At 42.3% G+C, this 121,749-nt stretch overlaps 2 protein-coding genes across 4 annotated transcripts; both read left to right on the top strand.

Annotated features, from left to right (window-relative positions):
• The first annotated feature begins 2,493 nt into the window (after positions 1 to 2,493).
• rab2a (RAB2A, member RAS oncogene family) lies at positions 2,494 to 30,474 on the top strand. Its single transcript, XM_075483714.1, has 8 exons — positions 2,494 to 2,709; positions 10,172 to 10,243; positions 11,578 to 11,645; positions 13,982 to 14,064; positions 15,793 to 15,885; positions 16,683 to 16,794; positions 22,593 to 22,661; positions 27,813 to 30,474. Exons 1-8 carry the CDS (start codon positions 2,664 to 2,666, stop codon positions 27,906 to 27,908), a joined length of 639 nt encoding a protein of 212 aa, XP_075339829.1. The 5' UTR covers positions 2,494 to 2,663; the 3' UTR covers positions 27,909 to 30,474.
• An 8,439-nt stretch (positions 30,475 to 38,913) lies between these two features.
• chd7 (chromodomain helicase DNA binding protein 7) lies at positions 38,914 to 109,110 on the top strand. 3 transcript variants are annotated; one of them, XM_075483710.1, is made up of 41 exons: positions 38,914 to 39,294; positions 57,859 to 59,415; positions 60,242 to 60,576; positions 65,965 to 66,440; positions 76,392 to 76,536; positions 77,232 to 77,348; positions 77,849 to 77,914; positions 78,953 to 79,008; positions 79,597 to 79,711; positions 80,054 to 80,137; positions 80,240 to 80,377; positions 81,275 to 81,396; positions 82,046 to 82,289; positions 83,516 to 83,692; positions 84,005 to 84,148; positions 84,260 to 84,358; positions 84,465 to 84,660; positions 84,760 to 84,976; positions 85,557 to 85,752; positions 86,047 to 86,214; positions 86,390 to 86,569; positions 86,683 to 86,793; positions 87,993 to 88,204; positions 91,736 to 91,935; positions 92,989 to 93,148; positions 94,672 to 94,761; positions 96,630 to 96,733; positions 98,479 to 98,608; positions 98,918 to 99,033; positions 100,905 to 101,325; positions 101,505 to 101,713; positions 101,828 to 102,850; positions 103,210 to 103,373; positions 103,709 to 103,954; positions 104,101 to 104,271; positions 104,359 to 104,592; positions 104,700 to 104,915; positions 105,046 to 105,186; positions 105,303 to 105,407; positions 105,491 to 105,671; positions 105,843 to 109,110. In XM_075483710.1, exons 2-41 carry the CDS (start codon positions 57,966 to 57,968, stop codon positions 106,895 to 106,897), a joined length of 10,014 nt encoding a protein of 3,337 aa, XP_075339825.1. In that variant the 5' UTR covers positions 38,914 to 39,294; positions 57,859 to 57,965; the 3' UTR covers positions 106,898 to 109,110. The 3 variants fall into 3 exon arrangements, with proteins under 3 accessions (XP_075339825.1, XP_075339826.1, XP_075339827.1); XM_075483711.1 differs by having other exon boundaries at positions 38,914 to 39,318; XM_075483712.1 differs by lacking the exon at positions 38,914 to 39,294 and adding an exon at positions 40,502 to 40,522.
• The last annotated feature ends 12,639 nt before the right edge of the window (positions 109,111 to 121,749 follow it).

Here is a 121,749-nt window from a genome sequence, read left to right as displayed (position 1 = left end):
AAAGCCTCAGTTCATCTGGAGCTTCTGGCCTCCTTGGGGTCTGCAACTTGATCCAATCACGATCTCCTCATTGTCTAATCAGGTGAAAATGTGTTCAGCAAATTTGCAACTGTGGTTCTTTTGTGTGCTTTTGTAATTAATGTTGCATAAATTTTAACTCAAGGTTACTACTGTATATAAAAATCACACATCTCCACACTTGCTATTTTGCACATATGCACATTCAGACTGAAGTTTATGACTACACGCAGTGTACTGAGTAACTGCATTGTGCACTTGATAGTGATCTAAAGCCAGGGTGTCCAAATTTTGAGTTCAGCTTAGAATGAGAATTGTTTCTTTCTACTTGCTGCCATCAAGTGGAGTTGAGCTGAATGTAACTATTCAGTCAAGAGGAGACTGTGTTTTCTTCACTGTAACTTTACAAAGAAATACTTGCTTCTCATTTATAAAGCAAAGCCACAGTGTGCTATTTCCTTTTTAAATGAAATATCTGTTTTCTTCCAAGTTTTGCAAACGGATTTGTATTGTATGTTGTGTTATCACCTGCCTCCCATGTCAAACTTCTAGATAACGATCCAGCAACTTGGTGTCTTTTTAGTTCTCAAGTCTCTGTATATCATACAAGAAAGCACCGTCTTTATTAAAAGAGCATTTGACCAGATGGTGTCCAGTTTGCAGACTGGTGTAACCATGTCAACCCATCAAAGACTTTTTTTCTTTTCTTTAATGTGTACAATTTAACTTTGCTGGGTGACACATAAAATTTGACCAAAGTTTCAATGCATGGAGTACATATATATGAAAAAAATAAATCAGTGTGAGCTGTAATACCTGGGGACTCTCTGCCTACACATTTTATGACATTTTTTTCTACATTCAGTCCGTTATATGGTCACTTGATCCAGGCACAGGAAGCCCTTGAGGTCAAACTACAGTTTGTTCGGTAAATTAATCATTAAAGGGGGCAGATAGAAAATGATTGTGATTTGAGGACTAAATCAATTCCTGCGTAGCATGATAAACAGGTAATGGAGGAACATTTAGTTTGTAAATGACTTGAGGGGGACTGCATACAGTGGTGTGTGAGTCATAAGATCAACAGGAAAACTGTGAGCCATGTCAAAACACTTCAGTTAAGACTGGGTTTGTATAAATTTGGTTGGAAATGAGCAAATACGTTCGCTTTATTAACAGTCCAACATGGACCTTTCATTAAACTATTGTCACAATATCTGTTCACTCCCAACTCATCACTTATAGACAGTTCGCCAAGACCCCTTGACATCACATTTGGATAAACATAGTACCCCTTTAGTATAGAATTTCAACATGTAGGTCTGTCAGAAATAAACACCATGAGACTGTCACCATATGTGCTCTTGGCGTGACATCCCCTCACGCGACACATAGCTATGGTAACCAACAAAATGAAAGAAAAGTTTGCAGCAGAGACAACAAGCCTGAACTCAATCATTTGTTAAGATCTCAAAGGATAAATTGTATCTTTCACCATGATAAGTTGAATGTCTGTTTAAAAAAAACAGCCATCTCACTCCTCACACGGCTCAACATACTGCAGCTTTCTGAGTCACTGAATCCTCCTACTTTACAAGATATTCTCTCCTCTGTGAAGCGGCTGAGTCATACGTACAAAGTTTAGTTGTTAATCATGTTTTTAGTGGTTTAGAATTTACTTACAAGAAAACAAGTCTCAGTTTGAGTTTTAGAACTTGATGATGTGACCGACTTAGCTTTTTGTACATTCCCTGCTGAGGTTTACAATGTTAGGTCACCATAGCCTAATGCCAATTTAATCAAATTCATGACATAAGCACAGCTGTCTATTTCTTTGAGCTAAAAGTAAATTAGGCTTGATGTCTGAGACATGTAGTCTTTAGATGCTGTCTGGAATAAAAAGCATAATTATGTCTTCTGTTTACAGATTACTACATTTAATTTGAGTGAAATTTGTAATAATACATGTAAATCACGAATGTCTTGGGGCTCCTCTGTCCTCACATAGTGGGGGACTTTCATATATAATTATTATATATCTAATATATTTTTAGTTAGTTATGACCTTATAGGCCCTTTTTCATCCTCTTTCCAAGCAAACATGGGAAAAGGATGAACGCATTTAAACTAGTTATTGTAAGCTATTTCCCCTTTGTAAATGAATAGATCAACAAGTAAATAAATATTCGGCATGTTTTTGACCTATAGACTTGTAAACAATTTGTCTCACATTTTTCAACAATTGGTGAGTTTTTCTGTCCATGAGGCATATTTCTTTATAAAAAGAAAACAAACAAATAGATATTCTCGTTTGGGCTTACGTGTTTATTTAACGTAGAAAGAGTGCAACACAAACCGTCTATTTCCTAACTATCTTTTTTTTTTTTTAACTTTTAAAAAAAGAAGAGCGCTGTAAGGTAAAAAAAATCCGGAAGTTTCCGAGCAGGACTTGAACACATCATTTTGTAGCGTGGCGAGGGCGGACCGTGTGACGTAGAGCTGAAGCTCTGGCTGTTTATTGTTCCTTCCTGAGCACCGACAGAGAAAACAGGCTAACAGGCTGTCAGCTACTATTTTCACACGGTTCACGCTCAGTTTTACGAAGGTGTAACGGTTAAGACAGCTGACTGCACAAACCAGGGACCATGGCGTATGCGTACCTCTTCAAATACATCATCATCGGGGACACGGGTAAGCTGCAGCAAGTGCTAGCTAGAATAGCAGTTAGCATTCGGCTAGCACTGAGCTGGTAGTTAGCGATGTATTTCCGCAGTGTTGGATAGTCCAATGACGTGGTAAAAGCATAGACGCAAGAGGTGGGATGACAGCTCCAATTGTTGCCTGTTAACGCATCTGGATAATATTAAAAACCCACTGTCATTGACAAAAAAGTAAACAGAGGCGTCATATCACAAGCTTTATCCCCTCATAACTTTGGCGTAGCAGTCGCTGACACTGGCAGATGTTGGGCCTTTTGTGCGTTTGCGTCGAGGGTGGGGGTGTTAGCCACAGCTTGCTAGCCAAGCGAACTGCCTAGCTAGAATAGCTTCTCCACTAAATATTTAGCAAACAGCTGTCACGACTGCAAATTAACCTCACATTGGATCTTGATACGTATGACAAATAAGCCTACTACCAATTGTTGTCGTTGTAGCTACATTATCAGCTTCAAAGTCAACATTAGCACAGCTTCATATCAGAGAAGGCCAGACCGTAAAGCTAAAGCCTTTAATATTCCCTGAAATGGCGTAGAGCAGCTTTAATTTCTGACAACATCTCTGTTTAAGATTTAGACTCATTGGTGGCTTTCCTATTGTGCCACGTGTCTATTTTGCAAGGTTGTGGCACTCTATATCGCGTTGCCACCTAAGTGGGAAAACCGGCGACCACGAAGGTAATGTTGTCATCTCCTTACTGTTGGCAGGCTGTACTGATGAGGGGCCTTCTCGCAGCAGGTGCACCTAAAATGTTGCTGTATCATAAAGAGGTTGCAGCAGTGTCAGAGAATAGTAGACGGGTTTGACAGCCAAAAAACATGAAAGAACTGTTTACTTTTAGAGAGCTGAATTAAAGACTTGAGCTAAACACACAGTCATGACTCCAGTGTCCAGTAGGTGTTGTCATGCAACAACGCGCCAATTACATTAGTTGTCCGACAAGGCCAATCAAATGTGTATTACAGTGGAAGATATTGAACATGTTAGGTAAATACTCCTAAGACGTACGTACTGCATGCTTATTAATTTTATGGGTGTCACATGATTGGTCATTACTGGTGAACTGCTTGTTTACTACAGGGTTATTGCAAAACAGCTTCATGTTATGCCTGCTGCTGTTTGTTTATTTCTAGCAGTGAATGGTGTCCAGAGCTGCAGCCAAGGTCCTAGCTTGATTACATGTGCCCATGCCAGAAATACTCCGGATCTGTTGGGCGCAGGAGTTGGTTGACTCACAAAATGATTGCGTTCAAAATCACCACTGCATCAAAAAAAACAAAAAACTTATTTATTTTCCACAAAGATAATTTCATAATTTCATAATACAGCATGGGGGACAGAAATGTTGCCTGTGTGTGTGTGTCAGTCCATGACTTTCCACATATTCAATGAGCATTACACACTATCCTGAATTCTTTGTGGAGTGCTAATAAATCAATAATAATAATTTTTTTTTTTTTTTTTTTTTCCCCCGCCTGTTGAAGGAAAGGAAAGGGTAATCTCAGCTGTTTAAAAAAAGAAAAGAAAATCTGGTGGGAAGTGTTTTGCACCCGGTCAAAAGCGACTGCGAACACATCAACTTTAATGAGCCAAGCATAAACCCTGTCAGCTCGCTTGTTGGTTGTTTTCAGTGTAATACTTCTCAAGAAATTTCAAACTGGCACCACGCACATGTTCTTCTGCATTAAATCATATCAGGCATCATACATGCTAAATTTGTGCCAATGCCAATAAAGCTACAATAGATTAATATAAATACTGGCCAGGCTTTTGTTATCTATCTTTCTATTTATGTATGATGATGTTGATGCTAAGGCAATCATTTTGGACAAACGAGAAGTAAATGGCCTCACACTTCCTTTCATTTTAGACAGACGTCTGAAATGAGAAATATACTGAGGTTTGACCTTTTTTCAATATGATTAGATGCTTATTTTTGTGATTTATTTTCTTTTTAGAAGGATTTTTCACCCGTGAACTCATCAATCTCTTGTCCTCTTCCATGCTAATGAAGTTTCACAGGTAGTTTTATCTATTCTAATTATCTATGACTTATCGTGGACTTTAGTTTTTGTTTCATTTGGGTGTGTCTCTTTGTACCCTAGTAACTGCCACATTAAGTCAGAGCAAATATTCATATATCCATGTATTAAAAGACCAGAAATTTATGTGTTATAGTGGTCCATAGTGTCTGACAAATTATGTTTTGTCACAGAAAACTTTATAAAGCTATGTGAAGTCCTCTTATCATCCCTCTGTCTCCCCTCAGGCCACAACTCTCACCATTATCCGTGTGTCTGCGTCAGTTGTCCAACAGGACTAGGTGGAAGAGCAGATTAAAATCCATCATTTCACATCCGGTTGGCTTAGATCTGTGACAATCATTGCACCTCCATTTGGAGAATGAGGAAGACCCATTGCCAGTCAGTCAGGTTCAAGGTTTGATGCACAGGCATTGTTTCCTGACACGGGGAAAAAGAAACTTCCCAGCTGACAGAAACTGTATTTTTACTCACATTTTTGCATCGAATCTATTATTCTGTTTGCTTTCCAGTTAAGCTTCCTTAACCAAATAAACATCTGTTCAGTCAGATATAGTTTAGAAAGTGCTTATTCTGAGTATGAGTGACTGCTCCTGTTCAGGTGCTTACTGTGAAGTTGTTGGGTTTTATTTTTGTTTGTTTTGTTTCAAGGTTGGGATTCTCGTTGTGCAGTTAATGTCTTCAGTTCCTAATGAGCCAGTCATTACTGGGTGTGCAGCACAAACCGTATAACATCCTTAATGCCCGGGGTAGTGCCCTCTGTTCTCTTTTTTTCTCTTTTTTTCTCATCTATATGCTACTCATTAAGTACCGGCCAAAAATATTACTCAAAATAAAAGGAAATCACTATTGAACTCATTTGAGAATCCCACCATGTAGTCAGCAAACCTTACATGTTGATACTGAGGCAGACGTGTCGTCTGCATGTGTCTACCCTGACCTGGGATTCATTTTGGGGAGCTTCCATAGTCCACAGCCTTGTGGAGCTGTGGTGAATGTGTTTCAGGTAGTGCTGTTTCTAGCTGCATACACAGTAATGCACTTTAGCAACCACCTCAATCGAAACCTGAAGAGTTGTCCCTCGCTTACTTGAGCTCTAACACTGTTTGAGAACACGGTGTAACTCCAATTTAGGAAGACGTCTCCAGGCTATGGAGGAAAAGTGGTACACTGATGATAACCAACAGGAATGTTAACTGAGCCAGCAGTGTGGTATGTGTTTCCCAGCAGCTATATGATCTAACTTACATTGGTTTCTGATGAGCTGACCCATAGATGGGGTGGCATTCTCATGAATGTAGGCCACAATGATCTGTAGTAGGGTTATAAAATGAAGGTCTGGCTCAAAGATCAGTCTTCTAGATCCCAAGAAACCCCTTTGTTTATCATTTTAGACATTTCTCCATAGCATTAGGTATTGATGACTTGATAACTATAAATCTAAAGAGCCTTTTCACTACTTGGTGGCTTAATTCATAACAAAAAATGACGTGTTTTTTCATTACATTTTTTTTTTCTCTAGAGCCTTAGAGTCATTAGATTCAGACGTTTATGCTTTCCATTTTATGCACAAACTACAACTCAACTTTTTCCCCGACTCATGCCCGTTTAAAGACACTTGAAAGCGAAAATGTGACGTAATCCAGACCGTTTAATATAAAACGTATATGTGTTTCATATGTAGGATACTTTACTAATCGGTCTTTCAGGCCTGAAGGACTGAAAGTTCATGTAGAAGGAGTTGTAGTTTTTTTTAAATTTTTTTTATTCGTCATGTTGCCATGATTGAAGGCCCCTCGGTACCATTTGATCTGCGAGGATACTTTGTATGGACTGACTTCAGCAGGGATTGTGGTGCAGTCTGCTGACCTTGATTAGCATCAGGTTACTTCTGTAAGCGATCAGGGCCGCATTGTGCTCGCCTGCTGTAAACTAACACGTCTGCCAGATTGACCCTCTTATTGATGCTTTCGTTCTTTAAATAGCACGGGCTAGATTTAGGTACTTAACTTCCTAACCTTAAAGCCCCGCCAGAAAAAATGGATGAGGTATTTTTTTTTAACATATTTTTCATTATTTTATTATTACTGTGTTATGAGGCACTTGTAGACACGCCATACTTCATTAAGGGAGCTCAAGTTGTTCTGGAATGGTTCTCTTGTGAGATGACATAAATGTTTGCTTCTGGCACTTCAACTCAAGAAGGCACCAGTGACGATACTGGTGATCCTCTGGCTTTTTGTTTAATTTCTACTTTTTCTTTAGCATCAATGAGCATGCTAACACGTTCAGGGAAGCCGCTAAAACGTTATGCCTGCTAAATGTCAGCATTTTACATGAGTGGTATACCCTTTTTGTTTCTTTTTAAAGCAAGTATGCATTATCTAAACATTGAATGTCTTTGCTCATCAGCCCACACTCTTCTCTGGAGGACATTTTCATGACGGTATTGATCCACGGAGGGCCATAAGTGAAGCAGCTTTCATATCTGAGTGTTACTTGGTTTGTTTTGACAACTTGTGCGGGCCTTGGTCATGAAGGGCCTGTTGCTATGACGACAGTAAAAGTCAGCTTTCAGAAACTGGAAAATCACAGCAATCTGGTGTCCTTGTGTATAGAACACAGCTCAGGTTTCTGTACGTTTAAGCTGCATTGTTGTCCTGGATCGTTTGAAGCTCTTATAGCAAAGTACTGGGATGCAAGCCATCCCACCATCAGCAGTGGCTCTTTAGCTACTGTAGGCCTACTGCTTACAGTAATAAAGGGAAATAATTCAGATGTTTGGCCAGCACTTATCATTGGCTACATTTACATGGACAGCAATATTCTGATCTTAAGCTGATTAAGACTTTACTCTGAATAAGACACTGCCATGAAGATCCCATTGCTGGTTTTGGTCTTGTTTTCATTGATTGGGCTGCTTGGTTCTATGACAAGATCCAGCAAGACCAACTGCGGCAGAGCTAAGTGCAAAACAAGAAGGCTGCAGGTAAAATAAGACACACTTGGGATGAGGGGGTAAACCTAGGTAGGCCAAAGCTCCATGTTTTGAGGAACACGGCTGTAATTAAGATTTTGATTCGCGCAAACAACTAAGTTGGGGATGAAAAGTGGGCAAGAGTTGCTACTCAGACTGAGCTCTGTAACATGTAAACATGAATATGAATGGAATATCTAATGTAAACATATTCAGAATATTGTCTCATTTAATTTAAGGTCGATGGTCAAAACATTGCTGTCTGTGTACACACAGCCGTTTGTTTTTCACCTGTTGAGTCAGACCAACAGTGTTAATTCCACCTGTCAATGATCCCATCAACTTGGTCTATGTTTTCTGATAACCCAGCAGGTGTGTCCAAATTCAGAATTACCTCTGCATGATAATGTATGATTAGGCCTTATTACCACCCCTAGAAGCTGGAGGAGAGAGCTGTCATAGAAACACTGCCTAGTTCTCCACTAATTACCACTATGATTGTAGCCACTCTCACCATTTGAAAGCACAGCAGGCTTTGATTATAGACTGCTGTTGACAATTTGCTCACACTCATACAGCAGCCATCATGTTGGTACCTCTCGGCCGGAAATGAGAAGTTGAGCAATGCTGGAATGGTCTGTTAATCATTCTTACTAATTGAGCTAATTGGAAAGAAATTATCAAGTGGCACTAAGACACCTTAATGTTTTCTGTATTCGCTGTGCAGCCTTGGTGGTAGAAGAGCACACAGGTGCTTACTGACTGCACGCCTAATGGAGCTGAGAATGACTTGATTGTTGCACCTTCATATAGCTCCCCCCCCCCCCCCCCCCAATCCCTTTTCATTATCATCACACGGCTCCTGCCTAGCAACGCCACTGCAGCAGTGATCCTTGGAAACCATGGAGGAGGAACACCATGTCCCTCTCCATCACCTCCTTGTGTCTCTTTCTCTCCATCTCCTTGGCATCCTATTTTGTTGTCCCCTGTTCACTGCATCCCCTTCCATTCCACTGAATTTTTTATTTTTACACATATGTAAATGTATTCAGTAACTGTCGACCCCTAATTCTCATTTTGCATAAACTGTCGTCGGCATCAGAAAGCAGTAAATGGCCATATTCTTTGTTTTCTTGAATCCGCTTGACACCCTTGACCTTCTCGAAAGCTTTAATATATGATCAGGTTGAGATGAAGATGACTCACTTTAAATTAGTCTCAAATAGACCTTTAGACGTTCCCCGGTTCAGCACATTCCCCTCAGCGCTGAATGCAGGGGCAGATGCTGACATCAGATGCTATACATCAAGATGTTGTGGTAGGCTGAATTCATTATATCTGGAGTTTATTTATTCCTCTTAAACTTCTCTGCTTAATGACATAAATCTTTGCATCTCCACATCCGTGACTACTTTGCATAAAGTTCATGTTTGTGTTAATAAAAATCCTACAGCCACACGCATTTCCACACCTGCATATTAAAATAATGGCTGAAGAAATTACTTAAACGATGGTTTCTCATGGCTTAACTGTAAGACACATGATGGATTTCAACCCACATAGAAGAAACTTTAGCATAATATTTACTATGATAAAAAGCTTTGCTTTGCTAAAGTTCTGTTTAAATCAGCACTTAAGGTTGTAACAGGTGGTGGGAGAGCTGCTGTGGCACCAAACATTTCCGGGGTGTTTGTAATGTGTTGTTGCACGTATGAGGGGAAACGATAAAGGACTCTTTTCTTATCTGACGGCTTTTACAACCCGTTAAAACACAAACACAATTATAAATGCCATTTCAAAAGTCTTTTGATTTCACGCCTTCATATGCAAGGACTGTTATTTGCTTTTGGGATTCAATAATCTGCATCATAGTGCATACAATGTAGATATTGGTATGTTAAAAAGTGAGCATACATGACATTAGTTTTAGTCCAGTTAAGTGAATTTATGGCTGACTGCAACATTCAGTGCTTTAGTCATTTGCAGAATAGTGTTGATTATGAGCAGATTCACCAGTGCCTAAAGAAACCGGCAGCAGCACATGTAGGAAGCAGCCAGCTGGTCAGTTAGCACGCTAACAGTTAACTGAAGCTAGGCTTGTAGAAGTGTCTGAGCTCCCTGCTGGGGTTGTTTGAACTGGATGAAGACTCCCATGTTCCCGTATTAAATATGCATGCGTCGTATTTATGAGCCATTAATTCTAGTTGTACATGAGAACTCCCTGCAGAGTTTTTTTTGTTGTTTGTTTGTTTGTTTTCACCAACAAGCATTTAAGTGTCTCTGCGCTGTGCGAGTTCAGAGCTTGTTTTTGTAATTTCTGTCAAAAAAGAAATGATTCTTACGTGTGGTACTTTGTTCTCAACGTGTTAATGATTCACTGTTGTAAATTGTACTTTTTCTTTCTTTCTTTTTTCCAGGTGTGGGAAAGTCATGTCTATTACTACAGTTCACAGACAAGAGGTTTCAGCCGGTTCACGACCTCACCATCGGTGAGACCACCCGTCCACTTATTCACTCACTGCCATCAGGAAAACTCTATTCATCGGGATACCATAAAATGCCGTAGTGATTTAGTGATGCCAACTTTCACGAAACACTGTTTGTAAGAAGGTTTTCTTTCACCGGCTGTGCGGTTAAAGGTCACCGTAGCCCTGCTGACATTCAGACAGATCAAATCGCATCTGAATGGGGACCGCGCAGAGTCTGATAAAGCGATGCGTCCCATCTTAGATTTAAGATGTTAAAATGTTACTGATGATAGAACATTGTTACTTGTGGCCTTGTGATTCAGCAAATACGGAAAAATAAGTTTTACTTCGTTTGCTATTCAGAAAACACTCGAGCCTTTTCCCCTCCTTACAGATACTTTTATAAATGAGATATTTTGTTTGTACATTTTAAGTAACATTGCAAGCATTTCTAAAAAACATTAGCACAAACTTGATTTTTATCAGTATGAGTTCTGAAATCTTATCCCGTGTTATCCATTCAAAGTAAAAAAATCTGCAAGGGGCTGTGATTACAGTTCACAACATTTAAAAACCAATTTGAACTCCCTTGTGACATTCCTACAGATGAATAAAAACAATCATGTTGGCCAGTGGTAAGAAATGACCGCATCTCCATCTATCCAACTCGTATTGGTAAATGTGCCGTAAATCAAGCTTTTGTTCAAGTTTCATGTAGCTGCATCGGGAACACCACACCTGCCAATGCAGTACAGTGCTGGCCTGAGAGCCCGGGCTCAGGTTTCATTTGCTCTGAATTCTCTGTGCCGAGTACTCTGACCTGGTCCTGTTCAAACAGTCTGTTCTGTCTGGGGCTGGGTCAGAATATTTGCTCTTATCATGGAGGGGAGTTGACGTGATAAAGCTTTAGAAGTGTGCTGATTAGGCACACGTTCCAGCGCTGTGTCACTTGTTTTGTAAGTGCGATTTGCACTAGTCCTATTCAGATGCATTTTGATCACCCCTCAGAAATTGGAAGTTAGTTTAAAGGTTCTGTGCTAATTCACATTCACCCATTTCTCTGGTGATGCCAGACTAGTACAGTGCAGAACACTGCCAACAAATCAGACGAGCTGTTATAATCAGATTTTTCTGGTTGTTATCTGTTAAGAACTTGCATGGGGCTGTGTGAGAGCTGTTACCTGAATGCACCAGAAGAGGGGTCCACATCATAAGTCCTCGAGTGAACAGATGCTGGTTCTTTAAATGTATATCATATGCATACAGTGTATTACACTTAGATTTTGTTTATGAAAATGTAAAGTTACTGCCCAGTTGTATCTAATTCCTATTTCCCTGTGGTTTTGTATGTCTAGGTGTGGAGTTCGGAGCGAGGATGATCACTATAGATGGCAAACAGATCAAATTGCAGATCTGGGATACGGTAAATGATCTATTGACTTTTCTTATTTGTGTGCGTTTTTCTTATTTTTAGACTGCTGGCATTTGTCATCTTGGCCCTGACAGTTCAGAGGACCTACAGATGCACCCTGCAAGTTTTACCCACGCAGATACATGACAATTGAACATTTGTTTTGGATAAACGTACAGTAACATAAATATCTGTAGTAACATCAGTGTCTCACATAGCATGCTGACATTTTAATGAAGCTTAATATCTTTATGAAGAAAGCCATTTTTGACTGACATTACCTTGCTTAGCTCATAGCTTTATGAATCATAGCTTTTTTTCATAGGCTGTAGATAATTTCTGAAATATTAAATCAATTGTTGGGTCAGTGCACCATCAGCACATGCAGTTATGCAGCTGACCAGCAGGGGGAGTTAGAGCTCCATGAAAATCTAATTCAGGTTTTCCCCCCACTGCTTTTAAAAGTAGCAGCGAGAGGAAACGTGCCTCCGATGTATCGGCCTAGAGGTCCAGTCACTTTGTGAGAAAACACATTTCCTCAGCACCTTTTCATTGACCTCTTCAGGAAAAAGTCACGAGCTTAAAGAAATTAAATGGTTGGAAAAATGTATTTATGAGGGCAAAAAAAGATGATTGCACTACAATGAGAATTCAACCACACTCGCATTAAGCTGTGATGTGGGTCCGCAGCCAATAAAACTACCTATGTTTAAGAGATGTTTCATCTCATTTCACAGAGGCCATATCCTATATCGTATTCGTATCATAAGATTTATTATAAAATATTACTATCCTCATATTTTATAAAGAATGGTCCAATCCTGGACACAAAGAAAACACTGTATCTTCTTTCCTTAGCATTTAGAGAATTTAAACTGCTCTTATCATCACTGCCACCTAGATAAATCCGGGTCTTTTCTGTCAGTCAGGAACCTTCTTTACAAAAAAAAAACCTATTCAACCGAACCCCTGTTTCCCAGGTCTCAGGGTGCTTAATCTCTTATCTTCCACCAGATGTCTGATAGGAGTCTCCTTGTCATCCAGGTGTGGAATAATTATGGTAAAAATAGAAACTAGCTAGTCTTAGTTGGTGTTCATTACTGGATTGGTACAGTCGTACACCATCACCAAACACCAACCAACCGAGAAATCATTTGGATCATTGTGTGGGCTGCCCTTGCCATATGAATAAGTGTGTGTGTGTGTGTGTTTTTCTGCTTACAAGCCTGTTGGCCAGATGGCAGACAGACACAGTGTTCCCTCTCTTTCACCCTTATTTATCATTTATTCACTAATAGCATTGCTGGCTGGTTGACTGCTCTCTGAATGACTTACTGACTGTTTAGTGACCAGCTAACTTGGCGTTTGGTTCACTGACTGTATATCTGAATTGCTCTCTGGCGTACTGACTCGCCTGGTTGACTGACTAGTCCTCTGACTCGGTAACCCTTTGCTTAATTGACCAGGAGACTGGTTTCTGGCTGACAAACTGGCTGCCTGGACCTCTGACTTGCTGAATGATTCATTGACTTACTGTGGTTCTGCCTGCCTGTCTGTCTGTCTGACTGTCTGGTTTTTCAGATGAGGTCAGAGCATGCAGGGCTTGCAGCTGCTAGGATAGAGTGCTGTTTTGTTTTCTACTCTAGTCTGGACGAACACAGGCAACATTGTCAATGTACACTGGACAGAGACAGAGAATGAATAGACGTAGCGTTGGGGGTTGTGAGAATGCTGGACGGTGAAAGCGGTGATGGAAAGAAGGGATGCCTAGGGATTCATAAAGGAAGAATGAAAAGATGAGTAATGGAAGGAAGACACTGTAAAGGTGAAACAATGAGGGGGGGTGAAGACACAAGGTGACCTAGTGAGCTTGAGCTTGATGGACTGTCAAGTATGACATAAAGGCTGCAAGACTAATCCATAAACTGCAACAACACAGCTAATGTGACCTTCTTTGTTGAGCATAAATGGTGAAACAGGAAGATTATACATGCAAGCAGAGAGAAAGAAAGGATTTTGTGACGGATAGATGGAGAATGAAAGAGAGAACTCTATTGTATCCAGTTACAGGCTCTTCTCTGTGCTGTTCTTTCCCGGGCCGACTGAAAACCTGGAGCTGGACTCTGCTAGAAAATCAGGACTGATGCATAACATACATGAGGACTGGCAGATAACCAGAACTGGCTAGATGATGTGTCATAGCTCTGAAAGAACAGGCCCGTTGAGCCAGAGTCAGGCTGCAACACAGTCATGGCTGTTTGATAACCAAAGCATCTTTATGTCTGTGAACAATTAGATTATTCAGGCTTCGATTTCTGTTTGTTAAATACATGTATGTGTCCCCGCAGGCTGGCCAGGAGTCTTTCCGGTCCATCACCAGGTCTTACTACAGAGGAGCAGCAGGAGCACTGCTAGTGTATGACATCACAAGGTAAACTAGATCCGAGATCAATACATGTTCACTCTGAAAACACGCTACCCAGAATTTAACCTCTCATTTTAAAGCACGCTTCAATCCAGGTTCTGTATGCAAGAGGTGAGCATGTTGTGAAAGCTTGAGACATGTAACTCACTAACAAATCAGCTAGAAGAAAATGGAAAAGTGGAAACCTCTTTGTTGAGATTTGTGAGTAAGAAACTGTTGATTTATGAGCACATAAAAACCTACAATTCCCATTGAGGATAAAAAAATTAATAAATAGAAGTTTAGCATTGCAGACACCACATTTACTTTTTAGGGTGATTTCTTTCTCGTTTTGGTGTCTCAAATCAGTCACGGCTTTGAGTTTTGTCAGCCCTGCTTGATTGTAGACGTGTCTGAACTAGCCACTACTCGCCAACTCAATCGTGTTTGGCCTGCGAACATCTGGAGCTTCTTATCTAAACATAGAAAGGAAAACACATGACGTACTGTTGGGTAAGGCTCCGTTCGTAGGCTGCGCGCATGGGACGTTAAAGTTGTTTTTTTCCGACCTCTGGACGACAAAACCCATAAGTTTCTGCCTCGGTTTTTGCGCTCCGTAGCTATGCCAATTCTTCAGCATGTCATTGAAACTGTTGAATCAGAATGATGTTATAGCAATTCAAGATAGAGCATTAAACTTTAGATGATTTAACTTGGACAGATTGACGTTGACGGTTGTATTCTTTCTTCTCGTCCACCTAAATGCTTCACCAGCGGCCTTTGAATCCATCCGACACTGTGGTGCAAAGAAGCATACGGTGTATTGACGTCTACTGACTTAAAATTTGTTATTGACTTTTGTGGCCCCCAGAGGTTGGCTCTCAATTATATCATGACCCCGTGACCTTTAGCTCATTGCTGCCATCAGTGCAAAATTTTCTTTCCATACATAGTAAACTCTGTGTTAAATGAATAAGTACTCATGCAAGCATAGGACCATTTATTTGTTGTTTATGTATTTATTTCCTTCCTTCCTTCCTTCCTTCCTTCCTTCCTTCCTTCCTTCCTTCCTTCCTTCCTTCCTTCCTTCCTTTGTATACTTCAAAGCTCCAACGTGATTTGTTATGTCTTATTTTTAACCTCTTGGAGCTATTTTGTACATGCCACAATTGTTCACACAATTCTTTAGCAGCACTTCAGACCCAGTTAAGCACACATGTTGGATTCATACAGAAAATTACCATTTTTCTGCTCGGGCGCTCAGATCAACGAGGGTTTAAAAGCCCTTAATACAATCTGCAATGCTGATTAACGTCCTTGTTTGAAACTGGCTTTGGCGCAAATCGATCTCCATGGCACTCTTCTCTTATTTCCTGTTAATCCCTCCCCACCAACCCTCCCCCCACTTATAGCAACTAATTTAAAAAAATCCCAATTAGGCCAATTTTTCCTTAAAGATAAAAGAAGATTACTTCTGTTCAGATGTAAACATGGAAAAGATGAAGGGTAAGATGAGCTTTTTCTTTTTTTGTTAAATGGTTGCCAACAAATGCAAGAGGAAGTGACACACAGTCGCTCACAAGGGAAAGTCAACATCCCTCGTGTGTGTGTGTGTGTGTGTGTGTGTGTGTGTGTGTGTGTGTGTGTGTGTGTGTGTGTGTGTGTGTGAGATTAATTGCGGCTTCTTTATCTGTAATGGTTTCAGTTTCAAAGTGCAGTCAGACTGAAACCAGAAATCTGTGCTTGCTTTAACAGAAGGGACACCTTCAACCACTTGACAACTTGGTTAGAGGACGCCCGCCAACATTCCAACTCCAATATGGTCATCATGCTCATTGGCAACAAGAGGTAAAATCATTTTTCCCTGCACAGGGATGGGTACATACTGCCCCACATAAAGCTGGACCATCAATTATGTGTGGCAGCCACGCTTAAGAGCATTGTGCTGTATAACAATGGCTTATTACACATTAGTCTGAGCAGTCTGCTCTCATAGCCCAGCCCGGCCCTAATTTCACACTGTAAAGAGCGTTTAAAGTTGGAAATAAATAGGGTTGACACTAATGTGGGTTAAATGTGGAATTCTGGTCTAATTCAAATGAGGGTCTCACTTTTGCTTTTTGCTGCGTTAGGCTCACTCTGTACCTGAGGTTACATAACACACCAGTGTGTGAGATACAGTTATGTCATGAGAGTGCTGCCTTACAGTGCTGCTGGGCTAAATACTCATGTTAAATTTAAATGAGGAAGTGCACTTCTACAACACATGAGCGGGTTGGTGATGATACTGCTAGCTCTCACAGCACTAGTGCTTGGATAACCATGCTATGTTGGAAAAATATGTTTGTATGTTACCGTCGACCTAAAAATTGATATGTTCTTGTAAGTTGGCTAACAGCAATACACATAGCTCAAAGACAACATTTTTAAATTTAAAAGTTTGTAGCATATCATATCAGGGAGATGTCCAGATTCAGGTTTAACTGGTTTATTTAGGCAATCTCAGTGGTCCAGATTGATTTGGTAAATTATCACTGTACCCGAACATTATTGACAGGGATAAATGTGGTCACTGTTGTTATCTCATCTACTTCCTCACTGAAGGCATGTCATTTCGTCAATGTGGGTGTCTGTTTGTGTTTTAGTGACCTAGAATCGAGGAGAGAAGTGAAGAAAGAGGAAGGTGAAGCATTTGCCAGAGAACACGGCCTCATTTTCATGGAGACCTCAGCCAAGACTGCCTCTAATGTTGAGGAGGTAATCACTCGCATAGATTCACAAAAACACACAGTTATGTCCACCTAAATGACTTGATTAAAGGTATCAGCTTATCTGCACCTAAGCTCCAAGCTGCTGGAAGCACCACTCGTCTTTGTGAAATATATGCGACTCCCTGCAGGTCAACACTAACGCTAAACAGCTTTTCCCCCCGACAAATAAATCTTGAGCCACACCAGAATTTCACACCCATTATCTGCTCTTTCACAGTTATCGGGGCTGTGCGTTGACATCTGCAGCTTAAGTTAGAGCTCTATTTGTCTTGAGCACAATGCAAGCATAAAGACACTCTGCTGAGGAGCTGTAATAAATCGGTACACATTGTTTGATTTATATCAGGAAGTGTATTTAATCACCAAACCTTCCGGAGGTTGCTACTGTGGTTTGTTTTTAGCAAACAGTAGAAGAGGATTCACCCCTGCTGTGTGTTAAGGTTTGATTCATTACATAACTATTGGCGAATGGTCATCAGCACAGTGGATAACAGTTCAATAATCTAAGGATACATTTTGTTTTGATGTTCAATAAATGTTTGCTTACCATTATGCTAAACAAGCTAACAGAAGTGTTTAACACTACATTTAGTAATCATTTGCATGTTAGCAGGGTGGGCTGCACCGTGGTGAGGTGGTTAGCACCGTCGCCTCACAGCAAGAAGGTTCCAGGTTTGATTCCCAGCTGGGGCCTTTCTGTGTGCATGTTCTCCCCGTGTGTGTGGGTTCTCTCCAGGTACTCCGGCTTCCTTCCACCGTCTAAAAACATGCATGTCAGGTTAATTGGTGCCTCTAAATCGTCCCTAGGAGTGTGAACGGGCATGGTTGTGTGTCTCGTTTGTCTCTGTGTTGGCCCTTGTGATGGACTCCAGGGTGTACCCTCTCTTTTGCCCAATGGCAGCTGGGATAAACTCCAGCTCCACAGCCCACCTTAAAATCCATACAAAGGTTCTATCTGTGGCCCCAGATTTCTCATGCATAAACATACATTCAGTTCACAGAGATGAGATATTGCTGGAATCCCCAATGATGACTCAAACCATGTGGATAAAAAAAAAAAAAAAACAGTCCACAGAATGATAAAAAGATTTGTAACCAGCTTCCCAAATGCCTCTGATAGTGAATGAAAAATATAAAATATATGAATATATATTTTCATTCAGGTGGTTCTGCTTCATAATCAGAGTGTTAGCATCAAGTTGGATAAACAGCTGGAATCCAATTAATTTTAAGAAGAGATACAGAATCCATAGGTGTTAACAAAAAGTATGTATTCCTTAAATGCTTGAATGATAAATACCGCTACAAATAATTGTGATGAATGATTCAAAATTAAATCAGGTTTTTGTTTAAGCTGTCATGTTATTGTCACATTACACTTGTAATAAACCTTGTTGTTGAGCTGTTGTGTCATGGAGCCTAACCTTGGCGGTTTCACATTAGCGTCATGAACCACCGTAGGCACACAGAACACAGGGCTCCGCCTCTAATAGAGACACACCCCTGGTGTTGTTGAAATGAATGCATGGCGTGATCCCCTGGGACCCCTTTCTCACTTATCCAATCACATAAATAATCCCATCCTACACGGCACAGCATGCCAGCCAGGGGCATTGCACTCTGTGCGTGTGTGTGTGTGTATTTACATTGATTTTTGTTTTTTGTTTTTTTGTTTTTCCCTCTACCTTCTCTGGCCTGGCCTATATCATGCAAACACTCACACCCACACCCCTGTTGAGCAGAGCTCTCAACGGGGTTAAGATGAGGGGGAGGTGTGTGTGTGTGCGTGTGTGTGTGTGTGTGTGTGTGTGTGGTATGATTAATTTGTCTCATTAGTGTCCTCTGAATCCTCCTGATACCACTCCTCTCCTCCCTTCCCTTCATCTCTCCTCGCTCCAGCCCTCCTCATCCCTCGACGTCCATCATTTGCTCTTTACCTCCCCTCCTTCACCTCCCCCTCGCCATCCCCCCGATGTGTCTTCCACCCTCGTCTCATTTGTGTCTTCCTGCCCTCTTCCTTTCATTTCTCTCTCCCCCATTTCCTTCCTCCCACCTCTATGCCCATCATCTTCCTTCCTCTCTCTTGCACTATTTCAACCAGTTAAAGTTCATACATATTCATAGCCTCTACCCCACCTCCCCTCAGCGACATCCAGCAGCCAATCAGAGTGCAGGGTTTGTCGTCAGGGTCTGTGGGTGGACACTGGGCCTGATGGGATGGCCCTTAGAGACAGATGGAGAGATTCTGTAAGCGTGTTTTCATCGTTGCATCTCTCCATCCTCTCTTCCATCCTTCATCCAGATCCTAACCTCAGCCTCTGCTCACTTCTGTTCTTGTTTATTTCCTTTTATCTTATGTGTCCTTTTATGTTGTCTTTGCTGTTCTTTTTAACATCCATATTCTTTTTTTTAGGTCTACATTCAGTGTTCTTCACATCTCTCCTCATTTTTCTGCTGTTGCCTCATTAGTTTTCCTCTGTCAACTCGATTCATCTGCTCTTGTTCCCGTCTTCTACACATTTCTACTTGTTACTTTCTTCCACTCACACTTATCTCCTCGGTCTTCTGTCTCTGCTTTTCATGTCCTCTCATCTTTACAGTCTACACCTATATGGAACTCCATTAGCTAAACTCAAGGAAAAAAAAACTAGAAGATGTGACGGAACGGCTGGTGCAGTGATGTGTTGCAGGAAGGAAAGAGGACAGGAGTGAACAGGACAGAGTGCACCAGAGAGCACCCTTGGGCTCAGTCTATTTCCAACGGGGTGTCAGATAGGAGTTCAGGACATATTTTCAGTTCCTGAACACACTTCTTTTTCTTTTTTCCATTTAGAAGGCTTATTTTTGCATGCTATTACTAATGTGTGTGGTCTGAAATGAACCTGCTCTGTTAGATTTTTCCTCCTTTAGATGTGAAGTTCCTGTCATCTGAGCTGATGCCAGATCTCTAGTTGGTCTCAGTTGTTGCTCTTTTTTTCAGATCCTTTATACAAAAGCCGTAAGAGACTGTCCCTGGAGACTAATGCATCAATACTGTAATCATAAGCCAGTTGCTCAGGAAGCCTAATTCTACTTTATTCAATCAGCTTTGATCTTTTCAGCACTGTTAGTGTGTGCGTGTGTGTGTGTGTGTGTGTGTGTGCGTGTGTGTGTGTGTGTGTGTGTGTGTGCGTGTGTGTGTGTGTGTGTGTATGTGGAGAGAAGACAGATTGTGTGTTTTGGTGTTTAGCGTACTCAGATCTTGTTTTTGATATATATTCGAAAGGGCAACTGGCTTCTCTAACAAGGTCTTCAGTCATATTACCCACAATTTGTTTTCTAAAGGTGTCTGAAAGGGAGAATTTTACTTTTGTACATCTTTAACCTTTGAAGTCCCAACAAAACAGCATTAAAAGTAATTTTAATGACCAATAGAGAAACAACCTCACCAGTTTGTGGCTTTATTATTATTTATTTATTTATTTTTTACTTGGCATAAAGACTTGCTTGATCCAGCCAAACTTTTTTTTTTTTTTAACCCAGAATCAAGAGTTGGTTCTTAATGAACAATACCGTATTTTCCGCACTATAGAGCGCACTGGATTATAAAGCGCACTGTCAATGAATGGTCTATTTTCGATCTTTTTTCATATATAAAGCGCACCGGGCTATAAGGCGCATTAAGTGAAACAAAACAGTCAGTCAAACTTTATTAAAATTATTCACAATAACTCCCAACCTTGCTCAGTTGTAACATGTAAAAGAAAAGTCTGATACCGCTAAATCAAACTGTAGCGTATTCACAATAACTCTCAAAATTGTTCAGTTATAACACGTAAAATAGAACACAATACACACACTTTTTCAGTTCATTCGTCTTCCACAAATCCCTCAAATTAAACAGTTGGGCGATTACGGCATCCAGCATGCCCGGATCCATCTCATCATTATCCGAGTCAGTGTCATTGCTGTTACCTGGCAGTTCAGTGATGATTCCGGCCTTCGTGAAAGCTCTGACCACAGTTGAGACTGATACCTTAGCCCAGGCATCCACGATCCATTGGCAGATAGTAGCCCGGCGCTGTCTCCCTCCCTTGGTGAATGTGTGTTCGCCTTCTGTCATCCACTGCTCCCACGCAGCTAACATTTTAACTTTGAACGCCCTGTTGACACTGATATTCATGTCCCGTGCTAACGCTGTTGCCTTTAGTCGAATAGAGACTGTAGAGACGCTTCTACCCGCTGCTCTCTGTTCAATAACCCACTGTTCAATTTTGTACTCCAACTGTGGCCATCTCGCTTTGTTCCCGCGGAAACTCTGTGTGGTTTTCTTTACCTGGCGCAGGTCATCTTCTTGCTTCCTCCACTTCTGTACCATTGATTCATTAATATTGAATTCTCTCGCAGCTGCTCTATTCCCATGTTCTACTGCGTGACTGATAGCCTTTAGTTTAAAGTCTGCGTCGTAAGTGTGTCTCTTGACAGGTGCCATTTTTGGGTCCTTATACACACACACTGTAATATTATGGTGAATCGCAATATATATTACTCCGCTACGCTCATGACTACTGTAGCCGTAATGCTGCGGTGCGGCTTTACATGTCTTACTAAAACATTTTGACAGAGCGCCGTGTACCACACAAAATCGCTTCAGGGTCAGTAAGCTAACAAGAATAAATCCATATATAAAGCACTCCGGGTTATAAGGCGCACTTTTGTTTTTTGAGAAAATTATAGGCTTTTAAGTGCGCCTTATAGTGCGGAAAATATGGTAGTTAATTTTTCCACTGAGTACTTTAACATTAGCTCCCGCTGGGCATAGTTCAAGTTGCTGGTCTTGGGGAGACGGTTTTTGTTTGGGTTTCATTTCGGCTTTTGTTGAGCCGGCTCTGGTAAACCCACTCAACCAACAAGATCTTGCCCTGGTTGTGTTGACCAGGAAATGGATCCAACAAGTCACCTCCAAAAAAAAAAACACAAATCATTTTTATTTTTTTTAAACTGTTTGAGTTACACAAACTAGATGTAACATAGCTGCTTCGCTGTGTTTATTTGACTCCAGTGTTAACACTAAGCTACTATAACCATATCCTTCCTGTCCTCAGCTTCATACTAAACATGTCGTTCCTGTGCACTCTTGAGTGGAATCATATTTCCAGAAGTGCTGAGCCATTATGATTTGGCTTCGTCATAATTGTTACCTTCATGGACACAGACTTTTTTGCACTCAGCGCAGCTACACAGATTTTTTTTAATGTTAGGATTGTAACTTTGTTTTTTCTTTGGCGAAATTGCATTTCTGAATGTGTAATCGCTGAACATTTTCCACAGTTTCCGTGTGGTCTTGTGTAAAGTATGTTGTGTTTAGGTGCTGGTGGGAAAGCCCGACATCCCATACGCTGCAGATGCTCATAAAACGGCCGACAAATTCTCTCTCTCACACACACACACACACGCATGCACGCACGCATCTGTTTCATGACGCCTGTGATGGCTGTTGTTGTCTGCAGGGTGTGTTTTTTTTTTTTTTCCACTGATATAACTTCTGAATGCTCTGCTGTTTCGCAGCCAGCCCGTATGTCTGCGTTTCTTACCGGCAGTTGACACACCCATATGGAATATTCATCAAAGCGATCCGCACCTCGTCTTTAAATGTGACCAAAGAATACAACCAGAAGTTGAACTTCACTGCAATGAGTTTTAAGATTCTGGAAGGGAGCTGAGCTTGCTCATTTTTCAGGTTTCAACACAAAAATGTGAATCAAATCTCCGATCTGAATATCTCACTTCCTGTCCCTATCTCAGGCTTTCATCAACACAGCCAAGGAGATCTATGAGAAGATCCAGGAGGGAGTGTTTGATATCAACAATGAGGTGAGACATGCTGTACCCTCAGGTTTTTTGTTGTTGTTTTTTTCCCTTCCCTAAACCTCTCCAATATTTTTCTCTATCTCTCTGGGCTCCTCTCTTCCAGTCTTTGTTTCCCTCTTTCCCTCCCATCTTTCTCCTCGCTTTCCATCAGTGTGTGTGGTTTTGCCACGCTCCCTCTAGCCTAAAGAAAAAGGTAGGGGGAGAGACCCTCCCCTCTGCTTCCTTTGAGTCCAGCCAAGCAAAACTCCCTGCCTTCCTCCTATCCTCCACTTTATTTTCCAGTCACACTCTCTTCTCCCCTTAACGCTGTCTTTCTGTCTCACTCTCTCCTGGCATCTCGCCAGCTCATAAATTCCTCACATCCCACAAGGTCTCAGCCATTCGGCAAGAAAACAAACACTCACTCACTCAGCCAGCCAGCCAGCCTGTAAGTTGCATATCCAGCTAGTTTGTAAGTTAGTGATCCAGCCGGCCAAATTTCTATCTTCTTATTTAAAGAGCTATCATGGCAGGGAAGTCTTTATTGTCAGTGAGTTTGAAAGTTAGGCTGACTTCTTCCACATTGAAATAGTCACTGTTAAAAAATATTGTTCATTTAGAAAAATGACAATATCTCCAAGAATGCTGCCGGGTTCATCTTTACACGCTGTTTTTTTTTTTTTTTTTTGTTTTTTTTTGGGTTTTTTTTATCATCCTTGCCTGTCTCCAAGATCATTTACGACCATATGGAGCATGAGCGTTGACTGGACATGTGCAAAAAGACCACATGGGCAGATATGTATGCACGTTGACTGTCAACCAATCTTTTATCTGCGCCTTAACTGTCTCCTTTCACTTCAACCCATTTACTGCCAGCTCAGACACTCTGGCAGGTGGAAGTGTGCTCATCCAACAACACGAATGTCGTTGCACTTTGATAGATTCATCGTGCCGATGTTAAACTCATATTCAGCCCTCTGTTTTTTTTTCGTTTTATTCTTTCAATACGATGCTATTAACGTTAGCTGCTCTGTGTTTGGAGGGAGGTAAGTTCGTAGTGGCGTATCTGGCCAGAGACCTAAGTTTTCAGTCGTAACAGATGCTTCAGTAGCTGTTGCCAAGAATTATGAAGTATATCTGATATCTCAGGCCAAAGCAACCGACAGACAATTAAGCTGGTGGGAAATTAGTATCACGCCGAGCAGGGTGTAGCGCAGCTTCATAGCTCGGTACAATTTGTATGAGCAATTTGTCTGCACGTTTTAGCAGCTTCTTCTTCTGTGTACCATCGTCTTGTGTTACTTTCGGGTCAAAGCCCAGAATAGAAAACTGTGGCGCCTGCACTAAACTCCTTGGCCAGTTGAAGCCCACTGAACTTGAGCATGCAGTACTTTGACCTCCGGCCACATGACCTGGATGTTATACTCTTTGAAATTTTTTAAACAACTAATATTTCAACTAAAATTACTTATTTTTAATTTTTATTTTTTATTTTTACATGTACAGTATTTAGAAGTACACACTGAGTGATTGGTTTATCTGGTTTGGAGTGCAACATGATGGACTGCAAGGAACAGAACCCGTGTCATTGAATTTTGCAAGTGGCCTGTCGAAAAGAAAAGAAACTCCCTTGAAATTAGCATGTCATACCAAACTGTAGTTGTGCCAGCGAGGTTAAATGTTGCCATGTCACATTCACTGCATTATGCTGCGTTGCCATTGTCTCTTGTCATCCCTCAATGGTACCAATGATACTGATGGGAGTTGCAGTTGTTTTATTCATGCCAGACAAATGGGAGCCATTTGTATCCTATCAACATAAACTTATAATGATAACTACAGCGGCAATGATGTCTGTTTCCAAATGCTAATAAGGCATTTCTAAATTACTTTATGATGAACATCTGTCTCAAGATTGAGGTTTGGTGTGTTTTGTTTTGGGTTTTTTTAAATAAAGAAAACGCCTTGTCGGACAGAGGCACCACGTCTCCCCACCGCTGGATTTACTCTTGTTTGAAGCATTTATTGAACTTGTGGTAAAACAAAAAAGAAAAAAAGAACTCGTAATCACTTCCAGTGACGTTGCTTTACCGTCTGCCCCCGCTCGCTGCTTGTGTTGCTGACTTTATCTGGTACTTTTAAAAAATAAAAATTAAAAATCATTTGACAGATCTGACCTGGATGTGAAACTTGTCACTTGACTTAACACAAGTTCTGAGCGCTTGTGTTGACCTTCAACGGGCTGCGCTTGAAAAGGGGGAAGAATGGGGAAAAAAATCTATTGGCCCTTCTGATCGGCCTTTTCAGTGACCACCGATTCCATTATTTAGGACTAATATCAGCCAGTGAGGTTCACTGCCCAACATAAGTAACATGGGCATAATATTTGTTCATACAACAAGATTCAGTTTTGTTCCAGTAAAGATTATGTATTTATTAAGTGGACATAACATATTTACTGAAAGAAAACCATACAGTTTGGTGGAAATTGATTCTGTTTTTTTCTATTCATTCAACAAGTTGTTTGTGTGTTGTTTTTTTTCCCAAGTGTAGATATGAGCGTATTTCATTTCTGCCAATAGATACCCCTGAATTTCACAGACTTTAAACGTGAGGGTCATTATCTCTGTACGTAGAGTCACAATAGCGTGCACAGCTGCGCTGATCTCAGCTGCGCTGATCTCAACTGCACTTCTTGGCATTTGCCCTGAAAGAAGCTTGGTATTTATGAGAGAGGAAGACATGAAGCGTTTTTTAAGCTTGGCCATAAAGCTCCGGTTGGTTGTCATCGCTGAGCACAACACCGGCCTTGTTTGAATCACTGCACAACTTGTTCAAAGGCTGATGGGAAACAAAGAGTGGATGTCGTCAGCCATTCAGTCGTCCAGATGGTTATCATAGCAGCCTGTTAAGCAGAAAATATGTTTTCCGTGCCCATGTAATCTCATGACGTAAATCATGTCATGGTCCTCACACACATATGGCTCCAGAATTTGGGCCTGTGCGTACCAACAAACATGTGTGAACACATCTGGGTATGCAGCGAGCTAATGTAGTTAATAAACAGACCCGTGTGTGAATCCGCCGGCTGCATCCACATCTGTTTCGGAGCGTATCTGGCCCCTCAGCCAGCAAGTGCAGGCGTTGGGCAGACAGCACTGGGGCGAGCCAGCCAGTGAGTGTTTTTGTTATTAGTAACACTAAGACGAAGTGAAGGCAGGCCAGCCGGCCAAACCGCATCAGCTGACTGGCTCAGAGAGAGAAAGGGAAGCCCCACCAGAAATGTTGGCAGCCACTATGAGAAAACACACTCATGGCCTTAGCTCAATAAATGTGATTTAAAGGCATACAGCGTTTCCCAGAGGCACTACTGCTACTGAGTGTAGGAGGGGGAGTTACACTAAGAGGGAGAGATAAATATATACAGACGGAGAGCGAGCGAGGCTGAGAGTGTGCTACAGCCACGGAGAGAGAATGAGATGATGAAACGCAGAGGGAAAGTGAGCACTACAGCACAGAGAGATGAAAGTGTCTCCCTACCACCCACCTGACTGCCTCCCTCTCAGTTTCTCCTCTTTTATACGTGCCTTTTTTCTTTTTTCTCCCGGTGTCCTTGAGTGCTGCTGCTGGTGTTTCCTTTGCCTTTGTGCAGCGCAGTGGCACCTGTTGCTTCCTCTATGATGTGATCTAATAGAAAGCCCCACAGGCACTGTGCAGTGTTAATCTGACCATGAAAGCAATAGTACACAGTCATTCTTGCATGTTTTATCTGGTCTGAGTGCAGTTGCACTTTTTTTTTTTTTTTGCCTATACCTGTAATTAACATTTTTCTCTCAGATTTAGAAACACTGTGAGATTGCATTTTATTGAGTTTATTATAGAAAATTACATCATTTTGAAAGGTATTCTGCAGAAGGAGGAGGAAGTGCCTAAATGGTACTGATGGAACAGCCGATTGAATATTCTTTGGATTATTAGCACAATGAGTCTGATTCACCTCCACCGTATAACTGGAAGCCTGTTAAGTGGGGGCTACTTGAGCTCTGCTCCTCTATGAGAACTTGTCAACCTCATAACTTCTGTGAAATGGAATTTTTTTTTTGTGTGTCCTTAAGGGGTAAAAGGTGCCATTGCTCCATATATCCACCCATTTATAAAATAAGATAAAACTTTATTAATCCCAAAGGAAATTCTATTGCCAGATAGCTCCAAAATGACAGTGACAATATACAGATAACAACAATAAAGCATCAAATAAATGAGGTATGAAAATAAGTGTCTAATGAGTAGTTGGCTAATAAACAGTGCTCAGTAGAATACCAGTAGAAGTAAGATAGGTTAAGTATAAAGTAAAGCAAAATAATGGCAATTTACATGGAGAGGAATATTGGCATCGCTATTGAGAGGTTATATTGCACCAGATAATGAATGTAAAGATGGCACATGATATTCAATGTAATTGTACATGATAGTAACAATAATAATAATGAAAAGTGAAAATAGTATTACTCATTGTATAAAAACATGACATTTATAGAATGCAATACTATTTTTCATGTATGCACAGTATGACACGTATGTAGGAAAGATAAAAAGGTTAAAGATGATGTTTTAGTTGTTCGAGGACAATGGTCTACTGTATAGATGCCTTTCTAATCTTATGGACCGCTCAGAGAACGCTAACACTACAAGCTTTACTTTACGTTTAAACCGACTTCCTTGCCGTGCATCCAGAAACATGTTTTGAGTTAATAGCTCGACCCTTTACTCTGTCACACACTAGGTGTTGCATTCTTTCCACCTGAGGTTAACTGAAGGCAGCATCACCTCTCAAGCAGTTCCACTGTTGGTTTATGAAGCAAGTAGAGGCAAATGCAGAACTTTTAGGATACACTTTATTGTGTGTGTGTTCCTCTAATGGACAAGGCCTACCGTCTGTGGCCACATCAAATCAACATGCAACCATCAGGCAGCCACAGCATGCCACATGAAAGCTAGCTAGCTCAGCACGTGTTAGTGAGCTATTCAATCTGCGTTAGCGTCCAAATGGATATGATGGCGTTTTTTTTGGGGGGGGGGGGTTTTAATTTATTTTATTATTTATTTAATTTTTTTAATCCCGAATGAGATCTCTTTTTAACATGTGTATGTCTTTGTGTGTCTGTTTCCATGCAGGCTAATGGTATTAAGATTGGACCCCAGCATCCTACCACCAACTCCACACTGTCCAATACCCAGGGAGGCCACCAGGCTGGAGGGGGCTGCTGCTGAAGTCCCAAAACACACCTCCTCCTCCACCCTCTCCTCCTCCTCCTCCAGACCTAACCCTCCCTCCTCCTCGCCCTCTCCAACCTTCCTTTGCGTTTCTACAGAACTGTCCAGGCCCACTAACAGTTTGTTAACCTCTCTTTCTCCATTTTATTTCATCCATCCATCACTGCATCCCGAGTCTCTTGACCCTCCCCATGGGTCTCAAGGCAGCGGCCCCATGAGTCAGCCCAACTTCCTACTGTCCTATGAGGACAGAGTCAGCTCCGCCTGCAGATTTACTCACTTACTACACAAGTTTTCTTTTTCTTTTTTTTCTCTTTTGGTTACATAAAAAGATTTTAAGCTTTTTATTTCAAATAAAAACACACTTTCTGGAATGTTTAGTTTTATTCCGGCAGTTTAATCGAATTATTTCCTCTGAACTCTCACGGATGTCGTTGGAATATTTCCATAGTTCAAAAATCTCACAAAGCTATCTTTGGCAATGGTGAGCTTGCTTTGTCTAGATAGAGAAGGGACTGAGGGTAGAAATTAAACACTCTTAACGGCTGACTGTATGGAGTAAACCAGGCGCTGTGTTGTATCTATACACACATCTGTACATGTTTTTAAAGACTATGTTGATAGCAGGACGTGTTTCTACATGCTGAGTCAGTTTTCATGCTGTGCTTGTGTGTATAGGGACGATACAAGAATGCCAGGATGTCAGTTTGTGAGATGTGGGAGGCATTCAAGTCACTGTATTATTTGTCTATAAAAAAAAAAAAAAAAGTGCAAATCATGTCAGTTTTGTCCATCTTTTCCCTGCTTTTTTTTTCTCCCATGTTATTTTTATTCCCCTTCCCGTCTTTGTGCCCTATTTGTCGACTCACAGATGGTTTGTATTTAATGAACACTAAAAACTGGTTGTGGCTTAAAAAGTGTTTAATCCGCCTGGGTAGAGAATAAAGCACCAAACTGTCGAGTGTGAACGTGGATCCTTTCGGAACGACAGAAGATAAGCAGGAAAGCTGAAACGTTGAAGGATGTTGAGAGCAATGGCTGCCATTATGAAGTTGAGGAGTAGAAAGACTTGGAAAAATTGAATTGAGATATTTTTTCTTCTTTTTTTTTTTTTTTTTTTTAATTGTATTTATCGGGCGCATTTCTGTGTATATATTGCTCTTTATGTTTCTGTAGCTCTTTTGGCTGTTTAAGATGAGGCTTGGCATGGGGTTGTGGTCTCGTTAAGTCTTCACCAGGAACTGGAAAAGACTCTGCCTTGGGCCTTGGAACAGCTCTTTTGCATTTTCAACAATTCTCATTTAAACCCAAAGGAACTCGGCCGCCCTGTTACATGAGGGTCGCTGGTGGCCTTTCTTTTTAAATGACAAGTGTGAATGATAACAAGCTGTTAACAGGGCCAAGCAGAGGCATTCCGAGTCCCTGGTGGGGGACAGACTCCATCTGAAAATGTCAAAGCATCTCCCTTTTAAGCAAGCTAAGATTTCTACCACAGTTTAGCTGGCAGATATATAATGTGTACTGTTTAGAGCTTGATCGATGACTGCTGCAATGTTTTTTGCTTCACATTTTGCTGCTTCGGTTACTTATCGTTCACCTCCTCCTGCCATCCCTGCTCTTCCTCTTTCTCAGACTGTGCGGTAACCATAGCTCTCTACCTACTTTTAATGCCAAATTATTGTGTTTACCTGTGTTATCAATAGAAAAACGGGGGCAAAACATCAATCAAGCCCCTTTTAGCCTGACCTAAAATCAGCTGTCTGCCTTAACTCCGAACCCCCCTCCCTCTCTGAGAGATCTGGACAGCTGTAAAAAAAAATAAATAAATGACCCTTTATCTGCAGATAGGCATTTTACCACTAACTATGTTGCCGCGGTGCGTTGTACGTGCAGAGACGCACACGTAGGGATACGACGTCTTAGAAAGAGGCCTAGATTGAATTTTGTGTAAGAATTGGGGCATTTGAAATGAATCTAAACCCAGGTTATTTTCTCCCCCTCTATGCGCAGGCACACACCCAACCTGCATACAGTGATATGTATGCATGCGTAGATGATGAGGCATACGTGTATTCCTGTCTATCTAACCGAGCTGTGTTTTCTCTTCAGGCTAACTGTGTATCTGTTTGGGGCTTCACAGCAGTGCGAGTGAATCTGTATTCTTTGGCAGTGTGTTCTTCTCTTACGTTAGTTTTATTTTTTAAATTCTCTAAATATATTCAACTCGTTACTAATCTTATTCTGATGATGATTATCCTTTGTAAAGCAACATGTAGAGTGTGTGGGTGTGTGTATGTGTGTACGTGTGTGTGGGTGTGTGTGGACCCAGAGGGGTTACGGGGGGAGGATCAAGCCAAACCATTTATCTATCTATCTATCTATGGATTGATCTATCTTATCTATGTGGCCCTCCTCTCTCGCTCTTCCCTTCTTTTCCTGCCTCTCCTCCTTCCCCCTCAACGTTATTTGCTGTGTTTGTTCTTTGGAAAAAATAAAACTTAAAAAAAAGAAAAAATGAAAATGCTATCACAATAAACTATAATAAAACATTCTAAACTCTAAACATGTCATTTTGATGGTTATGTGGAGATTTGGGGGGTACAGTGTTTTTAAAAAAAAAAAAAAAAAAAAAAAAAAAGCCTGATGTTAAATTCTTGCCCTCTTTTCCGGCTCCCCCGTCCTTCACTTCTCTCTGCATGAAGGAATCGGTCATAAAGGGTCCACCTTCTGTTTTACTGTATCAGATTTGGCTATTCCAAAGAGAAGGGAGGGGCTTGTGCAATCGGGGAAATTTGCGGTTTGACCTTCAGCCGTCGTGGAGATTGTATTCCCTGATGAAGATCGCTTAGACTGCGAGAGCGCTCAATGAATGAAACATTTTGAAACTCATATGCAGTCAGGGAGGGATTACACAAACACGGTCAGTGCGTGAAAGTCGTGCTCCACCAGTACTATGTGACACCAGTTTGAGACGGGCTGCTGTAGATGTTATGCAAGCTGATGCATTTTACAACCCATGTGTCACTTGAGGCGGTGGAATAAAGGCTGAATGTGCCTTACAGGTGAGTAGTTGGACCGCTTGCCCATACTTCAGGTACTGAGGCTGGAACAGGTCGTGGGAGGCTGCGGTACACTTCTGAGTCGATGGTGGAGTGAAATGAAGAAACCAAGTATTGGCAAAGTCATCAGAAGCCGTCCTGAGGTGGATAAGTATCTCTATGTAGTTGCTGGCAGCTGGAGTTCAGGTATCATCAGGGAACAATGAAGGCAAAATTCTGCTGTGTTGTTTGTGCCACTGGCCAAGCTTAAAAAGCTCTTTAAACACAAACAATTTGTTGGAAAGGCTACAATACTAAATAGTATCCTAAAGAGCCTCCGGTATTTTGTCTATAATGTGGTTTAATTTTCCCCTTACAGTCCAGATTTGGAATTGTGTCTCTTAGGTTTCTACCTCCAACCTAATTGGCCTTTTGTCAGATTGAAAATGAAAAGCACTAGAATAAATAAACGATGAAATGATTACTGGATTAATTCCACTTAGCCCCCACAGTGGCGGGGCTTCATTCGTTGCTCATTCTTGCCCACTGTCATGATTTACAGGAGCCCTTGAACAGAATTCAGCCATCATTAACAACCCACGGACCTTTTTCACCCGTCGCAGCAGGAAAGGCACAGGTGTAATTAATACTATTAATGGCATCGCTGGACCTTTTAAGTGTTCCTTTTAAGTCATGACAGTGAGGCGGCACACAAAACTGAAGGGAGGTCAGCCCTTATTAATACTGTTAATTACACCTGTGCTTTTGCTGGTATGTAATGTTGAAATGTGTGCTGTGAGAATGGCCCACACAGTGGAATTGTGAAATCTGACTCAAGTCGGTACTATCGTGGATTTCAAGAGACTGTTTCACCATTACTGTGGAGAACGCACAGCGCAACATTTCTACAGCCGTTCTGGTTAAGGTGTTTCCTTTTGAGATACGGAGAATTGAACCTTTAAAGTCCCAACAGTGTATTTTAATCACCCTACAATAAGAAGTGTAAAGCTAGCTTCACTGGGCCTTTTCAGATATTTGCAACTGTGTGTGATATTGCATCATAGAAAGGAAATGTGACATCTGCCTGGGTGGGTTTTTCTCTTTTTTTGAAGAAGAAGAAACTTCAACACTATAAGAAAAAAAAAACCATCATTGCATCAAAAGCAATCTTAACCATGTATTTCCATCATTCGTCGGCACGGGTTCTCCAAACCTGGAATCCTTCTGGAAAGATGAGCACCTTGTACAATGTGTCTGCCTCCGAGGTAAAATCTTACATAAATCAAGTCTGGTCTACAAGTTGTAGAGACTGTCCAAATAAGAATTTGTTCCCACCTAGCTGGGTGTAATACAGCTAACCTCATTTCAGCACTGATGAAGAGGTAAAAAAAAAAAAGCACTGGCAATATCTCCAGAGTTACGGTATGTTTTAAGTAGCATATTAAAGAGATGATGTACTTGCCATTCATAACATTTAAGAGCACAGCATTTAACATATTCCTTTTAAACAGCCAAGAGATTAGCTATACAAATTTCCCATGTTACACTGGAGTTCCACAGAGAGGATGGCTTAATGTGAGCAGCTATGATCCATTTAGGTTTGTTTCGTCTGTCCTTATATATTGCTGCTTTACACAGTAAAGAATATGTAACTGCTCAAGATTTAAGTCTAAATGCTTGAATCTCGACTGTGTAACGTGTAAAACTTTAATCTGATGTCTTATAAGGGTGAATATTATTGTCTGTCACTGACAATTAGATATAGGGAGCAGCCTCAGGCAGTAGGCACAAATACTTGAGTTCTCGTTGTGTTGTAAATTGGTTTGAAAAGCTAAAACTGAACAGCAAATATTTGAGTGTTTAGTTTAAAGGCGTTTAAACTGAACAATTCATCTGAATCCCACTGTGGTCAGTCCACAGGAAAAGCCGCTAATGTTACCGTGTTAAACAAGGCCAGGCAGGTTTTAGCAGAACCACAAACTGGTAACACATTTAACATTTAGCTGATTTCATATGAAGTTTGCTCTGCACATTAACTGACATAAACTGAGTTTTCAGTTACATGACACTGCAAAAAAATAAAAGGGAGGGGCGGTGTCTAAGTTACCAACTAGGCTTAACTTGCTACCGTGCAGTTATTTTTCTTGTTCCTGTGAAAATGTCATGTTGCTTTTCATTCGAATACTGTATTAAAAAACAAAAAAGAATGATTAATGTCACATCAATGTTGTGAATTTTGAGAAAATGTGTAATTACTTTGTTTTGGCTTTGCAGGGCACCCCACAGCTTAAACTGCTGAGATGATCAAATGTCAAGTGGGATGAAAGGCTTGCAAGGAAGGTTTTTGAAATGGGAGGGGGAGGGGGAGGGGCTTACCATTAAAACTGTCGAACAATTTTGTTTCTGTGCAACTAACTTATTCCTCCATCTGGGAGATGGAAAAAAAAACAAACTCCCTCAGCGACACAATGATACATAATTCATCTCTAAATGCAATTGTTCATGTATTAAATGGAGCAAAGTGAGGAAATAAGAAATAAAAAGAAACTTATCTTACAGCCATTTTTCATCCACAACATCCTAAGGAGCTACATTGCACTGTTTTCATCCCACTCGTCTATTTATTCACCCTTTAACGCATCAATTCAGACATGTTTTTAAGGCTGCTTTTGCTTTTTAAAATAATACCAATCTGTGCTTTGCTGCCTTCTTCACAGACCTATTTACATTGCTGGGGAGTTTTCTTTTCTTATAAGTGTTTATCTCCATCGTAAAAAACATCATTCATCAAGTAATAAAGAGCCTTGGACAGACATGAATTCTGCCACTAAACACAGAGGTTTGCATGTTGCAGTTGTGTGGCTTTGACCATCACATTGTAACTTGGACATCATCTACAGTTAAAACTCAGCACTTTATCCATTCATCAGAATGCCATTCAGCAGCATATATTATCATCTTCAGTCATTACCAGACTACCCTCTGGAGGCTTTTTACACAATTATGTTTCATGGTAAAGGCACTTAAGGTGTTTTAGAGAACTGAATCATGATGAAAAGAAGAAGTAAATGCAACATGACAACAATGATAATTGCACAGCGATGATTTGCAAATCATCCAAAGCCTGTTTATATTCAAAAGTAGTGTGAAAACGACATACAGTAGCACAAATAGAAATGTAGACCTTTAAGTAATATTTGAAGATAAGCTGCTCAATCTAAATGATATGCAGAAAAGTTGACAACAAGAGACTGTTAGTGATGGAAAAAAGAGCATCCCAGCAAGGCTGAATCTTTCCCAAGCAATCACTTCATCTAAAAATGGGTTCACAAAGTAAACATAATGATCCTCAGCTTCAAATGTTTATGGTAAACACAAAATTTGATAATCTACCAGACATTATGTTATCAAAAGCTTGAGCTGAACAAATTCCTCAATGCAGGGAACAAGGCCAAAAATAAGTGGCCTGCTGAGTGGGCATCATCTTCGAGACTCTCAAAAAGCAGACAAGAAAATCACAGTGCAGTGGAAGTCACTAGTTTACAGAGTAAAGCGTTGCCATTTTATGTTTCTGGAAGCGATGTTGATGTGTAAGCCCAATGCCTTTCTGCCTTTCTGCCCTTCTTCAGTTCTAAACTAGATGGTGGGGAGTATCAGCTTATGAGCAGAGAGGGTTGTTACGTGTTACTGAACCCCCTGACCAACATGCGTGTCGTTTGAGTCGTTATCACCCATGAATTGATACATGTAATCCTCACTTTTCTCTCCCAGCAGAGCCTGCTGTCACCACTACCTCATCACACTTTGTGAGGTCAGGGAGTTTTGAAACTTTTCCTGACCCTTGCAGACAGTTTTAGAAACCTCACCTAACTCACCCAAACAGTGAAGTTGTGCTGTTGTGTTGACAATGAGACATAGTTACAGGCAAAACTGAGTGAAATGTGAGATTTCCCAGAGGAGGCAACACCAAGCCACGTTCTGGCTCTACATTAAAAAAAAAGTCCACCCACTAGAAACATTTGGTGCAACATTAAAACAAATGCTACGGCAAAGGAATACCAGGACCGTTCTGAAACATTAAGATAAGAAATAATTAAGTTTCTCAGTTGTACTATGTGAAACTTTGTGCGCAAAATGTTTGCAACTCATCTGGTTGTTTTTTTATTTACGTTTCACATGGTGTCCAAACTTTTTCGGGAGTTATTTGCATTATTATCATCATGCAGTACACTGCCGTTCAGACTGTTGGATATTTTACAAACGCAATGTAAAATTCAAATGACATGTTTTGTATGTAATGTCACCTTTGACCTGTGGTGGAGGAGAAGAGCGGAAAGGACGTACTCAAAAAGATAAAGAGCTCCGTCGTTGAGTACAAGAAGCAAATATAACCAAGTCAACAGGACCGGCCAAATGTTTGATGAGGAGCGATGCACACTTGTTATCAGGCTATTTGCTGTGCGACAATTTCCTGGAAATATTTTAGTAGAGCTGATTGGTATGAGGTCCATATCGGTTAACACAAGTAAACAGAGGAGGGTTGCATGGCAATGATATTCACTGGAAAGTTGAAAAATACATCTCAGAGTCCTGCAAAACTGCGATAATATACTACATCTGTTAAACAAACAGAAAACACTCTTCATCTTGCAAGCAAACAAGGCAACGATGCACAGAATGTCAGAATATATACAATCGGGCAGATGAAGGTAACTGTAAACTCAGCCTCGACTTTTCACTGTAGGATTTTAAACCTCACAATCGTACCAATCGCATGTACATGTCCATTCATAAAAGTGGACATGCTCACAGTGATGAATTAGCTGACTCAAAACATACAAGAATGACCCAAAACCCGGCTCTTCCTAAAAGTCTTGTTCAAATATATCTGGAAATTAGCCAAGACAGAGCCGATATGTGCACAGTGAAGGCACAAGTCTTTTTCTACTAAGCTTCTATTTTAATTCTGTAGTCTATAAACCATGTAATCATGTTAGAGGGCTCTTGTGAAATGTGTTGCACTTTACCAAAAGGAGGAAGTCAGCGAGCAGACAAAGAGATCTGAGAGTTAGGACAGAGAGTACGTCTCCATGAGGGAGAGAAAGTGTGTGTGTGTGTGTGTGTGTGTGTGTGTGTGTGTGTTTCTCCCCTGAAGCCCGATTGTTATGATAAGCAAATTACAGATTGTGTCGACGACATCCGCATTACTGCAGGTCCCTCATATTCAACAACATGCATCATCATTTCATCACTTTAGACCAGTCAAAAGCGATAAGAAAAATCACCATGTAATTTAACCAAGGTGGTATCTGCTATGCTTCATTCAGTGAGCTTAAGTACATATATTTCTTTATCATGCTCATTCAATTTACCACGGTGCCTCGCCAATATAAAAAAAATCAGGGAAACTATAAGATGTTCCAGTTGCTCTTCATAACTAATGCTGTTATCACAGCAAAATCCCTGTTTTTTGGGGGTTTTTTTTGTTAAACACACAGTATGACGTGATGATCTGAGGCATAAGATCATATTCCAGTTTAACCAAAGCCCCGGGCGAGTCTACTGACAATCGTAAAAAGACTTCTCTTTCCGGTACAAAAACCCAACAAAGAAAAGTGACATAAAACAATTGGGTTGAGTCTAAAAAATGAAAAGTGGGAGCAAAAACTTGGTTTATGACAACTGAGGCCACATCTAAAATGCCTCTCAGTGTCCTGAGTAAGACAAGCAGGTCTGATTTAGTGTTCTTTATAGACTCCTCTATGGTTTTGACCAACACGAGAGCAAAGCATGGACAATATGGCCATGTGAAAGACAGCCATATAAGCCATATTGTATCCCAGAGGACAGATGAGCCCATGCTGCCTTCTGGTTTGAACACACAAATGGGTCCAAAGTGATATTTTTTTTAAAGCTTTTTCCAAATACAAGGCAGCCAGTACAATGTGGAAAACCATGAGAGTTTAATCATCAACATGTTTATGACTCTGCAATCACAGTCACGATGTAAACATGACAAAAATATTGTTTAATTGAAATGCCATGCGAATAAGACTCCTTGATACTATCTGGGATTACTTCACCAATTTAACTTTGCATTCCTATAAGGGACCAAAATAGAAAGAAAATAAGAAAAAGTGAACACAAATGACTCAACAGAAGCAGATTTCCTTTTTTTTGATCGACACATTCTTGCTCCACGCAAGAAATAAAGCAACGTTAGCCACAATGCAACTCAGCTTGACTGACGAGTTGATTTGGGTCATGTATCTTAGAGGTTTAGTAAGATATGAACGGTTGGCCACAGACCTCTGGCAAGCTCATTTCATTCTGGCTCCACACCCCTCAACCTTTTGCTTTTCAAACTTCGTTGTCTCCCTCTGGAGATAGCGAAGGCCTCTTAACATTTTTACACATAGTGTATTCGGGTTTTCCACAAATCTTGTGTTTCAGACTCATTTTGAAATGAGTCCATATTATATTGACTTATTTTCTCATCAGTCTGTACGCCATTACTCATGCACCTTTGAAAATGTAGCCTCAAGTCTCCAGGGAATGATCCTGCAAGCTTGGCACGCTTTGTTTTGGAAATTTATCCTGCTCTTTTAGACAAAATCGTTGCGCAGCCATTTTCAGGTAACTCAACGACTCTTAACGCATCATTCAAGGACTTTCACACAATTTTCCCAAAGCCACTCCTGTTAGTTCTGGTGCTTCGAGTGCTTTGGGTCATCATCTTGTTGAAATGTAAAGCTTTGCCCCAGCTTGAGATTCTCTTTAAAAAAATGTTTCACTTGGGATTGCTCCTTATTTTTTGGCTTTTATCTTCCCTTACTCAGTTTCCCCGCAGAATAATGATTCCATTGCTATGTTTGAAACATAAGGATGCTATTAAAGAGGCGGTGCACAGAGCTCAACTGCAAGTGTCATAAAAATGTATCTGAATAATTGTAAATTCTTTATTCTGTTCAATGAACAAACCCTCCGGACATAAAAAAAAAAATATGACTATAAACTGTATTTGACCTGTGTGCTGCCGAAAGTGCTCTAGAAAATTATAGCCTAAAGAGGGGCCGGAATACTTATACGAATTAAATAGTTTAGTCTTTTATTTATGGACATAACAACACCACAAACAGCTGATTTTCTTTGCCATCGCGGAGGATTGTTTGAAAATTGATGATAAGTTTAATAAAATGTGGAAAACGTGAAAGGGTCTGCCAACTTTCTGAATGCTCTGTGTACAGTAGTCCACAGTAGTACTCAACACCTGGAAACAGTTACCCCAAGTTTTCCAGCCATAGGAAATACATGTGTCAAGAACTGATAAGGAGCAAATCCTCTGTTTTCACCTCTCTACCAATCCATCAATATGAATACCATTGTACTGATATATTTCCATTGCTGTCATTTCATGATATTCAAAATAAAGACAGAAAAGGGCTTATCCCAGGTGATTTTACACAGCAGACAACGTAATCTGATAATAAGAGACTATGATGAAAAAAACATCATCTACATGTTTGTACTCTGATTCCGAGTACAAACATGTAGATGACGTTTTTTTGTTCTGTTTGGCTTGAAATATGCTAAAAGTTTAACCCCACTACTGCTGATAGATAATTGTTGATTTGACTTTTGTTTTTACAATTATCTACTGCATGACATTAATAAACTCATATCTCATGGATGACCTTGTCCCTTGATCAATAGTCATTGGCTCGGGGGTCCTCAATCACTTCCGCAAAATAGGGAGATTTAAATGACAGGTATTTTTTATATAAAAAAATAAAAGTGAACAAACAGGTTCATGGCTGCCGTTGTTTTATCACGCGAGTTTAATTAACAGTAATTTAGATAATTTAATTTCGATAATCATTTTAAAACAGTCAAACAAACGCCCTTGTATTTATTTTCCAACCTCCACACTCACTGAGAGCGTAATACGGTTACGGTGGGGTCAGTGACCGCGCACGCCGCCTGTTTATCTGTATGAGAGGTCCTCGGGAGCGCGCCCCCCCTGGCCGAGGAAGGTGAGCGAGTGTCTGGAGGGGAGGACTCGGGAGCGCGACCAGCCGAGGGATCGATCGGATTAAACTCGATTTGAGTGAAATTAACACAAAGGAGAGGAGAGCAACGCACACTAGTCGACGAGGTCGCGGATGCGAGACACGCCGGAGAAATATTTAATGAAAAACAAAAAAAACTTGAACTTTTTTCCTCTGTTTATTTATATTTCAAACTGAAAGGACCACGGTGGATTTTTTTTTTCAAGCAAGCGGAGATACTACCCTAATAACGAGGAGTTGATTTGATAAAAAGCCCGAAGTGACCGAGCTTGTTGGGTAAGCGAACAAATGCCCCTCTCAGTGAGTGCATTTTCATATTTTCGAGCACATTACAGCACGAGTGAGATGTTTCGTAGTAACCACCGGTGTAGGATGAAACCCGTTTAAATTCCCTGTGAATAGTAAGTTTTCCATACTTTTCAACCCAATCGGACTGTAATCTGCCGTGTGAGTTGTGTTTTTCAAGCCGACGGGCTTTCCTTCAGAGCGAACTCTTAGGAAAGATCATTTACAGGACTGCTGGTTAATTCAGCTTCTGTTTTAATTTCTCATTTAAGCAGAAAGTCATTGAAGGTCCATGTAGCTGCCATGCCGACATGCTAACAATAGCAAGTTTAGCTTTGCCACCCGCTGCATCGTTCACACACACAGACGCACAACAGTCCCAGTTAGTTAGTTGAAAAGTGGAAAGAATCTTGTTCAGGATTCCAAGGAGAGTTTCACTGTTTCTTTGACTGTTTCCCTCACAACTTATTGGATTTTGTTACATACAATATTGGCATAATTCAGTTTTAAAGAGTAAGTGTTAGCCCTGTTAGCTAATTGTGTTGAAGCTTCCAGGAGACACGAGGTGGCTCGAGCGTAGAGGTGAGTCACTAGCCTACTGAATGAGAGGAGCTCTCTGAGGGAGATTCCCAACGGAGAATACTTGGCAGATAAAGCCAACGTCGCCTGGCATGAGTTGAATTAAATGTATTTTCCCTTTTAAAGTTTAGATAACAATTCAATTTCCTCTCGTTATAAACGCTTTTGCGGTAAATGGGACGGTGTAAAGTGTTTGTAGTAGTCGCTAGTTTTATTGGACGGAAGGGACAGAGCAGTGGAGGAGAGGAGGGGGGAAGCTGTGAGGCCAGGCGGTCATTCCACAAAATCGTGTTTTTCACGTTGTTTCCAACCCGTTTTTTGTTACAAAATCATTTTAAATTTGTCCAATCGGGACTATACTGTCTGTGGTGAGCTTTGGGGTGGCGAAAAAACTGGTTTATACAAATAAAACCGAGAGGAGTCTTCCGTTCCCTAGTCCGGAACGACGTGCGAAATACCACTGATAGGCTAATTAGCCGTGCTAGCCGCTGGAGGTTGGCCCAGTGCTGGGACTCAGAAGTTCAGCTAGCCTGTTAGCCAGCTCTCATCCTTATTGTGTACGAACGAAACCACTTATTAGCCCCCTCGAGCTAAACACGAACCTGCTCGAGGCGGTTGTCGTTCGCGCTGTTGTTCTTTGGTAAGAAAGACAACTTTACTAATCTTTCGTCTCACTTTTTGTCTAGGTTTTTTTTTTGGGGGGGGGGGGGCAAAGCTAACATTAAGTATTATTTTTGGTTATTTTCCGCGTTTTGTGATGAGCTTGTTTGTAGTTGCGTTGCGTCCGGGGATCCAAGTTTGCTAACCACTACGTCTACACTTGTTACTCGGTGTGGACAGGAGAAAATGCTGCCCAAAGCACCTGCCGATGGTATTGTACTTCATCTTGGTTGCAGCTGCTCATATTCATGTCATACAAACAAAGTTCCATTATTTGATTCAGTGCCGTTTGGCTTCATTTCGTGTGTTTGTTCCGCTATCCCGCAGTCTTTCTCTATTATGTGTCCTGTAAACGGTCAACTTGCATAATGGTCACCCCGCCGCTCTCATGCAACTCTGGAAGCGCAAAAAAAATCACTGGGAAATGAGCATTTATCATCTAAGCAGTCATTGGCATTTATTCTCACGTTGTAATTTAATTCACTGAGACTTTCAGTGTTATTGTGCTGGTTTGTTATTTCTCCGGCTGCAGTTTGCCAGAGAGCCAGGAGCTGCTACCCCCACCACCTTGTGTCTGTGAGCCAAGATGGCAGCTAGTCATGTTTAGCGGGCCACAGAGGGAGAGATAAGAGGCCCCGACCACACACACACACACACACACAGCACAGCACACAACAGATGTTCAGCACTATTTGGTCTCTCTCCCGTTCTTTTCTTTTCTTGTAGTTAGAACTGAGATAGTCTTCCTCCTTCAGCCACAAGGCTGCTTTGGTTTGTTAAAGAGGAAGCTGTTCTGAACCATGTTGGAACTTTAGTTAAAAAGTTAGTCCCTAAATGATGCCCTTTTATTAGTGGAAAATTTTAGCAAATATACGCATCTAAATTGCTCAGTCAAGCAGATGAGTGGTATTTTCTTGTTGAATGAGTTTTTTTTTAAATAAATTAAACTAGGCTTAAAAAAATAGAATTAGTTGTGTTGGTGAGCTTGAGTTGCTTGTTTTAAGCAACTAAAACTTCCTCTTTATTTTGTCCATTCCAAAAAATATGTGACTTTTGACACATTCGGAAATGTATTTATTTATTTTTTTAGCTCAGGAAATCCTTCCTCTTTGATGCTAACAATACATTGACGGACACCATGTAGTGGAATGTCTCAGATCATATGTAAGCGTTAACATACCATAGTTAATTTAGATTTCACAGTGTGATGCAATTAAATTTGCAGTGTAATATCCATTCACTGGCACCCATTCTCCTCTGTTGCCTGCACAATATATGCTTTAAAGGATAACTGCGGCATTTTCAACATTAAAGGGGAACTGTGGTATTTTCAACATTAAGCCTCTTTTCTGAGTCGTCTGCAATGTTTTAGAACCCCCCTCACTGCTTTTTTGATGTTTACTGCTGTCTCCGGTATTTGCCTAATTTTGATTCTTCTCAACCTGCTTCAGAATGGCAAGTCATGCGCATGTCCTAAAAGGTCCGTAAAAGCACCATAAAAGTCCGTTTTCAAAATCATCAACTCACCGGAGTGGTTACTGGTGTGCACTGGTAATCCATATCAAATTTCGTTGCGAAAAGTTGCCATTTTGTAAATCCCATTGAGTTCTATTGAAGACTGGATGTTCGTTGATATTACGTTGATAGCGGAAGTTTATCCACGGCTGTGAGGTGGCTAAGAAAATAGTTCGAGCATGAACGAGCTGCCACGACTCAGAAAAGAGGCTTAATGTTGAAAGTACCGCAGTTATCCTTTAAATGTTTCCACGACCATAATGTTTTACCACTGTCTGGTGGGGCTGTGTTCTTTAGTTTTGGAAGAATGGAAAAAGACACTATTGAGCAGGTGTCCTTCAGTTTGTCAGGTTTTTGAAAAAGCTACTCCCTGTTGTTTTGACCTATGAATCATAACTGTGGCCAGTGTTGATTATCTGAAAACACTTGGAAGTGCCATCTTCTTTTGACCTTTTAACCAACTCTTCATGCTGGCTTGGAATAGTTCAGAGTAATGGGATGAAACTTCTAGCCTGACTACGTCATACTCACGATTCTAGTCAGAATGTGAGTCTGATACCGCTCAATAGAGATTTGAGTATGGGGCGTGTTTCAACCGAACCAGGAGAAAAAATGCCTCTTCGCTCAATTGGATAGACCTATAACCAATCAGAGCAACGTAGTATGTGACGTAGCTTAAGCGACACACACTTGTTGTAGGAACGACGGCAAAAACATCTTTTCTATCGATAAAAGCCTTTATCGCGTTCCTCTGTTCGTCTTTCAAAATGAATGCAATGTGGAGATCCTGTAGAACAGACTCGATGGCAGAATCTACACGCCCTAGCTCTCCAGCGGCAGCCGTGTTCAGCTCTTTAGTGACGTAGTCGATAATGTCCCTGTTGATCATCTGTCCATCATCGTATAAAGCCCGCCCTGGCAATCTGATTGGTCCGACCAATTCTTGGTCGGGCATAATGATTTCCCAACTGAGCAGAGCCAGACCGAACTTCCCGACCAAAACTTTTATGGGCGGGGCTAAATTCGGCTGGCACCCAGGCTATGAAACTTCTAGAAGTGTAGGAAAGGGGCTGATGAAGAGAGGTCAAAGGTGATATGGATTTGTGTACAGGAGAGGACTGCTTTCTAGTTTTGTGGTATGTCTTTGCTTACATTATCAGACTATTAGTTTTGGCAAGTAGTCCTTCTCTGTATTAAGTGTTTGTTAGCTCCTTTAACTGCTACTAATCACATCCCACGTACAGCCTTGAACTCTAGTGTGCATGCCTAAAGTTGGTGATTTAGAAAATGAACAGAAAATGTTTCCGACTAATCTCGGTTAAAATCGGTTCATATTATCTCTGAACTTGCGAAAAGCTGCAGAGTGTTTTAGGTGAACATGGATTAATCTGGAGAAAAGTTGGGGGCTGTGATGAGGACAGTTCTCTGGAGACTGAAAGGAAGTTTACACTTTTAATACACTGTTACACCCTCTTGAGTGTGAAGTAAAGTAACTGCTAAATGTATCTAACATGTTGGCTGTGTGTGGTTTATTCTGTAGTTGTCAGGAAAGATTACTCGATGTGGGGATGATGGCCAAGATGACCTCGATTTTGTGTTTGCATTGAAAACAGGACTTACTGTGACATTTGAAAAGAACAAAAATTAAAAAAAGGATTCAACTTAAAATATATTGGGAAATGCACAAAGAGCATGTTGACCTTGGCAGAAAAAATAAATGGCATGCTTTCCATTTAAGTGATAGTTTTTTTTTTTCTTATTTTGTCCTGTGACTGTGTGTTCTAAAAACCATTTTATTGTGTCTGCATGTTCCAGTGAGCCCACTGGATAAGAGTAGTTACGTGACTAAAGCAGAGGTTTAATGTTCTCTGCTGTTGGGTTGAAAAAATTACATGCAGTTTGTCCCATCAACAATTGAAATCGGTCAAAATAAGTTGTGGCCTGTTTTTATGCTGCACTTTTACACTTCAGCGTGTCTTTTGTAAATCCCTGATTGCACTTTTCTTGATTCTTAATTTTTTGACTTACAGAAGCTCCATCAGCAGCAGTTTGTGCTCTGGGCCTAGTGACTTATAATTATCTGCAAAAAGTTGATGCTTTCTCTGTGACTGATTCCTTTGCCATCAGGCTGTAAAAGCACTTTGGAATCAGTTCACAGCCGTCAAGCAAGCCTGTGATCACTCTTGAACTGCAAGTTGAGTTTACCAGAAAAAGAAAATTCAACAAGTTTTTTTTTTTTTTTTACTGCTGCCCCCTTATCAAGCAACAGCTGCTTATGTTTAAAGAAGTTTTCCGTAATTGTTGCGATGGGTCTGAGTTTACTGCAGGATTTGCTTCCTCTCAAATCCTTCCCACGTTGCAGTTGTTTTCTGGTGGAGCTTGAAAATAAACACAGACCCCCCCCCACACACACACCAATTTAAAGTAGACGGATGAATTTTGCAGGTGGATACCACAAATTTAAAAAAACTAAGCTCTCTTGGTCAGATAGTACAATGTGGTGTGATGCAGCAGACAGTTAAGTGTTTAAAGTCTTCTGTTCCATGTCTGAGCTGGAGTGCTGGTGTTTGTTAAGGTGGCCATTTTGTCTCCTATCATCATGTGTCATGGATGGCAGCACTGTTAGCAGAGATGAGAAGTGGGGCTGTTGTTTGCCTCTATCTCTTTCATCTTTGCCATCTATCGCTCCACCTCCACCCACCCACTCCCTGCTTAAGCATGAGCCTCCCTCTTCTTTCTTCTCTTCATTGTCACCTTTCTCTCTTTTTTTTTCTCTCTTCATCTTTGCCTGCCTCTTTCCTTCCCTCCCTCCCTCCAGTCCTATCATTTCCAGCCAAAAGGTTAGCGGGGGTCTTTAGCACCGTGGTGACATTCAAAACTGAGTGTCATCGCTGTCTCTCTTGCTCTCTCACCTGTCTCGCTCTCTGTCCCCTCCTCCTTCGAGTTTGCATCCCCCACCCCCATCATCCTCCTGCAGTGAGGGCCTTCTGGACCAAGTGCTGTGCCTAGAAGAGAGGTTGGCATAAATACAGCTCTCAAGTGTTTTGTGTGTGGGCTGCATGTGTTTTCTGTGTGTTGAAGGAGACGGCCTGTCAAGTACATCTCTGACCCATATGTGTGTGTTCTCCTTTTAATCTGTCTTTGACCTCTGCTGGTGTAGATAATGTGGCATATCCTGTTTTCTCTTCATCCCTCTGCTCTCCACTAACCCTACTGCTGCGGGGAAACAAATAAGCCAAGCTAAACCCAGGGCCTCTCCACTCAGAAATATGTGGGAGTTTTTCTGCCGTCGGCTGCTGATGAATCTCATCGCTAAAAAGTGGAGTCAGCGCTACGAAAATCTCATCAGTTTTCCCGGTACTTGCTGTCGTTTAACGGCACTGGTGTTGCATCCACATTCCCCTCAGCATTTTCAATTATCATTTCTATCAAGTGATTCACAGGACTGATGAAAGGTTAAGTGCTGCTTGTGGAATCAACATCCAGTTAGAAAGGTGGAGATGGAAGGTCATGGAGGAGAAAGATGGATGGCCAAAGAATAATGTTAACCACACGCCAGGGAGGATGTATTGTCTTAGATTATTTAAATGTTTCCACATCTCTTCTGAACTGATACTGCTGCTAATTGTTTATATTTATTGTTGCTAACAGTGCTTTTTTTCCTTTTTTTAATTTAAAAAAATAAATAAATAAATAAATTTTCTCTCGGATGATTCAAAATGTCAGGAGCTGGTTGGTCATCTTGCTGAAAAATCTTCTTGTCTGTAGTTGTGGGACTTTACAGGAAGGACTCTGGAAGTTAATTCGCTGTTAAGGGCGGATTATAGTTCTGCGTCTATCGTCTTGACGTGTTGCTTTGCTCTGGTCACGAACCACTTTTCATGTTATGGTTCTGCAACCTTGGTCTGGAATTTCTCGGGACGCACAGCAGTTTCCCCTCGCGAGAATTTCGGTGGGCGGTGACGAGAACTTCGGCGGCGCCGGCGGAAGTGTTTATCTTTAAAAAAAAAAAAAGTATGCAAGATATGGATCTGGAGTTGCTCGACATCGAAGAAGAACAGCTTCTTTTATTGGAGTTGGCGAAAATGCAAAGGAGGAAGCCACACAGACAACCGGAAAGGCACACCGAGGACCAATCACAGCCGCTTTTGTCTGCGCACTTCCGTTGGTGGTCTGCGTGCGTCTGTCGCGTAGTCAGGATTTTTCTGAGGTGCACGAGAACGCGCGCAGAGCCTCTGCGTGGGGGAGTGGTCAAGATTTTGACGCTCGCAGAGGCTCTGCGTCCGAGCGTCAGGCTTTGCGTCTGAAGCATAAATCAGCCTTTAGTAGTCAGGCGCAGGTGGAGCGAGGAGGAGGAGTGACCAATATCTGGAGATTCACTCCAGGTTGGCTTGTCCCATTGGTTTAGAAGGCCATGTCAAATGCAGTGATCTATAAGGCAGTCATGGGGGTTGGACTTTTTAGAGCTTGGTCTGTAATCGGTGTTTCTCAGCCTTCCTGTTTACTCTTGCATAAAGTGGTTCTAAAGCATTTTCGGTTTTGTGGGAAAATACCATCGCAAATCATTTCTTTGGAAGCTCATATCTGATTCATATTTTCTGTAAAAATGAAAATCTAGACTGAGGATGAAGAAAGCCCTGCCTGTGATGTTTGTGTGTTGCAGAAATGTTTCCAACCCCCCCCCCCCCAATCTATTTTTTTCTGTCTCAGAACAGCCCCAACAACCCCAAACTGCTGGTGTGGTTTCTTTTCTTTTTTTCTTTCATTTTCTAAAAAACCTAGTAAAGATTCCCAGTTAGTGACAAATCCTGTAGATTTGAAACATATACCATCTTTGAACGTCTGACAAGTTGCAGGGTTTTCCCCCAAAAGCCTGTTAACTTGTACCACAGCGCTGAATCATTTGCATCACTGAGCAATAATTTCCCCCTCACCTGTAACTCTTTAGTCGCTGATCCTCATTTAGATGTATGACTGCCACAGTCAGTTTCTGATCATAACTCAAACACCAGCATTGGAATGTTGACATAGAAACATGTAAGGAGGGAATTTAATTTAAATGAAGAGTCTGTCATCTCTTGCTGTTGGAGAGCCATGCTGGTGGGTTGACTGTGATTAAGAGTAGTAGGTGAAGTTTAAGGTGTAGTACAGTCATTTTACTGCAGCCAGTCAGGCACAGCTGTCGGCATTGGCTGTCCAAAGGTTAGGTGCATTCCACCAGACCTTTTACTGCGACCTTCGTCTTGTCCAGAATTGCATGTCAAAGCACCTATCGCATATGATGAGTTTGCATATATTGAGGTCAAATTTGAAACTTAATCTTTTCTCAGTCTACCGCAGAGCCTGTAGAGGACTGTGTGTCTGTGTGTATATGTATGTATATATACACATTTTTTTCCCTATTGTTATTGAGCTGTAGTTTGGGAGATAGAGTGGTTGTCTTTCATTGGGGATGTTGTTGTTTTGTACCCCAACTTCCCAACTATATATTGAAGTATCCTTGGCCAAGACACTTAACCCCACTTTGCCCCTTCATTGTGTTTGTCAATTGTGAGTTGCCATGGATATAAGTGTCTACAAAATTAATGACTGAATACATACAAGTAGAAACTTCCTAAGATCTGCAGCTGTGTGGGTATCGCCACACCTCTTTTTCAATACTATGTTAATTCAGCTTATAGAGGAGGTTGGTCATAATTTGTCCCTTCTCTGTACTCAGTCCAGCTTCAAACCAGGGCCAAATGAATACTCTCTTGTTGAATGCTGATTGAAAGGTTTCTCATCATTCTGGAAAGCTTTTAATTGTTAACCACAGATATAGTAAAGATGGTTGATAATGATAATTTATAGTGCCAGAATGCATGCTGTTCCTCTGTTTGGTCTCTCCCTTTCAGGACCATCCTCGGTGCATCACTCACTGAAAGACATTGGCTTAAACGAGTGATTTACAGAGGCTAGAGTCAGTTTCAGAAACCCCATAACAGGTTCTTAAGCTCAGTGAGCACATGCACACGCTCACACTCGCATACACGCACACGCTCTCTCTCTCCACTGGCAGGTTCCTTGGCCACCCCCTGTGGCCTACTTCTCTCTCTCTCTCTTGCCTCCATGTCCTCTGGGATCAGACTGAGAGCCGGCCAGTGGTTTTTCCTACCACATGGTAAAGGCAGGGAACAGATTGGATAAACACAGCCCTTTCCTGCTGACCCACCCCCGCCGACCACCACCCTCCCCCAAACACACACACACACACTGTCCATTAACAAAGCAGTCGTGCGTAAAATAACCAGATTTTCTCTAGCTTCACTGCTTCTTTCTTTCTTCTCTCGCTCTCTTGATCCCCCCCCACCGCCACCTCCTCCTCCTCTTCTCTCTTCCTTCCTTCCGGGCCTCAAATCCCAGCCCCAAACACACAGCCCTGCATCCCCTCACTTGAGCGTAATTACACACACAGCTAGCCAGCTCCTGCATGCTGTCCTCCATTTGGGAACAAAGGTATAAATTATAGTGGCTTAGATCCTAGTGGAAATGGGAGTTGGGTGGGGGCACACGTGTCCTCCAGAGGAAGAGGGAGATCACTCACTCTTTCAGGTGTCTAGTTTGGTTGCGTCTGTTAAGCTGTCGTTGTAGTAAGTTTCTTTGGCTTGGGTTTGTTTGTGTGTGCCTGTCTGTGTCTCAAAGGAAACATGGTGGTGTTGACATGGCAGAGCCTGTAGTAAAGCCTGGAGGCTACAGACAGTTTAGCTGCCAAACTGTTGACAGAACTGCATTGAGCTACTATTGGCTAATCTCCTTACCTTCTTCCCTCTTCCACCACAGACTAACATACACAAAGTGATTTGGAGCTTTTTGGTGAAGTGTGACTTTCCACTTGTGTTCAGACAAATACTGCAGAAAGAGAAGAAATGGTACAGTCAGAAACTGGTTGACTGTTAATCAGGAAGTCTTCGACATATGTTTAGAGCAGGAAAACGGACAAGGTGTGCCATGGATGGTATAATGCTTGCAGGTTTTCATTCCAGCCCACATTTACAGCAGGTGACGTCACCAACAAGCCTGCACTCACATTGCGAGAACTTATCTATTATGTCACCTGATGAAGCGTCTGGATGGGCTGAAAATGTGAAGACTTTCAGGAGTGGGGAACACCGTCTGCTTATATTTATAGAAATTGGTTATTAATACTAGATAATGTACACATTAAACTCTTTAACCTCTCAATATTGTGGAGCCTTAGGGTATTACAGAAATGCCTCTAAATTTTGTGCATGTATTAAAGAACTTAAATGTGAAAACTTTTTTCATTGGCTTGGGTATTAGTGTGTTTTTATGTGGAGTTTGTTTAATGAAGGCCCATCTCTGATGCAGTACAGTGAATGACTGCTGCTGCTGCTGACTGCCAGAGAGGCCATTCACTTGCACTAACTTGGCAGTGATATTCTGTGGTTTCGGCTTGGCTGAACGAGTGGCCTCGATAATTGTGGTTTGACAGATCTGCAGAGTCTGTGTGAATTCCTGAGCCTGGCTGCTGATCGCCAGTTCATTCATCAGCTCAGCTAAAACTATCGTGTTAGAATGGCTTGGTGATCACTTGTAGTTTCAGGTGAGCTGACGGTTGTGGAGTGGTTAATTATTTTCATATTCTCATATGCTCCTCCAGCAGTGACGGAACCAAAGGGTTTTCGTTTTCCGTCTATCAAGGCTTTAAAGTGGAAACTAACGTCACTTCAAGGTCAAAGTCTTGATGCAGTATCTCAAGTTTTATTTTGGGACACTGTTAGCTTACAGTAGCAACACACAGGAAATAAAAGGAAAGGCCTTTTCCTTCCCCTCCTGAAACTCGGCTTTCCACATTGCTGTTGAGTAGTGCCCACTGATCATATCTTTTCTTTATTCTTATTTCTTTGACAGGATTGGCACGCATTTGATGGTTAGTATTGCAATGACAATAGGTGTAGGTTGGATGGAAGACATTTATCACCTTGGATTTGAGGACATTATGAAGGGAACTTCTGATGCTTTAGACAAAGACAATAATTTGTTTTGTACTTTCTGTTCCTCAAGCATTTTGTTTTTTCTCTTTGACATTTATGGGAACATATTTGACCTAAAATGGCTCTATTACTTACTGTAGTAAGCCCAGAATTTCTTACTTATCATATATTGATACGGACATCTTTTTTTTTTACCTTAAAGGCTAATATAATGTATTAATATTTTTACTCCCAAATTGTTATTTTTGCGGCCATCTGTTGTGTTTAAAACAAACTCCATTAATGTAAATTAGATTAAGACTCCATTTGTTGGCAGCTTTTTTTAATGCAAAGGGCTCATCGATTAATTGGATTTTTAAAATTGAATTTACAATTATTGCCCTCAACAGTATTGAAAACGAGGATCGTATAAAAATTATTGTTGTGTCCCTGCTTCGTCTTTTGTGATAAATGCAGCACATCCCGTCTCACAGGGGCACACTTTGGCCATAAAACTGACTGTGTGGATGTCTAGTTCAGCTTCAGTCAACACGACTTGTATAGAGGAAATAAAAGTCGTAACAACTTACGGAAACGTCACATCGGTGATCCAGTGCTCTGTGGATTGTGAAGGGCTGCTCCCGGTAGCTTCAGTGCAGGTCTCTAAAGCTGGATGGACAGTTGACGAGTCTGTGAAGGCGGTGGCGGACTGTGACGTCAAAATGACGTTTCAGGCATGTGGCTTGCCTTGAAAAGATGGCGCATCGCGTTGTCGTGCACCAGTCGATTTTTGTAACTTGGCTGCGCCAAGAATGACAAACCGGATGGACCAATGTGAGACCAGGCAGTCAGGAGGTGCGTTTTTACAGCACCTGTACGAAACTGCAGTGAAACAGCACAGGGACCAACGTAAACTCCCAAAACTTTGAGATTGTCAGAACTTTGGGGAAAGAGGGAGAGTTCTGTAAGAATGTGTGGAAGAAGCTACAGGACAGATACGTGAAGGCAAAGAAGAGTGCAGAGACTCCAAGTGGTGATGCCGGGGGCTTCAGACATTCACCTCTTTTAACTGAATTAAAAAATTAAAATTATCCGAATACTGCAGCAGTATAATTAATGACAGTATTCCTGCTCTTCATTGTTTTCTTCTCCACTTTCGTCGTTGTAGAGTAGCGGTAACCTTCACGTAGCAGCGCCACCGCAGACGCGGCAACCATGCTAGAGCCTTAAAGGTGCACGAGTCTGCACCCACTGGCCTCCACAGGTACCATGAGACGTTTGATCACTCTAAAAATGTGTACAGTGTGGCATCATTGAAGATTGGGGGTTAATTATGGATGGACATGAAAAAGTTGTGATTTACTAATATCTGGCAGTATGTTGCCAGAGATATTGGGTTTAAAATTGTCGACTTCATGGCAGGAAATTCTCATGTTCCCCATTCTGGATGTTCTTTTGGCAGACACTACCACTTTGTATCACTACAGTAATCTGTGTTCATGTTCTGGAGTATGGAGGTTGAACATAATTTGGTGGCTTTCACTCACTTAGGAAAAAGTTACAAAGGGAGAAATGGTTTGCTCCCTCATCTTAAGAAGTGCCTACTATGTGCTTGCAAGTATGTTAATTTGTCCAGGTTACAGCTGCCAATTTGACATTGTGTCAGAAAGTTGATCAAATCAACATATTTTTAATGAGAATTATCTTTGGTGTTCAGTTGGGATACTTCAACACAAGTGTGTTGGTAGCAGAGGGAATCGGGGAGGGCTAAATGCCTCATCCTTTGAGATCTGGCATCAAAAGTGGCACACTGACCATTCACCTAATTCTCTTGTCAGTCACAGCTGGGCCTCAATGTCAAAAGCATGCATATGTGCACGATTGTTTACTGCCTAGAAGAGACGAAAGCTCAGGTTCAACCTGAAATGATGGAGGAAGTGGTTAAGAAAACAAAGCTAAAGAAAAGCAGTGAGCTAAGCTTTTCCATGACTAAAATGGGGTCACTGAGGAATTGATGGACAGCTCTAGAGAGGATGAAATAGATAAAAGCAACGCGGTGAAGTGTGAAATATGTATCCAACTTTTATTTTTTCTCCAAGTAGTACGCAAGTGGTATCTTGTGGAATACTGACTTCTAAAGGTCTGACATCAGGGTGGATACGTACAGTCAAGTCTTGCTCTCATCAAGCTCAAGCTTTGGTTTGATTAAAACCTCCAGACAGCACAGATAAGCAAACACCTCTGAGTGCTTGTACAGCTACATTTATTCTGTATTGTATAATCCATGCTCTAATGTGGTGTGTGTCTGACACAGCTGACAGGAAATCAGTTGCCTTCATAGTAGCTTGCTGCAAAAGGATGTGAAATTACACCCAATTACTCACCTGCCACAAACACGTGATGACATTTTTTTTCCTTCCTGTAATGATTGAATTGCATGAAAAGTGTTTTATAACTGCTGTAAACGCCATAGTCCAGATGCTAAACAGAAGTTTTCCAATCCAGCTGTTTGTGTACAACTTAAACTGTGTGCAGCCTTTTTGTGCAGAGTTGTTATACTATAGATCACTAGTCAATGATTTAAAAATGAGCTGCCAGAAATTGGCTTCATTTTTGTTTTAATTGTCCATTAGTCGAACAGTAATTCACTCTAATGTAGTCTAAATGAATTACCAAACTAGATATTGGCTTGAAAGACATATTATCAGGTGTTTTTAAAAAAAATTATTAAAGATTAAGAAAAACGTAGTTTGAACCTGAGTTGCTGTATTTACCAGTTTTCAGCATCATTGCCTATTTCTTGTGGTAAATGTATACCAAATGTACCAAAGCTATCAAGTGTAGCTGATCAAATGACCAAGTGTGGAGTTTCACTTTTAAATTTGAATATTTATTTATGTACCGCTGTGCTAATACTCTGCACTGACGTTCAGGTTGTGGTGATATCTATTAATTGTTAAATGATAAGTCAGGGAAAATCCTAAACTGTCAATTTTGTGGTATCATAAAAGACACTCTCTCACTCGCTCTCAAGATAAAGTAATACCGGTTATTGGACAGAGCTTTTTTGCTTAAATACAAATAAACTAAACTAATTTGATGTATACCTTTTTGTATACCTTTGATGACTGCAGAAGCTGCTCGCTTGTTCCTGGTCCTCTAGCTTTTGTTTCAGGTGCTTTTGTTTTTGTAGCTTCCTTAACCCTCTAACCGCCAAAGTCGCAGAATTGCGACATGACGTCAGGATAAACAAAACAGTCTGTAGATAAAATAAACGGGCTTTAAGGTGTTCAGTCCTCCTACCACTAGTTGGCAAACATGTTACCCTTTCAAACAAGACCAAGTTCACGTCATTTTGTAGTTCAGTGTCTTTATAAGGCAGTGCAAAAAGCCACGCGAGCTCAGGTACGGAAGTAGTTATTCAGAGCTTTTCTGTAGAGACGTGCGAGTCGAATTTTTATTGTCAGCGAACTATTAGTGAGTTTTTAACACCATGGCTTGTAAGAAGTTGAACAGTGCGGAAGCATTGAGCATGCTATTTGCCGATTCCGACTCCGAAGGAGAGTTTTTACCTCGTGAGGAGGAGGATCGGACGAGCACTCATGCTTCCCACTGTGAAACTTCCGAAGGCAATGGTGCCGGCATGCGAAGCGAGGCTGTTCTCCAAGCACACACACACACTCCAACTCATTCGGTGCCGTTATCCAACCTCAATGGAGTGGGTGGTAGTGGGGAACGCGGTCGCAGTGTACGTAGAGGTGTTGGTCGAGGAATCAGGGGTGGGAGAAGTGGGTCTGGTATCTTTAGCATGCGCTCCATCCAGCCCCCGGTGCCGCGGCTAGCCGCGGCGCGCCTATCCGCCAGCGCAATGATCCTCACATTTTACCACTTGTTTTATTATTGTATTCCTCATTCCTGATCATTATGAATAAGGTTGAACAGGTTAAAAAAAAAAAAAAATCAATTCAATGTCTTCCACTTCTTGCATGTGTTTTCCTACCCTATGGTAGCCTAATGATGACAGTATTTTACCACTTTCTCCTGTTTTATTGTTGGTTTCCTCCTTATGAATGATGGTAAAAGACAGAAAAATGAAAATAAGTTCAAACATCAAGTCAATATCCACCATTTCCTGAAAAAATATAGGCAACTTTTCGCATGTTTTCCTACTATATGGTAATGATGATATAGTAATATTTTACTACATTATTCTGTTTTATTGTTGCTTTCCTGTTCCCTGATCATTATAGATGATGATAATAGACAAAAAGAAAAAAAAAGTTTTAAAAAAACAAGTTCATAATCACTCAATTCCAATATTTCCTGAACATAATGAGATTCAAAATGGCTGCCACCTGATGACGTCATAATATGCAAATTAGATCAATAATTTCATACCCCACATAAACTATGGATCATGGGCAACATTTTTCTAATGTACAGTAGGCATCTATCTTTAACCCCCTTTCAGCCACCAGCTTTTGAAATATTAATGTCAAAATCCAGTATTTTCAAAAAACAATCTTGGCGCCTAAAGGGTTAAATGAAGCCTGTTTATCACGATTATGTTCTAATCATCTGATTTAAGTTTGTCAGAACATTTTTTTTTCTTATGTTCCCATTATTGTATCCTCATAGTGAACCACTTCAAAGCCATCAGTTTGATGCTGTCTGTGTTGCTGTCATTTCCTGTGTCGCTGTGTGCATGCGACTCATCGTGCAGCTCATGCGTACAAATGGCCAGCTCGGTATCTCTCCACTCTTTGCCAGTCTTTGTACAGATTTTATGGAGCTGTTGGGATGCTAGTTTTGATGCAGAAAATCTCCCAGCTGATCCAGATGTGGTAGAAATAATTGCATTTGCTCTAAAATAATTGAACTATTCAGCTAAATGGTCACCCTTGTAAGCGAGAACCAAAAATATATACCAAAAATACCTTGGCGTGATATACCAAGGTTAAAGCTATGTTTGCACTTTTAACTAAAGATTTTCCAATCCAGACAAAATGAATAAATGTATCATATTAATTTTACTCATGGTCTAACTCTAAGCAAAGTTTAATGACCTTCGACCAGATAGTTTTTGGTGGAGAAATTACACTGCACGTTTTGTTTATAGCCTACATGTTCCAGATGGAGACTACTTTGTGACTTTGATTCATTATTGAACTGACAGTTCATTTAATCATTTTTCTGGGGCTCTGGCTCTGTGGTTCATTAGCTGCTCCAGATAATCCAGTGGTATATAGAGTTTGAAGTTGACATCCAACATTTTGAATTTTGGGTAATTTAAACTTAAAAGTGCATTGACTCATTGTATTTGAATGTCATCTTCAGTGTGCTGGAATCCGAGCGGCGGTTGTGCACCAGGGTTAGTACGGCTCTGTTTATGACTGATGTATAAATTAGTCTGTCTGGACATGTATCAGGTGCCTACAGTACAGTGAAAGTTCTTTGTGTTGGCAGTTTGTCAATGGTTCAGAGAGATATGATGGAAAAGACTTGTTAATCCTATTTACATAAAAAGAGTGGGTTCTCCCATCAGACATTGTGGAAGCCTACAGCACAATGGCTTCCTCTCTTTATTCCCAGGTCATGTTGTGTACTTTAGTAAGTTTTCCAGAAATTAGACAACCAAGAGCTGGTGATGGGACTTAGTGAATAACATTAAATAATGGTTTTCCATAAATAACTTGCATTTACTGGTTTTGTCTATGATGCAGTTTAGTCTTGAGATTAGAATGCCTTTAAGTTCCTCTTTGTTGTCTTTGCAGCTCTGACAAACTGTGGAAGTGTATATTCTGAATTTCTGAAGAGCGCAAGGTAGATTTTGGTGTTGAGTTTGACAGGATCAGATGGTGGAAGGCATGAAAAGGCAGATGGACCAATCAGTTTTATCCAGTTGAGTAAAGCTGAAGAGAAAACACCTGTCTGGTGGCAGGAAGCAGCAGAATGTGAAGTCATGGTTTTTGACAAACGCTAGTAGTTATAATTTTGCAACACAGCTTTGTAGACTGTAGCAAATGTAGAGTCATTGCTGTGTAAAGGACCCATGAGCTGTATTGGATTAAGTCCACCTATTGGCCAGTGCAAGCTGTGTTTGTCCTCAGCAGACTGTACCCTGAAACCCAGCTGTTAGCCTGGGGCTAGTGCATATCTAAAACTTTTACCTTATTGTCAGTTACTGGTGCCTCGACAGTGACGGGACATAATGTGAGAGGATGGGTCATGTTGGGGCACAATTAAGTTCAGTGACAGAAAATATTTATTGGAAAGGAAAACTTGGTGTGCAAACATTAATTGTGTGAGGAAATAATGAATGTCTCATCACGTATACCTGCCGTGTTCTATAATGAACCAATAAGTGGCTGAGGAAAAATGGTGGGAGGGGAGAGGTGGATTGTGGGGGAAGCACGAAATGAGGTGCCGGGGGGAGGGAAACTCTGTAGCACGGTACAAGTTGGCTTGGGTGTTGTTTTTGCAGTGCCTAGAAGCAACAAGCAAACCTCCCCCACCTCCTCCCTGTCCCGGTCTCCACTACACACACTCATTCATGCATGCTGAAATCCACCTACCTTCACCCTCTTGATTACACAGAATGGGGTGTCGCGTTGGCCGTGTAGTCGGTTAGATGTCAGTTTTTTTTTTAACTCTACGGCACAATTGGATCTTGTTTTTTGAAAATAAAGGTACACCCCCAGTATGCGTCTTTCTTTTCTTTTAAACTCTTAGGGAGGAAAAACTGAGACCCACAAGCTCAAGAAAAGAAGGTAGCAGGTGGCTAGTTCCCTTGTCTGAAAACATCTGCCTGGACTGACTAAGTGTTTAGTTAGCCAGCTGAATGGGTTGCTGACTGAGTTGCTAACTCCTGACTGACTGGTGTACGTAAAGGCCCTCTGCCCTGTTGGCTGGCTGATTTCTTGCTGCATGGCAGCTGGTGCTGTTCAAACAGAGTTGCATCTGCTCGGCCCTTTGTTCTAACACACACACTCATAAAAACACACTCAATGACTCCAAGTGTGTGTTGGAAAAGAAAGAAGTTCTTTTGTTTGGTTGTAAAATGGAGTTGGGGGCAGGGTTTGGGAAGGGGGAGGACGCTAATGTGAAAAGTGTATGTTTGTGTGAGTATGGAGGGTTTTTTCCCCCTCATTGGCTGCATGTTTTTTTTCTTTCTGTGCAGGCTTTATTTGCTAAACATGCAAGTTAATCCTGTGCACCCCTGCGTTGGAGCTCAAAAGGGGTTGCTAAAATATTCAGACAGTTTAGATAATGCAACATCTAAAGCATACTTCACATTTTACTAACAAATATCATGATTTAAAATCATCATTTCCTATCAAGGGCTCAGTTGGGTATTCAAACGTTTTAACTTCAAACATAGACCTCTTAGTTCTTGACAAGTTGTTAGTCATACAGTGTTATAGCAGTGTTGCATTGCCCCCGATAACTGAGTGCGATCTTTCCATTCAGCATTTCTTCTAAGGGAAAAAACTGTGTTTCTGGGGTATATTTCCCAATATTCAAAGCTAGATTTGCTATTAGATTTCATAGACTTACTATTGTTGGTCTAAGAAATTAACATCTTTTTGACGGAATCTAAATTAAACAAATACTACAAAAAAAGTAGAGCTTCATGGGGGAAAAAAGTCTACAATTCACTTCTGTCAAGTTATGTTTTTTTTTTTGTTTTTTTTCTTGACTCTTGATTGTTGTAGATTTACTACAATGTTATAAAGTTTTTTTTCACAAGGCTACCCTTTGCTTTTTTGAAAGCCTGTGCTAATTAAACAAATTTCCCTCTTTTCTTTTCCTATGTCTGTCTCTGCAGGGACTTTGATGGGGACCATGGAGTAGAACGCTTCAAATTAGTAGCTATCTGATTAGCTCTTCACCACACAGCACACCTCCCTCCATCTGTGGGCCCACCACCCAGCCATGGCGGACCCAGGGATGTTGAGCTTATTTGGGGATGATGCAGGGCTGTTCACTGATGGATTAGATGGTTTAGGAGACTGCTTTCCTCAGCAGCCAGCTCCTGGCCAAGCCAACCCTCTGTCCCAGCAGACTAATCCCTCTCTGAACCATGAGCACCAGGGAAATAGGGGTTACCACCAGGGGATGATCCATGGTGCTGGGCCTGGCCCAGGGCAACCTAAATTGGGGCAAATATACGACCATGGCCCGTACACAGGGTATGATCAATCTGGTGCCCCTGGAGCACGGATGATGGCCCAGAACGGTCCTACCCAGGGGCAACCAAATGTGAACACAACCATGAATGGCATGGCCTCCCACTACCACAATAACCCAGCTAACTCTAGTAACCCTCACCATGGGTACCAGGGTGATGGTGGGGGAGGAGGAAGCGGGAGTGGAGTTTGGGGCCAACAGCAGCAGAGCAGATCAGCGTATCAACAGGCATCGGCACCACCAGGGGGGGGAGCCAACCAGATGGGGGGCTACCAGATGTCTCAAGGCAGTTATGCTGGGATGCAAGGTCCACCTACATCCAGTGCAGCTCGCATGAACCAACACTACCCTACACAGAGCATGGCCCCCCCTCCTGCTCAGGACCCATCTCACTACTTGGGACATGTTGGGATGGGAGGGGCTCAGATGAGACACCCCCAGCCTCAGCCACAACCCCAGGGCTATTCCAACATGGGTCACACACCTCGATACCCACACTCCCCTTCCAGACAGCCTCCAATCCCCCACCAGCACCAACAGGGTATGGCACCATTTGGGAGTTCTCAATACCCTGGCTATCAGGCCCAGTATGGTGCTATGGGACCTGGGATGGGCCAGGGTGCTAATGCTAATGTCAGTTCAAACACCAGCCAGGCAATGGGACCAGGACAACTTGGCCAGAGGTTCAACCAGGGAACAAGCTCAGCACCAGGGCAACAGGGACAGCGATATCCCCCTGGACCACCTCAGCCCCATCAAACCCATTCTGCCTCAATGCAGCAGCAAGGAGGGCAGCAGGGCCAGCCTATGCACCCCCTAAATCACCCCCAAAATCTGCCACAGCCCCAAAACCAACCGCAGTCCCACCTTGCCCCCCCAGCTCAGGGATCTTACCCCTCTCCTTCATCTATGTCCCCAATGCGGGTTTTGGGCACCCCAACCCCTCCTCCTCAACAGGGCAGACCCCCAAGCGCAGGACTGGCAGGACCCCCAGAGGTTGCAGGATACACAGCCCTGCATTCTCCACCCAATGCTATGGCCCACGCACAGAGAACCCCCCAAACCCCTATATCTGCTCCACACCCCCAACACCAGCAGCCTCACAACATGCCTCCCAATGCAGGGCAAATGTATCCTGGCATGGGGCCGCAGCGTGGTCCACAGATAGGACCAAATAGGCTTCAGCAACAGCAAGGTGAGCAGACAGTTGTCCCTCTCCCATGTTGGATTTTTATTTGGTAATTTTTAACACTCATTAAAGAGTAGATGCACAGACTCTATACAGGACTCAGAAATAAAAGGCTAACAAATTTGTTTTGTGGAGAAATGGAAATCGGAGCATGTACTTGATGTTTGGTACTCGTACCATCCATGTTGTGTCTAAATACAAAACAGAGCTGCTAGCGTTACTTTGGATTAGACAGATGGTTGAGAACATGACACCATGTTGCTTCCAGAATTTGTGTTCACACTGTTTCTGTTAAGATGGTGGAAAAGAGGAGAGAGTAAGGGTATATTTAGAGACACTCCACATACTTGAAGAGGGGAAAAATTTTTTTGCTCTTGAGTTCTCGGATAACAGGGTCAGATGATGCAGCATCCCCAGTGCAGTGTTGGTGGGATGTTGCTCCAGTGCGGTGATCATACCTGAAGAAATTCAGAGATGTCAACATCCAGCATGTCATGTTCTGTTAATCCGATTTTTCTTTCTTTTGAGCCACTCTTTGTGAACAATTTTCTGAAAGCTTATTGAGCTCAAGTTGCTGTTTTTTATTTTCAGAAATTTTTGCTTTTTCTAAATTTAGTCTGGCTTCTGTATTGTAATAAGTTTAATAATCAGTGATATATCTTGAAGTTGCCTTTCTGATTCTACTTGGTGTATCTTACTTAGACATATCAATATTTTTTAATTGATTTGATGAGTGCTAGCTGAATTTCAATTGGTCTGGAGTGGACAGGAGGTCATATGCATGAAAAAGTCAGTATTGAAACTCTTTGGTATCTCTTGTCTGTCTTGCTAGGGCCTCATGAAGCCCCAGTCACCCAAGGGGGCGACCAGCGCCTGCTCCAAGCCCAGCAGCAGGCCTCTCGAAGTGGGCAGCCCATGCAGCCTGCTCCCATGGGTTTCCAGGGTGCACCTATGAGTCAGCATGGAGCCCCTGCCCCAAACCAGGGCTTAGCACCACCCACCCAGAACACTCAGTCACAGCACACACATTTGCCCCCACACCCTCACCACCTGCAGAGCACGCCCCCTCCTTCCAACCAGGCCTCCCACCCCTGGGCTCCACCTCCTCTCGCCTCCCACCCACTCTCTTCACCCCCTCTCACCCCACAGAAAGTGCCTCACATACAGGTGAGTCTCCATAAACACTTTGATGTGGTAACAATGCTGCTAGTGTGCAAGATCAAGACTATGTTCTTTTGTTTTTATGTGTGGGTTTTTCATGTGTATGTGTATATTTCATGTGGGTGGGGGAAATGTGTGTGTTTGGACTCTGAGGGAAGTGTGCTCGTGTTCATTAATGTGTGTACATGACATTTGAGAACACAGCAGTGTATTGGGCACTGGATCATTGGGGTTTTATGTGCGTGTATGTTCTTAATATCAGTGTTCTTCATATATGTGTGTTCTTTCTTTTTTTTCCCCCTTTTGTGTTTGCTGCTGTCGGCCTTGTGTGGTTGTATTTCCGTGTGTGTGGGGAAATGGATTTTTTGCAACTGTTTGCTTCCTGTGAGCTGCATATCCTGAGACATGTGTGCAACACACACTTGCACTCATGCACACGCACAGAGGCGCCACCAGCATAATCTCTCCTCGTTCTTGCTCCCCCTTCTCTGTAGAGGAAACCTCCCTTCCTGTCGCTCCCTCCTCCCCGTCTCCTCTCTTTCCGCTCTCTCCACTTGTGTGTCTGTCACAGTGTTTGTCTTGTTCATTTCAGGGGTGTCATCACTAAGTTAATGTTGTGTAGCCGGATGTGCAGAGAGAGAGAGACAGTTTAGAATAGAGACGGACAATTTCAGAGAAGAAAAAACAAACAAACCGGGGGGTGGGTTGGGGTTCAGATTTTGGAGGATGAGAGATGCACTTAGGTCAAATAAGTTGGAAAACAAGCAAAGATCTCAAGAGGAGTCGTCCAGGATTTCTATGCAAAGCAGAAGACGAGCAGTGTATTTGGAAGAAGTTAGCAGTTTTCAACCGTAACAATCATGTTTGTGTGTGTGAGAGCATGCACAATTGCTATTGCCTGCATCACGTGCCCTTGCCTTCCATTAGCTTGTTTTGTTGCTCAAAGCCCCCTTTCTCCACTGACCCATTCATAGACAATAGCAACCCTGTGGCCACACACACACATACACGCATATAGAGATCTAGTCCCCTTTTTCTCTTCACACTGCTCCCCTTCCCTAGCCTATTATTCCCGACCTCCAAGACTGCATCGCTGTGTTCCGTGGTTGACATTTCAGCCGTCACACTTAATTTATCCAGCACTCCTGACCTAGATGCCAGGTTGACTGGTGAGTCCCGGTTCTCGCCTGGGTGCGCTGCATGCGGTGTCCTGACTAGCTGCAGGCCCGGCAGCCCCCGTTATTATACACACACGCGCGTGCGCGCACTGATCGTGTGGTCCAGAACGGGATGCTGAATCTGTCTTGAGAAATAGGATAGCCTAACTAGAGGAGTGAGACTAATGTACATCTCTGTGTTTGTCTGTGGCACAGGGAGGGAGTTCTCTCATGATGCACTTGTTAGAAAGAGCCACACACACACACACCGATCTAGTCAGTCAGTCATGATGACTGTATGTCTGGTACTCTAAGCTCCATCTGTTCACTAAGCATGGTTATTACACATGCACGCACACACATGCACGAGTGCCTTCGTCAGCAGCTCAAGGTCACAGCTCTGGCAGAGTGCTGTGCTTTGACCTTTATTCTACATCTCACACACACACACACACACACAATCTTGCGTGCAGCACTCTAGTTGACATATAACATGCTTGCCTCGCCCCTCCCCCGACCACTGGCTCAGTCAGTGAGCTGCTATACCATTTACCTCAATAAGATTCTGCAGATTTGAGAAAAAGCTACTCTGTGTTCGTCCGTCTCCTGTTTGTGCTGATTTCAACAAATGTTTATCACCAATTGACTTGGTGTGGTTTCTTTGCTCTAGTTAACTTAAAAGTGGTGTTTTCTTTTTCAGTTTTTTCCCCTGCACTAGCTTTGGTCAGTCGTGGTTCAGATACAAACAGCAGCATGAACTAGATTGTCCAAAGCCTAATTTCAGAGAATCCTTTGACTTACTCGACGCCTTTACACAAATGCTTTTCTTTTATTCTTGCCATCTCTCGTGTTTCTATAAAGTTCAAGTCTGTTTGTTCTGGAAGTGGAAGTCAACCAAGACAGGTGGACATGTTGGTTAATATCACCTATGGATGACCACAGCAGATCAGTTTGGTTTCATCTTGTTCTGAGGGATGACGTACCTCATCAGTGGGATGATACAATCTGCTTTTCGAAGACGTTCAGTAAACGGCATCATCATAGTTTCGATGTAAAATCTACTACAGCTGCTAAGAGCTAAATTATGTAGTAAACGGGGATGGATTTTATTTCTTTATAGGCTCGTTTTCTACATAAAAATCGCCATCTGAGCAAAAACTATGCTTTCCCTAAAATATGGGAAAGTGGTGTGCACTATTTTCTCTATCAGGACTCATTTGACCTTCCTTTTGTCCCTTTGGTCTGTATCATGTCAAAGTCTTCTAAGTATTGGGACAAATGAAATTGAAATGTATAAAGAAATGAGTGTGAAACAATGGATTCAGCTTAGGAGAAAACTGTTTCAGCCAAATAGGTTTGAACCTCAGAGTCAAATGAAGAGTCTGTTTTGCACTTGAAGCCACAATTATGCTCGCCACATTGGTCATTGCGTGATGTCAGCGCAGCACTATAATGGTTTATACAGGCGCTTGAGGCGCACTGGACTCACAGCTGTCTTCATCCTAAACAGTAGGTGTTGCTACTGAGGAAATAAAACGACTATACCGCAGGAATAGCACCAGAAAAAAAATCCTACAGAAAGCACATCATGTCCACACAAACTGAACTACACAACTACCACTTTTTGATTCGATATTTAAAAAAAAAAAATTATTGTATCTTTTTAGGTCTTGATGGGTAATAGAGATGGACTTGCTCATACACTTTGCTGTAGCTCTCCCTGTTTTTCAGACACACCACTCTCGCAGCTCTTGGATGGGTTACAAAAGCTGCATAACTAGCTGAGATGGCACCTAAGTGCACAGCATGTTGGGTATTACGTCATTTCCTTGGGTCAGCAGCTACTCGCAGAAGAGTGACGTAACTTTGAAATAAAAATCCGAATGGGTCGTTAAACCTTAAAACAAAGGGGCACTGAAAAAATGCCAGGGTTGTGTTTTGGGGGAGTTTTACACTTGCTGGTGACTTCAGACCCCCTAGTGTATGCTCTTAAGAACAAAAAGGGATTTTTCTTTTTCCATAATATATCACCTTTAGTGCCTTATGGTTGTTGGTGCAAGCTCTCGCTTGCTGTAACAAGTCTGCACTGGGCTGGATGTTTAAAAATTCATTTGCTGACAGCTAAGTTTCCCAAAGTACATTCAGACGTACACAGATGCCCCTTCTTGTAACTAACGGGTATGAATCAGTAGCCACAGTCAAACATTTTTTGTGGTATAAACTTTAAAAAAAATAGATAAAAAAATCCATTTAAAATGGTGCAGATTTTTATGTTGTCAGTGATTAAGAAATCTTTTGCTTGAGGTCTCTACTTGGTTTTCTTAATAAATCCCAAAGTAATTGCTTTTAGGGATGGAAGTTATTTTTAATGGCACCTCAGCCTTGGATTGGGCAGCAAGAATGAGTTTGCAGTCTACAAATTATCAGTTGCGCATTTGTGAAGAAAAGGGTTTATATTTTAGAATGAAATGGATTCTTGAAATTAGGGTTTGGATGATCTAGTCCTCGCTGCCGTTTGTGTCTGAACCCTGACCAAAGCTAGTGCGTGGCATTAAGTGGATGGAGAAATCACATCTCTTTTACCAGGACAGTTGAGATATACCTCAAATTGTTAAGATTCACACTGCATATCGCCAAACTTGACACAGCAGTCAGGTGTGTGTGTGTGTGTGTTTGTTTGTCGATTTTGGGGGGGGGGGGTTGCACACACATTGTGTGTGACTTCACTGTCATTCTTGTGATTGATTATCTAAGAAGCTTGGCAGGAAGACAGATTTATCTCTTGGCACTGCATCTCCCTCACCATCTCTCTCTCTATCTTTTTGCGACTGTCTCTCTATCCCTCGTTCTTCCTGAGCTACCCTCCCCTCCCCCGTTGGTGCGTCTAAATGGCTCAGTTTACGTGTGTGTCAGCAGGTGTTTGTGTGCATGTGTGCAGGGATTTGTGTGATGTGACCTTGCAGCAGTGTTTGTGTGTGTGTACATTAGCATTTTTCTGATGGAAGTGAACTTTCAGTGATGGCACCCCGACTCTTTCCTCCTCCATGTGAACAAACTGTGCGAAGTGTGCGCGTGTGTGTGTACACCATGGTTGCTGTTGCTGTAAACCTGCTGATGTTCATACACACACCTCATTGACACACTGACACACGCATGTTCGTAATATATACACACACACACACACACATACGAGTACACTCTCTAAGGCACCGTGTCTCTCGCTGTCATGAGACACACACACACACACACACACACACACACACATACACTCCCTTGCTGTGCCTTTTTGAAGTATGGAGATAATTTATTCGTGTCATGATGCCTGATTTCCCATCTGCTACTGGGACCCTGAGCAGCTGGAGAGAGAGAAAGAAAGAAGGAAGGAGGGAGGGAGGGAGGGAGGGACGGAGGGCTGGAAGAGAGGGAGAGGGAGGAGAGGCAGCTGGAAAGGCTCCCAACAGCTGGTAACCAGTTTCCTGTCACAGAAAGCTTACTTGGAGCAAAGAGGAGGTGGAGGGAGAAGAGGCATAGAAATAGGTTTTAGTCTGCAGGAGAGCCAAGGAGGAAAAATGAGGTGTCAGCCAGTTTGTTTACTAAGGTTAGCCTGCTGGAAGTGGGGGGAGGCGGAAACTGTAGCAACGGAGAGTCGAGGATACGGAGAAGATGGGAGCCATACTCATGGATGGATGGATCCCTCTTAACTATCTTCTCTGTTTTCTGCCATTGCCGACAAATTAAATCCGCACATCGCAGAAAGCTTATCAGTATTAACCGACAGGCAGTGTTGAAGCGAGACATCAGCAGACACAGTTCATGTCGCATGACACATTTTTGGTTTTGATATGACTTATTTTGCGATTCTTGATATTGATCATTCATCAGTAAAATAATCAGCAATGATGTTTTCTTAACCAGTTAGGTGTTTTTAAAAACAAAATAACACTTTTGTCATTATCCAAAATACGATTCAAGTAAGGAAGCTTCCTCCAGATAAAGAAATTAAGGCGAATTATCACTGATTGTGGCCGTTTGTTTTGCTTTTGAAATGTCAAAAATAAGATCCAAAAGAAGTCGTATAAAAACTCTTTTGAAGTATTTCCTCGCTGACAGCAACTCTTTAGGTTATTTCTGTGGAAAATGAGTGTTTGGTCATGATATTTTTTAATATTTTTTTTTAAGTCGGTTTAATTTTGAAGTTTCAAAATAACCGAAATTGGTTTCTTTCTCCAACCCTCAGCATTCCCCTTCGGACCTGTCAGGTGATGTCTCAATGATGGTTCTTGACAGGCCAATGGTCGGCGCCGGAGCTCCCGGCCAGCCTATCAGCACAGAGAAGCCTAGCGATCAGGCGACCAAGCCAAAAAAGAAGAAGAAAAAGAAAGCAAAAGTAGTAGATGAAGAGGAAGAAGAGGGGGGCAAGAAGATGGCAAAGGAAGGAGGAGAGGAAGATGTAAAGTCAGCATTTCCTGCAACAGGAAGTGACGCGGGTGAACAGGTTACTGGCACAGGAATTGTAGAAGGAAGTTCAGCACCGGCAGAGGAGAAGAAAAAGCGGAAAAAGAAACCAAAGGAGAAGGTGGAGGGTAAGGAGCCCAAAGAGCCCAAGACCCCGAAGACACCCAAAACACCTAAGACTCCCAAAGAGCCCAAGGAGCCCAAGGAGAAGAAAGCCAAGAGCACCACGCCCAAGGTCAAGACTCCCAAGAAAACCAGGTAGGAGCAGCATGCCCTCATTCACCGTGAATGGTTTGTTTGTGTTTAGGGAAATTTGTGTAGAGGAACTGGATCGGCTAGTGTGGACATATTTGATAATGGAATTTGATATCCAAAAAGTCTCAATGTACTTGGTTACCTTAACTACTAAATTGAAGGTGTTCATATTAGTATCACTTCCTCATAAATATGCACTGAAATAGAAATACAAGTGCTTAGCAGCTTGGGTAGTTACCGGGGGTCGGGACACTACATTTGAAAATATATCGACATGTTTACTGTAGCAAATAAATCATTGAAATGTCTACATTTTGATGTCAGTCCTGGTTAGCCCACATATACCAAAACACAAGCATGAACACACACGTACACACTATATCCATCACTCATGTGTCCAACCAGGAGGAACCAGGGGGTCACAACCTCTTAGCTGCGAACTGCCACACATTGTATTTATATGGGTGTGAGTTGGTGATCACAGGGCTCAGTAGTGCATAGAGCACAGGCGTTTAGATCTGTGGATCAATCACAATTCCCACACGCACACACACACGCTGATCATCAGTGTTAACTCAGGTTGAAGGTGAAACTTGAGCCTGTCTTGTCTGTCAATTCACTAAAAGTGTCACTGACTCAATTGCTCAGTGACATTTATTCAAGTGTTTAAAACAAAAATTTCAGTATCTGTATGAAACAAATTTTAAATCTGAAAAATTCCATTGGGGCTCCAGCAAATGCTATATTGATTTTCACACCAATCACAATTTCCTTAGACGATTATTTACTTAAGTTTTCTAACCTAGAAAAGGATTTTGGATGGGTGAAGTTTTGAAACAAAAAGGGGGGAAAGAGCCATTTTGTTAATTATGTTCTCCCGCATTTAGTGTTCTACATACATTTGAATGTGGCTGTTCAGGGAAAGTTATTAAATGTTTAAAAGCTGTAGGTCCAGATACAGATTTGCTTGGTAGAACTTGTAGTGCTTATCATTCCTTCATACTTTTGGTCAATACCGCCATCAGTTCACTTTGTTTACACCGAGCTCTCATCTTATCCCAGCGTTTTCACTCCGTCTCTATCTTCTGTTATCATATCTGTTTTCACCACTCAGGGAAGCACACCTCAAGTCCTGCCTCACCTCATCAATATTAGTAGTTTTTCGCTTTTTGCTGTTGTGGATGCTTTTTGTCACTGTATCTCAGTCAAAGCTGAAGGACGTTTGTATATGAGAGGCTCTGCGGTTGTATCATTGTGGAGCTGGAAATTTGATCGGACTGAGGAATGTGTCAGGACAGCCCCCCATCTCTCGCCCTCTGTCCCTCAGTATTTCTCATCTCTCCTTTTCCTCTCGGTCTCTTTTATCCCAAGGAAGGAGGAGGGCCATAGCAGGCGGGGGTTCAGCGCTGGGGAAGGTTGGGTGGATGTGTATGCATGCACCGGCCATTGGAAAAGAGTCAATGGGGGGTGGGGTGGGGGAATGAGGGGGCAGCCGTTTTGTGTGTGTATGCATTTCTTGGGGGGAGGGGTCATTGGTAATCTTTGTGGCAGAAAATGGCGTCTAATGATAATGAGGGCCATGCTGCTGACCACTCCACAGCCACAACTGTGTGTGAGAGGCCAGAGGAAACGTGGGGGTGGGGAGTCCATTCTCAGCCCTGTGTGTGTTGGTAAACTAAACTAGCTCTTATCTGTTGTCAGGCTTTCCTCCATCTTGAGTAGAGCTCCCAGGTTAATTTAGCATAATAATGGCTGCTGGCCATTCACTGCTACTCTAAAATGGTGGACATTTGTAATCACCCAACTATCTTTTCTTTTATTCTGTCTTCACCTTACCTTTCCTCTCCCTCCAAGCCCACCTCTTTTTGACGAAGAGGAGCGTATCCTTTCATCTTTTCCTTTCCTACACCCTCCTCATCTTCCCTCTTACTCTTTCTGATTCGTGCCAAGAACTGAGGAGCAAAGTTGTTTTGAGCACACATAAGCAAAGCCATATTAAGTCTCCATATTTTTAAAGGAGGTTTGGCATGGCTCTCATGAAGCTGAGCTCTTCATTAGTCATAGCTCATTATCACAGCCATACTGTATATCTTTAAGTCTTTTTAAGTGTGTTTTTTATGACATTACACAATTAGAAGGGTTCAAAAATTAATCGCATTAAGTATAGATTTTTCTTTTCTCTGTGATGCTTCTTAGCTGCGAGACGTTGCTCCAAAATCAGATGGATTATTGTTACACTTCGACGTTCCTTGAACGATGAGCTTCATTAAACAATCGTCGGTTGTCTCAAAAGTTGTTTCTCACTTGCACAGAAAAACTCCAAGGGCATCAGACGTACATGTTTCGTTGCATTTTGGGGTAACTAATTTGTGATTTCCGTCAGTATTTATAGAAATAAGCCCCCAAAGCTCAGGAGTCTTAAGGCCCACTCCACGCTGCAATATGTTTTCTCTGCTCAGAGTATTTGCATCTTCGTATGAACAAATAAACCTCCTCAGAGCAGGCGAAAGGCTTTGCTTAGTCAGTGTAACCAGGATGAACATTGACTGTTGTTGTTATTATTAATTTTCCCCACTTACCATATTTCCTTTAAAATAAAAACTGGGATTCAATTAAAAGCTGGGCCTTTTATAGTGAATGTTGGTGGGGTTGACAAACGGAGGCTGCCGCCCCCCAAATACAGGCAAGGGAGGAAGGAAAGGATTGGGGAAACTTACCTGTCATTACAGTATGCAAATAATATGAAATAACCATGCAGTTTTAAACATTTTGTTACTGGATTTAGCTTTTGTCAAAGTGCCCTTTTGAGTCCTTCATGTGTACCACCTTGGGTCAGTTCAGTAAGCTTTTTTTGTCTGCACATCTGTCTTGTCTATCTTAAAGGAGAACTCCGGGGCATTTGAAGCGCATTTCCATTGCTAGAGGTTGTCAAATACTGACAGTAGGACACAGACTGGTGCAAATCGGCGCTCCCTGTGCGGCGATTGCGCTGTTTGCGCAGCCTGTCATGCTAGCCAAATACGTGGTGGCCAATGGGCAAATTCTAAACCTTCCACGTAAAACAACAACTTGCACACTGCAGAAACGTCACACCACTTTATAAACCATCCGACAATAAAGTCACAAGCCTTACCATCAAAACCATATGCATGGTTCTCACATTACTGGCATGGGGACGTTACAAAACAACTTTATAAACAGCATGTCACTTACCTGTTGTTTGTATGCGCCCTCATGTGAAAGCCCAAAAGAGTCAATGGACGATACTCCCATATACAAAGCAATTATCTTCTCTACAAAAACTGCGTTCAAGTATTTAGCAACAATACCATATACTGCTAGGTTAGCATTACTTCATGTTGTTTCATGCCCAGTAATATTGTTGTAATGTTTTAAATAGTTTATCATGGCTGTTCTAGAGAAGATAATTGCTTCGTATCGTCCATTGACTCTTTTGGGCTTTCACATGCGCGAGCATACCGACAACCGGTAAGTGACATGCTGTTTATAAAGTTGTTTTGAATTGCAGAATTAGAAAACGGGATTCTCTTGCCCGTTTGTCTTTATATTTTGCTATAAATGGACAGAGGTAAGGCTTTGAAAAAGCCTTTTTTTTTTTTTTTTCCCCTGTATTCGTTATTATTTGGAGATATTTTTTTTATCTATAGATTTTTATTTGCTGCATTAGTTGTTGGCAGTTCCAGTTGCCACCAAGTTGATTATTTATCTACACACTTGCATCATTTAGCGGATTTGTGGATACGTTTAAAGCTGGAGATGCCCTCAGAGCTGGCTAGAGGAAATTCCTCTAATTCCAGCAGTGTTTGTTTTCTCTCTGTTGGTACTCAGAAGGGGCTGAATGTTGGTATCCAGAAGGGGCTAGAAAGATATTGCTTCAGTTAAGTTTATGGGGCTAAAAATGTTAACTCCAAACTTTTCCCGAAGTGGCAAGAAAAGCCAGCACAGTCCAACTTGATGTCAAAGAGAGAGAAAATTGAAGTCTCAGATGTGCTCAGTCCTGCTGGTTTCAGCCGTTCAGGACAATATGTACATGAGTGGGTGTGAGCGATGCAGAGAGAATCAGGTGGTTTACTTGTCCAGTCAGCTCACTCCTCTCCTCTGACCTTGCCTCTTCTCTCTATCCTCCTCTTCCCTCTGTCTTCATCTCTGTGTCTACCTCTCTCAGAGGAAGTACATCTATAAATAACAGCGCTCTCAGCTGCCACACCCTTCTCTCTCTATTGGTGTGTGTGTGTGCGTGCAGAGGTAATTTGTTTGCAGCACACACAAAGAAATCAGACACGAATGCAGGCACCTTGCTTTGTGCATGTCTGCAGACGTTTGTGCAAATACAGCACTTTCTGAACACACAGATAAGTTTCTTTGTGAGTAGCCTCATGGCCCTCTATTTTTTTTTTTATTGAGAGGAAGGGTTATAGGGGTTCAGTGTTATGACTCATCACAGCAGCAGGTGTTCTTGACACCCCACCCCTTCGCTTTTGTCTTCATCTGGTCTCTGTCCCTGAAAGGATCATCTCAGCTTCCCTCCTTCATAAACATAGTGTCCCACAGCTGACGGGCATGTGTGAATGGTATGCTACACCCCTGTGACTTCACTGCAGAGCGAATGGCAGACATGTAGGAGGGTGAGGAAGGAGCCAATGTGTACACCTGGATAGGACCGGCCTCATATGAAGATGTTCAGTGAACATTGGCATGTTGACTCCTCACAGCTCGACAATGATTTTAGAACTGTCAATTTTTTTGTAGTAAAATGATTATATTGGGAGTCACCTCACTCCTTTTCATGCCAACATGACAGTAGCCTAATTTCTGTGCAGTTTTTTTACTTTTTATATGGCAAAGTTCACCCTTGATTACATCCCTCATTCTTTGACATTGTAACCTGTTACTTTGAAGTTTCCTACCACAAATATATATATATATTTATATATATATTTTTTTTTAATTATTAATTTTTTTTATTTTTTATAGGTATGAATTGCATATAAACTCTAGACACGAAGATAAAATCGTGTACAAATGAATCTTAGGTCACATTTACATGGATGAGTACACCGATGATGAATGGGTCGAGCTTTTTCATATGCTTTGGTATTTTTCCTATTAATCCACAATTATTTTACAATTTAAGGTGTGTCTGAGAGTTCTGGAATCGCAGTTAGTTTATCAGACTTTATTGACCTTGCTTACAGAGTAGGGAAAGGCAGTGTTATGAAACTAATCATAAAAAGCCACCATGGCTTGTAGACCATACAAATGAAGACAAAAATGGTGCGTATTTTTACAGCTGAGATGTAGTGCTGAGTCTTTGTCGAGGACAAGACTTCTGTCTAGCATTGGTCAAGATTTAGGGCTCAAAGACATAACAGTCGGCTCATAAAGCTCAGTAACAGCAATGTTTTTGTTCAAATATGAAACTTGTCAAAACCAAAAGGATGGTGTAATCAGGTGGATTATTATTGTTTTTTGTTTTTTAATCAAAAGCAAGAAAGTTGATGTAACACCATTCTTTATTCTTGTGCAAGTTAACTTATTTGTTGGATAAGAGACATTTATAGTTGAAAGTAGAATGAACGGATGCAGGAAGAGCTGGAGAGAGGTGATGGTGTAGTTGAGAAGTGAGGCCATGAAGACGCTGGGAGGAAGAGAAGGGAGAAGGCAGCCAAGTGGAGAAGAGTGTGTGTATGTGTGTGTACGTTTGTGTGGCCAGATGGCTCCAGCGTGTGGCGACCAGCCAGAGGAACAGGTGCAGGTCACATGACCAGCCGTTACCACGGAGATGGTGATTGCTCTTGGCGTGAGGATGAAAGGAGAAGGGCCCCAGGGACAGAGAGGGGGTGAGAGATGGAGAGAGGGGAGTGAGCAGGAGGGAGGGAGGGAGGCACGGTGCAGGAGAGAGATCCAGGCACACAGTTCTGCAGAGGGCAACACAAACACACACTTGGACCAGAATGGACGGCGCATGCACAGTTGTACAGTCTATTTTATACCAACTTATTAGTACAATTAATTGTTTCCTAGTGTCCTGGAAGTAGATACAATGTTGGTATTGCAAAGTAAGTTTGCATAATTTGAACCAAACTGTACAGCTGGATTTTGGAAAGCTGCTTCATTTGTGGATCCAGTTCCATGTTTGCAAATTAGCCAGCTTTGCTAATCCCCAATGTTAGGGAATCTCTTATGAAACCCTGTCCCTACCCAATGAGTCGCCGCCTGTTGTGAGATATGCATGTGCAAGTGCTGTGGCGCCGCTTAAATCTTTAAGACCCAAATACTCTGTACATATTCTTATAGTCTTCCCCTATGCCAAAACTTAACCTTTTTTGACTGCAGCAGCTATGATAAAAAAATAATCTATTTGAGATGAATGATATTTGTATAAGTTGGTGGCATCTGCAGATTTTTTTTAATTTATTTTTTTACACGAAATGTGACTGTCCTCCTATTTACCTATTTAAAACAATGTAATTTTTAGCTTCCAATGACCCCTGATTTTGTATTTCAAAGTGACAAACACCAGAGGTGGAAGACTATAGCTGTAGTTAAAGAGAGAAGTCAACCCGGCGCTCAGGTGTATCACAAAAAGTCCAAAGTGGTGCTCTTGGGGTAGGGAAATCCACGATCAGAAAATAAATAAGTCCCAGGCACTCAAAAGTAGAACAGGAAGAAGGTATTAAATAAAAAGCCTTTAATGACTTTGGCTAATCATAATAAAATGCCAACATGTTTCAACCACCACCGTGGTCTTCATCAGGGCAAAGCACCACGGTGGTGGTTGAAACATGTTGGCATTTTATTATGATTAGCCAAAGTCATTAAAAGCTTTTTATTTAATACCTTCTTCCTGTTCTACTTTTGAGTGCCTGGGACTTATAGCTGTATTTAATTGAAGTTTTTTTTAAATATTTTTATTAGATTTTAGTTAATCAAAGTTTATTTCACAAGTAACTTTTACAGGTAACAAAAAGCTTTTTCTGTTGTTGGGTCAAAGTATTTTCAGGTGTTTATAAAACACTTTCACGACTGTAGAATAACAGTTAATCTGGTTCTTCCACTCTCTGAAATAGAAACTGTTTATATGGAGGCACATGTAAGGCAGGACTGACTGACTGATTATGTGGCTTCTGAAAAGAAAGTGAGATGTTTTGTTACACCAATAAACAGACTATCCTTACTTCACTGTGACCAGAAGATAAAAGAATTAAATGCCACAATATGTCGAAATCTCAAATGGTTTTGACCATTGATTTTACTTTTCCTTCATATGAAAATGAGAGAACATTTATCATGTGTTGAACTGCATTGGGTCACAAAATTGAAGAAATTGGTGAGTTAATCAGATTTTGCTTGGTCTCATTTGTAAAGTCTATTGATATGAATTAAACAAAAAAAAACATACACCGATCATAACACCAGCTGATTATAGAGTATTTTCTGCTCATGCCCTGCAGCGCTTTGACCAATTAGGGTGTGGATAAAGGACCTCTGAGGGTGTCCTGGAGTGTCTGGTATTGGGATGTTAACTGTAGATCCTTTGGGCCGTGTGTGTTGGGGCTGGGGTGACTCAATCAGATCCAAACAGATTGGTGTTTTTTGTCGGTACTACTTCACCTGAGGTACAAGCAAGCTGAGCAGATACTGATTGGTGACGTGAAAACCCTACAGTGCTGATATTGGTCAGCTTGAATGACCTGTGGGCCTAAACAAGAAGGCAGTCTGTGTTATATGAAGTTGTTTGAAAGTCCTGCACACAATATATAACATATACTGTGGATATAATTTGTGCAAACAGATTTTATGTGGATGACGAATGAATAAATATTAATTTTTTATTTAACATGTGTATAAATATTTGAAACCAGGTTTAATCCAGTTTGCATACATGAAATTCGGACAGTGTCCTCAAAAGTAGGTCTGGATATTGTACGCATTGGTGTTCACACGTGCTGAAGAAATGCTTGAAAACACTCTGAAGTGGTTTCTGGGTAAAATGGAAATTGTGATTTTTGTGTCTTTGTGCAAAAACTGACCTGCTTTGCAGACCCACATGTGACCCACATGTCAGCTGTCTGGATGCTTGCTTCCTATGCCGAGCTTGTCCTATGCAAAGTCTCTCCTCAGAACAGGCATTCTTGGGGTTCTCCTGCTTGCCATTTTCTCTGTCTGCTATGTTGCTTTTCTGAATGGTTGTAGATCCATTCACATGCATTCACGTGGTTACAATTATTCGGGCTGCAAGTGGTGAAGAAACTGGTTAACCATTAGACTGGGGAGGATGACCATATCAATGTCTTACTAGCCCAAAATTGAGCAGATGCACAAACATGAATAACCCCCTAAAAGCATGCAGGGTCTAAAAACGTGGGTGTGGAAAATGTAGTGATTTGTTTAGAGCAAGTCAAGGATATGGCACAAGGCTACCAAATGTAAATAAACATGTGGCCTGGATGATTTGTTAATGTCTTTGAGTTGTGTTGGTTAAATGTTTTCAGTCTGTTTTTATAATTCACACTCCACAACTGTATAATTGTTGCCACTAGAGTTTTTTTCTGAAGTACCCTGTCAAATGAAAGATGATGGTCCTCTGTCTTCATAATCAGTCCACATGCTTTGTCGTTAGTTATTTTGCTGATATTTGTCACACAATGAAGATAACTCCCTGCTCTGTCCTCAGCTGAGTGCATACACACACATATTCATATCGAGCATGGAGGTACACGATTGGGTTTAAGCTTGTTTTTGCTGTGCTAATGTTATTTTGTAAACCAGTTAGACTTAACTGGATGTGCAGATGTTTGACTAGCAGCTGGCAAATATGAAAAGTTATCCGGATATGTGATGGCAGAACCCGACTGTCCCCTCATCTTATCTATAAATTAATTTGTGATGGGGTTCAGCAGTCCACTATGAATTGTTCCAAAGAGGGGTTGAACACTTGCTGTTAGGCCAACATACACATGCCTGGTGTCTACAAGTAGCATATAAAGGGCAAATTAGACTTCTGCAACTGCGCACATCAATTGTCGCTTGGGTCTGGTCACGAACCAGTTTTGCTGTTATGCATCTGCGCCCTCGGTCTGGAATTTCTAGGGACGCACAGCAGTATCCCCCCAAAAGTATTCGAGAACTCGCGAGAAAAATGGCGCGCCCCAGCACTGAACGAGAAGAACAACCACACAGACAACCGGAAAGGCATACCAAGGACCAATCACAGCTGCTTTTTGTCTGCGCACTTCCGCTTCAGCTCTGCGTGGGTTTGCGTCCATCCGACGTGTAGTCCGGATTTTTTTTGAGGTGCACGACGACGGGTGCAGACCCTCTGCGCTGGGGGCGTGGTCGCGCACAGAGACAGATTTGACGGTTGCAGAGGCTATGCGTCGAAAGCATAAACTCAGCTTAAGAGTACTGAGAAACTCTGTGAGGCAGAGGAGGGATGCTGAGTGTCCTCTCACCTTTGTGGTGTCAATGTACACACACTTGCAGATGGAGCCAGCTCCTCTTTCTTTCCATGCCAGAGATTAGAGGAAGCCTGGGGGCCTCTCAGCTCCTCCCCCAACTCTCTCTGGGGCCTCTCTCTGTCTGCCTGTCTCACTCTCTCTGGACACCACCCCTCACCCCCCTCCTCCTCTCTGTGCCTGTATCTCTCAATCTCACTCCCTGTGCCTCCATGTCGTCTTTCATCATATTAACCCCATGTGTGCCAGAGCCTCAGGCACACTAATGATTTCTAAATGGGTAAATCAAACATGGCGATTGCCCTGGGACAGGCAGGCACACACGCACACACATATTGTAGTCTGTTCCAGAGGTAATACTGTGAGGAATGTGTTTGTGATATGTTTTGTCTTTTTTTTTTTTGTTTGTTTCTTCTGTTGGTGGATTTTACTTTTTATTTTTTTGTCTCACTTTTTTTTCCGCCTCCCTCCACAGCAGTAAAAAGGTGGAGTCAGAGGGTGGGGCTAGCGCTGCTAAGAAGGATTCCAAGAGGAAGAGAGAGTCGTCGGTGGGCGACGATGTGGAGGTGAAGTCTCCACTTCCTTCTCCTCCTGAAGAAGAGGATGATGATGGTGTACAGGTATGAGATCCAGTATGGATCCAACATTCCCCCAGAATATCTAAAAACTCATCGCAACCAGACAGACATAAAACCTTTGCAGATTTCAGGTTTTTTTTTAATAACATTTATCATCTTTTTTGTCATATCCTTAGCCCGTGACATTTTATTTTCAGCAAACTCGTGAAATATGTGAACTTTATATGCGCTGGTTTGGCGGAACAAGCGGGGAGCTGTTGTTTCCCTCTTCAGATTGATATTTATGAGCACATCTTGAATTGTTGGCCATGAACAGCATCTTGCCTGTCATGAGTCTTAAAATAATACAGAATGCACTTTAGCATCCGTTTGTCCCTTAGACATGTGACATTACGGCCTGCTATATTAATGTTTCCATTCTGCGCCCAACATGGCAATATTTTGAGCTCATCAGTTTGGTTGGCTGTGATAAGGGCAACATGCTCGACCACGTAGAACAGAATATCATATGATAGTCTGTTTGTTGGACAAAGCATACACAGACAGCCCTACGTCTTCTTCATTTCTGATTTAGACTTACCCACCCCCTATATGAGGAGATGTATAGCAATTTGCTTTGAATATTGTGAGCGGTTTGAATGCAGTGATAACAGTAAGGGAATGTATTCTCACATTGGGGTTTCTGAAACGGCTACCAATTAATAAACCAAACATGGATACCTTTGTCTCCTTTTTAGAAGCGTCGTTCAAGTCGTCAGGTGAAAAGAAAGAGGTACACAGAAGACCTGGAGTTTAAGATCTCTGATGACAGTGGTGATGACTCTGCAACACCAAAATCTCCATCACAACAACAGGTAAAGTTTGGGGTTCTGTTCATCTTGGAGAAGAGAGAAGATGTTATTCATGGTCGGGTTTATTGTACATGCTGAATGAGGCCATATATTTGCCTTTTTATTTGTTTTCTCGCATCACTGAGATTGAAGAGTCATTTTAAAGAATAGATTTTGCTATTGCAATTTTTTTACAGCTGCTTTTGTCCAGATAGATGGATTTTTCAAATGTGAGAATTTTGTGCTCTTTTATTTAAAGATATCCCTGATCATATTCTTCAGTGTTGTCCACTGGCCTAAGCTTTTTTAGGCTGAGGTGTAGTTATAAAGTATAAAACAGAACTGTATTTGTTACAGAAAACAAGTATGTTAAAAATGAATATTATTCTAGTACTCTACTCCTAAATCCTATTGAAGCTGTCACTTCTACCAGAATGAATAGTAAAAGTAAATTGATGTCATGCTGTGGAAACTAAGTCATGATGCAGTCTGGATCAGGCTCAGTACTTGTGCTTTATTTCCAGGATGTGGCTGAGGTAGAAGGGCCTGTTGTGGAGAAGATCATGGGCCTGCGAACGTCCAAAAAAACGGTGAGATACACACTCGTATACACAGAGATGAACAGACCGGCCCAAGTCATGATTTACGTCATCTGATTAGCCGCACCACAGCTCGCTTAAACAGATTAAACACATGCGCACACAGACACACACAGCTAAGGTGGCTTGTATTAACTCGGTAAGCAGATACAGGAGTTCTTGTATTTCGTTGTTTGTGTTCTTGGGGGTCTGTGCTTCAGGTTTACTTTGTGTTGGCCAGGCTTTGTTTTTTCCGCCTTCGCTAAAAACTTCCTTGTGCCAACACATACATGCACAGAGTCGGCAGCCAATTTTCCTTTGCTAGCCAGCTGCCAATGGGTTTACCCCCCACCTACATGCAGCCACGTGCACACGCACACACGCACACCCTTTCTCACAGCTCCATTCAGAGTTGACCCCAGGCTTGGCACTCAGCCAAAACCACAAAGCTAGCTGCACCAGACGCCAAGCTAGTGTTTCCTCAGGCAGTGCGTGTGTGCGTAAGTGCGTGTGTGATTGATGATTCATGGCAATACAGTAGTAGTGGTAGTAGAATGATGCTTGGTGTGTGTGTGTGTGTGTGTGTGTGTGTGTGTGTGTGTGTGTGCACACGTGCTACAGCCACATTAGTAATGATGGATGTAAGTGAACGACTTTGCTTTAAGGAGCTACTGTTTTGGTGTTATTTCTCTTTTCACACATGTATGAAAAATCACTGTGCAAGCTCACTACCCATACACAGATTTGCGGTTGAATATGTTAATATTTTTCCCACTGAAACCTGTTAAACATTCTTACTATTTTATCTCTGACCTCTTATTTTGTATCCAAACTTGTAAATCCAGTATCTGGAAAATGGGTATGACATGAATGTGACGGTAGCTTCGTCAGAGTTTGACGGCGTGCTGACTGACTGGCTAACAGTTAGCTTCTCTGTTTGCCACTTCACCAGCTCAACCACATGTTATATAACGATTACAAACCACTTCTGCTTTTTCTAGCTGCTATATTTGCTTTGATTATTAACCTTTTTTTTTATCTCCTTTTTAGCTGGAGTCGGCGGAGGAAGTGGAGGTTGAGGAGTTCTACGTCAAGTTCAAGGGCTTGTGAGTAGTGGCTTGGTTTTTTTGTTTTTTTTTCTTCTTCTTGCTCTTTACCTCTTTTGTCTTTCACAGCAGGGCTTCTCCTTTTTTAGACCCATTTTCAACACGCACACACCAGGGTGTCCTTTGGTTTTTAAGTGTGAAAAGCTGAGTATATTCGGCTTGAAAGCCTTATTCAACTTTTGAAGAAAATTGTGCTTCAGATCCATTCTCAAATCAATAACTCCAGCTGCAGTAGAACAGCTGTGTCCTGTTATGTCTATATCTGCATGATTTATTATTTTTTTTTTTTAAAGAAATTTTTAATATTCTGACGATTCAATTTCTATAAGACTCTTTTCTGGTCAACATGAAAGCTTGATATCAAAAAATATATTTGACCTCACATTTATGGAAAAACCCTTTTCACTTTAAGTCTGAGTGAAGTCAACAGACACTTTTTCAGATTGCAGCGTCCACCTTTCATTCCACAGTCCTCACAAGCCATTGTCCACCACCAGTACAGCCTGAATCCCGACAAAGTCATGCGTTGAACTTGCTTGAAACACCGAATGATTGAAACGAGGGGTGCTTGTGCTTCTCTTGTCTTAGTTCATACCTCCACTGTCGCTGGGCAGAGCTGGAGGAACTAGAGAAGGACAAGAGAATACATCAGAAGATAAAGAGGTTCAAGGCCAAGCAACAACTCAACAGCTTTATAACTGAGGTAAGACCTGAGCAAGGCACTGCAATCTACCCATTATCTGCTCTTGACCTTAAGCAACTTCTTTCACAAGGCAAAACTATCAGCTGACAGGTGTAGTTTGGAATTGAAAACAATATAATCAGATATGTTTTATAATAGATATTTCTTATCAGTGTCATTCATCTTTTTGGTTATTCAATTCTTCTATCCTTTATACAGCAAGCGAGTGACACTTTATATTATGTTTGCACTATGCAAGATAAATGCTCTTGGCCTCAGTTGGCCAAGAGCATTTATCTTTCACTGTATATTGTGTACAGTGAAACCCTGTTTCTAAATGGAGACTGCTTGTTTTCCCTCCAGATGGATGATGAGCCTTTTAACCCAGACTATGTGGAGGTGGACCGTGTCCTGGACGTTTCAGAGAGCCCAGATGAAAACGGAGAGGTGCTTTGATCTCTTTGAGGGGTTTAAGCCTCTTCCGTCTCTTCTCTCCCTCTCCCCACGCACAAACTTACCAAATGTGTGTTATTTTGTGATTACCGGCAGACGGTGACCTTATATTTGGTGAAATGGTGCAGTTTACCTTACGAAGACTCCACCTGGGAACTGAAGGCTGACATCGACCAATCTAAGATTGACGAATATGAACGCATCACAGCACGAACACCCAACACTAAGAGAGTGGTGAGTAGCCATGCGCATGTGTGTCTCTCTCTGTAAAAGCTCTTTGGGGGCTGTCTGTCTACCATCCTCCTCCCAGTAGGTGTGTGCATTTGCTTTTGTGTGCGTTGGCCTGCTGCCTGCTCCTTCCTCCTCCAGATTTACAGCTCCTTTAACTGCTCTCTACAGGGCCACCTTCTTGTGGTCTTATACACTCACTCACACACACACACACAGTCACACACACGCCCTGCTCTTGTGGCCAGGCCAAACCACTAACAGTATGTTTAATGCGGAACAGAAGCAGCCGATTGGCTGTGGTCTTTTTCTTCCATCACTCCCTTCCTCTCTGTGTCCATCTATTTAACGACTGCCTACTGTTTCTCCTTAAGGCCGATGTTAGAAATGCTCAATCATACAGTGGCAGCACTTGGAAGCAGATTTATTTTAAGCTCTGCTTAGTGTGCAGCTCAGTGAGTGTTAGTTTGGACTGTTACAACTTTTGAAGCAGATATTTATTTACCATCGGTATTAACCATAACATTTTTAATCATTTTCTTTTTTTTCGAAAGAAATTGCTCAAACTTGGCCACGTACCCATGTTTGAAATAGTAAGATGAGAGATGAAAGTTGAGTTTATGCTCATCGTCATTGATGAGTAAAACTGTTAAAACACGGTTATGATGCTGAACATTGTCCTGTTTATGAAACATTTTGATGCAAATAAAGGCAGCACAACGACACACTGGAGATGGGGCTGGAATTTTAGGATGTAATTTCTGCTGCCTGAAAGTAAAGTATATGCAAGTTAAGGATTAGTAGCTGATTGAGTCAAGGTCAACATTATAGCCCTGATGTTTCAGTTAGGTGTAATGAACCTCTCTGGTTTAATAACCCCAAATCATTTCTCCTTGTGTCAAGGATCGTCCTCTTGCAGCTGACTGGAAAAAGCTGGAGGGCTCCCGGGAATACGGGAATGGCAATGCACTCAGGGAATACCAGCTGGAAGGCCTCAACTGGCTAACTTTCAACTGGTACAACTCGTAAGTCACCATTAATTGTATTGTTTAAGAAATTATCCCTAACTGCTACTCTCAGCTTGTACATATAATAGCACCTCATTTTATAGTCTTAAGTGAACTCTAAAGTTATTATTAAATCGTCCTGTGGCATACCACTGTTTAAATTTCCCCACTGGTGCCATCCGTGTGTAAAATAATTGCTTTGACACGGTACCTTAGGAGTCTTTTGACAAACTCACATAATAGAATTGGACTTAAGACTATATTAAATATGTTTATTGTGCTTTCATTTTGTCTATTTGAAGGGAAGTACAAGTGCAGTTTTTTTTAATCTAATTATTTTAAGGAATTTGGTCAAATGAAGAAAGCAATATATTACCAAGTATTTTCCAACTTGTCTCCCACGTTTTTGTGCAATATATCACTGGAGTGGAAACGGACTACCTCACCCCTTTGGAAAATCTGTATTAGTAAGCCAGGAGGGAAAATCTCTTAGTTCATGGAAGGTGGTTGACTTCAGCTGTGTAAAAGTAATGGAATTTAAAATCAGGGCCACAATGCTCACAGAGTACATGACATGAAAGCAAAAGGGACTTTAACAATTTGTTGATGCTACGTAAAATCCATCTGTTTCAGCCTCTCAATGGTGTCCACATTGTTTTCTTCTTAGACGCAACTGTATCCTGGCAGATGAGATGGGGCTTGGGAAGACCATCCAGTCCATTACATTCCTCTATGAGATGTACCTGAAAGAAATTGAGGGGCCGTTCCTGGTCATCGCCCCTCTCTCTACAATCCCCAACTGGGAGAGAGAGTTTAGGACCTGGACTCAGCTCAACGTGGTGGTCTACCATGGCAGCCAGGCCAGCCGAAAAACCATTCAGGCTTATGAGATGTACTACAGAGATGCCCAGGTAAAATGGGATGGCACTGGGCTGTTCAACTGTCCGCAACATTAATCATTCCCTTTTAAGGAGCCGTATTCTGTTTATGATGTGAATAAATAGGGAACATTGTCAACTATCTGCACCGATATGCTCCACTTAGAATTAACTACAGTCGGTTAATTCAAAAGGCATCTTTGAAACAACCATTGCAAGTGCAGTATAAGATGTAGCTTATATGTTGAGCTGACATCTAAACAAACTTCCCCAACTATGTTAGCTTATCAAGGATGATTTTATGAGGGGCATGATGAGTTGATATAACTTAAAGTTGAGTCATTAGAAAAATGTCTGTTTATGGCAATAGAAAGAAAAATCGCTAATGAAGACTAGATGCTTTCAAGACGAGAACTTTTTCAGTTTTCATTTCACCGCTTCTCACTTCACAAATACTTCTTGTAAGAAACAACATGTTGTGTAAGACACTTGGCCGATCTGAACACCACCTCAGTTAGGGGAAATCTTCAGCCAGCCAGGTATGGACAGTGCTCCTTTGCCTCATAAGCTCTTTACAGGCCTCTAGATGTAAGCTGTTGTACTGTAAGCTCTAATTGTACAATGATGCAAGCTGGACTTTGTGTGACCACGCCACAGTGAGCCCATAACGAAAATAAGCTGTAGTAGCAGTGTACTTGCTAACTGCTTGTCCCTAATCTAGGCTGAGGTAATCCTTGAGGTTATGAAGGAGGGACATTGGGTTATTTTCTCCCGACTGCTTCTGTTGTAAGGTGCCTCATTGCAGATTTTTGTGATCACAGTTAAAGCTACCTTCTTCCTAATTCACTGTGGCCTTACTGCTCTGTCCACTGCAGCTCAGACCTGCTACTCAAGACTGATGTGCATCAGCGAGCATGAATCCAGCTCCTTGCTGTACTTCAGACCACATTGATACAGGAAACTCCAGTCTAAATAAATCCATCAGCGCCTTAACCCCAGTGGTTAAAAGAATTGATACTTTTGGTCGAGAATGAGGCTCACAGTGAGCACACACCAGGCAGCTAAAGAACTAAGTCCGACTTGATTCAATGTTCAGTTTGTCATTATTTGGCAAAAACAGAGATGCTTCTTGTTGCACTTATAGATCAACACAGCAAGATAATAAATAAGATGACGATTACTTTTATTGCCCTTCATGCTTGTCCTCTCTCTCTCTCTTTTTTTTTTTTTTTTTTTTTTTTTATTATACACCGCTCCAGGGTAAAATAATAAAGGGAGTGTATCGGTTCCATGCGGTTATAACAACATTTGAGATGATTTTGACCGACTGTCCAGAGCTTCGCAGCATCCCATGGCGATGTGTTGTAATTGACGAGGCCCATCGCCTCAAAAACCGAAACTGCAAACTACTGGAGGGACTCAAAATGATGGATATGGTGAGTGAGTCTCTGTTTGTGACATAGCAGTGGGATGGGGAGAAGCGGAGTTAGCAAGTGGGATGTGTTTACAAGCTTATGACACACACCAGGACGGGTTAAAATAAATTGAAGTTGTTTTGATGTGTAGAGATTTTATTTATTTTTTTTAATTTAGAAATTTGAGAGTACTTGCTGCCAATTAAATATAGACAATGTATCTCAGTGTGTGTGCTTTGTTACTATTTTTCCTCTGTATGCCATGAGGATACATCCTGTTTTCTCAATTTTAGAAACTATTTATGCATTTCCTGTCTCCAATTTTTCCTCCAGGAGCACAAAGTTCTGTTGACGGGAACTCCTCTTCAAAACACAGTGGAAGAGCTTTTCAGCTTACTCAATTTCCTGGAGCCAGAGAGATTCCCATCTGAACAGACATTCATGACTGAATTTGGAGACCTGAAGACCGAAGAGCAGGTAACAGCGACCAGCCATTACTGCGGAAATGGGGCAGGGGAGTGTGACTTCTTTTAACTTCCCACACTTCCTAATTTCCCATTTCAGTAACATTGCTTCTGTGTGTACCAGGTTCAGAAACTGCAAGGCATCCTGAAACCTATGATGCTAAGACGACTGAAGGAGGATGTGGAAAAGAATCTGGCGCCCAAGGAAGAGACCATCATAGAGGTACGTTCGTTGGCATTTTGACACCCCTGGTGATGTGCTCCATTTTAATGCTGGCCACATTGTGGAGTGTTTTTCAAATCGTATCAACTAATTTTACTGCTTTCAGGTGGAGTTGACCAACATTCAGAAGAAATACTATCGGGCTATTTTGGAAAAGAATTTCACCTTCCTGTCCAAAGGAGGTGTAGGAGGAGGTGGTGGAGGTGGTGGTGGTGGTGGTGGAGGAGGAGCCAGTGTCCCCAACCTCCTAAACACCATGATGGAGTTGAGGAAATGCTGCAACCACCCCTACCTCATTAATGGTGCATACTCACTCCTTAAATATGATGTAGCATTACATTAAATCTGTGTAGAATGTCATTTTTATTCTTTTTTTTTTTTTTTTACTGTTTGTTATTCAGGAGCTGAGGAGAAGATCATTGAGGAGTTTAGGGACTCCCACATTGGCAGGACGGACGTGCCAGAAATGGCACTCCAAGCTATGATCCAGGCAGCTGGCAAACTGGTGCTCATTGACAAGCTGCTGCCCAAACTGAAAGCTGGTGGACACAGAGTACTGGTGTTCAGTCAGATGGTCCGCTGTTTGGACATCCTGGAGGACTACCTCATCCAAAAACGGTGAGAATGGGCAAATCTTACTTTTACGTTATGGCTACACAATGGCTAACAAATTGGAGCCTCTTCATCTTTAGCTGAATACAAAAATGGGTATTATTTTTATTTTGACTTTGTCACCAATCTACTCTTAAGTCATTTAAATTACTTATATCTTTAAAACCTTCTCACTTAAATTGAATTGGTTCATAACTGGAGAGCAAGCAGCAACTCCAGCCTGGTAAAAGTGAGAGGCTGCTAGCTTAATGTTTGTCCACTAAGCTTATCAGATAAGGAAGAAAAACTGAAGATAACGGCATCCAATAAGACCTTTTTTCCAATTTAGTCACTTTTACTGAGGATTTTCTTGCTTGACCCAAGAAACTAAGAAGTTAAGAACTTTTTTTAGAAGCAAGTTGAGGTGGATAAAACTGTAAAGGGTTGATCAGAATTCCTCCATGGTCACCAATCCAGTCATGTTTGCTGAGATTCACTCATAACAGATTATTACAGTCAGTTTGACACCTCTCCACCATAGGACTGAAGTTTTTATGTACAGAAACACACACTTGTTTATAATAATTAACATGTCCTCACTCCGCAGATACCCATATGAACGTATTGACGGCAGAGTTCGTGGTAACCTGCGACAGGCTGCCATCGACAGGTTCTCAAGACCGGACTCGGACCGATTTGTATTCCTGTTGTGTACAAGAGCTGGGGGACTGGGCATCAACCTGACTGCAGCAGATACCTGCATCATCTTTGACTCGGATTGGAACCCCCAGAACGACCTTCAGGTATACACTCCACGATACAGGTGGTTTTGTCGGTCAGGAAACTGGTAGATTTTGTATCTTTTTGAAACAGCTGTCAGGGATACCGAAAAGTCCTTCCAGAGTGGCCAGCTTGGAGTTCAGTCTGTTTGGATGTTGACCGGCCAGGCACATTAGGCTCTGGTTCATTAATCCTCAGCTTAAGATTTACATGCCCCACTGAATAAACTCTGTAGAGTGAGAAGCAAACAAAGTAAAAGTCACTGTAAACTGAAAAAAAGAAAGTGTTTCTGAATCTCTGGATGTGTGCTCCATCAGGCCCAGGCGAGGTGCCATCGTATCGGCCAGTCCAAGTCGGTCAAGATCTACCGTCTGATCACCAGGAACAGCTACGAGAGGGAGATGTTTGACAAGGCTAGTCTGAAGCTGGGGCTCGACAAGGCTGTTCTTCAGAGCATGAGCGGCCGAGAGAACGCCAATAGTGGGGTTAGTCGCATCGCAATCTCTGAAAACTACAGATTGTTTCAAATTTCAGATGAATTTCCTTAATTTACAAAAAGATGTTGGACTCTGTCTTAAACCGTGTGTTCAGACCCCTATTTTGGTGCCTCCCTGACTGATCCCTTTTTAATTAGATGAAAACCTCTTATTTCTTGTCCAGGTCCAGCAGTTGTCCAAGAAGGAAATTGAGGACCTACTGAGAAAAGGTGCCTATGGCGCTCTAATGGATGAGGAAGATGAAGGCTCAAAATTCTGCGAGGAAGACATCGACCAGATCCTCCAGAGACGAACCCACACCATCACCATTGAGTCAGAGGGCAAAGGCTCTACTTTTGCTAAAGTAAAAAACTTAACTGGGCTAAATCTGCTCCTTTCCCCACACAGTCTGTTCACATTGTACGTACAAACTGAGGCGTGGTGGTTCTCACAAACATTTTTTTAATCTCTCTCCAGGCCAGTTTCGTTGCAACAGGAAACCGAACTGACATTTCTTTGGAGGACCCAGACTTCTGGCAGAAATGGGCCAAGAAGGCTGAGTTAGACATGGACGCCATCAACGGCCGGGTACTACACGCACACAGTTGCATACAGGACACATAAATGCCTGCAACCTCTTAGAACATGTGATGAAAGCAGAAAGCCAAAGAGAGTGACCCAACCTCCTCTGTATTTAGATAGTTTACTGCATACAGTTTAAATGCTTAAACACACACATGGACCTAATGTCTCCCTTATGGAAAAGGGGGGCTTGCAGTGGCAATTAATGAGTGCTATAATCACAAGCTAGGAGGAAGAATGCGAGACAGGCTGAGAGAGAAAGACAGACAGGACAGGAGGGAGGCACAGAGAGAGGAAGAGGGAGATTAATATTGACAGTTGGGAATCTCCTCTCTTCCTTAATTACCCATGTTTCCCTGCTCTTGTGTGTGTGTGTGTGTGTGTGTTTGAGCGAGAGAGTAAGCTGCTTAGCTCCTCTTAACAGAGCACAGATGCCTGGAGGGTACAGAGATATCACTTAGGCGAGTGCTCACACATACATACACAAAGAAAGCCGACCTCCATCTCATTCTTACACACATGTTGAGTGTTTTGCTCTCTGGCAACTTAAAATCCTGCTTTCCTTCCCTCTTTCCCTTTTTTTTTTTTTTTTTTTCTTTGTGCATTTCTTCCTCCCGACAACAGCTTCTCTCTGCATCCTCATTTCTTCTCTTGTGGAGGACCCTCCACTGGAACACTTAATCCAGCTCTACAAGCATGAATATGGACTGCTCCCCTGAGATTTATTATTGTGTGATGTTAAAATGGAAATGACTGCAGCCCTGTGATAATTGTGGAACTAACTACTGCCCTGTTTGTGCATATTAATGGGATTCCAAGGGAGTGAAGAAATCAAATTAATTGAGCAAAAATGTAATTCATTAGACAACATGATTAATTCCAGTTTATGTTTGAGCTTGACAGCATTTTTCTCAATATCAGAAATGAAGTGTAGGGCCAAATATCCAATTAATCAGATCTGGTCCAGAAGATGCCATACATTCTCAGTTTCCACACGAGTCATAGGAGTCAGAATGTACAACAAATTTACAAATAGGCCACATCAGGAGAATGCAACAGAAGGTACTTTGCATATTGTTACTGGTGTATTTCAAGCCATCTGTATTTGAAACTTGGCTCTAAGTAAAACGAGGGGAAAAGAAGAAAAGTACATCTCTGCTATAAAAGTACAAAAAGTAACATCTTTTGAATTAATTTTTGTCCAGAACACCCTGGTCATTGACACACCAAGAGTAAGGAAGCAGACACGGCACTACAGCAGCGTCAAAGAGGATGAAATGCTTGAATTCTCCGAGCTGGAGAGTGACGAGGATGAACCCAGTAAACCATCATCCAAGCAACGACGGCCCCAAGACAAAACTCAAGGCTACCCCCGATCTGAGTGCTTCAGAGTGGAGAAGAACCTGCTAGTTTATGGGTTTGTCACATTTCTTTGCTTAATGCTCACAAATCTGTTGTGAAGGTAGACTGTTTATTTATATAGAAATAGTGAAAGATTGAACACACGATATTTCAAACATGATACAGAAACAACTGGTTGATTTGCAAAGATATTGCAAGGTAAGATTTTCCCGACTAGTGGGAGTAGCCATTGTCACTTAGTGTGTGTTGTTAGCCATGTTTCTTCAAACTGTGGCAGTTCAGCTGGCCACTTGTGCATGTCAGTGCTTAAGAGTCCGCCCTGTAAAGTCTGGAGATTTTCCCCCACAGATCCAACCATGTTAATCCTTCTCAAAGACTGAGATAACACCAGTAAACAGCTTCCCAGATGACGAGCTTCACAAGCAGCAGAAGTTAGCTTTCAGTTTGCTTTGGTCTGAGATGCATTGCAACACCCAAAGGTTTCCTAAAGTTTTATTTTGTGCCTTTTGAATATGAAGCTGCACCCAGGAGACCTTAGCTTTTCTTAGAGCCAACAAAAAAAAGGTTAAACATCTAGCCTAATCATATCCAAATGTAACAAAATCTACATAACAATATTTCCAAACACCCATCAGTTTTTGGTTTTTGTACATATTAAAAAAAAAAAAGAAGCGTAAAATTAGTAAGCATTAGTCTGAAAGGTGTGAAGATATTACTTTGTGATCAGTCTCTCTCGGTCCACTGGCTTTACAGCAGCTTTACAGTGATGACGAGTTACAACGATAAATAACATGTTAATTAGTGAACTTTGAGGTGCTGCCAGGTTCATTTTTCACCTTTTTATCAGTCTTGCTAGCTGCTTGCCTCTCGTCTTTTCACACACTCACACATTGTAGCGTTTCTCTTAAAAAGATCATGAATGGATGCATACGTACACCTGAAGTGATTTAGTTAACAGAAATCTCTGCCATCAGCAGCATCAACAGAGAAAGGCACTTGTTGGCGCTACCCCTAAACACGCTCAGGAACACGTATACATGGACACAAATACGCTTGAATTAGTCCACGCAAAGCAGCCTTGGAGAATATTGGGTCTTTAGCTCATATATACATAATCAACTGTTAATCCTGTTTTGCACACACACCTTTTAAAAGAAAATCCCATGACATTAAAGGGATAGTTCGCCTCTTTTGACATGAAGCTGTATGACATCCCATATTAGCAATATCATTTATGAACATTGACTTACCCCCTGCTGCGTCCTGTGAGCCGAATTCCAGCTGAGTTTTGGGGTCCACGAAGCTAGTCCGGCTAGTTGGCTGGGGGCACAAAAATAAAGTGTTTTGCTTCTCAAAAAAATATCCGTTCAAAAGAGTAATACATTTGCATCACAAAATCGTTGTCCAGGAAAAAGTCAAACCTCACTTCGCTTGGCGCTATTTTTGCCTCCCTTGATATCAATGCGTCCAATGTAAAACTGTGCAGACCGAAGAACAGACCGAGCACTCCCTAGCCACCTAGCGATAGCTGCACCTGTTGCGGTGTTTGCTGCTCGGAAGCAGAGGACTGCTAGGTCTGTTCTTCGGTCTGCACAGTTTTACATTGGACGCATTGATATCAAGGGAGGCAAAAATAGCGCCAAGCGAAGTGAGGTCTGACTTTTTCCTGGACAACGATTTTGTGATGCAAATGTATTACTCTTTTGAACGGATATTTTTTTGAGAAGCAAAACGCTTTATTTTTGTGCCCCCAGCCAACTAGCCGGACTAGCTTCGTGGACCCCAAAACTCAGCTGGAATTCGGCTCACAGGACGCAGCAGGGGGTAAGTCAATGTTCATAAATGATATTGCTAATATGGGATGTCATACAGCTTCATGTCAAAAGAGGCGAACTATCCCTTTAACTGCGTCTGTGTATTTTCTCCCTACGTTTCTTTCAAAATTCAACTGTAATTTCTCTTCAGGAGTGTACATCGTACATTTAGATCCCTGTTTATCTAAGTATTATTGGAATTTTCAAATGCACAGAAGAATATTAAATATTTATTAATCTGTATAGTAACAGAAGAGCACTCGGACTTTTAACAGTCTGTTATGTTACATACATGAGCGCAGTATACCATACAAAGTCAAACTGACACGCTTGACACACATGGATGATCAGGCGAGTTCCTCCGTTTTCATGACTGACTTGCGTGACGTGTGTGTAAGAAAGAACAGTGGTGCTAGTGAGATGTCAGCGTTGTTATTGTTACAGTCTAGTCTCGTGGCCTGAGGCTGTAGGACACAAAAACACACTGTCTGACTGGGCCTGTCATCTCTGCTTAGCCCTGTGTTGTTTTTTCACATTGTCCATCTCTCACTTTCCCTCACCCACCATTTTACGCTTTCTATAAAGGTTGGAAGTAAGACTGGTTGACATGGTTCAGTGAATATTGGGAGGCAGAGCCGAGAAAAAGGCTGAATGGACACCACATCAGTTAGTGGAGTCCTGAAGTGGTGGGGGGGATATGGGCTGTGATCCATGTAAACACACACAGGGGGGGATGTCTGGGTGGCACTATTTAAGACGCCAGTTATAGTTAAGTCAACAGCCTGGTAAGATGCACAGTATAATGAGATCCCAGCACTCATCGCTGTGTGTGGGGCTGCGAGACCAAATGATGTGGATTTGTGTAAATATTCATGAAGGATGAGGGTCGTGTCAGCCATGAAATGGTGGACCACGGATTTAGAAACTGTCTGTCTGTGTAGCATCATGAATGTTGCTTGGCCAGAGTCGAGTTTTGCTTTTTAGAGTGTCCGAACAAGGTAACTTACAATGTATAAAAAAGAATAAAAATAATCTGCCCAGTTTCTTTTTTTGGTCAGCGAGGTTAAAAAGAACTGATCAGTTTTCAGATCAGTTTTTGATTATACAAAATTCCCTATCCTAACTAATGGCGCTTTTCCGCTAGCTCGCTTCGGCTCGGCTCGGCACACTATTGCGTGTTTCCACTAGCACGCAGTACCTGCAACCGGTTAGATTTTCCGTATCACCTCAGCCCTGGTTCCAAGCGAGCCGAAGCGTTACTCAGCCGATTGCCTTCCACTGATTGACCGATGAGTGTCATCACTTTTCAATACTGTTTTGTCCTGCGGCCAGGAGTCTTCTCTGGCTCTCTTCTCTTGCCTTCTGTGTGACAAAAAGCGACAGGGTGAGCAGCAACACGAGCGCCTCGATGTCCTCCATGCTATCCTCCTCGTATGTTGTTGTTCTGGTCGCGCAGCCGTGTTACGACGACCCCGCTCACGTCGAGGAGGCATGAAGTATACTCGGTTGTAATGGAAACACAACCAAACCGAGCCGTGCCGAGCTAGTGGAAAAGCGCCATAATACCACTTTAGCTTTTGCATAATTAAGTTGACCATCACTGAAAACTGAAAATTAAAAATTTTGATTCCTATTCCTTTTTGTTGACTATGCTATGAATATCATGGTTTCAGTATTCGTTGAGTATTTTATGTCACAGCTTATGCACATGTTTAGGTTTTATATTTGTTTTGTTTTGTTTTATATTTATTTCTACCTGTGTTTGTCTTCAGTTGGGGTAGGTGGAGTGACATCTTGGCTCACGGTCGCTTCAAGCGCCCCTTGAAGGAGACAGATGTGGAAACCATCTGCAGGGCCCTCCTGGCCTACTGCCTGCTGCATTACCGTGGAGACGAAAACATCAAAAGTTTCATTTGGGACTTGATCACCCCAAGTGAAGACGGGACCACCAAAACATTGACCAACCACTCTGGTAACATAGACAAACCCCCTGATTTTCCAACATGTTCAGTTTGTGTGTCTTCTACAAGAACATATAGTTACTAATGTCCTGCTGTATTGGAACGTTTTATAGAAGAATTCATCTATATGTACAGTTTTAAGTCGAAAGTAACATACCTCTTCCCACCTGGTCGGTCCCGCCACCCTTTTGTGGAGGAAATTTCCTGTGCAGAAACACACAGCTTACCACGGCTTGGAAAGAATAAAATTTGGTTGTATTGTTTTGAATTTAGTTGGACAGTTAAAACATATTCCATTTGGTACTGAGGTCCTTTTTTTAGCACGGCGAACGATGCAATTATCAGCTGTTTTCAAATGAAAAAAATAACCAAACTGAAAGATTTGTGGTGACATCAATAGTGGCTAAAAACGACAGTTGCGAATGATATGTAGACTGCTAATATTACATTCTGCCAGTGGACATGTTGATCAACATAATGCTGGCACCATTGTGCAAAATCCAAAGCAAACCTGAAAAGTGTAGATGGAACCTAAATGATTGACACAAAGATTGAATTTGGCTGAGTTGTTGTTGCCTTGCCTGCATCATGTGTGCTCCAGCTTATACCATGAAAGACCAACCCTCTATGGAAGGAAAGAGCAGATTTATTACAGCTTTTAAGTGAATAGCAAACCCATTAATGCACACTGTAGTAAACTGGACAGTCAATTTTCAGTCAATCAACTCCAGATTTACTCTACGTTAATGTGTTCATACATCAAACATGATCTCATAGCAAAGTCCATCAGATGCCCCAGCCACCGCGTGGCTTGCAGTGAACTTATAGTACAGCTAAAATTGTACAGTGTGTAGTTGCCTTCAGACTGATGGATCAAGAGATCAAGTTAATTTAATGGCAACTTCTAAAGAATATGGACACATCAGCTGTGTAGAACAAAACAAATAGTGCTCAGATTAGATCTTGTTATTAATGAATTAATATTCCTTAAGATGTTTCCAAGAGTTATAGGTTCCAGTTTGTGTGCTATTGGCTTACCATCCTCTGCCTGTCTCCCTTCCTAGGTCTGTCTACTCCTGTACCCAGGGGCAGGAAGGGGAAGAAGGGGAAGTCCATGGCTCCGCCTCCACAGACTCCACGAGCTGATTGGCTTGCCAGCTGCAATCCTGACCATTTGCTGCAAGAGGATAGCTACAAGAGACACCTGAAACATCACTGTAACAAGTAGGGCTCTCAACTATTCACACACACACCTGACGCACAGTGGCAGCCATTCGAATAAGTCTGTCCCTGAACACGGCCTCATGGACGTATGACTGTAATAAGTTTGTTAACAAAGTGATGTAGTTACACATTAATGGATTGAACTCTCGCTTTACAAAAAAGATATGGATAGAAGTTGCAGGGCTCTACAATCGTACACTTAGCACAACTTCAACTGAAGCAGCTGTCTCCCTGTATTCCTCCTGACTCTGTCACACACACAGTCATTTGTCTGTGGTCAGCTTCCTCTCCCGTAGTCGGGGAGAAATGCTTCCTTGCCCTTACAAATTCAATTCCAAGATTTTTTTTCTTCTTCTTGAGGGAGAAGTTACTGTGTGTGTGTGTGTGTGTGTGTGCCTGGCTGTGTGCCAGACCAGGTGCTAGGCAGGCAGACCTGTTGGAAGTGGGTGAAAGACGTGCACAAACACAGACGCACACATACACACACTTGGGGGTGATTATGTGGTGCCATCTGCTAGGCTGGAGCACAGCGTTGTGTGGCTAATCAGGCCTGGCACATTGATGGATGAGCACACACAGCCTGCCAACAAACACACACACACTGCAACTTGTTATGCCATTGATGCACAAATATACACACACACACACACACACACTCGAAATGAGTTGCAAATGACTGTCTTCATACCCTCCCCCATCTCTTCAGCACCTCTCTAAACTTTCTATTTCCTCCCTTCCAGCACAGCTCCATCCTTTCAGTTCTTCTCTCTGCTCCTCCCACTCATCACCTCCTTTCAACCCCCACCTCGCCCCACTGTCCTCTGCTATAAACGCCACTGGCATTAAGTCCTGGTGACAAATGTTTACAGTGAAGCAGATCTCTCGGATAGCAGTGTTTCCAATGTCTGGAGATCAAATATGACTCTGATTCTCTTCGACTCAAGGGATTCATTTGAACAGGGGAGCTGCTTTAAGTATTTTCTGATACATCTGTAATTTGTATCCAAGGAAGAGGAAGTAGAGGAAAACTCTGTAATGGAAGACATTTAGACACAATAGATTCACCATCTGAATAATACAAAGAAGTAATAAGGTATTGCCTTAACAGGTCATTCCCCTGCAGAAATCACTCCAGTGTGAACGGCATTACCATGGTTCCTTTTGTTAATGAAACAATTATCATATTCAGTCATTCAACTTAATTTAGATGGGGAAATTAATTAATGAGCAGTGCTACAAATGACCTGTTTCAGTGGAATATAATAGATATGTTCCAAATGTTTGCAACAATTAATTCCACTAGATAAATGCACGATGAGGAGAAGTACTTGGCTTTATGTTTATCTTTAGACTCCTGGTAATGCAAAATGAGGAGTGTAAAACAAAATATTGTCTTCATCTGAAGATTAATAAGGTGTTTGATCAGTTGATTACTTGTTAATATTGCAACCCTCCAAAGTCCTGTCTTTGTTGAACTAAATCAAAGATGAGCGTCACTAACTTTTTCTTTCTCTTTCTCTTAGGGTCTTGCTGAGAGTGAGAATGCTGTATTACCTGCGACAGGAAGTCATAGGCGATCAGGCAGAGCGCATCCTGGAAGGGGCTGACTCCAGGTTAGTAGGCGCCTTGTGCAATTATCTCACCCCACCCCCGAGAGGACAGATTCCAACATTGTATGATCTTTTTTTTCCTTTTCCTTTTCCTTTTTCACTGTGAGCTTTTTGCTTCTCAAGTTGGCTCATCTTTAACAATTAACTACGACATCATTGGGATCTCAGATGAGTTCAGATATTTTAAAGCAGCACCTGACTTCCCAGTAGTAATCCCTTACAATGTGAGCAATCTGTAATGGGCCATAAAAGATGCAATTTTGGTGTTATTCCACTCTTATGCACCCTCACTCTTCATCATCCAACACTTTCTTAGGAAGTGGCAACCTGATATTAACTCGGGGAGAAAAAGAATCCTGTGCTGCAGAGTAGTTTTCCTAGAATAGAAGATGCAGTCGGGAAGGCTTAATGTCTCGGATGCATCATGAAGAAAGTTGAAACCGATATTTATATGAACGTTTGATGAATTATTACTAAGTGTATTTCAGTCTGTTCTAGTGGCCTCTTTGGCAGGATTCTTTCTATTCTGACAGACAAAACACACACGATCTGGAGGAACTTAGCTTTTTATCACAGTTTGACCCATTTAGAAGTTTGAGTCTTTTGACAAGCTATTCCCTATTACCGTTTGGCACCAGGTCTCACAGTGCTGATGTGAAGGTTAGATGAGCTGCTCACCTTGACTGCTTCCTTCATCTCATTTTGACAGCTCCTTCACTCCTTCACCCTTCTTTTGCTCTCTTCTTGCCATCTGTCCATCCCTTTCTTTCTCTGCAGTGCATTTTAGTCCCATCTCCCATCCCCCCCTCTTATGCTGCCACCCAGATGTGAATGCATTTATAATGTGGAGCACGTGCACTCAAAGTTGTTCTCTCCCACCTCCTCCCTTTTGTCCCTCCCCCTGCTCAATGGCTACTGTGACAGACCCAAGTGTGTGTGTGTGTGTGTGTGTGTGTGTGTGTGTGTGTATGTTTGTCAGCGCGTGCCAGACAAGAGCATACGGGGTGCCATCGTGCCAACATATGCCAGGGGGATTTAGCATGCCAGTCTTGGCGTGCACACATTTGTGTGTATATGTTGCCAAGGCCAGGCATGCTGCTGTTTGCAGAGATAAGGGACAGTTTCACTGGTTTCTTCTCTCCTCCCGTCACCCTCTGTGTTTCTGCTCCCATTGTGTATCGTACCCTTTCTCCCCATAAGTAGCTGGAAATGCCATTCTTTCCATAATGGAGGGATTTTGGGGGGAGGGTACTGCTTAGAAGTAGTTATTGCAGATTTAAAACTATTGGCAGTTTATGTACATGCATGATTTTGAATTGGACTGAAACAAATCTGAAATGAAAGCATGAGAGTAACACCTTCAAGCTCAGTCCTAAGTTTTTGTTCTATGGTGGGTTTACCGAAGAATGTTTTAGCAAAATTTTCAGTAAAATTGACCGTAGCGTAACTGAACTATCATTAATGCTTATTACATATTAGCCAGATTCTAATGTGTATAAACTAATACGTATAATAGTATCCCTTTTTTATTGCTTGAAACCTTAAAAAATTGGGCACCAGTCGGCCTTTAAGGGTGGAATGAGTGTGGAAACTCATGGTTAAATGCATGAACAAAGAATGAATAAATATTGTTTTATTGTTAGCTAAATTTTATTAACCATAACTAGATTATTACAGAAAGCTTTAACTATAGCATGTACAGTTATAACCCTTTATTACTGTGTTTTTGTTTAAACTCTTAAAGATTCAGACACGTGGGTGAAAATCGGGCTTCTGTTCCCTATTTTTCTCTTTGGAATGGAAATACAATACTGATGTCATAATGAAGCTAATGGTACAATCAGTGATGTGACTGTTTGTCTCTGCCACAGTGTGCTGGATATCTGGATTCCTCAGCCGTTCCATGCAGAGGTCCCAGCTGACTGGTGGGACAGCGAGGCTGACAAGTCCTTGCTCATCGGTGTCTTCAAACACGGTAACAGACACACACCAGCACCTTCACACTCACTCATGTACAGACCCACACCTCCCTGCATGGCAGCCATAACACACACACACACACACACACACACACACACACACACACACACACCACATACTCACAACCACACACTTTGATAATGTCAGCACCTTTATACACACACTCAGACACTCCAGTGGCTTCCAGCAGAGTAAGCATCACGCAAGCACTTAGACACACTGGGTGAGCGCGTGCACACATGTATACCACCCGCTTCTGCTGCCACCAGTTGATTGGTGTTGCTATGGCAATGGCGGTACGCAGCTGGCAGGCTTAGTGTGCAGTTGGGAGTGTGATTGATGGCTGTTTTCACCACTGGCTGTGTGTGTGTATCTGTGCACACAGGGTGTTACAGGTGTTAATGTCTTTTTTTTTTTTTTTTTTTTAAAAAAGCAAACAAAATTTTTACTCTGTCTTTTTATTCTGGATCTGGTTATTTGGATCATCATTAAACTCCATTAATCCATCTGTGTCCCACCTTTGGGTGCTAACTGGGTATCTGAATGTCATTCCCATAGACATAGTGAGGAGGCAGAGTTTGACGCAAGTTTGCTTTTGTTGGAGACCTTCATTCATATTAATTTGGCATAATTGTCATAATTTTTCTATCATTGCCACCTTCTATGATTCAATTAGGACACACGCACACACAGCACAATACCATACGGCTCAACCGTAGTTAATCATAATCCTTATTCACCAGGGAGGCCCTTCAGGGGGAGTAACACGCACACACATATACCCACTGTGTGCAGAAAGACACACAAAACAATGCTAGACCCACACACAGAAGAGTGATGGCCTATAAAGGCCCCGATGATTAACGTTTGCCTGCGGGCGCAGAGCTGGGCGTGTGTCTGTAAGACTGAGCGACGGTTAGAAACAATGCGTTACATCTTTTCTAATTGAAATGTGATGGAGAGAAGGGAAGAAGGAGACAAGAAAAGTTAGAGGAGGCAATGTGGTTGTTTAACTGTGACCTTACTCACTCGTCTTCCTCCCCTACCTCCTGTCCTCCCTGCTCCTTTCTTCCTCCTCCTCTTCTGCTGCTTTTCTTTGCTCTTTTACTCCTTACATGCTCCTCTGCATTTTTCTCCCATCCCTTCCGTTTTTGCCCCCCTCTCCTTCCCGATGTGTCTCAGTAGGATCTGCACATTCTAATCTGTTCTGCCTGAATGCTCCTAACGGACAAACACGCACAGTTTCTCACACCCAGTTGCTCACTTTCCGACACACACACACACACTCTCCTCCTCTTCCTCTTTTGCTCGCTCCCTCTCTATCCGACACAAATAAGCACCTGCAGGCTCACTCGGATCAGCGTGCGTTCAGTACACGCATATGCAGAACAGAGACGAGTGTGCAACACACACACAGTCCGTCTTGTCTGCAGCTGGCTCCTTGGGTCTGCCCTTCTGCTGCTGTTTTTGTCTATTCCTTCATTTAATATGGATGCTCTGTGTGTGTTGGCCCGTGTAGCATTCCGACTGTCTAGTAGTGTGTTAGAAAGCATAACTTTTTTCACCCTTCTTTCTAGGAGTTTGCCTTTAGCCGAAGTGTGTTGAAAAGTAATTTTTCAGTGTCCCTGAAGCAAACTGGACAGGTTACTTGATGGAATACAGATTCAAGCCCTTTTACACCTCCAGACATGGGTTCCAGATGTCTGCATTTCTCATCTTTCTCTTTGCCTCTCTCTTCAGGCTATGAGAAGTACAACTCCATGCGTGCCGACCCCACCCTGTGTTTCTTGGAGCGAGTGGGCATGCCAGACGCCAAAGCGATCGCTGCTGAGCAGAGGGGCTCTGACATGATGGCAGATGGTGTTGAGGGGTAAGAGAGCAGGCTTCATTGGCCAAAAAGCAACCTTTTACTGGCCTGTACTTGTAATATCTTTTTTGTGTGTTCCCATTCCGATTTGCTTTTCTTTAGTCTCATTGTGATGATGTTTTGTCCAGCACCTTCCTCTGCCATTTTTTTTTTTGTTTGTTTGTTTTTTTTTTTTTTTGGCTCTTTAATAACACACAGCGTCAAGTGTTACCCACATTTTCTGCTTGCTCCGGGATTCTGGAAGAAGATTTTGCTTTAAAGGTAACATTATAAAGCGTCTTTGATTAACCAGTCTTTTGTTACTTTCTTTAGTGAGGATGAGGATCCAGAGTACAAGCCAATGCGTATGCCTTTCAAAGATGACATGGATGACTTCACTAACTCTCCTCTGGATGACAAAGATGACACAGTGGAAGGTGAAACTGAAGGTAAGCTTGGACTTCACACACTCAGTGTAGAATTATTTCATGAGAAGTATTAAAAATGTTCAGTGAAAGTGTGAACTCATGAGGAGAACAACCCAATACTGACCCACAAAACTTTACAAAAGCCATTTTATATCTTTAAATGGAGGGGAAAAAACGACTATGTGAAACGAATTATTCCTTTTTATACAAATGAGCTGTTCAAAGATCGGAGTTGTTTGTTAACCTGAGGTCCGTTTCACGAAGCAGGTTTAGTGAAAACTCTGAGTTGATTAACCCTGAAATGAGGGAAACTCTGAGTTTTCTGTTTCACAAAGGGAGGTAACTTAACCTCTCGCTCAGTTACCATAGTAACAGACTCTCTGAACCTAACCTGGTCGGGACCAAGTTTTATTCAAGAAACCTCGAGTTTCTCTCTGTCTCCGCCCTCTTTCAGCCACACACGCCATTTGATTTCCTCATTCATTCAGTCAGGAGAGCGAGTTCTTCTACTTCTAGAAGTCCATTAGGCACAGTAGGAGATTACTTTTTTCACGGACATGGCATGTCCTTTTGACAACGATCCCGTGGATGAAGGTGCAGCAATATTGTACAGAGAAATAAATATTCGTCGAAGATGGTTATCAGACCGCGCATAGATTTTTACATTTACAGACAATTATCTTTTTGAGCGGCACCATCAGAATGTGTTGGGACAAAAGGCATAAAAGACAAATAAATATTTGTATGAATAGGCTTAAAAAATATATAGGCCTATTATATTTTATAAAGACACTTGTCTCTTGGGGGTGGGCCACCACCCATTTTACGGGCATCTGCCTTCTTTCTGTTGCCTCAGTAGAAGTCTGTGTTAGTTTAAATAGGCTTAATTATTTAACAGAACATGATATAGATGATGACTCTAAATTGTCCTTAGGAGTGAGTGTGAGTGTGCATGGTTGTTTGTCTCGTTTGTCTCTATGTGGCCCTGTGATGGACTGGCGGCCTGTCCAGGGTGTACCCCGCCTCTTGCCCATTGACCGCTGGGATAGGCTGCAGCCCCCCCCCCCGACCCGACTGACGGATTCAGCGGTATAGATAATGGATGGATGGATGGATGGATGATATAGATAGATAAAGACATAGTTTATGTGTGTGAAAACAGCATTATGTTGGGGATAAAATAACTGCACAGTCAAATAGCCACTTAATATTTATTTTACAGTGTAAAACATGAACAAAATGAGCCTCCATGCCGACGTCTCACCTGTTTGAACAATGTTTTTATAATTCATCTTAAACTGATGCCAAGTGCGCTTCTCCCCTGCGAGATTGCACCTAAATGAATGGGTTACCATTCAAGCAGTTTCCCTGTAATATTATTGTGATTGCAAAGGACTACATTTAAACTTACGCTTTTGCTGCTGCAACGGTGTTGCACTTATTTCTAAAAACGTATTGAAACTCGCCGTATGAGCGCATTAAGATTTCCAATTCGAGGTTGGTGAAAAACGTAGCCCCTCCTCTTCCCCGTTGCCATGGTGACTCGTCGAATCGGGGCTCCATTGATGCTGGCTTTTTAAAGTTGTGGTGCACGCGCAAACTCAAGGTGAACCTACTCAGAGTTGATTAACCTCACTCAAATCAGCGTTTCTGGAACCGAAAACTCAGAGTTTTCAATCTCAGAGTAGATCAACTCAGAGATCAGGAATAGACTCAGTTGGTTGAACCTGCTACGTGAAACGGACCCCTGGTCTAACAAACGATGTCAAGCTGAAATGCAATAAACCGACTTTGTTTATTCTGTGACTTTTGGGTGTCTCTGCTTCAGCAGCGCCATGTAGAGCAAATTATGATATTAAAATAGTTTGAATGACATCTCTTCTTTCCTGTAGTTAAATCTGGTGAAAACGGTCAAAGTGCAGCATCATTGGGCGGAGCTTCTGGCTCCAACGAGCGGCTCTATTGGCCAGCAGCCTCTGCTCTGACAGCCCGTCTGCGTCGTCTAATCACGGCTTACCAGCGTTCCAACCGAAGAGAGCAGCTCCGCCAGGAGGCACTCAGCAGACCTGATGGCCGCCGCCGCCGACGCAGGGAGTTCCTGCCTTCTATTGCCATGGTTCCTGAAACAGGAGGAGGAGCAACTTACATCCAAGATGGCACAGGGGTGTTTATGACAGACGGAAGCCCATATCTGGCTAAAGGAAGTGCTTACTTTGCCAAAGGTGGTCAGTTCATGCCAGAGGCTTCGCCAGTAATGACCGCCAGCTCCCTGATGGCTGATGGAGCCATGTATTACAAAGAGAGACGTCAAAGGTACATTACATTTAAGATTATATGATGCTGAGGGTTTATCAGTGCCTCTATGTGAAATTACAGTAATAAAACACCCTAAACAACCAAAGAATAATAATTAAAAAAAAGTAATCTAATAACATCCTACCTTCTGGTTAAAATTTCTCTCTTCTTTCTTTTTTTTTATTTTTTTTATTCAGATGGACGCGTCGGGAGGAGGCAGATTTCTATCGTGTTGTGTCCACCTTTGGAGTTGTCTTTGATACCCAACGTCAGAAGTTTGATTGGGCACAGTTCAGAGCTTTTGCTCGGCTGGACAAGAAAACAGACGAGAGTCTGGAGAAGTATTACTACTCATTCATCGCCATGTGTAAAAGAGTCTGCAGAATGCAGATCAAGACTGAAACGGGTACGAGAAATCATGCTTTGTACAGCCTACAGTTACATTAACCATCAAGTGAGCAACTTTTCTACATATGTATTTTTCTTACTTAAGGGCATCTTATGCTTTTTCCCTTATCAGAACTCCCAGACCCGACCCTGATCATCGACCCCATCACAGAGGAACGGGCCTCCCGCACCCTGTACCGCATCGAGCTCCTTCGGCGCATTAGAGAGCAGGTCCTCCCTCACCCACTTCTCTCTGAGCGACTCAAGCTCTGCCAGCCCTCCCCAGACCTTCCAGAGTGGTGGGAGTGTGGCCGCCATGACCGGGACCTCCTCCTGGGGGCCTCTAAGCATGGTGTGAGTCGTACCGATTATCACATCCTAAATGACCCTACCTTGGCCTTTCTGGAGTCCCACCAGCGCTTTACTAGTCAGCGAGGGACTGGAGTTGGCGTAGGAGCCCTGGGAGAACTTACCAAAGCTGCGATGGGAACTGCAGAGGCAACCTCTGCTCCAGTTCTCACCCCCGCAGAGTTGGCAAGTGCTGAAGCTGCTGCCAAAATTGCTGTTAATGCAGCTAAAGAGGAGGAGACAGAAGAGAAGGACATAAAGATGGAGGAAGGGAAAGCAGAGATAGAGGTGAAAATGGAAATGGAGGCAGGAGATACCGACGACATTCCATGTACCAACACTGAGACCCTTGATGAACAAAAGGAAAGTCAGACAGACATTGGAGAAGGTAAAGACGAAACGGTTCATTCACCAGTCAAGGAGGTCAAGACCGAGGAGCCTCAGCCAAAGGTAGAAAAAGATGAGCAGGAAGCCCAGACAGAGGAGCAGAGAGGAGAGGACACGACTCTGAAGCTGACAAACGACCAAGACAAAGACTTGACAGGGAAGAGCAGCTCGAGTCCTGAAGGCTGTCTCAGCAACCAGAGGGACACGAGCACTGAAGAACAGGACATCCCAGAACATCAAAACTCTTCTCCTGAAGCCCAGCTGAGCCACAGGACTGCAGATGAGGACGATGGAGAGGAGAGGGAGAACCCAGAGGCTCTTAAATCCCCCAAATCTGCTGACACAGAGAGGAGCCCGGAGGACGATGAGGAAGAGAGGCTGGATGAAGATGACAAATCTGAGAAATCCTCTCAGGCTGAAGGTGTGAAACAGGGATTATGTTTAAAGTTTTATCTTTGGATTTGTTTAGCAGGGGCATGAGGGAAGTTTTAGCTCTTGCTTCCACACAGTATGGAAGTCTCAATTGTCTTTCATAAATTGTTCATAAGTATATTATAATTGCTTTTGTTACAGTTTATTTGTCGACACCCATTATAGCTGACCCCAACCCTCCGTCACAGTCTATTACTGTTTTTCCCCTCATGACCCATCAATGCTTTAATGAGCATTAGTTCCAGGGAAAGAGAATAAAATTAGTTTGGATCCCTTGATAGCAATTTGGAAGTGCTATTTTTAATTAAAGGTTGCTACATGACTCTTTCTTTCTTTCTTTCTGTATAGCGAGTGCTGCATCAGAGCACAAGAACTTTGATGAGGAGAGCATCGCTTCCCTGAGCACAGCTCGAGAAGAGACCCGAGATGGGTTCTGCCCCGACGACCTACCAGAAACGTCTGCTCTGCAGGCCCTGCAGGAGCGCACCTACGGCTTCTCTTTCTGGCCTAAGGTGAGATTTGCATGAAAGCATGTCAGGTAGTGATCTGTGTGCAATCATGTCTCACAGGTTTGATTGATTGTGGGTTGCTCATTAAGTCGTACTCGGCACTACTGTTTTTCTGTTATTTCTATCTGACTTTTTTTGTTTAGTTTTTAAATTTGCTGTCACACTGCTCATACCTTAGCTTGTACTGGTATTGTAAATATACCAGCTTGTTGTAAAGTAGATGGCTGACTCCCAGCAGCCAAGGTAATTTTCTGAGAAATTTACAGTAGACAGAAGGAGTCTAATGGAGGAACTGACAGAATAATTCATCACCTTTCCCCATTCCCTCCACTTTTTAGGATCGAGTGATGATCAACAGGATGGATAATATCTGTGAGGCGGTCCTGAAGGGCAAGTGGCCTGTCAACAGGCGCCACATCTTTGACTTCCCCAGCAACCTAATTCCAGGTCATGGCTCCACGGCAACCACAGGAGCTGTAGCCATGGTGACCGAAAGCCCGCTGCAGAGGCGGAGCCTGGCCGAGCTGACGATGGCTGGCATCCACACCCCATACGAAGATAAAACCCTGTCCCCCCAGCTTCATGTAAGTGTTTGTGCACATAAATAACACCCTTCAAATCCAGTAAAAGGATGTTAACGATCATAGTGTCATCGGTTCATCAGTGTTACTAATCTGAACTCCTTGATAAGTTTACAGGGAAATGATTAACTGTTAACTTGGTTTTGTAGGAGGATGCTCTGAGCCTGACGGTGCCTCGACAAAGGAGGAGAAGAAGAAAAAAGATTGAGATTGAGGCAGAGAGGGCCGCCAAGAGGCGTAACCTGATGGAGATGGTGGCTCAGCTGAGGGAAAGTCATGCTGCCGCCGAGTCTCAGAGCCAGGCTATAGACCTCACCAAGGTGCTCGCAATGCCTCATTATAAGCTAAACGTAATCACGTGCCTTTCTTTTTTTGGTTTACTGAAACGGGTCTTACTTTGACTTTAGGGTATGCACCATCAGCACAAGGCTTCTGCCTCATTGGCTGGCTTCCCCAGCGCCCTGGTGACAAACTCGTCTCTCAAGGCCCAAATGGAATTGCTGCAAATGGCCACACCCTCTGGCCACAGAGCCAATGGTTCAGTAGAGGCTGACATACCCATCACGAGAAGGAGGCGGGGCCGCAGGAAAAATGTGGAGGGCCTGGACCTGCTCTTCATGGGCAACAAGAGAGGAGGAGGGGTACGGAACAGAAGAACAGTCAAGCCGCATTATACAGACAGATGTGATCCCTTATTATAAATGCAAAGCTACGTCATATTAATGTTTCTGTTTGACACCATTTTCAGGATGATGCTGACGGGATGAAGGTTTCGGGTGTGGATGGGGCTCAAGATGCTGCCCGTTCCCACAGAGCCCACAATGTCCCTGCACAGAGCCCCAGTGCCCGATCTCTTGCCTCAGGCAGTTTGGAGGAGGAAGAGCCTGCAGTTTCCAACAAAGACTTAGGAGAGTGGCTGAGGCAGCACCCTACATACACCATGGACATGCCTGGATTTGCACCAGTAATATCCCCCTTTCATCATCACTGTTATTGCTTTGTGTGAAGCTTAAACAATCTTGTCTCAAGTTTTTGTTACCCTTTAATTACACAGCCTTTGTTTTATGTTTATTTTCTTTGTCTTTTTACAACAGAAGAGTGAGGACTTGCTGCTGTCTCAGTTTTCCAAGCCCAAGCAGAAGCGCCATCGCTGTCGAAACCCCAACAAGATCGACATCAACACCTTGACTGGGGATGAGAGAGTGCCTGTAGTCAACAGACGAAATGGGCGCAAGGTGAAGACGTACACCAAAACAGCTGCCTTACATATCGATCAGAGAACCACCGCCTTTTCAAGATTACACGCTTTTTTCACATTTATACATTTCATGTCATCCTCCTTTTCCTTTAGATGGGCGGGGCGATGGCTCCACCAATGAAGGAGCTCCCCAGGTGGTTGCTGGAGAACCCAGAGTTCTCCATCGCTCCTGATTGGACGGACATTGTCAAGCAGTCGGTTAGTTCCAAAGACAGCGGTTTCTTCTTGGACATATTTGTAAATTGAAGTTGTTTTCTCATTAAAAATCCATCTCCACACAGGGTTTCCTCCCCGAAGCTATGTTTGACCGACTTCTGACAGGCCCTGTGGTCAGAGAGGAAGGTGTGCGTCGTCGGGGGCGACGGCCCAAATCTGAGATAGTAAAGGCAGCTGCCGCAGCTCAGGCAGCAGCTGCAGCTCAGGCTGCTCAGGCATCCCTGGCTTCCGCTGCTTCATCTGCAGGTACACACCACCCCACTCATCACACACCACTACTTTCATACCAGGGGACAATGGCCACTGTTACATAGCCTGAGTATGAGATGGAGCTTATTAGTTGTTCTAGCAGCTTAGATGCGTGTCCACACTCGGGAGGTCACAGAGCATGTTTTAACTCTGCATGTGTTTCTGCAGGAGGAATCAACCCTCTGCTGCTGAGCAGTCTGTTTGGAGGAATGGACTTGTCTTCTCTCCAGAGCCTCCAGTCTCTCCAGTTGGCTGCTGGTCTGATGGCCTTCCCCCCCGCTGACCCCAAGCAGACTGCTGCCAACGCAGCCGCTGCCTCAATGCTGCCCCTCATGCTGCCTGGTATGGGTGGCCTGCCTAATATGGCCGCCGCCATCCCCAACATGTTTAGCCTCGGAGGGCTGTTTGGTAGTAACCTGGCGACAGCCGCTGCCGCCTCCGCTGCATCCAACTCAGCCATTGCTGCAGCATCTGGCAGCACCAACGGAACAGTGGAGGGAGAGAGCGGAGACAGTGATGGGACAGTAACGACTATGAGGAAGGGACAGGGGAAGGAGAAAGAGGAGGGAGAAGATGGGGACAAGGCGGGAGATGATGACGAGGGAAACGAGGAGGGAGCTAAGAGGGCAAAGAAGATGGAGGGTGAGAGTGGTTTAGAAAAAATGGAGAAATCTCTCAGCAATGTCACCGCAGCTCCTAAGATGGGAGCTGCTGATTCGTCAGCCGAGGTATCCATTAACGGTGACGCGGCTGCCCTGCTGGCTGCTGCTGGCATGTCTGCCAATTCCCTGGCATTCAACCCCTTCCTCCTCTCCACCATGGCCCCCGGCCTCCTCTACCCCTCCATGTTCCTGCCCCCAGGCCTCGGAGGACTCAGCTTGCCTGGCTTCCCCACAGCCTCCACCCTGGCCGAGCTGCAGAACGCCATGGCCGGAGCGCTGGGAGGCAACGCCGCAACCCTAAACCCTCACAGAGAGGAGGAGGAGGAGGAGGACAATAAGGGGGGGGTTAAAGCCACAGAAGAGGATGAGGACGAGGAGGAAGAGGAGGACGAGGAGGATGAGGAGGGTGAAGCGGGAGGAGAAAGTGACTTGGCTGAGGAGAAAGAGGGAGGAGCAGAGGATGAGACAAGAGGTGTGGTTGAGTGTCCAGCTTCTGAGGAAAGGGGGCCAGGAGGAGAGGAGGAGGCAGCTGTGTCTCCACAGAAAGGCAAGAGTGACTGAAGTAAAATAAAAAAAACTGACTGGCCTTGAACATTTCCTCCCCTCTAAACCTCCCCTCACCACGTTTACACGCCTCCACCAGAAATATCCAAACTATTATGAATCCTGTTGTTTTTTTTTCTTTGTTTTTTGTTTTTTTTCTTTGCGCTTTCGTTGATGCTTTTTCTTTCACTCTCTTTTGTTAATTGTTTGGCCAGGTGTATTTACTATGCGTCAGAGAGGACGAGGTGTGTTTGTGTTAAGTTAAATCTCTCTGTTCGATAGTGTAGTCAGGGAAAATCCTCAGCCGCTCGCTCAGAGCTCGGCTCTTCTTCAAAGACTGTTTCTTTCTTTCGCTCTGGTTGGCCTGTGTGCACTGTGAACTGTGCACCCACACTTTTCTTTTCCACAATCCCTCAAATAGGACTTCACAAGTTTCCAATAGTACTGTTATTATTATTATAATTATTATTATTGCTGCTTTCAGCTCTCGAGTCTTTTTATTTTTTGCCTTCTTCGTCTGGACTGTTTTGTTGTCGTTGGCAGCATTTCATCAAAACAAGAAGAAACGCCTGTTGCCGGCGCTTTCTCTAACATCAGTTCTCAAAAGAAAAGAAACAGCATTACAGCTAACCCAGCTGTCTGTCTGATAAAGCTGCTGCACGAAGAATTGTGGGTAATGGAGTTGATGAAGCTGCTCTGTTTCGGAGCGGATATATATTTGTTCTTTAGTTCTCACATATCAGACCAGGTAGACTCTGATGAGGAAAACCAACCCGGCTCTCTCTCTCACACACACATCCAAACTCGTACTTGATCATGAGCTGCACACACTCAGACATTCAGGTGTCTACCACTACACCCACACTAACCCCTTCTCTGTGACTGTTTCTCGGAGGACACGTCCCCATAGCTGTTTTCCTTTTGAGTGTATGTATGTGTGCTTGTGTGCACGCTGAACCAGTACTGTTGAACCCAGTCCCACACTGAAAAACCAGTCTCGAGTCTTTCCACTGCCACATCTGAATCCAGTCTCTTTTCAGGGCAGCTGGTTTTCGGTACACGAGGTGGCAGGCGGGCTGGGTCTGCCACCAATCAGGCCCTCTGATTGGTCCGCTTCGTGCTGCCGAAACCAGCCGTTCCCGTTCAGAGTCCTCTGTGAATTTCAAGCTGCGGTCCACACAGGGATGTGATGTTTCAGGTTTATTCTTTAAAGGGGACGGCTGCCCCTCCCCCAAGTCGCTGCCGCATATTTGTTTTCTTTTATTTACTTCTTCACATCCCGGTAGTTCCAGACCAAGTGCTGCTCCCTTAGTGACCTTCTCTTTAAAGACTGTTGCTCTAGTCACACACTGACACCAGGCCTGGCCAAACAGGACTGAGACATCTTTTCAACAGAGTTGGAAATTTACAGGTTTCTGCATAAAGCTCAACTCTAGTCGCTGAGTAAGGTTGTTTTTTTGTTTGTTTTTTTGTTTGTTTGTTTTTTTCAATACTTGAAAAGCACGAGTGGCGCTTGATTTGTTTCCCCAAAAGGCCAGTTCGAGTGTCTGAGAAAAATCAAGTGCTGCAAGTGGTTCAAATATTTGAAAGTACATTCAAACCACACCCACGCTGTGGCCAGGTCTTACTAACGTTTGCTATCGCAGCCAACCCAGCAGAGGCAGGGAGAGAGAAGTGAGTCGGAGGGGGAGAGATCGGTTCTGGCTCTCTGGACACGCGTTCCCCGTCAAAGATCCTCGTTCTCCTCTCCAACGCTGAGACAGCAATAACCGAGGCAGCTTTTGAATGTTCCAGCATCACTCTCCCAACACACAAACAATATGAATTACCACAAGTGTCGTATGAATAGAAAAACAAAACTAAAACTGTAAATGATGACATAAGTACTGCAATCAATTTTGTCTCACTCTGTTCCTGTTGATGCACTGGTGTTAAAGAGTTAAAATAATCAGGTACCTTTATTACTTAGCTACTTTTCTTGAAAAAAAAAAAGGACTTTTTGTTACTTTTAGCCAGCAAGCTGAAGAGCATTACCTCAAAATTCTTATCTAGCCTTGAAGTTTACAGACATACCATGTAAATGTTTTTTTTCTTTTTTTTTTCTTTTTGTGTGTTTTTGGTTTTTTTTTTTTTCTTTTCTTTTCTTTTTTTTTTGGAGACATCATGTATGATGAATTGTAGCTATGATGCTTTTAATAAAAGTGAATCATGATATTCGCCTAGGAAACCAATCCTCAGCGTGTTTCTTGTTATTTGTGCCATTCCACTCGATCACAGAATCCAACTTAAAGTTTAAGGAACCACGTGCTGTCTGTGTGGTGATGACGTCCGTGGATTTCCTTCCTTTATAAACATTTACAGATCTGATACTTGGTAAAATATTAAATATGAAGCGGGAGGCTCGAAACAACACCCAACCCTTCAGACACTTCTTGAATACCTGTCGGTTTGTACACAGAAACTTGGAAGAATGCAGAAAACTGAAAACGTGTTTTTGGCTGTCTTTATAAAATATCTCACATTCAACCATAGCATCTTCCAAATCCCTTTGTGTTACTCTCTACAAGCCGAAACCTGGATTTGTGCGATTTGTCCAATTCTTCCAGACTGATCCCCTCGAGCGCCGTCAGACTAGATCTGAAGTGTCTGAACTGCCATCTTCAGCTCTCCAGATGGTCAGTGGGGTCTTTGTCTTGGTGTGGACTGAGCCTTTTAAGGACAATGAGATTTGTCCTGAATTGACTGCAGCACTGTCCACAGGCTCTGGTTGAGCAGCGCAGAGAGCTTAACTGTTGCTGCGTTTGGCTTCGCTTTTAGCCTCATGAGCCCCTCTTGCCCCTGCTGCTCGCTCTCTTGTCCAACTTGATTTGAGAGTCGTCACTAGAATAGGTTTCCATGCCTTATTGTTTACAAGCCACATTATGTCTACTCTCGTATGCTGCAGCTTTTCTCACCCTCTAAAACTGTTGATTGACAGTCATTGAGAAGAGTTTTAACATCTGAACACAATTGTGTCACTTTCTCCGATTGATTTTAAACAAGAGAGTTTTATGTCGTATCGGAGCCCAAAATTGGACAATAAGGAGCAGTGCCATCATCTGCAAGTCTAAAAGGCATTTTATTCATAAGATTCTGCCTCAGCCATTGAATTTACCGCTTTTAAAGTCTGAAGATTCAGCCACTTTGAAATGTGTCAGACTAACCCTGCCTGCTGTGACCACCCCGGGCATATCAACAGAGAATAAATCCATTGATACATCTGTCTTATCGGGTACAAGAACAAGTCGAGGGGATTGGTGAACTGCTCCAGCAACTCCCATACTTCACAACTTCAACCCAGAAGATCTTTCATATGTGTAAATCTTATTTAGACAATAGTCTGGAGCTATTTTAACAGCCATGCTCTCATGATAAATAATACATAAACACGTTGTTGATACTGTGAGGGGGGAATGTGTTACAGTTGGATATTAGCAAAAAGACAAATGCACAGTGAAATAACAGAAATAAATAGCAGCAAGACCTGTTAGCAGCCCCTGATAGTGTGTGTTCTGTTGAAACTAAGAACGGAGAGGAGAGAACGGTTTAATTTGAATGCACCAAACTGTTTGAGATTTGGATCTTCTGATCATTTATGAGTAAACAGATTTAGATGGCAAGAAAAAGTCGGACATGAAGAGGTGAAATGACACCACAGATCAAGCGGAGGTGAAATAAGAAAGCAGGAAACTAGTGGACTGTTGCTCTGTGTGTGTGTTTGTGTAGAAGCACACACACACACACAGAGCCCTGCAGCCAGCCATCTGAAATGGCCTCTCTCCCACTGGAGCTGCTGACAACTCACAAACTGACAGCCAAGCCCCAATGTGTATGTGTGTGTGTGTGTGTGTGTCAGTAAATGGACAATGTGTCTGAGACTTGGCTGTTCTTTTGTTGTTCCATAAAACAACAGCTTTAAACTGAACTGCACCATTGCATTCAAAGTTGTGTGAGGATTTATGTGTAAATGTTGCATAATGTGTGGTTTTGTTTGTTTTTTCTGTCAGCTGAGCTGTCTTAGAGCAGAGAAACCTGCACCTTTTATAAAAGCTTTCTACATCTGTGGGAGGAAAAAGACCCAGAATCAGGTGCTTGACTTTGAGCTCGTCGTGATTTTACAGCATGGTGTAAATTGTCTATAAAAGTTTGAAAATGCGTACATCCGCTCAAATTATCAATTCTATGGCGCTAAAAGTCCCAAAATACCTTTTAAGGTCTCTTAACTTCATGCTGGTGTAAAACTGCTCCAAAATCAACACCTTCTAGATTACCTGAAATTTTCCAGCCGACCACATGGACAAAGAAAAGGCCACCTGAAGGAAAGTTGGAGGAGACCAACACTGAGTCGATTGGGCACAATGACGCTCTTCAAAGCTGGCTGGTAGATAAAGCAGACGGACACTAAGCTTTTTAAAATGGCCTTTACAAAGTTCTGACATCAGTAGGCTTTTTTTTATTTATTTTTTTGCTTTTATTTATGGCAGCCAAAGGCTTCTCTGACTGTAAACTGTAAATTATAGCAATATGATTATTGATATGCCATTCAGAGCAAGCAAGAGTGGCAGTACCCACTGACACAAAAATGCTTTTTCAGTTATCAATCTTACTTTTTCAGTGTTTTTATGTTGTTCCTGCGCTGCTCTCATGCCGTATCGTTAAGCTGTCAGCAGCCTGGACTGTATGTAAATCAATGATACGCCCTCATATGAACAGTAAAACGAACAGAGGTGTGTGCGAGTGTGTTTGCGGGGGTGTGTTAACTCTTGCAGAGAGTAGAGAGGTGAAGCTTGTGTGTGAGTGAGTAAGTGAGTGAGTGAGACAGACATCTGGCCTAATCGGCATGCAGGAGGAAGTGGGACGTGAAATCAACCAGCCGCCCCGTACCACTCACACACACACACACACACACACACACACACACACACACACACATTTATACAGGCACACGCTGACCCACCGACTGAGAATGTAGTCTAATCTTTTACCTGAATTTCTCCATCCAGGATTTTAACAGAAACTGTTACCGCTATTAACCAGATATCTGCCTGCTCATTATAACATGCTCTATTCCAATTACTGTTTAAAAGGTTTTAAGAAACCATGATGACATGCTTACTTTCTTCACTTTAACTCAATGATTAGATAAATCGTAGGTTTTACCAGTGATTTCAGAGGGATCTTCTGTCAGAGGAAGCTCAGTTGGCATCACCTCTCTGTCTGTCTATATCACTTCTCACTGACTTGCCAGGTTCTGTTCTGCCAACTAACTTGTAATTAATTTGCCCGGATTAGTGAATATCCAACCTTATTGTCCAACATACTGTACAGCAAATGATAATCCAGATACCAAATCAGGAAGGGCACTCCACCAAATGTGACACCGAACTGATCCATTTCATACAGGGAAACAACAACAGGGGCGTTACTTCTCACAACCATTGTCAGAGCTCATTAAGTCTGGACAAAGGTGATATTTTATAAGACCATGAATGCCACATCCTCTGGGCTAAAGAGGAGCCGGACAGTGCACATTTTTCATGAGAAAATTGTACATTTCTAAAGGTACCATCAATGCAACATTTACAAGTTAAAAAAAAAATAAATAAAAATGTAGGCTTCCAAACGAGTTCCTTTTTTCCAGGGAGGACCTTCCTTATCCCAAAAACCTCGCCAAACTCCATTCTGCACGTATTCCAGCAGCATGACCCTGCAGTGGGAGAGTCTGGGTGCTAAGCAGGCCTGCCTGCAGTCCACACCTGCCCCCCACTTCAAACATCTGCATTCTGAAATGAAAGATTAGAAATTTCCCTTCGACGTAACAGCAGCTTGTCTCCTCAGATAACAAGAAGTAAGCCTGTCATAACTGTTTTCAAATCATATTCAACATTAGCAGTTCATAAATTTTTTTTTAAAAGTCTCTTTTTCAACACGTATTGTCTTTGTTCCATTTTCAGTTAAATACAGGGTTTATATTATGCATGGTATTACTCACCAAATCACTGCATTGTGTTTTTAATGATATTTCTCTCACTTTCCCAACTTTAGAATAGAATTTGGCACTCAGCACATCATTTTCTAAATCCTCTGTGCCATGCCACTCCACAGCTGTCGTAAAAGCTAAAATCACGAGGTGATGCGCTCTCTGTGCATTGATCAGAGATGAAAACAGTCGCTAGCAAATGCATTATCTACTTAGCCTTGAGTTACATATAGTAAAGTCCACAATGGCTGTATATGTTTATGAGATTTGTTTCCAACATTTGTGTTTAACACAGCCTTGTTTTCTTTTGTATTTTCATCACATTTATGCATCAATTGGAGCTGCACAAATCCATTTTTTGTACCGTCCTGTTATGTATTTGCCTTGTCAGTGTTTGCTGTTTAATTGGGAAGTCTGTTTTTCATCCTTTGCTTCTGTTGCTTTTACCTGTTTTCTCTCATGTCTCCCTCACCTGTTCTCTGTCTCTCTCCTTGTCTGTAATGTCTGTGCGCTTCCTTCCTCCTGTGCCATATTGTCTTCTGTCCCTAAGAGAAGCGTTCCGATGGTCTCTCGCGTAAGCCTCCTTGTGTTCTGGTTTCCGCTCTTGTTCTTTGACCTTGCCTTTTGCCTCTGGGGTTGATATACCTCTGCCTGTCTGATTGATCTCCGGTGGACCAACCAAGGACTGAATATATCACAGCTCACCTCATCTGTCGAGAGTCGTGTGTTCGTCATCAGTGACTGACAGATGACAGTCACTGATGATAAATAGATAATTCTTTATGAATCTGATTTACGATTGTCCCTTTTCTTCAAAGTTCAAACGTGGGCAAACTTCATATGTCAGTGACCCATTTGAATGAATAAATGATAGTCTATAAATGATTCAGACCATAGGCTGTATAGATGGCTGCATCAGACTGTTGTGGTTTGCCAGGTGAAGGGCGCTCTGGTATGCACATGACATAATGCAAACAAAGTTTAGTTTGTTTGTTCACCTTACGCCACAGTCTGAGTCTTCAACAACAAATCTGTGGACTCACCTGCCACCTGTGTGAGGCAGTAGAAGCACCACATATTAGCAGGTGTGCCACATTATCTGCCTGCCTGCTGTAGAGCACTGTCAGCTACAGCAGGCCACCACTAATGGGAGACATGTCTATCTTATTGGTGATGGCGTTTTTTTTATGGTTTTTGAGAGGTGTTTTATGAGATGGGTTTCAGGAGCTTACGACTGAAGTTGAACCACGATATACTCGACAGTTACGTCCTGTGTGCTGGAGAGCCGAGGGGAAGCCACGCTGTATGATCATCCGGCAGCTTGACCCGCTGCTAAGGCCTATGCCGACTAACCAGCCAGTGAGAGTGCAGTGTGGAGTGATGTGCTGATAAACGCAATGCTGGTGCTGTTGGTAAAAACTACAACAAACCCGTGTACAAAGCATGTACACGGAAGCCAAATGAGATCAACACAACTGGTGGAACTAAAACAAGGAAATCATGTTGAGTTGCAACAGCAGAGACCTTGCTTGTATGTGTGCATCAGTTCATACTATGACAGCACAAAGAAGGAGACAGGATGGTAAGATATAGTGGAGGAATTGCAACTCCTGGCTGGGTATCAAACCAGCAGACGTATTACCATACACCATAGTTAATATGTCAGTCATTTTTCAGTCTAACAGCTTATAAAATCTACATACATTAATTAGATAGTTGGTATCTTCGTTGCTCTTCACAGTTGCAGCCAACCAAAATTCAGCAGGCATCGTCATCATGCAGTCTGTAAATATCAAACACGATGATGTAGCCAAGTGGATTAGATGCCTTTTGCACAGGGAGGCTTGCAGTGAAAATGGCTAAAATTGCAGCGTGTTGCTGCCTTAAGGCAAGGGTAAGGGAAGAGGGAAAGCATCTCCTCAACATGGGTCCCTACAAAGATAGGAGGACAAGGATATGTGTGTTTGTTTGTACCAACTTACAGAGACCTGTAAAGTGGGAACCAATTTACAGTCCCCACAACTCCAAGATGATTTTTGAGGGCTAAGACTTGTTTTTAAGAGTTTGGTCATAGTAAGATGGGGGTAAGGGAATCAGTTGTATTTGTAAGGTAAGGAGCACTGTCCTCACAAAGGCACTGAGACAAACGTGTGTGTGTGTGTGTGTACAAGCTTGTGCATGGTTGTGTGCACGTGGCTCTCCTGTCCAGATGAATCTCTCTCCACTCGACTGGATGTGTCACTTCCTGCTCTCCGCGGTTGTCATGGAGAGGCCAGGGCTCGAGCGATAAAGAGCCATCTGCCGTCGGCATGACCACCTACAGGCCAGCCACACGCCCAGTCATGGCAACTGTGATTGATAGCCCCCAGAGAGTGACAGAGAATGGAGAGAGAATGGGATAAAAAGGGAGGAGAGAGAAGAGAAGAGGGCATGGAGGAGGAGGAGGAGGAGGAGGAGGAGGAGAGAGGAGGAAGTCAGAAGGGGTGTGACAGAGGAGGAGAGGACAATCATGAAGGAAGAGAGAAAAGAGAAGGAAGGAGGGGGAGGAGAGAGGGGAAGAGACAGGTCCAGATGTCCCCCTGTTTGCTTTGGGGTTTTAAGTCTCTCTCTTTCTTGTTTCCAAGGGAGACAAATGGTAGAAACGTGGCATTGAGATCCAGCGCATCACACACATTTGCATGACTATCTTTCTGAGGACATTTATAATCAAGTCCCTAGCCCCATACGTTATACATTACAATTAAGAGTCTAACCTCAACCCTAACCCCCACCATAAAAACCCCAGGCTAACCTCAAACCAAGTCTTAACCCTCAAACGGGGATTAAGAAAGCAACCAAGTACCCAAAAGGTCCTCACTTCCCAAAATGTCTGCATTTCTGATCAAATCAAATTTATTTATATAGCACATTTCATGTACAAACAATTCAAAGTGCTTTATATAAAATAAAAGCATTGCAGGGAGTGGAAGAAGCATTAAAAATACATAAAAGAATATAAAAAGAAACACATAAAATCATTTAAATGAATTTAAAAAACAAACAACAGTCTAGATAAGTTAAAAGCTATCGTGCAGATTTCATGCATGAGAAAATAAATGTTTTTAACCTGGATTTAAAAATGTCTCCATGTGGTGAAAGTTTAATCTCCACTGGCAGTTTGTTCCACTTGTTTGCAGCATAACAGCTAAATGCTACTTCTCCATGTTTAGTCTGGACTCTGGACTGGACCAGCTGACCTGAGTCCTTGGATCTAAGAGCTCTGCTGGGTTTATATTCTCTGAACATATCACAGATGTATTTTGGCCCTAAACCGTTCTGGGATTTGTAATTCATCAGCAGGCTTTTAAAATCTATTCTGTGACTGACTGGAAGCCAGTGTAAAGATTTTAAAACTGGTGTGATGTGTTCAGATCTCTTAGTCCGGATTAAAACTCCAGCAGCAGCGTTCTGGATGAGCTGCAGATGTTTAATGCTCTTTTTGGGAAGTCCAGTTAAAAGAGCATTACAGTAATCAAGTCTACTGGAGATGAATGCATGGATGAGTTTCTCCTGGTCTTTTTGGGAGAGGAAACCTTTAATTCTGTTGATGTTTCTGAGATGGTAAAAAGCTGCCTTGGTGACAGCTTTGATGTGGCTGCTGAAAGTCAGATCTGAGTCTATAAACACTCCGAGGTTACCAACTTGGTCAGTGATTGTAAGGTTCCGAGTCTCAAGATATTTACCAACGCTGACCCTCTTCTCTTTGCTCCCAAACAGAATGATCTCAGTTTTGTCTTCATTTAATTGTAGAAAATTCTCTCTCATCCAGGTGTTTACTTCATCCAGACACTGACACAGTACATCTGCTGGGCTGCAGTCGTCCGGTGACAGAGACACATAAAGTTGTGTATCGTCTGCATAACTGTGATAATTGATGTTAAAGTTCTGCAATATCTGACCCAAAGGGAGTATATACAAGTTAAACAGAAGAGGTCCAAGAATTGACCCCTGGGGGACTCCACAAGTCATGGCCACTCGCTCAGATTCATAGCTGCCAATTGTAACAAAATAACTCCGGCCTTCTAAGTAGGACCTGAACCAGTTAAGGACCGCTCCAGAAAGTCCAGCCCAGTTTTCCAGCCTGTGCAACAGGATTCTGTGATCTACAGTATCAAACGGAGCGCTGAGGTCCAACAGAACCAGGACTGAAACATTACCCGAATCAGTATTCAACCTAATGTCGTTTAACACTTTGACCAGAGCTGTTTCAGTGCTGTGATGATGTCTGAAGCCTGATTGAAAGTTATCAAGACTTCTACTTTCATTCAGAAAGTCGTTGAGCTGGTTAAATACAACTTTCTCAATAATCTTGGATATAAAAGAGAGATTAGAGACAGGTCTGTAGTTGTTCATCTTAGAGGTGTCTAGAGTTCTCTTCTTTAGGAGTGGCTTAATGGCAGCTGTCTTTAGTGACTTGGGAAAAATGCCTGATGCCAGTGAGCTGTTAACTATTTGTAGGAGATCACTTTCTACTGAGGTAAAAACAGTTTTTAAAAAGTCGGATGATATTATGTTCAGAGTGCAAGTGGTTGATTTCAGATGCCGAACTGTTTCCTCTAAAATGTTTAAATCAACGATATTAAACTGTGACAGTTTCATTCTAGGTTTTAGACACAGATTAGTTTTCTTGTTTGTCTGTGTTGCGTGAATGTTTTGTCTAATCGTTTTGATTTTTTGGCTAAAAAAGTTGGCAAATTCGTTGCATTTCTCTGTGGAGAGGAGGTCTGGGTTTGAGTGTTTAGGAGGACGTGAGTTTTTCAACTATCTGATGATAGCTATTAAAAACATTGTAAAAGCACATTGTGAGACGCCAAAGTTTGTGCCTGCCATAATCTGAGTGTGATATAACCAATTCTATATGATTTTAAATGTCTCTGGGTGTTCTGTTCTATGTTCAGATCTGACAAGAGTTGCCTGTGAGTGCAGAAGATTGTTGAGTGTGAGTGTCATAGTGTTTTGGTGCTGTGCCTCCCAGTCATCACAAGATATAGATAAGGTATGATAATCTTTGTAGGGAAGCCCCAAATGAAATTTCATTTGATAGTATTGTGAAATATGAGATTACAACCTACTGGTCAAACAAAACAGTTATGCTGAAAAATACACAAAGCATGAACAGTGATTGATGAGAATATGAAAAAATGTTTTTCAGTACTTTCTTCTATGAGCACACACTGTTGCATGTTGCTTGTAGCTGCAGCAATTTAGTAAAAATGGAAAAAAAATGGAAAAATATGGTGAAGTAAAGCTGTCCTCAAAGAATGAAGACCCACTCCCTGTGTGTGTGTGTGTGTGTGTGTGTGTGTGTGTGTGTGTGTGTGTGTTGTAATCCGAGCTTCTATCTTCTGTGTTGTGTCAGCATGCATTTTGATGCTTGAAGCCAAAGGTATTCAGCTTAAAGTGATCTTCCAGATATTCCTCCACCAAAGAAACCATCTCCATTAGCTGAAAAGGCTTCTTACAGGATGATGAGGAGCAGAGTATACATTTTATTGGCTTTAGGTTTCAGTCTTGGCTCTATGCAGAGGTCATTTAAATATATATATATATTTTTTTAAAAGTCACTGAAAACAAACCTTTTGGTTAAACAGCTTCCAATTTGATGATACTCAAAACTCTGTGTTGTTGATGTGTAGGCAGAGGAAATGAGATTTTTGGCATGTGAAGAGGCTCTTGTTATGGCTGCTTCTCATATATATTAGGGTCATTAATTTAGTTAGGGACCTTCCTGAGTAAAAAAGACTGTTTACGTAACCCAGAGATTCCTGTTGGTTTGCCTTGCTTTTGACAGTGCTTTAAATAACACAGTGCATATTCAGTAGCCTGCTGAAGACTATGGGCCTTTGATGTTTTCAGAATTTTAAGAAGCCATTGTAGTTTCTCCTGATTACAATGAAGGGGCTGAGGTCGATGATGTGGCAGTCAGCTGGTTGCAATCTGTTACTTCACCTCTTGATGTCACCAAAATGTTAAATACAGGTGATTTTAATGTTCTTATTTGAACTAACCCCTAACACTATCCATTTAATTCAGATTACGTGCGCAACTCCGAGCACTATGCAGAGAAAGTTCCAAACAAGTCAAATTAGAATACAGTCTAATGCAATCCAATAGAATCCAATTATAATTGGATTTAGTTCATAATAGAAACTTTACAAAGAAAACACACAAACTACACCAAAGCGGGACATTCGTTTTCTCTGAGTTTTTTTGTGTTTCTGTTCTGCATTTTGACATTCAAAATCCCTCAAGCACTCGTTTCAGAATGAAAATTGTTAACGGGCCCCCTGGCCACCTTAAGTACAGGAGCATGTTTTGGTGCCAGTGTTTGGGTTTCTTTCTCACCTAACACACATATATATAATACTGACAACACATATTCGTTTTAAATCCTCTTTTTATATGCTGTTATTATCCGGGATTGAATGACATTTAATGAATTGACAGGCACTCATTGCCACTATGAGTTGCCCCCCCCCCCCCTGACCTCCTACCCTTTCCGGCTGGTAGGGGAAAGGCAAAAAAGTGATGAAGCTATTGATAAAAACATAGTTGAGGACCAAATGAAAATGACGTTTATCCCATAAATTTCAGCTGTCGGTCAAACTGCTGACAGATGGCTGACTCTTAAGACAGGGATGCTAAATACTGGTCAAACCTTTTAATGCATTAGCACACTAACCTTTACACCAACCACAAACAGCCAAAGCACTGGAATGACACACACACTTAAATACGAGTACCTAAAAGATCTTTGGATGTGATAATATCTGGGAAATGGGCGCTGCCATCTTGAGTTGGTGACCTCAATTACAAACAGGACCTGTGGAGCAGTGAGGGAGTGTGTGCAGGCAGTGTATCGAGGTTCCATTTCATGTCAATCCAGTCATGAGTTGCTGAAATATCTCACGTTGAAGGACAGCGCGACCGTTAAACATCCCATAAGCATTGCTCCTTGCTCGGATGATTATGTGTTCATAAATGTGGTGTGTGAAGGCTGTCTGGCAGATTGCTTCAGTTTGCATTAAATATTTTGGGGGGGGCTGCTAAAGTAATTCTTACATTTACACTTTGGATTATGATCTGCATCGATGTAAAGCCCGCTGCACATGATTTGTTGAGCAGGCTGATAGCATGATGTTCTAAAAGCACAGTAAGAGTTGAGCAGATGGGGGATGAACAGGCCTACGTGACACCACATATCAGGGCTCCAGTTTCAAACAGCAGCATCCTTGTCCTGCTTTCCGCTCTAATTTGATCCAGTTTGTGAGTTTTTGGTCCTGATTCACCACTGACTGAGAAAGTTCCAGTAACAGACTGGTAAGACGAGCAGCCAAACCAGTCTGCAAAGGCAGCAGCTGAGTGCTTTCCTGGAAGCATTCAGCAGCAGTTTTCTGTGCGACGCCCTTAAGCTCTCCGAGGTGACTCATGACAGTTTGAGCATTGTTGTCTCATAATTCATTTTGGATTAAAGCTGAACGCTGTTACAGTGTCTCATTGTCGCAGCTGAACATATTATACAGTATGTATGTAACTGCTTCCATGAGTGTATCTGGAACAGATCGATATGATTAATTTCTAATTTATTTCTAAGGCCGATCTCATTTCATCCCATTCAGTTCATCTTCTCATCTAAATCAATAGAGATATGAATCAGCCCTGTGTGGTCTGCAGGGGAAAAATCCATTTCTATGGCAGGAGATAGGAGATCCTCACTGGGCCAACATGTCTGTGTGTGTGTGTGTTTTGTGTGTGTGTGAGACAGAGAGAGACCAGTGAAATACGACCCAGGGTGTCTGGGGTCCATCCATTTCCAGCAGCGGCTGCTGATGGCAGTGTGTCCGCCTATCGTATCACTTAATGACTCTGAAGTCATCACTTACCTCATCCTGACATCAGGAATCGATTGGCTGACTGAGAGAGGGATGATGGATAGATGAGTGGCCGGACAGATGGATGGAAAGACAGATGGACGGACGGAGAACCAGCTGAGGAAGGAGCTAATCTCATTAATACAATATGCTCGTTACATATGACTTAGTCGGTCTCACAGTTCAGTAATCAGCGTTATAAATCTCCAAAAATGCAAAGTGTTAAATGTCACATGCACACGAGGACCAGTTTGCATTATTGCTCCGAATCACAGATTCCTAATGAGACCTGTAAGATGCTGCGCTCATGGACAGTCAGCATTACTCTTCTCCAGCATTGATGAATGGGAAAAAAAAGATTGACTATGACGAAGCAGAGCCAGTGAGATCATCATTTCTATTTCACACAGCCTTCTAACCGCTTTATAAGCTGGTGCCTACATTACCCACAATGCAGTTGGAACTGATGTTTTAGCCTGAGTTTCCTCAAGAGGAGATGACACAAGGCAAAAACAATTTTCACTTCAAATGAATGGATAGCAAGTCAGTTAAGTCGGTTAAATGGTCAGAGGGGGCCGGGGTGGGCTGTGGCTCTGCAGGCGGAGCAGCTCATTCATTCATCACCTAAGTGTTCACATGGTGTCCTGAGGCAAAATACTGAGCTCCAGTTGCAAACAATGGATGTGCCAGGGCTTTGAATGGCTTCCCTGCGTAAATGAATGGCTGAATGAAGCTAAACATAATGCTCTTTAGATAAAAGCGCTATATGTACATGAGCCAAAGCATTATGAACACTCCTGCTGGATATGCTGTTGGTACTTTTTAATGCTGCCAAGATGCTCCGAGGCTCCGAGTCCTGGGCCCCTGCTGATTCCCTGAGGGATCGTGGCTGCCGCACATCCTAAAATCCTTGAAGCTGTGAAGTGGAGCAACTCTCAGTT

The sequence above is a fragment of the Odontesthes bonariensis genome, chromosome 14 (assembly GCF_027942865.1).
Source record: "Odontesthes bonariensis isolate fOdoBon6 chromosome 14, fOdoBon6.hap1, whole genome shotgun sequence".
Lineage (NCBI taxonomy): Eukaryota > Metazoa > Chordata > Actinopteri > Atheriniformes > Atherinopsidae > Odontesthes > Odontesthes bonariensis.
Note: the sequence above shows the minus strand (reverse complement) of the source record. Positions and strands in the feature narration are given on the sequence as shown.

Bases quoted from the DNA above. Each gene is read 5' to 3' on its own strand.
- chd7 (XM_075483710.1), top strand. From the start codon at position 57,966: ATGGCGGACCCAGGGATGTTGAGCTTATTTGGGGATGATGCAGGGCTG. The intron at 82,290-83,515 runs GTAAAATGGGAT...ACACCGCTCCAG, and splicing joins TGTACTACAGAGATGCCCAG to GGTAAAATAATAAAGGGAGT. The intron at 104,916-105,045 runs GTAATATCCCCC...TTTTTACAACAG, and splicing joins ACATGCCTGGATTTGCACCA to AAGAGTGAGGACTTGCTGCT.
- rab2a (XM_075483714.1), top strand. From the start codon at position 2,664: ATGGCGTATGCGTACCTCTTCAAATACATCATCATCGGGGACACGG. The intron at 10,244-11,577 runs GTGAGACCACCC...TTGTATGTCTAG, and splicing joins GGTTCACGACCTCACCATCG to GTGTGGAGTTCGGAGCGAGG. The intron at 16,795-22,592 runs GTAATCACTCGC...TCCCTATCTCAG, and splicing joins CTGCCTCTAATGTTGAGGAG to GCTTTCATCAACACAGCCAA.